The sequence below is a fragment of the Neoarius graeffei genome, chromosome 2, assembly GCF_027579695.1.
Source record: "Neoarius graeffei isolate fNeoGra1 chromosome 2, fNeoGra1.pri, whole genome shotgun sequence".
NCBI classification, from domain to species: Eukaryota; Metazoa; Chordata; class Actinopteri; order Siluriformes; family Ariidae; genus Neoarius; species Neoarius graeffei.
The window spans coordinates 45,753,165-45,895,993 of NC_083570.1; the positions used below are offsets into that span (position 1 = coordinate 45,753,165).

The 142,829-nt window shown below is 42.6% G+C and overlaps 3 protein-coding genes and 1 pseudogene across 3 annotated transcripts; 2 read left to right on the forward strand and 2 right to left on the reverse strand.

Moving 5' to 3' along the window:
- Positions 1-3,503: 3,503 nt before the first annotated feature.
- Positions 3,504-8,152, forward strand: LOC132869494 (uncharacterized protein K02A2.6-like; annotated as a pseudogene).
- Positions 8,153-18,094: 9,942 nt separating this feature from the next.
- Positions 18,095-52,071, forward strand: dnajc2 (DnaJ (Hsp40) homolog, subfamily C, member 2). The gene is made up of 17 exons (XM_060914316.1): positions 18,095-18,412; positions 22,754-22,944; positions 24,087-24,162; positions 24,335-24,433; positions 24,527-24,668; positions 26,348-26,428; positions 35,511-35,576; positions 35,694-35,785; positions 39,269-39,390; positions 39,815-39,964; positions 42,597-42,685; positions 42,843-42,912; positions 47,863-48,041; positions 48,125-48,225; positions 48,306-48,416; positions 51,540-51,700; positions 51,791-52,071. Exons 1-17 carry the CDS (start codon positions 18,334-18,336, stop codon positions 51,857-51,859), a joined length of 1,878 nt encoding a protein of 625 aa, XP_060770299.1. The 5' UTR covers positions 18,095-18,333; the 3' UTR covers positions 51,860-52,071.
- pmpcb (peptidase, mitochondrial processing subunit beta) lies at positions 51,898-82,705 on the reverse strand. The gene is made up of 13 exons (XM_060914317.1): positions 82,605-82,705; positions 73,791-73,916; positions 71,362-71,448; positions 69,017-69,146; positions 63,964-64,162; positions 63,735-63,814; positions 61,005-61,117; positions 57,832-57,975; positions 57,587-57,747; positions 57,401-57,486; positions 55,830-55,918; positions 55,640-55,715; positions 51,898-52,070 (listed from the first exon to the last, which is right to left on the reverse strand). Exons 1-13 carry the CDS (start codon positions 82,683-82,685, stop codon positions 52,006-52,008), a joined length of 1,437 nt encoding a protein of 478 aa, XP_060770300.1. The 5' UTR covers positions 82,686-82,705; the 3' UTR covers positions 51,898-52,005.
- A 15,216-nt stretch (positions 82,706-97,921) lies between these two features.
- On the reverse strand, positions 97,922-117,075 carry med21 (mediator complex subunit 21). Its single transcript, XM_060907933.1, has 4 exons — positions 116,987-117,075; positions 104,409-104,523; positions 104,212-104,312; positions 97,922-98,513 (listed from the first exon to the last, which is right to left on the reverse strand). Exons 1-4 carry the CDS (start codon positions 117,026-117,028, stop codon positions 98,334-98,336), a joined length of 438 nt encoding a protein of 145 aa, XP_060763916.1. The 5' UTR covers positions 117,029-117,075; the 3' UTR covers positions 97,922-98,333.
- Positions 117,076-142,829: the final 25,754 nt, after the last annotated feature.

Genomic DNA, 142,829 nt, shown 5'->3' on the forward strand with positions numbered 1-142,829 from the left:
TCGACAGACCTTGATAGACTTCGACAGACTTCAACAGAACTCGACTATCTTTGACAGACCCTGAAAGACTTCGACGGCCTTAGACAGACTTCTACAGACCTCGACAGACCTTGACAGACTTCGTCAAACCTCGACAGACCCTGATAGACTTTGACAGACCTCGACATATTACGACAGACCCTGACAGATTTCGACAGTCCGAGAGACTTCGACAGACCTCGATAGACTTCGACAGTCCCTGACAGACTTTGACAGACCTCGACAGACTTCGACAGACCCTGACAGACTTCGTCAGACCTCAACTGACTTCCACAAACCTTGACAGACTTCAACAGACCTCGAGAGACTTCGACAGACCCTGATCAATCTCAACAGACCTCTACAGACTTTGACAGGCCTCGACAGACTTCGACAGATATCGACAGACTTCGACAGACTTCGAGGTAAATCGAAGTCTGTTGGGTCTGTCGAAGTCAGTCGGGGTCTGTCAAAGTCTGATAGGGTCTGTGGAAGTCTGTCAGGGTCTGTGGAAGTCTGTCAGGGTATCTCAATGTCTGTCAAGGTGTGTCGAAGTCTCTCAGGGTCTGTTGAAACCTGTCACGGTCTGTCGAGGTTTGTCAGGATCTGTCAAAGTATGTTGAGGTCTGTCAAAGTCTGTCGGGGTCTGTCGAATTCTATCGATGTCTGTCAAAGTCAGTCAAGGTCTGTGGAGGTCTGTTAAAGTCTGTCAGGGTCTGTTGAAGTCTGTCAGGGACTGTTGAAGTCTGTCGAGGTCTGTCGAAGTCTGTCAGGGTCTGTCGAAGTCTGTCAGGATCTGTAGAAGTCTTTTGGGTCTGTTGATGTCTGTCAGGATCTGTCGAAGTCTGTCAGGGTATGTTGAATTATGTCGAGGTCTGTCGATGTCTGTCAGGGTCTGTCGATGTCTGTCAAAGTCTGTCAGGGTCTGTCGAAGTCTGTCGGGGTCTGTCGAAGTCTGTCAGGGTCTGTGGAAGTCTGTCGAGGTCTGTGGAAGTCTGTCAGCATCTGTGGAACTCTGTCGGGATCTGTGGAGGTCTGTCGGGGTCTGTCGAAGTCTGTCGGGGTCTGTCGAAGTCTGTCGGGGTCTGTCGAAGTCTGTCGGGGTCTGACAAATCCTGTCAGGGTCTGTCGAATTCTGCTGAGGTCTGTCTACGTCTGTCATGGTCTGTCAATTAATGTCAAGGCCTGTCGAAGTCTGTCAGGGTCTGTCAAGGTCTGTCGAAGTCTGTCAGGGTCTGTGGAAGTCTGTCGAGGTCTGTGGAAGTCTGTCAGCATCTGTGGAACTCTGTCGGGATCTGTGGAGGTCTGTCAGGGTCTGTCAAAGTCTGTCAGGGTCTGCAAAATCCTGTCAGGGTCTGTCAAAGTCTATTGAGGTCTGTTGAAGTCTGATTGGGTCTGTTGAAGTCTGACGGAGTCTGTGGAAGTCTGTTGGGGTCTGTCTAAATCTGTCGAGGTCTTTCGAAGTCTGTAGGGGTCTCTCGAAGTTTGTTGAGGTCTGTCAAAGTCTGTCGAAGTCTGTCAGGGTCTGTTGAAATCTGTCAGGGTCTTTCGAAGTGTGTCGAGGTCTGTTGAAGTCTGACAGTGTCTGTCAAAGCCTGTCGGAGTCAGTCAAAGTCTGTCAGGGTCTGTCAAAGTCTGTGGGGGTCTGTCGAAGTCTGTCAAGGTCTGTCAAAGCCTGTCAGGGTCTGTCAAATTCTGATGAGGTCTGTCTCAGTCTGTCATGGTCTGTCAATGACTGTCAATGTCTGTCGAAGTCTGTCAGGATCTGTCTAGGTCTGTCGAGGTCTGTCAGTATCTGTCAAAGCCTGTCGGGGTCTGTCGAAGCCTGCCGGGATCTCGAAGCCTGTCAGGAACTGTCGATGTCTGTGGGGGTCTGTCGAAGTCTGTCAAGGTCTGTCAAAGCCTGTCAGGGTCTGTCAAATTCTGATGAGGTCTGTCTCAGTCTGTCATGGTCTGTCAATGACTGTCAAGGTCTGTCGAAGTCTGTCAGGGTCTCTCTAGGTCTGTGGAAGTCTGTCAGCATCTGTCAAAGTCTGTCGGGGTCTGTCGAAGCCTGTCAGGGTCTGACAAATCCTGTCAGGGTCTGTCGAATTCTGTTGAGGTCTGTCTACGTCTGTCATGGTCTGTCAATTAATGTCAAGGTCTGTCAAAGTCTGTCAGGGTCTGTCAAGGTCTGTCGAAGTCTGTCAGTATCTGTCAAAGCCTGTCGGTGTCTGTCGAAGCCTGTCGGGGTCTCGAAGCCTGTCAGGAACTGTCGAAGTCTGTGGGGGTCTCTCGAAGTTTGTTGAGGTCTGTCAAAGTCTGTCGAAGTCTGTCAGGGTCTGTTGAAATCTGTCACGGTCTTTCGAAGTGTGTCAAGGTCTGTTGAAGTCTGACAGGTTCTGTCGAAGCCTGTCGGAGTCAGTCAAAGTCTGTCAGGGTCTGTCAAAGTCTGTCATGGTCTCTCAAAGTCTGTCAGGGTCTGTTGAAGTCTGTCAAAGTATGTCAGTATCTGTCAAATCCTGTCGGGGCCTGTCGAAGCCTATCAGCGTCTCGAAGCCTGTCAGGAACTGTCGAAGTCTGTGGGGGTCTGTCGAAGCCTGTCAGGGTCTGTCAAATTCTGATGAGGTCTGTCTCAGTCTGTCATGGTCTGTCAATGACTGTCAAGGTCTGTCGAAGTCTGTCAGGGTCTGTCTAGGTCTGTGGAAGTCTGTCAGCATCTGTCGAAGTCTTTCGGGGTCTGTTGAAGCCTGTCAGGGTCTGACAAATCCTGTCAGGGTCTGTCGAATTCTGTTGAGGTCTGTCTACATCTGTCATGGTCTGTCAATTAATGTCAAGGTCTGTCAAAGTCTGTCAGGGTCTGTCAAGTTCTGTCGAAGTCTGTCAGTATCTGTCAAAGCCTGTCGGTGTCTGTCGAAGCCTGTCGGGGTCTCGAAGCCTGTCAGGAACTGTTGAAGTCTGTGGGGGTCTCTCGAAGTTTGTTGATGTCTTTCAAAGTCTGTCGAAGTCTGTCAGGGTCTGCGAAATCCTGTCAGGGTCTGTCGAAGTCTGTTGAGGTCTGTCGAAGTCTGCCAGGGTCTGTTGAAATCTGACGGAGTCTGTAGAAGTCTGTTGGGGTCTGTCTAAATCTGTCGAGGTCTTTCGAAGTCTGTAGGTGTTGTAATGCAGAAGTAAATCTAGGCAATGTCCATTATTACCACAAGGTGGCACTCATTGACCATTAGAATGCATGGATATGTATTACTCCTATTGCCAGAAAGGGTTAAAACAGAAGAAGAGATGTTCCTGAGGCATGCGTTAGTTCTCTCAGACACCGCAATGTATGTTTAATATCTACAATTCAGATAAAGGTGAAAACTCAGCATCTGTGTTCGTGGTCCTTTTATTTTACAAGTTACCACATATTTTTGGCAACGAGGTGAATTGGAAGAGTTTGTTTTCATGTTTATTTTTTTTGTTAGCTATAGCTAGTCAAGTGTGATAGCTAGCTTTCAATAGGCGGCTACATGAGTGAAAACGGTGAAGAGGAACAAGACATCGCCGAGGAACAAGTGGTCGTCAAGGGAAACAGAGCGCCAGTTGCTGTTGAAGGGGGACACAGAGAAGTACAACGACCTGTGCAGATCATGGCAACGTTTGGACAATCGGTGAATATGTGGAGGGAGATGAGGATTGGACTGAGTATGAGGAAAGGTTGGGACACTTTTTCAATGCTAATGGAATTACTGAAAAGGCTAGGAAGTGCTCGATTCTCCTGAGTGTGTGTGGAGCAAAGACTTATAAGCTGATAAGGAACTTAGCGACACCACAGAAACCAGGTGAAATTCCATATGCCGACTTAGTCAAACTCGTAGGCAACCACCACAATCCTAAACCATCTGTAATTGTCCAGCATTTCAAGTTCCACAGTCACTTCAGAAAGTCAGGTCAGTTAGTGGCTAACTTCGTAGCAAAGCTTCGTCAGCTATCGGAGCATTGTGAATTCGGAGCAGTGCTAGACGACCTGCTGCGTGACCGACTTGTACGCGGCATAAATGATGATGCAATTCAGCGCCGCTTGCTGAGTGAGACAATACCACCACTGACTTTCAAAAAAGCGCTAGAGATTTCTCAGAGCATGGAAATGGCTGCTAGCAATGCCAAAGACATTCAGAAAGGGCGTGCTGTGGCACAACCTGTGGCAGTGCATCATGTACAGAAAGACAGTTCAAAATCTGGCAAACCAGTTGAATGCTTTAGGTGTGGAGGTGCACACTATGCAAACGAATGCAAATTCAAAGATGCAGTCTGCCATGGTTGCAAGAAAAAAGGACACTTAGAAAAGAAGTGTAGAGGTGCTAAAAATAAGACTAAAACTGAAAAGGGGAAAGCAAAGAAAAATCAGGCTGCCACACATCATGTAGAGGAAGCAAGCGAAGAGGCTATGTGTTCTTTTGACATGTTTGGAGTGGAAACTGAGGAGGAACCGCCTATGCCATATTACACCACAGTCACCATACAGGGAAAGGATGTCAAGTTTGAGATTGATTCAGGGGCAACAGCATCAGTCATCAGTGAGGAGACCTACAGGAGGACATGGGGGTCCAAGCCACCGCCCCTGACTCCATCAAAGCTCAAGCTAAGGACATACACCGGGCAGCCCATACCCCACCTAGGAGTGTTAAAGGTGAGCATTGCCGTGGGAAATCAGAAGGCTGAGGGTAGACTAGTGGTGGCCAAGGGTAGTGGACCCAGTCTTTTGGGCCGTGACTGGCTCAGAAAAATTAAGCTTAATTGGCATGAGGTGAAGTACACTCGCACAACAGAGGACATTCTTCAGTGATACAATGAGGTGTTCAGAGACAAACTGGGCACACTCAAGGGAGTGATGGTGAAACTACACGTTGACCTTAATGCCACACCATGTTTCTACAAGCCCAGAGTGGTACCCTACGCAATGAAAGAGAAAGTGGAGGAGGAGCTGGAGTGATTACAGGCGCTGGGCATCATCGAGCCAGTCCAGTTCTCCAAGTGGGCAGCTCCCATTGTCCCTGTTATGAAACCTGACAAAACAGTGTGAATATGTGGGGACTATAAACTTACCGTGAACCAGGTCTCAAAGCTGGAGGAGTACCCGTTGCCACAGGTGGATGACCTGTTTGCAACCCTGGCAGGGGGCAAGTCGTTTACAAAACTGGACATGAGCCATGCCTATCAGCAGCTGCTGCTAGACGAAGAGTCCAAGGAGTTTGTCACAATAAACACACACAAAGGATTGTTTAAGTACAACCGCTTAGTGTTCGGAGTGGCGTCCAGCCCCGCCATTTTCCAAAGGACAATGGACAGTCTGTTGCAAGGCATCCCACACGTAGCATGCTACCTGGATGATCTTCTCATTACAGGTGCTACCGAGGCCGAGCATCTCAGCAACTTAGACCAGGTGCTAAAGAGACTCTCAGATGCACGGCTGAGACTGAAACGAGACAAATGCACGTTCATGGCACCAAGTGTCACTTACCTGGGACATAAGATAACAGCTGAGGGTATCTGCCCAGTGGAAGACAAAGTGAGGGCTGTCAAGGAAGCCCCGAGCCCCAAGAACGTCACCGAACTCAGATCATTTCTAGGTATGGTGAATTACTACGGCAAATTTATCCAGGACCTCTCAAAGGTCTTGGCACCGCTGTACAAACTACTGCACAATAACACAAAGTGGCAATGGTGTGACGAGCAAGAGAAAGCTTTCAATGAAGTGAAAGAACTGCTCCATTCAGCGAAACTGCTTGTGCATTTCGATCCAGACAAAGAGGTGACCCTCTCATGTGATGCCTCACCATATGGTGTAGGGGCAGTGCTGTCGCACGTAATGGAAGATGGATCAGAAAAGCCTATTGGCTTTGCTTCACACACGTTGACGGCTGCGGAAAAGGGGTACTCGCAGCTAGACAAGGAAGGTCTGGCAATTGTGTTTGCTGTTAAGCGCTTCCATCAGTACCTCTACGGCTGTCCTTTCAAAATCCATACAGACCATAAACCACTGATGAGTCTGTTTGGGGAGACACGTTACATCCCACCACTTGCCTCTGCCCGAATCCAACGTTGGGCACTAACATTGTCAGCCTACAATATACCATAGTGTACAGGGCAGGAAAAGACAATGCAAATGCTGACGCACTCAGTCACCTGCCATTGCCCGAGACGCCAGTCACCACTTACGTGCCTCCAGAGACTGTCTTTTCATTAGAGAAGTTGTCTGAAACACCAGTGACTGCATCCCAGGTCAAGCAATGGACCGAGCGAGACCCTGTCCTGTCCAAGGTAAAGACTTACCTGCTACAAGGCTGGCCTGCTGTGGTAGAGAGTGAGGATTTGAGGCCTTAGGCTGGGCATACACTGTGTGATTTTTGGCCTGATTTTGACACGATTTTCACTCGTGCGACTATTTTGGAGATCGGGCCGATTTTTGGCTCAATCGTGCATCTCGGATCGTGTAGTATACATGGGGTAATGACAAGTGATTAACACCTCACGACCTCCTCCCGATCGATCGGATGAAAATCAAACATGTTTGAAATCCTGGTCGCCCATAGTGAGGCTATCGCACTGTTGAAGCAGTGTCACAAGCCGATTTACCTCAACCTGTCACACTACACATGCGTGAACACAGATACAGAAGAGAAAGCAAACACTGAGCAGCACTTCCGGTCTCCTCTTCTTCTTCATGTTGCAGTTCCGGATACAAGAATCTGGAAGTATGGAAGTACAGTGTGAGCAGTCAGATCGCATCCGAGCATCGGATCGTATAGTGTGAGAACAGGAATCGTAAGCTGTGTGCTGTTTACCCCTGCGATTCACTCGTACAGTGTGAGCAGCAGCTAAATACCGTGATTGAAAAAATCGCACAGTGTCTGCCCAGCCTTATGTGAAAAGAAAGACTGAACTGAGCTTACAAGAGGGCTGCAGCTTCTGGGGGACAAGGGTCATCGTACCTCCCCCAGGCTGCTCACAGATTATGGAGGAAGTGCATGAGACACATCCAGGTGTGTCTAGGATGAAAAGTCTTGCAAGATCCTACGTCTGGTGGCCAAGAATGAATTTAGACCTGGAAAACAAGGTGAAATCATGCTTCCAGTGTCAAGCCAATCAGAAAATGTCACCACCAGCTCCCTTGCATCCATGGGAGTGGCCAGACCGTCCCTGGTCTAGGTTACATCTGGACTTTGCAGGGCCCTTCATGGGGCAGATGTTTCTTGTCATGGTCGACGCCCACTCTAAGTGGATAGAATGTCGCATCATGGGCAACATAACAGCTCCCTCAACCATTGAGAAACTCAGACAAGTGTTTGCAGTTCATGATCTACCCGACACCCTAGTCACGGATAATGGTCCAACCTTCACAAGTGAGCTGTTCAGTGACTTCATGGAGCAGAACGGAATCTGTCACATTCGTACAGCTCCTTTCCATCCAGCATCGAATGAACTGGCGGAATGTGCTGTCCAGACAGTGAAGGAAGGTTTGAAGCGCATGACAGGTGACTCTCTGAGTACTCGACTCTCACGTTTCCTGTTCAAGTACCGCCTCACACCTCAGACCACTACTGCACATACACCAGCAGAGATGTTGATGGGCCGTAGGCCTAAGTCAAGGCTAGATCTGCTTCGCCCTGACCTGAAAGCAAAGGTAGCGAGAAAGCAAGAAAAGCAGAAGGAGAGCCACGATCTTCATGCGAGAGAAAGACTGCTGCAACCAGGTGACAATGTCTATGTGAAGAACTTCTGCAGTAACTACAAGCAGCAGTGGCTTCCTGGGATTATCCAGACACAGAATGGTCCCATCTCCTACGTCATCAATCTGAGTGATGGACGACTGTTCTGCAGACATCAGGATCATATGCGCCTGCGTCATGATAAAGGCCCAGAGACTGTCAGCACTGCAGAGTTGCCACTGGTGACTACTGGAGGAGCGTCTCCGGCAGAGGAATCACCACCGGAGGTGTCTGTGCCACGGGCAGAGGATGGACAATCATGCACCGACACACAGACACCCCAGACCCCTTTGGTGACCGCAGCACGGGATCCTCCCAAAGCACCAACACCTGTGGTGACTGCTGATTCACAGGAGACAGTGCACAGATCACAGCATGCTCGAAAGCCTCCTGACAGACTGAATTTTTGATAAGTGCTACTGCTTTTCTATGCATATACCAGGTTCTGTTATTTTGTTGTGTGTATGCTAACAGTGTTGCCAGATGCTGCTGACGTTTTCCAGCCCAAAATATGTTCAAAACCCGCTAAAATGCACTTAAAACCGCCCAATCTGGCAACACTGTATGCTAATAATTTTGCTAAAGATAATTTTGTGTTTAATGTGTTAATGTCAGTATAGGTGTATGAACGTAATTTACACCAGATTCATTTTCAGTTTCTTGAAGTCATAGTTATTTAATGGGGGAACTTTTGAACTTAGTGGGGGAGGAGTGTTGTAATGCAGAAGTAAATCTAGGCAATGTCCATTATTACCACAAGGTGGCGCTCATTGACCATTAGAATGCATGGATATGTATTACTCTTATTGCCAGAAAGGGTTAAAACAGAAGAAGAGATGTTCCTGAGGCATGCGTTAGTTCTCTCAGACACCGCAATGTATGCTTAATATCTACAATTCAGATAAAGGTGAAAATTCGGCATCTGTGTTCGTGGTCCTTTTATTTTACAAGTTACCACAGTAGGGGTCTCTCAAAGTTTGTTGAGTTCTGTCAAAGTCTGTCGAAGTCTGTCAGGGTCTGTCGAAATCTGTCAGGGTCTTTCGAAGTGTGTCAAGGTCTGTTGCAGTCTGTCAGGGTCTGTCGAAGTCTGTCAGGGTCTGTGGAAGCCTTTCGGGGTCTGTCGAAGTCTGTCAGGGTCTGTCGAAGTTTGTCGAGGTCTGTAGAAGTCGGTCAGGGTCTGTCGAAGTCTGTCGGGATCTGTCGATATCTGTCAGGGTCTGTCATGGTCTGTCAAAATCTATCAGGGTCTGTCAAAGTCTGTCTGGGTCTTTCGAAGTCTGCCTGGGTCTGTTGAAGTCTGTAAAAGTCTGTCAAAGTATGTCAGGGTCTGTCGAAGTCTGTCAGGGTCTGTCGAAGTTTGTCGAGGTATGTAGAAGTCTGTCAGGGTCTGTCAGGGTCTGTTGAAGTCTGTCGGGATCTGTCGATATCTGTCAGGGTCTGTGGAAGTCTGTCGAGGTCTGTGGAGGTCTCTCAGGGTCTGGCAAAGTCTTTCAGGGTCTGTTGAAGTCTGTCAGGGTGTGTCAAACCTGTCAGGGTCTGTCAAAGTCTGTCAGGGTCTGTGAATGCCTTTTGGGGTCTGTCGAAGTCTATCAGAGTCTGTCGAAGTTTGTCGAGGTCTGTAGAAGTCGGTCTGGGTCTGTCAAGGCCTTTCAAAGTCTGTCAGGGTCTGTCAAAGTCTGTCGATGTCTGTCGAGGTCTGTCAAAGTCTTTTGGGATCTGTCGATATCTGTCAGGGTCTGTCGAAGTCTTTCAATGTCTGTTGAAGTCTGTTGAGGTCTGTTGAAGCCTGTCAGGGTCTGTCGAAGTCTGTTGAGGTCTATCGAAGTCAGTCATGGTCTCTCGAAGTCTGTCAGGGTCTGTCGAGGTCTGTCGAAGTCTGTCAGGGTCTCTCAAGGTCTGTTGAAGTCTGTCATGGTCTGTCAAGGTTTGTCAAAGTCTGTCAGGGTCTGTCGAAGTCTGTCAGGGTCTTTCGAAGTCTGTCAGGATCTGTCGAAGTGTGTCCAGGTCTGTCGAAGTCTGTCAGGGTCTGTCGAAGTCTGTCGAGGTCTGTCGAAGTCTGTCAGGGTCTGTGGAAGTCTTTCATGGTCTGTCAAAGTCTATTAGGGTCTGTCAATGCCTGTCAGGGTCTGTCGAATTCTGTTGAGGTCTGTCTAAGTCTGTCAGGGTCTGTCGAGGTCTGGTGAAGTCTGTCAGGGTTTGTCAAGGTCTGTCAAAGTCTGTCAGGGTCTGTCAAAGTCTGTCTGGGTCTTTTGAAGTCTGTCTGGGTCTGTTTAAGTCTGTCGAGGTCTCTTGAAGTCTGTCAGGGTCTGTCAAAGCCTGTCAGGGTCTGTCGAATTCTGTTGAGGTCTGTCGACGTCTGTCAGGGTCTGTCGATGTCTGTCGAAGTCTGTCAGGGTCTGGCGAAGTGTGTCAGGGTCTGTCGAGGTCTGTCGAAGTCTGTTAGGGTCTGTCAAGGTCTCTCGAAGTCTGGTAGGGTCTGTCAGAGTCTGGCAGGGTCTGATGAAGTCTGTTTGGGTCTGTCGAATCTGTCAGGGTCTGTCAAAGTCTGTCAGGGTCTGTCGAATTCTGTCAGGGTCTGTCGAAGTGTGTCAAGGTCTGTGGAGGTCTGTCACGGTCTGTCAAATTCTGTCAGGGTCTGTAAAAGCCTGTCAGGTTCTGTTGACATCTGTCAGAGTCTGTCAAGGCCTTTCGAAGTCTGTCAGGGTCTGTCGAAGCCTGTCGGGATCTGTCGATATCTGTCAGGGTCTGTCGAAGTCTTTCAACGTCTGTTGAAGTCCGTCAGGGTCTGTGGAAGTGTGTTGAGGTCTGTCGAAGTTTATTAGGGTCTGTCCAACCCTGTCAGGATCTGTCGAATTCTGTTGAGGTCTGTCTAAGTCGGTCTGGGTCTGTCAAGGCCTTTCAAAGTCTGTCAGGGTCTGTCAAAGTCTGTCGATGCCTGTCGAAGTCTGTCGAGGTCTGTCGAAGTCTTTTGGGATCTGTCGATATCTGTCAGGGTCTGTCGAAGTCTTTCAACATCTGTCGAAGTCTGTCGAGGTCTGTTGAAGCCTGTCAGGGTCTGTCGAAGTCTGTTGAGGTCTATCGAAGTCAGTCATGGTCTCTTGAAGTCTGTCAGGGTCTGTCAATGTCTGTCGAGGTCTGTCGAAGTCTGTCAGGGTCTCTCAAGGTCTGTTGAATTCTGTCATGGTCTGTCAAGGTTTGTCGAAGTCTGTCAGGGTCTGTCGAAGTCTGTCAGGATCTGTCGAAGTGTGTCCAGGTCTGTCGAAGTCTGTCAGGGTCTGTCGAAGTCTGTCAGGGTCTGTCGAAGTCTGTCGAGGTCTGTCGAAGTCTGTCAGGGTCTGTGGAAGTCTTTCATGGTCTGTCGAAGTGTGTCGAGGTCTGTCGAAGTCTATTAGGGTCTGTCAATGCCTGTCAGGGTCTGTCAAATTCTGTTGAGGTCTGTCTAAGTCTGTCAGGGTCTGTCAAGGTCTGGTGAAGTCTGTCAGGGTCTGTCAAGGTCTGTCAAAGTCTGTCAGGGTCTGTCGATGTCTGTCAGGGTCTGTCAAGGTCTGTCAAAGTCTGTCAGGGTCTGTCAAAGTCTGTCTGGGTCTTTTGAAGTCTGTCTGGGTCTGTTTAAGTCTGTCGAGGTCTCTTGAAGTCTGTCAGGGTCTGTCAAAGCCTGTCAGGGTCTGTCGAATTCTGTTGAGGTCTGTCGACGTCTGTCAGGGTCTGTCGATGTCTGTCGAAGTCTGTCAGGGTCTGGCGAAGTGTGTCAGGGTCTGGCGAGGTCTGTCAAAGTCTGTCGAAGTCTGTTAGGGTCTGTCAAGGTCTCTCGAAGTCTGGCAGGGTCTGTCAGAGTCTGTCAGGGTCTGATGAAGTCTGTTTGGATCTGTCAAATCTGTCAGGGTCTGTCAAAGTCTGTCAGGGTCTGTCAAAGTCTGTCAGGGTCTGTCGAATTCTGTCAGGGTCTGTCGAAGTCTGTCAGGGTCTGTCGAAGTGTGTCAAGGTCTGTGGAGGTCTGTCAGGGTCTGTTGAAGTCTGTCAGGGTCTGTCAAATTCTGTCAGGGTCTGGAAAAAGCCTGTCAGGTTCTGTTGACATCTGTCAGAGTCTGTCAAGGCCTTTCGAAGTCTGTCAGGGTCTGTCGAAGCCTGTCGGGATCTGTCAATATCTGTCAGGGTCTGTCGAAGTCTGTCAGGGTCTGTGGAAGTGTGTCGAGGTCTGTCGAAGTTTATTAGGGTCTGTCCAACCCTGTCAGGATCTGTCGAATTCTGTCGAGGTCTGTCTAAGTCTGTCAGGGTCTGTCAAGGTCTGTCAAAATCTTTCAGGGTCTGTCAAAGTCTGTCTGGGTCTGTTAAGGGTCTGTTGATGTCTGTCAAAGTCTGTCAGGGTCTGTCGAAGTCTGTCCAGGTCTTTCGAAGTCTGTCCAGGTCTGTCGAAGTCTGTCAGGGTCTGTTGAAGTCTGTCTGGGTCTGTCCGGGTCTGTTGAAGTCTGTCAAGGTCTGATGAAGTCTGTCAGGGTCTGTCGAAGTCTATCAGGGTCTGTCAAAGTCTGTTTGGGTCTTTGCTGGTCTGTCGAAGTCTGTTGAAATCTGTCAGGATCTTTCGAAGTGTGTCGAGGTCTGTCAAAATCTGTCAGGGCCTATTGAAGTCTTTCAGGGTCTCTCGAAGTCTCTCAGGGCCTATCGAAGTCTGTCAGGGTTTGTCGAAGACTGTCAGGGTCTGTCAAAGCCTGTCGGGGTCTGTCGAAGTCTGTCGAGGTCTGTCAGGGTCTGTTGAAGTCTATCGAGGTCTGGGGAAGTCTGTCAGGGTCTGTCAAGGTCTGTCAAAGTCTGTCAGGGTCTGTCGAAATCTGTCAGGGTCTATGGAAGTCTTTCGGGGTCTGTCGATGTCTGTCAGGGTCTATGGAACTCTGTTGGGGTCCGTGGAGGTTTGTCAGCGTCTGTCAACGTCTGTCAGGGTCTGTCGAAGTCTGTCGAGGTCTGTCGAGGTCTGTCGAAGTCTGTCAGGGCCTGTCGAAATCTGTCAGGATCTGTCGAAGTCTGTCAGGGTCTGTCAACGTCTTTCGAAGTCTGTCTGGGTCTGTTGACGTCTGTCATGGTCTGTCGAAGTCTTTCAGCATCTGTTAAATTCTGTTGAGGTCTTTCGAAATCTGTCAGGGTCTGTCGAAGTCTTTCAGCCTCTGTCGAAGTCTGTCAAGGTCTGTCAAAGTCTGTCAGGGTCTGTCGAATTCTGTCAGAGTCTGTGGAAGTCTTTCGGGGTCTGTTGATGTCTGTCAGGGTCTATGGAAGTCTGTCGGGGTCTCTGGAGGTTTGTCAGCGTCTGTCAAAGTCTGTCAGGGTCTGTTGAAGTCTGTCAGGGTCTGTCGAAGTCTGTCAGGGCCTGTCGAAATCTGTCAGGATCTGTCGAAGTGTGTCGAGGTCTGTCGAAGTCTGTCAGGGTCTGTCAAGGTCTGTTGAAGTCTGTCAGGGTCTGTCAACGTCTTTCGAAGTCTGTCTGGGTCTGTCGACATCTGTCATGGTCTGTCGAAATCTTTCAGCATCTGTCGAAGTCTGTTGAGGTCTTTCGAAATCTGTCAGGGTCTGTCGAAGTCTTTCAGCATCTGTCGAAGTCTGTTGAGGTCTGTCAAAGTCTGTCTGCATCTGCCAAAGTCTGTCAGTGTGTGCTGAAGTATGTTATAGTGTGTCGAGTTCTGTCGAAGTCTGTCAGGGTCTGTCGAATTGTTTCAGTGTCTGTCGAGGTCTGTCGAAGTCTGTCAGTGTGTGTCGAAGTCTCTCAGGATCTGTCGAGGTCTGTCAGGGTCTGTCGAACTCCTTAAATGATTCCCTTAGCTTTCAAATTGACTGCTTGAGTGATTCACTGAGATTTGAAAATAACTCCTTAAATGACTCCTTAAGTGATTCACTTTTTCTAAATGACTCCTTAAATGATTCACTTGTATTCCTAAACGACTCCTTAAATGATTCACTTGGATTTGTAAGTGACCCCTTAAGTGATTCACTTAATTTTGTAAATGACTCCTTAAATGAATCACTTTGATTTGTAAATGACTCCTTAAATGATTCATTTTGATTTGTAAATGACTCCTTAAGTGATTCACTTAGTTTTGTTAATGACTCCTTAAGTGATTCACTTGGATTTGTAAATGACTCCTTAAATGATTCACTTGGATTTGTAAATGACTCCTTAAATGATTCGCTTACTTTTGTATATGACTCCTTAAATGATTCACTTACTTTTGTAAATGACTGCTTAAATGATTCACTTGGATTTGTAAATGACTGCTTAAATCATTTGTAAATGACTCCTTAAATGATTCACTTGGATTTGTAAATGACTCCTTTAATGATTCACTCGGATTTGTAAATGACTTTAAATGATTTAAGGACTCATTTAGAAAACTAAGTGAATCATTTAAAGAATCATTTACAAATCTTACTGAATGATTCACTTGAATTTGTAAACGACTAATTTGTAAGTGTCATTCTTAAGGAGTCATTTACCTCAATTAAGGAGTAATTTAAGGAGTCATTCTTCTCTTCTCTGGTTACCCACTTCATGTTGTTTAAAATATAATTTGGCTTCTTGATTTCGCTTAATCTGGATTAATAAAATACTTTTGTTAAATGTTCATGGTGGTGCATCTCCCTTTGTTGTGTCCGTTCAGCCAGGTCATAACACCTTGATGCTATTGAAAAAGAACAAATCTCAGATACCTCTATTCAAGGAAATTACAATAATGGGTCATTTTAATAATCTTAGTGGGCCACCACAAAAGAGCCTTTCTAAGCCTGAATATGGAGAACCCCAAAGAATCTTTTTTAACTTGTCACTACCTCTGAATATGGCCCAGAGTATAGTTTATATAAATTAGCTTAAATAGTAGATTGATCATATGGAGTTTGCATGTTCTCCCCATGTCTGCGTGAGTTCCTCTGGGTGCTCCAGCTTCCTCCACAGTCCACAGACATGAAGTTAGGTTAACTGGCTACTTAAATTGTCCATAGGTATGAATGTGTGTGAATGGTTGTTTCCCAAGCCCGGAAATGGGAGGGTTGTGGCAGGAATGGCATCCGAAGTAAAACTATGCTCCAATTAACATGACATGGATCAATAGGGTCCACATGGTAATGACCCCACACACATAAGTGGAACAAGCTGGAAGAAGTGAGTGAGTAGATTGAGCATATATTGTAAATTAAATCTACCCTGACTAGGAAGGCATTGGGACAAGATTGTACACCATGAGAGGTCATCAAGTGCGCCAGGAATGTTTTGCTGGATAGCTTGTGTATCCCCTTCGGATAGAATGTGTACAATTGTACACATAAATTTCCATAGCATTTTTCCTTATGGTGGTGTAATGGTTAGCGCTGTCGCCTCACAGCAAGAAGGTCCGGGTTCGAGCCCCGTGGCCGGCGAGGGCCTTTCTGTGCGGAGTTTGCATGTTCTCCCTGTGTCCTCGTGGGTTTCCTCCGGGTGCTCCGGTTTCCCCCACAGTCCAAAGACATGCAGGTTAGGTTAACTGGTGACTCTAAATTGACCGTAGGTGTGAATGTGAGTGTGAATGGTTGTCTGTGTCTATGTGTCAGCCCTGTGATGACCTGGCGACTTGTCCAGGGTGTACCCCGCCTTTCGCCCGTAGTCAGCTGGGATAGGCTCCAGCTTGCCTGCGACCCTGTAGAAGGATAAAGCGGCTACATCAACAGCGCTTTTTCTGAGGTCCTCAGAAACCTCCTTTGTTCGTGCCATGATACACTTCCACCAACATGTGTTGTGAAGATCAGACTTTGATAGATCCTTGTTTTTTAAATAAAACAGGGTGCCCACTCACACCTGATTCTCATCCCATTGTTTGAAAAAAAAACCTGACTCTAATTTCACCTTCAAATTAACTGCTAATCCTAGAGATTCACATACTTTTGCCAATCACAGATATGTCATATTGGATCATTATAAATAAATGACCAAGTATAATAACTGGGTTCTCTTTATCTACTTTTAGGACTTGTGTGAAAATCTGATGATATGCAGAAATATTTATGCAGAAATATAGAAAATTCTAAAGGGTTCACAAACTTTCAAGCACCACTGTATCCAGATCAAGATATTGATTGAAATTTATTCCTAATGAGCAAACCAGGGGCAACAATGGCCAAGAAAAACTCCCTGAGAGGACATGAGGAAGGAACCTGGAGAGGAACCAGACACAAAATGTTACCCTTATTCATCTGGGTGAACTGTATAATCAGTGAATAACTGAATATATCTGGAGGTTGAATTATGTAAAGCATGTGTATAAGTGCTGAAGTTTCCTTTCAGTGCTGTGAGTGAGCGGCCATTTGACGTCACTTGGGGAACTCGAATAAACCACTGAGCTCTATATAAAATCTGGAGAGCTCATAGGCTCATCAGAGTGAAGCCTGCTGGCCGCCATCTTACCACTCCCATCGCCAATCAGCTCTGTCATTTAGACTCCTGGAAGCTACACAAAATTGGACAAGTTATTTATGTAGTTGGTGAAAAAAATTAGAAGAAAAATGCCTACATGTGCAGCAGTGAACTGTACACATCGTCAGGTCAATGGTTGTGGACGGACATTTCACCTGGGCGTATTGATCGCTAGTGTGTGATCATTTTTACACGTGTGTGCACAGCGCCATTTGCGTGGACCCCCTACAGGAAGATTAAAAAAAGAAAATCCGTCTCATCGTCTTGCCTGGTTTTGTCAAAAATCTGATATTGATATCTGGGATGAACACTGTGACTGTGTCAGATTTTCGATGAAATGTCCCAGAGTAGATCAAAGCCAATGTCATATATATAGTATAGTTCTCTCCGTGTCCGCGTGGGTTTCCTCCAGGTGCTCCGGTTTCCCCCACAGTCCAAAGACATGCAGGTGAGGTTAATTGGTGACTCTAAATTGACCGTAGGTGCGAATGAATGAATGTTTGTCTCTATGTATCAGCCCTGCAATGATCTGGCGACTTGTCCAGGGTGTACCCCGTCTCTCGCCCATAGTCAGCTGGGATAGGCTCCACCTCGCCCACGACCCTGTACAACAAGATTAGCGGCTACGGATAATGGATGGATGGATATAAAAGGAAGAATAAATATATGAAAGAGAAAGGTAACCGGTATAAGTGAAAAACTGAAATAATCTCCATAAAAATAATTACAGTTGTAAAAAAGAGCCGTTAAAAAAAATTATCAGAGAATGAACTCATCTCATTATCTCTAGCCGCTTTATCCTTCTACAGGGTCGCAGGCAAGCTGGAGCCTATCCCAGCTGACTACGGGCGAAAGGCGGGGTACACCCTGGACAAGTCGCCAGGTCATCACAGGGCTGACACATAGACACAGGCAACCATTCACACTCACATTCACACCTACGGTCAATTTAGAGTCACCAGTTAACCTAACCTGCATGTCTTTGGACTGTGGGGGAAACCGGAGCACCCGGAGGAAACCCACGCGGACACGGGGAGAACATGCAAACTCCGCACAGAAAGGCCCTTGCCGGCCCCGGGGCTCGAACGCAGGACCTTCTTGCTGTGAGGCGACAGCGCTAACCACTACACCACCGTGCCGCCCCAGAGAATGAACTGGAAAAAGAAAAAAACAATAACAGTGAAGGGAAGCGCTATAAAAATAATGTAATGAATGTGGATAAAGTCCTGGCGACTTGTCCAGGGTGTACCCCGCCTTTCGCCCATAGTCAGCTGGGATAGGCTCCAGCTTGCCTGCGACCCTGTAGAACAGGATAAAGCGGCTAGAGATAATGAGATGAGATGAGATGAGATGAGATGAGGGTAAAGTTGAGAAAATAAGAGGAGGTAATGAAAGGGGGAAAAAGTCAGGAGATACTTATTTTGGGGCAAATTTTATTTGGTTTAACACATAAATGGCACAGTGGTGTAGTGGTTCGCACGGTCGCCTCACAGCAAGAAGGTTTTGGGTTCGAGCCCAGCGGCCGATGAGGGCCTTTCTGTGTGGAGTTTGCATGTTCTCCCCGTGTCTGCGTGGGTTTCCCTCTACAGTCCAAAGACATGCGGTTAGGTTAATATGGGACGGCCTTGGGCTGAGGTGCCCTTGAGCGAGGCACCTAACGTTAGCATGGCTGCCCACTGCTCTGTGTGTGTTCACTGCTTCAGATGGGTTAAATGCAGAGAGGAAATTTCACAAGTGTGTGAAGAATAAAGTTGTGCTTGCTTTCTTTCTTTCTCAACCAAATACACGCGATGGGAGTGGTAAGATGGCGGCCAGATGGCTTCACTCGTCTCTACAGCGGGGAATGGGCTATGAGCTCTCCAGGTTTTATATAGAGCTCAGTGGGATAAACTCGTTGGGTTCACGAGAAGGAATTGGAAAGCTGTATTATTCGGGTTTTCCAGGTCAGAAGTTTTCGTTTTCAGAAAACCGCTAGTCGAAGGTGAAGGCAGTATTTTCTTGGCGGAATCAATGTTCTGAGCACTGCGCGTGTCCGGAAGGGAAGCGGTGTGACACCGTACGGCGCCTGGCCGGTAGAGCTGCAGTAGCAACAGGCCCATGTGGGAGGCGAGCAGCACTTCACTCCCCGGCACCGCGGTAATAACGCTGATATAACTCCTGTGTCTTATGGTGGCGTGTGAGGGACTAAACATGCTGAAAGAGGCGCTGGAAGGACAGGTTACACTCGTGTGTAACACCACCGCCGGTAAGAGAAATTACAGTAAAGTGCTGAGAGAGTGAGAATGACACGCACATTAGCCGCTTAGCTGGCTAGCTGTGTGAGCTCAGGGACAGTGTGCTCGGGAATGAGAGCCGAAGTGCCTTCACACGGTTCAAACCTGCTACCATTCCACTGTCATCTATTCTATACCGCAAACTTCCTGTAGCTACAAAACAGGGGCTGCTTGGATAAAGATTTACTTGTGGTCCAAGCCCAAATTGCTCAGCACTCCCTTAACAAGTGCACTATATCGGCCACTGTGGCGTCTACACTCTTTATAGTGCACTACAAGACTACTACGGAGTCATTTGAAAGTCGACCAAGTCCACATTGCAAGTCCACAGCTGTCTAAAAATTATATCTCTTTCATACTGTATTATATTTAGCAAATTGTAGATAAACCGGTATACATTTTAAAGGTGCCATATGTGTATTTCTTACTAATACAAACAGCAGCATGGTAAAGTATGTAGAAATGATTAAAAACTAATTATTTAAACCATGGCCTCAGGACTAAAGTGTTAAATGGATGAGGAAACTCGCTTGGAAAACAGTTGTTTGTGTTTGGACGAATCACCTGTCTGTCATCTTATTGGCACGCCCTATAGCACTTTAACTCCGCCCTCACTCAACTGGCACCTTAAAGGAGACACGTGCCCCTTTTCCACCAAAGCAGTTCCAGGGCTGGTTCGGGGCCAGTGCTTAGTTTGGAACCGGGTTTTCTGTTTCCACTGACAAAGAACTGGCTCTGGGGCCAGAAAAACCGGTTCCAGGCTAGCACCAACTCTCTGCTGGGCCAGAGGAAAGAACCGCTTACGTCAGCGGGGGGGGGCGGAGTTGTTAAGACCGACAACAATAGCAAGACCGCGAAAGATCGCCATTTTTAAGCGACAAGAAGCAGCAGCTGTACAAACGCAAAGTCATCCATTATTATTATTGTTGTTGTTGTTGCTGCTGCTTCTTCTGTGTTTTTTCTTCGATATTCGCGCCAAGGTTTATGCAAACGTAGCGACGTAACTGACGTATACAGCAACGTAATGACGTGGCTCCCCTTAGCACCGCGAGCTATGGAAAAGCAAACTGGTTCTCAGCTGGCTCGCAAGTTGAACGAGTTGTGAACCAGCACCAGCACCGGCCCCGAACCAGCCCTGGAACTGCTTTGGTGGAAAAGGGATAACGCAGAACCTTTATTTTTTAAATACATTTCTGAGTGGATAGTATCGACATCCATGACACTTGTATGCTGCATAATTGGGAATAAAAAATATTTATTTTTCAGAGTTAAAATCGACCGCGGGCGGTACGGTGGTGTAGTGGTTAGCACTGTCGCCTCACAGCAAGAAGGTCCGGGTTCGAGCCCCATGGCCGGCGAGGGCCTTTCTGTGTGGAGTTTGCATGTTCTCCCCGTGTCCGTGTGGGTTTCCTCCGGGTGCTCCAGTTTCCCCCACAGTCCAAAGACATGCAGGTTAGGTTAACTGGTGACTCTAAATTGACCGTAGGTGTGAATGTGAGTGTGAATGGTTGTCTATGTGTCAGCCCTGTGATGACCTGGCGACTTGTCCAGGGTGTACCCCGCCTTTCGACCGTAGTCAGCTGGGATAGGCTCCAGCTTGCCTGCGACCCTGTAGAACAGGATAAAGCGGCTAGAGATAATGAGATGAGAAAATCGACCGCAAAGTTGGCATTCGAGCTGCCCTGCTGAGCCAGCCAGCCCTGAGTGCGTGACGTCACAGTGGGAACCGGTGCTATAGACCAAAGCCAGACTCGGCAGGCGAGAGTGGTTGCAATGACTTGTCCAGGGTGTACCCCGCCTTTCGACCGTAGTCAGCTGGGATAGGCTCCAGCTTGCCTGCGACCCTGTAGAACAGGATAAAGCGGCTACAGATAATGAGATGAGAAAATCGACCGCAAAGTTGGCATTCGAGCTGCCCTGCTGAGCCAGCCAGCCCTGAGTGCGTGACGTCACAGTGGGAACCGGTGCTATAGACCAAAGCCAGACTCGGCAGGCGAGAGTGGTTGCAATGGCCTCTTCGTTGGGATTTATTGGAGATTCTTCAGATTCCTCAGATAGTAGTACTGTGATAGTCCTGAAATTGGAGTGTGTGTATATGCTACTGCTATTCACGTAGAACTGTATCAGTTTGAACCATCAGAAAGTGAATCCGATAGTAACACGTCGGCCACCTTACGAAATAAAGCCAGAGAACAAAGCCATCTAGAGAACTGGATGGAATTGAACTGACAGTCTCATGTGATGCTCATTAAAACAGGATAGGCGTTATAACTTTTGCAAAGTACATGTACATGCATGCATTTTCACTGATAAAACGTAAAAGGCTAATTAAATAATCAGATGAGCTGAGACAATCACATTCTGAAGCAAATTAAATAATCTTATACCGGAAACTTAAACACAATACAAGTTACATGTATGGTAATGCAGGTGTTGTTGTTATGTAACCAAATGAGAGTCGCATCTTACCCGGCTGTGTTGTTACGTCTTGAAGGCCGATCTTGTGGCCGATTGTTTTTGAAACAATCTGACTTTCAGTTCTCTGTTCATTCACTTCTTCCACGTAAGGGGAAGATATTACTACTGAGGCAAGCATATCCAGCGGAGAAATCTGACGACTGGTCCACTCATTCTCCATTTTCTCCATACTCCGCCATTACTGCTCGGCTCACACTCCGGGAGAATTGGTGCAACTGAACTTGCTTTCCTCTTCTTGTAGTTTTCTTTTCCTTTAATTGTTGGTACTGCACCCTCTTTCAGTACGGGCTTATAGCCAACGCTCCTCAACAGATCAGAGGTCTCGCATGAGTCCTTAGTAAAATGTACAGAGCAGAGGAGAGACCACTTTGTAGGCGCCCAATCCATGAATTTCTCGCAAAACGCCTCCAAATCTTTGCAGTTTGAACATTCTTGGGCCATGAATGCAACTTAAATCCACATTCTATCGTGTTGCTGCACCGGCTAAAAACACATCTATGTGGCATGGCGATAAATTAGCTCAAAATGGAAGCTCGAAGTTGCAGTCAGCTCTGTGTTTTAGTATAGCGGAAATGGCGATGAGACCGATAGACTTTCTGCTGTGACGTTACGGATGTCAAGGTCATTCACTCAGACCGCTACCTATATAAATCACTTTAATCATAAAAATGACTGTGTTAGATTTATTGCTAACGCTTAAAACTATTCCTATGCCATACTTGAGGTCTCAAGGCATTTATAAACAAAAAGTGAGGCCATGCTTCTGCGCATCTCCTTTAATACCACAGGTCAGAGCTTGTAATAGCTTATTATTAAGAAAAAACAGACAGCGAATGACTGCATGTATGAACAGCCTCGTTAATCATTATTATCATTATTATTATTAGCTGGATTTTGTGTTATTTTATATAGTGGTTGAAAGTGATGTCGTCATGACTGTTCTTGCTAATGCCAAGTCTTGTTAGATGTGATGGTGAAGGGTGTGTTTTCATGTCTCTTTTCCTTATGCATCTGTGTCATGCTGTCATTAGTTCAGTATGACTGAAAACACTGCTTGACATTAGTGCGTCGTTAAATATAGACTGTGAAACAACAAATCAGTGGAATACTAACTGCAGCCACCTCAGAGTTCAGCTGCCGCTTTGTTTACAAACTTGATTTGAAGCACTGTGGGTTCCACCATGGAGGCGGGGTCAAGGTGTAAAAAAAAAAATCATTCAGATCTTATTTAATTCCACCTACTTAACCGTTAGAGACTTAATCTGGCAAATTTTGGCAAATGTTACCTAATGCATGTTTAACTGGAGAAATTATATGGGGGTAGTGTCCTGTAATACCAGCGTTACCCACAGTGTGCAGAGATTGAGTTGTGTGTGTGTGTGTGTGGGGGGTCTGTCTGTCTCTCTCTCACTCTCTGTCTGGCGCTGTCGCTCGCTCCGTCTGTCTGTCGCTCGCTCCGTCTGTCTGGCGCTGTCGCTCGCTCCGTCTGTCTGGCGCTGTCGCTCGCGCCGTCTGTCTGGCGCTGTCGCTCGCGCCGTCTGTCTGGCGCTGTCGCTCGCGCCGTCTGTCTGGCGCTGTCGCTCGCGCCGTCTGTCTGGCGCTGTCGCTCGCGCCGTCTGTCTGGCGCTGTCGCTCGCGCTGTCGCTCGCGCTGTCGCTCGCGCCGTCTGTCTGGCGCCATCTTGTTATATTTTGATACAAGAAGAGAGAGACTTGTATAATTATTGTCTAACTGCTTGATATCAAGTTTTAATAGCTTCACTGTTTACCTGTTAGGTTTGATGGAATACTAATTGATTGTACAATATTTTCTCTCTCTCTCTCTCTCTCTCGCAGAGTCTGTGCAGGTGCAGGTAGAGCCAGTAGGCCGCTGGTTTGAAGCCTTTCTGAAGCGCAGGGATAGAAATGTATCCGCTTCGTTCCAGGAGCTGGAGGAGGAAGAGGAGCTGTCTGAGGAGGAAGCAGATGAGGAGTTACAGCTTGAAGAATATCCCATGCTGAAAACACTGGACCCCAAAGACTGGAAGGTGCTGGGGGGGGGGCTAATACATTTATGTGATTTAGCACCAACCTAGTACACTGTATAACAGAGAAAATAGAAGTAATGCTTGAAATATTCAGGCAAAGTAAAACATACAGGTATTTATATGTCTTTATAATACACAAGTTGTAGCATACCCTCTGAAAGATAGTGGATAGATACAATGCTATAGCGTAGCTCCGTGCTGTGCTGTTTGACTGTGGAGTTCACAGACAGTGGCGATGCATGTGGTAAAGTTGTCACTGGTCCCTTACTAGGTGAAGTTCTCACTGTAGCATACCCTCCGAAAGATAGTGGACTTGACTGATGGTTTTCAATATTTATTTCCATAAACCAATTCCATAAAACCAACGTGAGAACTTGTAAAACACAGAAAATACAACAGTTACATTTTATTTCCACTTAGCACTATATATTAAGCAATACACCGAAGCTTCACTACACAGGTGAGCAAAAGAGTTAGCATAGCTTTCTGACACAAATCATCAAAACAAATAAATATGACCATAAACAAACACACTAACCTTGTGCCTCCTCGGTGGGGAGCTATAAAACATTCATCCTCCGTCGCTTTGTTATTAAATTACCATTACTGCTTTATTGCCTCATTTTCCTTTGTTTATCTTGAACCTTTACTGTTTTTATCGTTAGCTCAGTCATTCCGTGATCAAGTCCCCCTTTTTATACCACAAAAACTCAATGCAACAAGGAAGTAAGAAGTCAATTAGCTGTCTTCAAAATAAAAGCTTATTATAACCTTAAGCTCCAAAACGGGCAATATACATATAAAAACAGATGAATTACATTTTCTTATAATAAACTCAAATCATAAAATATATTTATATACAAAATCATATCAAAATGCATTTAAAATAACTATTCGTTTTTAAGATTTAACCTTACAAACAATACAAGCTGCCTTCTAATGGACAAAATGAGAGACAGCAATCATAAAATCAAAAAGGGGTTTGCTACACAAGTAAATATGTGACAGGACATTAGTCAGTATTATTTCTGTCGTGAATGTTGATAGTGATTGCTATAAAATGTTTGTATGTGATGCATTCATAAAATGCAAGATGCACCTGTGTGATGGCGTTTCTTCTGTCTCTCTTTTCTCGTTAACAGAATCAGGATCACTATGCTGTGCTGGGTTTAGCTCATTTGAGGTACAAGGCAACCCAGAAACAGATTAAAGCTGCTCGTAAGTTATTACTGTTCAACAGACTGACATTCTCTCTTATTGTCCTGTTACACACGCTAAATAATCCTCATCGCACTTCATTCAAAATTATTACTGGTGGTTTATTAAGTCGCGAGGTAAATGGTTGATCCTTGCATAATCGTGTAAACTGGTGTCGTTGACCTGTGCACAGATAAAGTAATGGTGCTGAAACATCACCCAGACAAGAGGAAAGCAGCAGGCGAGCAGATTGTGAAAGGAGATAATGATTATTTCACCTGCATAACTAAAGGTTGGTCTTCCACGTGAAGGTGTGTGTGTGCACGCGCGTGCTGTACTGCAGCTTCAACAGCAACAACTTTGTTTTTTGTGACTGTGATTCCAGCAATAGAGATTCTGTCAGACCCTGTGAAGAGGAGAGCGTTCGACAGCGTGGACCCCACCTTTGACAACACGGTGCCCTCCAAAGCAGAGGGCAAAGAGAAATTCTTTGAAGTGTTCGCGCCTGTGTTTGAGCGCAATGCCAGGTCAGTTAGTTATAGTCTCTGTTCTGCACCACAAAGCCTAAAATCACTGGATATCAGCACAAGAGCTGGACGATGTGACGATACAACATTGATATCGTGATAAATGATGTCACAATATGCTTTTCAGACATGATGGATATCGTAGTACTTATTATTCTTATTATTTGTGCTTAATTACAAACTGAACAGATATTGGCTTACATGGTGGTAAAATGTAATTTACTTAAATTTTTAGTATGACTTGCACACTTGATATTTAAATTAAATAGGAAAAAAGTAAATATTTCTTTACATTAAACAGAGATGCCAATCACGACGATTCGTGCGTAGTCACTACGTTTTTGACAGTAGCACTACGAGGTTACGACCGTCTATTCAGTTTATATGGGGTTCATACGATTTTAGCATGGATGCGGTTCGAAACGCGTGAATCTATAAGAGTTCACAATATTTTGCTGGTGTCCGGTACATTTGAGGCCAATTATCGCTTGATAATTCAATATTTTGACTGTATTTATGGTCAAAGTTTGCTTCGATGGGCGCCACCATCTTTGTTGACAAGCATTCTGCGCATGCGCGAATTAATTATCGATGCCGCGATGGAATGTCGAGCAGCGCATGTCACTAGGTATTGAGGGGCTGTCGGGGTGTTGTAACCTCACAAACTATCGCTCAAAACATGAAATCAGGGTTGTCATCCACCCAAAACACCATGTTCCGAATATGCAATGAACGTTTCACGATATATTCGCAAAAAGAAACGAAACACTGTTGGAACTGAAACAGTCTTCTTCTGAAGTAAATCAATCAGAACTGAATAAGTAATCTGACTTGATATTGATGAGATTAAAAGCGAAAGGAAGTTGATAAAAATTAAAAGTAATCAAAGTGACTTGACATTAATCATGGGAATAAAAAGGAAATGGACATGTTCCAGTACAACTATTTGAGTGTTTGCTAATTGAGTGTTCCAGCATATTCTCTATAAACACTGATGGCATGTAATCTGCATTTGTTTAGTAAACTATTTGAGTATTTGCTAATTGAGTGTTCCAGTATGTTATCTATAAATATTGATGGTATGTAATCTGCATTTGTGTAGTAAAGTTAAGAAAATAATATTCACTGTTTGAAAGTTGATTGTATACAAATTACCAGAGAAGTCTTTACTTTGTGTGAATGTGGCGAGTTATTAGTATCACTCATGAGAAAATCATGAGTGATTGTGGTTTGGTTTTATTTTTCAGATAATTGGGGAAAAAAAACCCAAATCAACAATTTTCTCCCCCCAAAACCAACATGTCCCAGTTCGTTTTAGTCACCTGTATTCACTCAGAATGGCCCTAAAAAAGCACCAATTTCCAAAATTTTCTCGGGGGGTTTACAGCGCCCCCCGAACCCCCAGCTGGATTGGACTCGCTACGCGCCCTGCAGGCGCTCCACTCGTATGCATGTGTCACTACACATTGATTTCACAAAAGGTTGGCATCTCTGCATTAAAGTATCCTTGAAATTATTTAAAAAAAGAAAATCAGTGCTGCTGTTTTGCTAGCAGTTTGTGAGCAAACCTGTACATGGTGATATCCAACTAAAATGTGTATTGTAGCAACGCCCTTTTGTTTTGAATTGTGATGCGTTTTTGTCAGTGCATTAAATCACATCTGGCATGTGATTGACAGGTGGTCCACGAAAAAGCACGTCCCCCACTTCGGGTCCATGGACTCCTCCTTTGAGGAAGTGGATAATTTCTATTCTTTTTGGTGAGTTTTGTTGATTTTTGTCTGTACGCAGTACATGATGTAATCCTTAAAGTCAGGATGGGTCATTTTGGAGAAACCAGCAAGATTTTGAAAGTATCCAACTTTTTATTTTTAAATATATATTTTTTTAATATAAAAAGTCCCAGCCCTCTGTCTAAAGCCATGCCTCCAAAATACATGAACGCGCACTGCCTGACTACTGCTGGAGGACAAGTCCATGAGAGAGAATGAATGTGTGTGCGCAGTAGTTGGGATGGGGGGGGTTGGGGTATAATGGATCATTGTCATATCTAACTACCTCATGGTGGACCAAATGAAATGATTAAACGCACATTTTTCAGCCCTGCGACCGCCCCACATGAATTTTTTTTCCTTTTTATTGTCAGAGCATTTGATTTATTCATTGTCAGGATGCAAAGAGCATTTCAAGAAATATAATAAAAAATGCTCCCAAGAATATTACCTACCCTGTCTAAGTGTCAGGAGAGATGGAAGGAACTTTGCCTCGGTTTTCACTTTAGCCGAAAAACAAACAAACAAAAAATGGTAATGTGTTCGTGATAATGGAACATACTTTAAAAAATGATGAATATTATTAAAGAACACACTTTTCCCTGTCTTTTTTTTTTAAATATATGTACAAAAGGTATATGAGGAGTGAGAGATCCACAAGTACACCCTCTTAAAAATTGAATGCAAGTGAGAATAAGTTAGTTATATTGTCTTTCAGATTGTTCAGGTTTAGGTCATAAAAAGAATTTTCCTGACAGCCAATTATTTCTGTTTAGTGGACCAAAAGCTACTGAATTCAAATCACAGACTTCCAATTTTATTAGTTTTTTTTTTTTTAAATAAATAAAACAATTAGTGAATTTCAGGTCACCTGGCCCTAAATTCTCCACTAGTTTTTCCTTCTTCACCATGACCCAATTCAAGATACTGCGTCATGCATGATGTGGTGGGCTTTCCCCGTTCGCGAAAGGCATTGTGGGATACAAATTTGAAACGAGAGGAAAATGGAGGACGCGAATGAAACGTGAAAGACCGACTACAGGAACGGAAAGTGAGAAGAAACGACGTTATGTTGCAAAGGACAGTAAACGCAGGATCAAACTAATAAATATCGGCGGTCAGCGAGCACGTCAGTGCGATCAGCTGTTCATTTAGAATCAGAAACGCTTTTATTGCCAGGTATGTGGACACACACGAGGAATTTGACTCCGGTTCACTTAGCTCTCATAGTACAAACAGATAAAAAAGCGTAAACACAAAACAAGCAAGCAACAACAAAAATAGGTGCATAGTGCAAAGTAATCCAGGTAAGTCAAGTATGGAATAGTTAAATAAATATAAAGTATACAGTGTGCACAGAATGACAGTATGAGTGTGTAGATATTTTACAAGTGATATTACTGATATATGAATCTGGATTTTAGCTGTTCACAGAAAGGATTTCCCTTTTGGTGCAATATGGTGCATAGTGCAAAGATGAATAGTAAATTTAAATAAGTATAAATATAATATAAGTCACAGTGAGCACAGAATGACAGTATGAGTGTGCAGATATTTTGCAAGTGATATCACTGATATATGAATGTGAATTTTAGCTGTTCATCACAGAGACAGCCTGAGGGAAGAAACTGTCCTTGTGTCTGGTTGTTTTTGCATACAGAGATATATATCGCCTCCCTGAGGGGAGAAGATTAAACAGATTGTGACCAGGGTGTGATGGGTCCGCAGAGATGTTACCTGCCCATTTCCTGACTCTGGACAAGTATAAGTCTTGGATGGAGGGCAGGTTGACACCAATAATTTTCTCTGCAGACCTTATTGTCCGTGGCAGTCTGTTCTTCTCCTGTTTGGTGACCGATCCAAACCAAACAGTGATGGAAGAGCAAAGAACAGACTGAATGATGGCAGAGTAGAATTGTGTCAGCAGCTCCTTAGGCAGGTTGAGCTTTCTGAGCTGGCGTAGAAAGTACAACCTCTGCTGGGCCTTTTTAATGATAGTGACTGTTTTTGTCTCCCACTTCAAGTCCTGAGAGATTGTGGAACCCAGAAACCTGAAGCTTTCAACGGCAGTCACAGTGTTGTTGGTGATGGTGATGGGCAGCAGAGTGGGGGGGCTCCTCCTAAAGTCCACTGTCATCTCCACAGTTTTGAGTGTGTTCAGCTCCAGATTGTTCTGACCGCACCACTAGACCAGCCGTTCAACCTCCCGTCTGTATGCAGACTCGTCACCGTCCTGAATGAGGCCGATGACCGTTGTATCGTCTGCAAATTTCAGGAGTTTAACAGACGGGTCTCTTGAGGTGACAGAATGATGTAACTGTCAGTGCACGGTCAAAGTAAACCTGTAGATGGCAGTAATGCAACACTGTGAATGGCAGCTGCTGTAAAACCCAGAAGAAGAAGAAAGTAAACCTGTGCATGCGCACACGGCCTTCCTCTGTCTGTTTGACAGTGTAAAGCAAGTGATTTCATGCATATTATTTGCTCAGGAATCCCCTCAAATTAAATATCTTCCCAGCCACAGAATGGCCTGGTTTGAGATATTACAGAAATAAACATATCACAATGACCAAATTTCAGAGGGAACTAAATTTTACCGATTTTATGAAATCGAAAGGCCATCTAGCTTTAAAAAAAAAAAGTAGAATACAAAATCTACTGCAAACAAGAACTGTTATTCCAAATCATCAAAGCGATGGCCGTAAACAAGATTCGCTGAGACCCGTGCAAGACATTGTAGGACAGAAGTAAAATGTACAGCGGAAATCAAAGTGACCAACATCTGCCAACATTGTCAAAAGACGCACGTGCCCTCTTTTGAATGCTGATGTAATCAAGCCAGAAGTTTTCCCTGTGCCTGAAATCGCTCCCTACTCACTATATAGTAGTGACACCATTTTGTAGTGCTGTCCAAAACCTTAGTGAGAATTATGTGGGAAATGCGCTCAGTATAGTATGTATTTATCACAAAAATACATGCATGTATTTATTATTTTGAAAACCCACCAGCTGCCTGATCTGGCACGTTTTAATTGTGTGACACTAATGACGTAAATACCAGCATGGCGGACTAGTCCTTATCCTGGCGTCTTTCCAACTCTACTCCATGTTGGTTTGAAGTCATATGGAATAATCTCCATCACTGATGAAGCTGGCAAATCTCGAAATTAGTCTAAATTGGAATGATATGGCGATCTGGCCGCTGTGTAAACAGTTTTCAAACTGGGGGCACTGACACTTCACGTTTGAAGTCTCGCACAAGTCTCGTGAAGATCACGCAGATAAGCGACGCCTGCCGTGGACCAAACAAACTACATTCAACATGACTAAAAACCAAAAAGGCTGATAAGTGTAATATAATATGCCAATACGAGCCACGATATAAGGTTAATAAAACCGAAAACGTAATTGAATAACACGTTAATTAAGAAATGAAGCAAGTTTAAAAATGACTTCAGTTCCCCTTTAAAATGTATAATATGGGACGTGTCGCCACAAAATGAGTTGTGTCGCAAAAGTTCATTCTGAGAGATATAGCAATTTGAAAGGAGACCACATCATAAAAAAAGACCCACCTATCTGTTACTCTAATTTTACCATAAACGTATTCCTTAATCTGTAAAGTATACATCACCAAAATATTATACTGTAAATCAACCGCTAAATAACTTTGTAGGCCAAATAAATGTGAGCCAATTTCATGTTAATTTCAATTTCCACATCACAAAGTTTACAGCTGATTTTCTCCAAACGTGGTTTTGTGTTATCATGATGATGATTTTGTGGTAATTTCTCTCTCTGGATTGGCAGCACCATGTTTAACATTTTACATTAAAGAGAATTAACAATAGCTTCAGGATATCCAGTAAAACAACTTCTTTTCTGTTGACTATTGCCGCTTTTCCACTACAAACGTGGCTGAGTCGGGCTGAGCAGGGCTGTTGGAGTTGCATTTCGACTACAACCGTGCTGAACCGTGCTGGCTGGAAGTGGGTGGAGTTAGCGAAAGTGGGTGGACGTCAGGTGATGTCGTTAAGCAGCGCAAACAGTGACATCAGTGATCTTTTAAGCGGTAGTCTCACGACCCGAATAGTAAACAATAAACATGGAGGACATGGAGTCGTTCGTGTTGCTGGTCTTGGTGCTGTGGCTTGTTGTCACCGACAACGCAAACAGATACTGGCAAGAGCGTATAGATGAGGCGAGGCGCATAAGACTTCAGAAATTCTCGTAATTCGTAATTCTTCTTCTTCCGGGTTTACGGTGTTTACAGATCCCAGCACGCTCGCGGGGCGTGTGTGAGCATGTGAGGACACTCCTCCTCACCAATCAGTGCACAGGGGAGTGTCTGCTCACGCCCCCAGCCTCACTCGGCACGGTTTGGCTCGCTTCAGCCCCACTCCAAAACCGTGCGAGTTTTAGGGGCTAAGCAGGGCTGAAGCGAGCTGAGTCGTGCTGGTTTTTGGTAGTCGAAACGCGAGCCGTGTCGGGCTGAAGTGAGCTGAAGTGAGCTGAAAAAGGGTAGTGGAAAAGGGCCATAGCTGGACTCATTTTGTGGTGACTTCCTCCATGTTATTAAATCATAATTATTAAAAAGTCATCTTTGGAAAATCTACATACAAAACGGGTGCAAATCTACTTTGTGATAAGTCTGTTATTAAATGTGCTGTAAAAAATAGAAATGAATGAAGTTGAAAAAAAAACCATATATACACACAGTGCCTTGCAAAAGTATTCATACCCCTTGAACTTTTTCACTTTTTTCCACCTTACAACCACGAACTTAAAAGTTTTTTATTGAGATTTTATGTGATAGACCAACACAGAGTAGCACATAATTGTGAAGTGAAACGAAAATGATAAATGGTCTTCACAATTTTAAACAAATAAAAATTTGAAAAATGTGGTGTGCATTAGTATTCAGCCCCCTGTACTCTACCTCTAAATACAATCCAGTGCAATCAATTGCCTTCAGAAGTCATCTGATTAGTTAATAGAGTCCTACTGTGTGTAATTTACTCTCAGCATAAATACACTTGTTCTGTGAAGGCCTCAGTGGTTTGTTAGAGAACACTGAAGAACAAACAGCATCATGAAGACCAAAGAACTCACCAGACAGGTCAGGGATAAAGTTCTGGAGAAGTTTAAAGCAGGGTTAGGTTATAAAAAAATATCCCAAGCTCTGAACATCTCAAGAAGCACTGTTCAATCCATCATTCAAAAATGGAAAAAGTATGACACAACTGCAAACCTACCAAGACATGGCCGTCCACCTAAACTGACAGAGCGAGCAAGGAGAGCACTGGTCAGAGAAGCAGCCAAGAGGCCCATGATCACTCTGGAGGAGCTGCAGAAATCCACAGCTCAGGTGGGAGAATCTGTGCACAGGACAACTATAAGTCGTACACTCCACAAATCTGGCCTTTTTGGAAGAGTGGCAAGAAGAAAGCCATTGTTGAAAGACAGGCATAAGAAGCCATGTAGGGGACACAGCAAACATGTGGAAGAAGGTGCTTTGGTCAGATGAGACCAGAGTTGAACTTTTTGGCCTAAATGCAAAGCGCCATGTGTGGCGGAAAACTAACACTGCTCATCACCCTGCACACACCATCCCCACTGTGAAACATGGTGGTGGCAGCATCATGCTATGGGGATGTTTTTCTTCAGCAGGGACAGGGAAGCTGGTCAGAGTTGATGGGAAGATGGATGGAGCTAAATACAGGGCAATCCTGGAAGAAAACCTGTTGGAGGCTGCAAAAGACTTGAGACTGGGAAGGAGATTCACCTTCCAGCAAGACAGTGACCCTAAACATACAGCCAGAGCTACAATGGAATGGTTTAGATCAAAGAATATTCATGTGTTAGAATGGCCCAGTCAAAGTCCAGACCTAAATCCCATTGAGCATCTGTGGCAAGACTTGAAAATTGCTGTTCACAGACGCTCTTCATCCAATCTGGCTGAGCTTGAGCTATTTTGCAAAGAAGAATGGGCAAAAATTTCAGTGCCTAGATGTGCAAAGCTGGTAGAGACATACCACAAAAGACTTGCAGCTGTAATTGCAGCAAAAGGTGGCTCTACAAAGTATTGATGCAGGGGGGCTGAATACTAATGCACATCACATTTTTCAGATTTTTGTTTGTTTAAAATTTTGAAGACCATTTATCATTTTCGTTTCACTTCACAATTATGTGCTACTCTGTGTTGGTCTATCACATAAAATCTCAATAAAAAACTTTTAAGTTCATGGCTGTAAGGTGGAAAAATGTGAAAGTTCAAGGGGTATGAATACTTTTTTGCAAGGCACTGTATATTTAAAAAAAATATATATATATATCATCTCATCTCATTATCTCTAGCCGCTTTATCCTTCTACAGGGTCGCAGGCAAGCTGGAGCCTATCCCAGCTGACTACGGGCGAAAGGCGGGGTACACCCTGGACAAGTCGCCAGGTCATCACAGGGCTGACACATAGACACAGACAACCATTCACACTCACATTCACACCTACGGTCAATTTAGAGTCACCAGTTAACCTAACCTGCATGTCTTTGGACTGTGGGGGAAACCGGAGCACCCGGAGGAAACCCACGCGGACACGGGGAGAACATGCAAACTCCGCACAGAAAGGCCCTTGCCGGCCACGGGGCTCGAACCCGGACCTTCTTGCTGTGAGGCGACAGCGCTAACCACTACACCACCGTGCCGCCCGTGTATATATATATATATATATATATATATATATATATATATATAATGTAATTTTTATTTAATTTTTTTTTAAGGGTACTGAAATATATTGTGTACTCCTGTAAGGGTTCATTATTGTTGTCACTTCATGGTTAACACCTGATGTTAAATCAGTAGCCTTCATGTGGTGTAATTGCTGCTGCGTTAGTGAATGCAGGGCGACATTAACGCTTGTCCGGGACAAGTGATACTTTATGTCGGACAAGTTCATCGTCTCAGTTACTTGTCTGATCGGACAAGTGCCAAAATACACCGATATTCGGGTTACACATCAAATTTATCAGTTTATTCACAATTCCCGAAGCATCTCACTCGACATATTTTGATGAATCGCCGGATGTTTCTATTCGGAAAGAGCGATGTGCGCATGCGCAATATTCCACTTGCGAAACCGGCCAATAGAGATCTTGCAGTCACGTGACCGGAAAGTACACAACCCCCATCTTGTCGGTCAAAAACACCGCTGAATACTGCTGCACTCGTGTACAGAATGGATCAGTTTCAACCGACGGACTACACGGCTCATTTTTCTAATGAACAGATAACTAGATATATGTCTAAAATAAACAATCTACAGATTTGTGACCCTTATGGCTTTCCGGACGGAGTTTTCACGACCGGATATTGAACTGCCAGCGGAATACCCAGATGTGTATGATTACCTCATCAACTTTCCCTCGCTGTTCAGTGGTGAAGCACTGCGTGCTTATAAATCTCTGGACAGTTTTCTTTACAGAAATTCAGGATTTGTCAGCGACTCAGATGTGGCATCTTGTAAACAAGAAAATAACAATCCTCATTGGATGGGTAAGTCACTTAAGTATTGAGTATAGCACTGACCAGCCGATTATAGAATAAGGTAATTCCAAATCGTCTGTCTTGTTTACATGGATCTGGCGTTGGAGAGGTAGAGGCTTGGCAGTGGAGGTTTGAGTAGCTGTTTTCTGAGCTTAGTCAACAGGCCGGCTCTGCCTGCAGCCTCGCTTTTGCTTCTGCTCCCGGCGCCGCCTCCTTCGCTTTGCTTCCGATAACAATCCACGGAGACCCCGCTGGTCTCGCCCGGAATGTTTTTTTTTTTTCTCGTCCGGAATGTTGTGCATGCGATGGAAATCGCTACAAACCGTCATTTTCTGCTGGAAACCAATGTCCAGTAAGTCCTTGCGGTTGTAGTGGATATTGAAGTCCGGTACAGACGAACAACACGCAAAAATACACACAAAAAACATAAAAAACGTGCACAGGTAGGGAGAGCTTGTAGCCGCAGCCGTTGTAGTAGAATTGTATATAGTAGGGTTTTCCAGAAGAAAAGGTAGAAGTAAAAGCAGAAGTAGAACCAGAAGTAGAAGGCGGAATATGGCGTTTGACCGACACGATGGCGTCTGTCACAATCTGGATCGGCTGTGACGTCACATGCAAGTGCTCCATACCGCTTCGTGTATTTGAGCTGAAAAGTAAACGGTCGTTTATGATTGGTTTTAATCGTGTCATACACGTGGATTTGTTGACATTTCTGTTGGCAGGATCATTATTCAACTGTATATTTACGTTGAGTGTGTGGTAATTTCCGAATCTTTGAATCGTTGATGGTGTTCATTATCTAGCCGAGCGTGTGCTGGCAGGGAATGCGCGCCTGCATGCGTGTGGATTGACGGGGAGTGAGGTAGGAGTGGGGAAAGTTATCTATGAAATACCAAGCTGTCAAATGGCTGCTAATTAGGTTACCGGCTGTATTAATTAACTAACTAGTTTATTAATTTAGTTTAGGGATTTGAAACGTAGGGCTCTATGATTTAGATATAATTATGGATTATTTGAAATTATTAATTCTTTTTTTTTTTTTTTTTTTTTACCATTAAATACCATACAGGAGCCACACTGAATAATTAGACAACAACAATTAATCAGTGGAGGATATATATTCAAAGTTAATAATTTAAAAATGAAAATATATATAATTTTAATTTTCTGGTTTTCAATTTCTCATAAATAAATTAATGATTGATGGAGTCCAATTTTTTGGGTTACAAAAAAATTGGAGTCCAAAAGATTGTTGGGTTACAAATAGTTTGTGGGGTTTTTTTTTTTTTCTTCTCAAATATTTCTTCAGACAAGTCAACTTCACATTCGGACAAGTAAATTTCCTTTCAACTTGCCCGACAGGACAAGTGGTTTCAAAAGTCTGGAATGTCAATAAGAATTTTCACTTTTTTTTATAATAATTTTTTTTTATTTCATCAGTTTTGTTACACATGATGGATTATGTCTGTGATAAAGCTAATATTAGTGCCGATGTTAATTTCCGATACTGTTTCTGTTTTAAAGGTACAGCTTTGATTCATGGAGAGAGTTTTCATACTTGGATGAAGAGGAGAAAGAAAAAGCTGAATGGTAGCAATTTTTTTTTTTCATCTCACAAGCTATAATCCATAACACAGCACATTTTAAATACATAATTCAGCCTTCTTTCTTTCTTTCTTTCTTTCTTGCCTTTTTTTTTTAAACCAGTCGAGATGAACGAAGATGGATCGAGAAGCAGAACCGTGCATCGCGAGCGCAACGGAAAAAAGAAGAAATGAACAGGATACGAACTCTCGTAGGTACGAGATCTCCGGTGTCGCATCTCACTGTAATCGACTGACTTAAATTATCCAAAACGTTCTCATTCATAAACGACATGGCTGTCACATGTCAGTCAATTGTAGCAGGGCTGAGTCTAATTTACACGCACAACTGATTCTGAGGGCATAGTCATGCATAGGAGATGGAGTTAAGTTCAGATAAGATAAAAGTATTGGCACACTTGTTTGTGTTACATGAAAGTTTGCTCCTCTCTTATTTTCACCAAACATGAAAGGCACATTAAAATCACCTCGCTGTGTCTCGTGCTCGATAATTTACTCCAAGATGATCTCAGGAGCACCACACGTGTTTTTATCGACAGCAGATGCACTTGGTTTCCTTTCAGACTTGTCTGAATTTCAAGTAGTATTTTATTACTCCATGCCTCCATCACGTTTGTGGAGACACTTGAACAGAAGAGAAGCATTCCAGGTTTGATTTACAGATCAACCCTCTGGGGTCGAGAGCTTCACCGGCGAAGCTCAGCAGGTTTAGAATGAGTAGGTCATGTATTTAGATAAATACATGTGAGTTTTTTATCATGCAAGCATGATAAACATATTAAAAGAATCTTTATAAGATTTGTAATTTTTAAATTACCTAAATTTGATGAAACATAACTTGTCACCTTACTCAGTCACACACCCCTTTTCCACCAAAGCAGTTCCAGGGCTGGTTCGGGGCCAGTGCTTAGTTTGGAACCGGGTTTTCTGTTTCCACTGACAAAGAACTGGCTCTGGGCCAGAAAAACGGTTCCAGGGTAGCACCAGCTCTTTGCTGGGCTAGAGGAAAGAACTGCTTACATCAGCGGGGGGGCGGAGTTGTTAAGACCAACAACAATGGCAAGACCGTGAGAGGGCGCCATTTTTAAATAAGCGACGAGATATCATGGATGCAGTAAAGCAGCAGTCATCCATTATTATTGTTGTTGCTGCTGCTGCTTCTTCTTCTTCTTCTCCGTGTTGTTGTTGCTTCGATGTTCGCGCCAAGGTTTATGCAAACGCAGCGACGTAACTGACATATACAGTGACGTAATGACGTGGCTCCCCTTAGCACCCTGAGCTATGGAAAAGCAAACTGGTTCTCAGCTGGCTCGCAAGTTGAATGAGTTGTGAACCAGCACCAGCACTGGCCCCGAACCAGGCCTGGAACTGATTTGGTGGAAAAGGGGTAACACTGGAGTCGGCGCGGTGAGCACACACTTGCACATTCATAAAAGACTATTTACACGGTAACGGCATGATAATCACTTTCACTTTTTTTGGTTTTGATTGGTTTCTCTTTCACAGTGGGAACGCCTACCGTAAACAGGATAAAATCTGTCAGCTATAGTTTAGGCTATTTGGAGGTAAAACTTGTTGCGAGATGGAATGTGGATTTTATGCACCTCGGATGATTCAGGACAGCGATTCGATTTGAAGACAGCGATTCAATTCATGATTCAGAACAATGATTTGGTTCAATCTTGAGAACTGTGACACTGATGAGTGGTCCCCCCCTGTTTTTTTTCCTTCTTTTTTTTTTTTAAACTTCAACTTGATCCAGCTGAAGATCAACTTGAGTAAGTGTAAATATTTCTGATGAGCAGATCGTTTGATATGTGTACACAGGAAAAATGACTGAGCAATTTTTCCCCGAATTAAAAGTATTTTCCTCAAAAATAGTTAATTTTGCTCAATTATGAGTTTAGAGAGTAAAATTTGGAGTTGGAGTGGGAGCAAAATCAGAATAATTGTGTAACAGAGGTGGTTGTGGCTCTGAACTGAGTAAAATGGTGCAAGAGTTAATTTCAAGACATACTGAATAGATTCAAATACCAAAATAAAGTAAAATACCAGATAAATGATGTAAAAAGCAGTTTTAGAACTGTGTTGGACTGTGTGTAAAAACATGACCTTACCCATTATGACGAATCATTTTAACCACTTGACCTGATGGGGTTAAGAGTTGGCAGTGGGAGAGGTTTCACTCTTCTCATTGAATGGAATGGAATTTTTTTTACCCTTCTCATTGAATACCCCTCCCACTGCCCACCCTTTATCCCAAAACAATAGGACATACACTTTTTGATGGCCAGTTAATTGTCCAAATCAATGGAGCAGATTTAAGTTTTTGTGCTTGATACATTCCTGAGACTGAACAAAATAACTTCAAGTGACAAATGGTTCATCACAGTGAGTAAGGTCATGTGGGGTTTTTTTTTCTTCACACATTGCAACACAGCTCTAAAACTGCTTTTAACAACAGCTTCATTTATGTTTGTATTTAAAAAAAAAATCATGACGTACATAATAGAATAGAAACACTTTTATTGCCAGGTGTGTGGACACACACGAGGAATTTGACTCCAGTTCACTTAGCTCTCATAGTACAAAAACAGATAAAGCGTAAACACAAAACAAGCAAACAACAAAAATAGGTGCATAGTGCAAAGTAATCCAGGTAAGTCAAGTATGGAATAGTTAAATAAATATAAAGTATACAGTGTGCACAGAATGACGGTATAAGTGTTCAGATATTTTACAAGTGATATTACTGATATATGAATCTGGATTTTAGCTGTTCATCACAGAAAGGATTTCCCTTTTGGTGCAATATGGTGCATAGTGCAAAGATGAATAGTAAATTTAAATAAGTAAAAAAAAATATACACACACATAAGTCACAGTGAGCACAGAATGACAGTATGAGTGTGCAGATATTTTGCAAGTGATATTACTGATTATATGAATGTGGATTTTAGCTGTTCATCACAGAGACAGCCTGAGGGAAGAAACTGTTCTTGTGTCTGGTTGTTTTAGCATACAGTGATCTATATCGCCTCCCTGAGGGGAGAAGATTAAACAGATTGTGACCAGGGTGTGATGGGTCTGCAGAGATGTTACCTGCCCATTTCCTGACTCTGGACAAGTATAAGTCATGGATGGAGGGCAGGCTGACACCAATAATTTTCTCTGCAGACCTTATTGTCCGTTGCAGTCTGTTCTTCTCCTGTTTGGTGACCGATCCAAACCAAACAGTGATGGAAGAGAAAAGAACAGACTGAATGATGGCAGAGTAGAATTGTGTCAGCAGCTCCTTAGGCAGGTTGAGCTTCCTGAGCTGGCGCAGAAAGTACAACCTCTGCTGAGCCTTTTTAATGATAGTGACTGTGTTTGTCTCCCACTTCAAGTCCTGAGAGATTGTGGAACCCAGAAACCTGAAGCTTTCGACTACATAGATATTGTAGCTGAACTTGTGCTGAATACAAAAAAAGTCACATGACTTTTTGAAAATACTGCTTAGATTTGTTGAAATTGACAAAATCAGAGCGTGCCAAAATCATTAGTGCCAGGAAATATCCTCAGACCCCAGAGGGTTAAAGTCAGAGCGTCTGTTTCACAGTCATAGCCAATCATCATCGTCAAGGCAACTCGGTCATAATGTGATTTGTGTTTCATCTTTGGGCTGATGTGTTGTAGATCTGGCCTACAGTTGTGACCCGAGGATAAAGAAGTTTAAAGAGGAGGAGAAAGCCAGGAAGGAATCGGAGAAGAAGGCTAAAGCCGAAGCCAAAAAGAAAGAGCAAGAAGAAAAGGAGCGGGTCAGTTATATCGAATGTCTGACTATTCCTGAGATTTATTCATCTCTTGGAGAATTTTAAATTGTAAATAATTGTGAATTATTGGTTTAGGAACACTGTTATTCACCTGCCAGCTGATTGTCACAGAAGTAGAATGTATTTGGGGCACTTTTTTTTTTCTTTTCCCTTCTAACTTCTATGGGATAGTTTTCTGGGAGGTGAATGGATGAGATTTATCAGAGGTTAGAAAAAGTAAAATGTGTTTCAAATCTGAGTTTTTTTTTTTTGTTTTTTTTTTTTTAAATAAAGTCGCTTAAATACTTAATTCTTGTGTTCTGTGGTAAAGTTAAACTTAATACAAGCTAATTTCTGTTTATGTCGATATAAATTCTCCAGCAGGTTTGATGTAAGATGACCGTTTAGCATGTGTTTTGCTGCACTGCAGGCTCGACAGGCGGAGATGGAAGCAGCTCGGTTGGCCAGAGAGAAGGAGGAAGAGGAGGCTAAACAGGCGGCCCAGCAGGCCAAGAAAGAGAAAGAGGCACAGAAGAAGGCAATCAAGAAAGAGAGACAGAAACTCAGGATAACGTGCAAGGTTCGAGAGACCCCGCTGTCAGCTGCTAGATTCTTGTTCCGGGTCCAAGCACAAAACCAGTGTGAAACTACTGAGTCTGAACCTCAATAATTATCAAAAACGTGTTGAGATTTGTAAACAACTTGGCCACCACATGCCAATCAGTTCTAGCTAGGAGGAGTCTAGTTTACTCAAACAGCTGGAACTCATGATTGTTTCCCAGTTTACTCTAGCTGAAATATACTGCATCTCTGTACAGTGCCTTGCAAAAGTATTCATCCCCCTTGGTGTTTGTCCTGTTTTGTCGCATTACAAGCTGGAATTAAAATGGATATTTGGGGGTTAGCACCATTTGATTTACACAACATGCCTACCACTTTAAAGGTGCCCTTTTTTTTTTTTTTAGTGACAAACAATAATTAAAATGAAAAAACAAATCTGGAGTGTGCACAAGTACACCCACCCCCCAACCAGAAAAAAAAAGTCAATACTTTATAGAGCCGCCTTTTTTTTTTTTTTGCCATTACAGCTGCAAGTCTCTTGGGGTATGTCTCTATTAGCTTAGCACATCTAGCCACTGGGATTTTTGCCCATTCCTTAAGGCAAAACTGCTCCAACTCCTTCAAGTTAGATGGGTTGTGTTGGTGTACAGCAATCTTCAAGTTATGCCACAGATTCTCAACTGGATTGAGGTCTGGGACTTGATTAGGCCATTCCAAGACATTTAAATGTTTCCCTTTAAACCACTCCAGTGTAGCTTTAGCAGTATGTTCAGGGTCATTGTCCTGCTGGAACGTGAACCTTCGTCCCAGTCTCAAACCTCTGGCCGACTCAAACAGGTTTTCCTCCAAAATTGCCCTGTGTTTAGTGCCATCCATCTTTCCTTCAGTCCTGACCAGCTTTCCTGTCCGTGCAGATGAAAAATATCCCCACAGCATGATGCTGCCACTACCATGCTTCACTGTAGGAATGGTGTTCTCAGGGTGTTGGGTTTGCGCCACACATGGTGTTTCCCATGATGGCCAAAAAGTTCAATTTTAGTCTCATTTGACCAGAGAATTTTCTTCCATATGTTTGGGGAGTCTGCCACATGCTGTTGGGCAAACTCCAAACGTGTTTTCTTAAGCAGAGACTTTTTTCCCTGGGCACCCTTCCATAAAGCCCCACTCTGTGGCGTGTACGGCTTAAAGTGGTCCTATGGACAGATACTCCCATCTCTGCAGCTCCTTCAGTGTTATTTTTGGTGTCTTTGTTGCATCTCTGATTAATGCCCTCCTTGCCCGGTCTGTGAGTTTTGGTGGGCGGCCTTCTCTTGTCAGGTTTGTAGTGGTGCCATATTCTTTCCATTTTGCTATACTGGATTTAATGGTGCTCCCTGGGATATTCAAAGTTTGGGATATTTTTTATAACCCAACCCTGAGCTATACTTCTCCACAACTTTGTCTCTGACCTGTTTGGAGGCTCCTTGGTTTTCATGTTGCTTGCTTAGTAGTGTTGCAGAGTCAGGGTCCTTCCAGAACAGGTTGATTTATCCAGACATCATGTGACAGATCATGTGACACTTTGATTGCACACAGGTGGATCCTAATCAGCTAATTATGTGACTTATGAAGTGAATTGGTTGGACCAGCTCTTATTTAGGGGCTTCATACGAAAGGGGGTGAATACTTATGTACACTCCAGAGTCCTGGTTTTTTTCATCTTAATTATTGTTTGTGTCACAATAAAAAACAATGTGCACCTTTAAAGTGGTAGGCATGTTGTGTAAATCAAATGATGCTAACCCTCCAAAAATCCATTTTAATTCCAGCTTGTAATGTGACAAAACAGGACAAACACCAAGGGGGATGAATACTTTTGCAAGACACTGTATGCTAATGTCAATGGAGTTTTGATGATGACTTGATTACTTTAAAAAATACATGGCCACCATCAGCCATTTGACAGGATTATTAATATTATTATTGCGCTTTCACTCAATAATATTGATTTCACTCCAGTTGGCCAGAAGGGGGTGCTGTTCATGTTTCTGCATTTGAAAATGAGCATGTCTCCTGTCAGTCTGTTTCTCTGAATTCTTTGACTGAAACCAATAACATTTAGCCCTACCCACTCAAATATACAATCATTTGTATAATACACAAAACCTGCTTTTGCGAGCTGATTGTAGGATTTCTGTGCGACTCTCACTCCCTTTCAGTAACCACTTTATCCTGGTCAGGGTCACAGGAGATCCCGAGCCTGTTCTGGGAGAGGTGAGGCAAGGCGAGGCAGCAACACTACACGAGATTTGTAAACAAAATGGCCGCCACATGCCACAATTCTAGCTGGACACAGCACAATTTACTCCAACAGCTGTGACTCATGAAACATGAAATGGATTCTCACACAACTTGAACGCCTTTTTCAGGACTAGATTCTGAGGCCGTATGCTCAGGTTGGGGTGCGGTCATCCATAGGGACGGGGTTAATTTTAGGTTCCTCTTTCTTAGGAGCTGGAATTTGGTGTGCTGTGTCAGGATGCTAAACCGTAATTGACTGGGGGCGATGTTTATCAAAGGGTGGCTGGACCTCGCAGATCGCCACTTTAAAGTTATGGTTTTTCTTTACAGGAGCATTAACCAGTTTTGTTGGTTTGCATTTCTGTTTCCAGAACTGTAATTACTTTGTGGATAGCGAGGCAGAGAGTGTGAAGATGATGGAGGACGTTGAGAAGTTATGTGATCGACTAGAGCTTATAAGGTACTGTTTCCCATTATCCTTTATGTTTGGGAGATTTTATTCTTTTCATAGTGGATGCACTGGTTAGCGATGAAGCAAGTTGCGTGTATTGTACAAATTAAGAGTGATTAAATGTGTGCAGTTGATTCATTTTAGACTTTTTTTTTTTTTTTTAAAGCTTACAGACATTAAATGAACTTTTAGCTTCAGGCAGCAAGGAGGAGAGCAGAGCTGCCATCGAAAAACAGGTAAGCCCAGAACAGAGGAGCAGTGACGCTGCGTGTGGCAGTGTTGTAGTCGAGTCTGAGTCCAATCTCGAGCCCCCAGTGTTCAAGTCCAAGTCATTAAAAAAATTTCAAGTCGAGTCTGAGAACAAGACTCCAACCGCACCATTTGACGGTGGCTGTTTCAGCGCCATTATCATTAGTTTGTTCCTGAACATGACGTATGAACAGGTGAATGTGCTTCTCTTTGTCAGGGAGTGTGAAGTATTCTGTCAGAGATGGTTGGGAGACGGATGTAAGTGCAGAAGGTGTGTTTATTAATACAAGTGAAGACGGTAAACAATCCAGAACGGCAGGTAAAATCATAACAGTGAAACGGGCAATAGGTCAAGCGAGGCACAAACTGGCTATCATAGACTCGGCAGAATCAAAGACGAGAAACAGGAAATCAGGGATCAGGAACCCAAACAAGGAAATAAGGCTCGGTAATGTGTCAGCAATGCAACTCAATACTTCGCAAAGTAAGTGTGTTTTCACAGTTTTTATATAGGCGCGCTGATTGCGCCTTAATCCTGTGCGAGTGGTTTACAGCGCGCATGTGAGAGTCCGCTTAGCAAACAAACAAAACTTCCGGCTTGATTACATCAGCATTCAAAAGAGGGCGCGCGCGTCTTTTGACAGCATTGGCAGATGTCGGTCACTTTGATTTCCGCTGTACGTTTTACTTCCGTCCTACAATGTCTCACACAGGTCTCAACAAATCTCGTTTACGGCCATCGCTTTGACATACGGACGGATATATTATATAGCATATTTCAAACACTCATAACTTGCTATAGCAGCGACAAAATAGCTGTCAGACGCATTCGTATATTTAATAAAATGAGAAATATAATTTTGTTGCCTTCAGTTCCCCTTTAATATATACATTTATTGAGAATAAAATCCTTTTGATGTTTATTTCCTACCTTAATTCCTTTACTTTATTTCCATAAGAAGTCACTTCAAAATAATACCGCCAAGACTTTGGCTTTTATTTATTATAGATTTTCAGTGGATCGGAAGTTTACATACACTTTTTGGTATTGTTTGTATTTTAATCGCTTGACCTTGAATTCAACTCGTCGTATCCTTCCGTAAACTTCTCACGATACTCTGATGGATTTTCTCCTTCCTCCTGACTGAGTTACACTGGTGCTGTCAGGTTTGTGGGCTTCCTCACTCAGACATGCGTTTTCAGTTCAGGGCTTTGTGATGGCCACTCCAATCTGTTCACTTTGGTACAACTTTTGCTTCGGTCTTGCTGCTGAAGACCCAGTTGTTGAATTTGTCAGATAATCCTCCTTCCTTATGAGGTCATCTATTTTCTGAAGTGCATCAGTCCCCCTTACCCCCAGCAATACGCCCTGAGAACATGATGCTGCTACCCCCATGTTTCACGGTTAGGGTGTTTGATACCATCAAAAGCCTCACTCTTCTTCCCCCATATGTAGCACTGATCACTATGGCCAACGGTTTGTTTTTGGTTGCTGGTGATCTCCAGCAAGCTCCAGTCTGGGTTTTATACCATTCTAGATACCTGATGCCTCCAACTCCTTCACCAATTGCCCCTCTTGTTGTCCTGGTTCAGCTGAACCTTTCAAAACAAAGTTTGTTCATCCCTGTGAGTTAAACGGGAACTGAAGTCATTTTTAAACTTGCTTTATTTCTTAATTAACGTGTTATTCAATTACGTTTTCAGTTTTATTAACCTTATTTCATGACTCGTATCGGCATATTATATTACACTTATCAGCCTTTTCGGTTTTTAGCCATGTTGAATGTAGTTCGTTTGGTCCACGGCAGGCGTCGCTTATCCACGTGATCTTCATGAGACTTGTGTGAGACTTCAAACGTGAAGTGTCAGCGCTGCCATTTTGAAAACTGTTTACACAGCGGCCAGATCGCCATCTCATTCCAATTTAGGTTAATTTTGAGATTTGCCAGCTTCATCAGTAATGAAGTGTCAGTCCTGAAGGCGCACCTCGGGCTGTGCGCACCTGAGCTCAATTAAGGAACTGTGTGTTTGCCTATTTAAGGACTGTGCTGATGCATTTGCATTGCGAAGTATTACGATGCGTACGTACGCATTACCGAGCCTTTCTACCCGTTGTCTTGATTTCCTGTTTCACGATCCTTGTGCCCGTTTCTCATTCTTGTCCTCATTTAGCCTTTGATGTACTGTTTGCGCCTCGACCGACCCTTTTGCCTGTATTCTTGTTTTTGATCTAGCCTGCCGTTTTGGATTGCTTGCCTGTGTATATATTGTCTCACTGTATATACTGTATATTCTGCACCTTATTAAACTGTATACAGTGCCTTGAAAAAGTACTCATACCCCTGAACTTCACATTTTTCCACCTTACAACCACAAACTTAAGTTTTTTTTATTGAGATTTTATGTAATAGACCAACACAGAGTAGCACATAATTGTGAAGTGAAACGAAAATGATAAATGGTCTTCACAATTTTAAACAAATAAGTATTCAGCCCCCTGTACTCTGATACCTCTAAATACAATCCAGTGCAATTAATTGCCTTCAGAAGTCATCTAATTAGTTAATAGAGTCCTACTGTGTGTAATTTACTCTCAGCATAAATACACTTGTTCTGTGAAGGCCTCAGTGGTTTGTTAGAGAACACTGAAGAACAAACAGCATCATGAAGACCAAAGAACTCACCAGACAGGTCAGGGATAAAGTTCTGGAGAAGTTTAAAGCAGGGTTAGGTTATAAAAAAATATCTCAAGCTCTGAACATCTCAGGAAGCACTGTTCAATCCATCATTCAAAAATGGAAAAAGTATGGCACAACTGCAAACCTACCAAGACATGGCCGTCCACCTAAACTGACAGAGCGAGCAAGGAGAGCACTGGTCAGAGAAGCAGCCAAGAGGCCCATGATCACTCTGGAGGAGCTGCAGAAATCCACAGCTCAGGTGGGAGAATCTGTGCACAGGACAACTATAAGTCGTACACTCCACAAATCTGGCCTTTTTGGAAGAGTGGCAAGAAGAAAGCCATTGTTGAAAGACAGGCATAAGAAGCCATGTAGGGGATATAGCAAACATGTGGAAGAAGGTGCTTTGGTCAGATGAGACCAGAGTTGAACTTTTTGGCCTAAATGCAAAGCGCTATGTGTGGCGGAAAACTAACACTGCTCATCACCCTGCACACACCATCCCCACTGTGAAACATGGTGGTGGCAGCATCATGCTATGGGGATGTTTTTCTTCAGCAGGGACAGGGAAGCTGGTCAGAGTTGATGGGAAGATGGATGGAGCTAAATACAGGGCAATCCTGGAAGAAAACCTGTTGGAGGCTGCAAAAGACTTGAGACTGGGAAGGAGATTCACCTTCCAGCAAGACAATGACCCTAAACATACAGCCAGAGCTACAATGGAATGGTTTAGATCAAAGAATATTCATGTGTTAGAATGGCCCAGTCAAAGTCCAGACCTAAATCCCATTGAGCATCTGTGGCAGGACTTGAAAATTGCTGTTCACAGACGCTCTCCATCCAATCTGGCTGAGCTTGAGCTATTTTGCAAAGAAGAATGGGCAAAAATTTCAGTGTCTAGCTGTGCAAAGCTGGTAGAGACATACCACAAAAGACTTGCAGCTGTAATTGCAGCAAAAGGTGGCTCTACAAAGTATTGACGCAGGGGGGCTGAATACTAATGCACACCACATTTTTCAGATTTTTATTTGTTTAAAATTTTGAAGACCATTTATCATTTTCGTTTCACTTCACAATTATGTGCTACTCTGTGTTGGTCTAGCACATAAAATCTCAATAAAAAACTTAAGTTCGTGGTTGTAAGGTGGAAAAATGTGAAAAAGTTCAAGGGGTATGAATACTTTTTTGCAAGGCACTGTACTTCTGCACATACACCCACCTCCCTTGTGGACGTGACATGGAGATTATTCCATACGACTTCGAACCAACGTGGAGTAGAGAAGAGTTGGAAAGACAACAGGATAAGGACTCGTCCGTCACGCTGGTATTTACATCATTTACTGTTGCACAATTAAAGCGTGCCAGATCAGGCGGCTGGTGGGTTTTCAAAATAATAAATATATATTATACTGAGCGCATTTCCTACATAATCCTCACTAAGGTTTCGGACAGCACTACAAAATGGCGTCCCCGCTATATAGTGAGTAGGGAGCGATTTCGGACACGGAAAATGTCCGGCTTGATTACATCAGCAAACGTTGGTCACTTTGATTTCCGCTGTACGTTTTACTTCCGTCCTACGATGTCTAGCACAGGTCTCGGCGAATTGCCATTGCTTTGACATATGGACTGATATATTACAGAGCATATTTCAAACACTCATAACTTGCTATAGCAGCGACAAAATAGCGATCAGAAATGCATTCCTATAGTTAATAAAATGAGAACTAGAATTTTGCTAAATTTGCCTTCAGTTCCCCTTTAATTTGTGAACAATGCAGTGTGTGTCTGGTTCTAAATTTTTATATTTGCATACAGTCATTTGTACAAATAATCACAGTACATGTCATTTAGAAATTGCTCCCAAGGAAGAACCGGACTTGTGGAGGTTCATAATTTTGTACGTATTTATTTACTGAGGTCTCGGCTGAGTTGTTTTAATCCTCCCATGGTATCAAGGGCAAAAATTATAATCCTAGCCCCAGGTCTGCAACCATAGAACTCCTAGTTATGAAAATTGACCAATCGGAGTCCTCCAGGTTGTTTGTTTAGCGAGACAAGTCAACTTTTGACCCACTGATGTAGTGAATTATAGCTGAAATAAATGTCGTTACTCGATTGTTTTAAAATGACTTGTGTAACGTGGAATTACGAAAAACTGAGATTGACTGACCTAGCCTGTGTGTACATGAACTTTGGCCTCAGATTTACACATACAAACTACTAAAGGTTTCACTCTGAGTGCGTTTCATGTAGGTGCAGGAAGTGAACGCGCAGCTGCAACGTGAGCGAGAGGCCGAAGTCAGGACGCAGCAGGCGGCACGCAGCTCAGAAAACGCCAACACTGGAAGCGGAGTGAGCAAAGGCTGGAACGAGGAGGATCTCCAGCTGCTCATCAAAGCTGTTAACCTGTTTCCTGCTGGAACCAACTCCAGGTTAGAGACTTCCACACACCAGCAATCATGCAATCCCGTGGTGCCATTGTTGCAGTGCGTTACAGCTGGGCTCTGTCCTGTAGATGGGAAGTAATCGCCAATTACATGAACCTGCACTCAGGTAGCGGCACCAAAAGAACTGCCAAAGATGTCATCAATAAAGCCAAGACCCTACAAAAACTTGGTAAGTTCTGGATGCAGGGGGTTGATAGTTCATCAGTTGAAGAGCAGATCATATTATCCAATGCGCATTTGTGTCTCTAGACCCTCACCAAAAGGAGGAAGTGAACAAAAAGGCTTTTGAGAAGTTTAAGAAAGAGCATTCTGCCGTTCCTCCGACTGTAGACAACGCCGTGCCTTCAGAGAGATTTGAAGGCAAGTTTCTTCCAACAAAATCTTCAAGTACTATAATGCACATACAGTTATGTATAAAATAATAGCAGTCTAACATCACTAATGTGTTTTAATTACTGATTTTGGCAGAAAAGATAATACAACATGGGGAAAAAATAGGTGTAGCCAAGTAATGGGTAACCAACAGAATCAACAGTCATGACATGCATTCTGCTAATTGGGTGTAATTGACTCATTTAATGAAAGGGGCATGTTCAAATTAATAGCAGCGTGTTCAAATTAATAGCAGTGTGGAGTTCAATTAGTGAGGTCACTCATTCTGTGAAGAAACAGGTGTCAATTATGGCCCTTATTTAAAGAAGGAGGGCAGCAAATGTTGTACCTGCTGGTTTTAGCCCTTGCTCAGTGAGTAAAATGGGTCGTTCCAGACATTGTACCGAAGGAGAAAGAACTTTGATCAAGCAGTTGATTGGAGAGGGGAAAACATATAAAGAAGTGCAGAAAATAATTGGCTGCTCAGCTAAAATGATCTCAAATGCTTTAAAATGGCAAACAAAACTCGAAACACGTGGTAGGAAAAGAAATACTACCATCCGCGTAGATCATAGAATAACAAGAATGGCAAAGAAGCATCCAATGATCAGCTCCAGGGAAATCAAAGAAGATCTTCAGTTACCTGTGAGTACTGCAACAATCAGAAGACGCCTATGTGAAGCCAAACTATTTGCAAGAAACCCTCGTAAAGTACCAGTACTGAAAAAAAGACGTGTTGAAAAGGTTACGGTTTGCCAAAGAACACATTGACTGGCCTAAAGAGAAGTGGTGCAACATTCTATGGACAGATGAGAGCAAGATTGTTCTTATTGGATCTAAGGGCCACAAACAGTTTGTGAGACGACCCATAAACACTGAATTCAAGCCACAGTACACTGTGAAGACTGTAAAACATGGAGGTGCAAGCAGAATGGTTTGGGGATGTTTCTCATACTTTGGAGTCGGGCCCATTTATCGCTTACCAGGCACCATGGACCAGTTTGAATAGATCAGAATACTGGGAGAGGTCATGTTGCCTTATGCTGAAGAAGGAATGCCCTTGGAATGGGTGTTTCAGCAGGACAACGACCCCAAACACACCAGCAAGCGGGCAACATCCTGGTTCCAGACCAACAAGATTGATGTTATGAAGTGGCCAGCCCAGACCTCAAGCCGATTGAGAATTTGTGGAGTGACATTAAAAAAGCTGTTTTTGATGCAAAACCCAAGAATGCAGAAGAACTGTGGAACACGGGCGATTGCTCTAAGACAACGAGGGGGGCTCAGCCTCCTCTAAAAATGACGAACATCGTGTAGGATGAATTGCGCTAGGCTTATGTTATAGCCGACCTTGTAACATTGCTATTTCAGATCCAGAATCATAGAAATATGTGCTCAACCCAACTACAGTGCGAAATCATTCCGTTATAACTTTCCCCAGTTCGCCTAATGCGTGCGTGAGTTTTTCCCCCTCGTGACAGCACGATGCAGCCCAGCCTCAGTGGATTGGGAGCTATGTGCTTTTCAATCTCAAAATGCAAGACGATTATTGGACAAATACTGCGAAAATGCCCGCCCACGGACTCCGAGCCTCACATGGGAGGGACATGGCAGTTTCCGCGAGGAGACTGGTGATTGGTGAAAGCAGCCGGATATTTTCTTTGATTGACAGCTCGTTTCAACTATAGACAGGCAGCGGTACAGTGTTGCCAGATTGGGCGGTTTTAAGTGCATTTTGGCGGGTTTTGAACATATTTTGGGCTGGATAACGTCAGCAGTATCTGGCAACGTCAGTTCAGTCCCATGCGGATTCGCAAGTGCTGTGGTGTATCGTAAGAGATCAGCTTACATTTCGATTTCATTCATTACATACGGTTTCTACCAGCTTTTTTAGTTTGTATATATTTTCATTGTAAATAAAGTGTAGTGTTGTCAAGTTTGCTATCTTAGTTCCAGAAATGTCGTTTGAGTGACTGAACTTGAGGGGGCTAGTCAGCTAGCAAGAAAGCTGCGCACGGATGCCAAGCATTGCTGATTTAATTTTGGCAAAGCCATTTGCCAGTCTTCCTTTCGAGGAAAAAATTAAAATTAAAGAGCAGGGTAGACCAACGCCTCAAATTGACTTGGTGAAAAAGGTCGGGAATAATACTCGTTCCTTTCAGCTCTCCTGGTACGAGAAAGTGAATTGGCTAACAGCAAGTGACCCACATCAACAACAGTAAATAGGCTACTTTAGTAATATGTCATGGATGGACCAAAAATATAGAATCTATTTAAAATGTTTATGCTGAGTATATTATATTGGAATATATGTTTTTCTGGATATGAAACACCGCTACAATTTGGAAAACATTTTTAAACAAAAACACAGCCGAGGTCAATTTTTAAACAACATGCCACAATTTTAAAATATAAAATGTTAAAATATACACCCCCCCCCCAACACCACCATCATGTATATTGGACAGTAGGCTAATGGGCCAAAAGAACCTGTTATTTCACAGTTTGTGACGCTGCCAACAATCAGCCAGATCAGAGGCAAGAGTATGGGCAAAATTGATTTTTTTTCTTTTAAAATCTGGAAATATCGTAACCGACCAGCCTCCCTTGTTTGAAAGACTACCAGCCGCCACTGCTGTGGAATGTAGTCCAGTCAATTTGGGCTGGAATATCTCTTCGCAGGTGTCAGATGTTAGTTGACTCCATGCCACCCAGATGTAAAGCAGTTGTCAGAAATAAAGGTTATACAACTAAATATTAGTTCAGTGATTGAGCTTTTCTGTTAATCTATAAACAAATCAGTTTATACTGTAAATATTCGAGTTTGTAAATGAAAATGCAGACACTATTTTTTTGAACAGCCTATTCTTTTTTTCTTCATTTTCAGTTTAAAATTTATATTTTGTTCATGTTTTCATTTGGAATTGAATGTGCAGTGCCCCGAGTGCCTTTGTGTATATGGAAATAAATGCTATTATGAGGATTGAGCTTTTTCTCAGTTGTTTTAAACACACGTGCAAAATAATAGCAGTGTGTAATTCTAGACACTATGTTTATGAAACTGGAGTGTCCGAACCCCGTCTGCTTTAACATCATTTCCTCTGTCATCAGGCTCAGTCAGTGACACTAACGCTGCTCCCTGGACGACAGAGGAGCAGAAGTTACTCGAGCAGGCACTAAAGACCTACCCTGTTAACACACCTGAAAGGTGGGACAAAATCGCTGCCACTGTGCCTGGACGTACCAAGAAAGACTGTATGAAGAGATACAAAGTAAGCGCTCCACTTTCGATCGAGACTGAGTGGCTGGAAAAAAAGTCACATTATTATAATAACCCCTTATGTGTTCTTTCTCTGTCACAGGAACTTGTGGAAATGATTAAAGCAAAGAAAGCCGCCCAGGAACAAGTTGCTGCCAAGAGTAAAAAATGACAGTAAAAATCACAAGAGAAAACCACACACACACTCACTTAGCCTCATGTTCTTTTAATGTTATTGTGTTGTTCTTTATTTTATAATAAAACAGAAGAGAAAAAAAAAAGCACAGACTCCATAAATACTCCTGGTTTGTAATGCTCTCAGGTTCTTAACCAGTACATCCCACTTTTGATCTGGTTGTAGTCTGGGAGCAGATCGATGGGTCCTGAAACACATTATAGAATCATTCATTAAACAGAACTGACATGCAGTATTTTAAAAACATTAGTGATCCTCAGTGTTTTTTGCTTGCTAGCGTCTTCCAGTGTGTCCTTTACATAACGACAGGTTGATGTTTGGAACCAATTACAGTATTAGACTCCGACTGGGTGCAGTCCTTAGACCGCTGTGCCCTGGAACACCCTCATTCATATCTAGAGGCCATTTAGAGCTCCATCCACAGTGAGGAGATGCAGGAACCCAAGTCCAGGATCAAACTACGGAGCAGTGAAGTAGCAGCAGGTATTATAGTCTAAAATCACACAACTTTCCAACCAGATGTGTGTGGTAGAATTGCAGAGGGTTCATGAGACTGATGAAAATATCACAAGTGTAACTTGATGCCCCCCTCCAAGTTTTTCCTTAATTTAGTCCCACCATTCAGAGTTCCCCTGTCATATGAGAGCTACCACCCAGAGATTAAAGGACATCTTTTCAGACCACTGCTTGTGCTACATTATGGGGCAGCAGAACACACTCGGAGGAAAGTGCCATGAAGCCATTCCTCCATGCATAAGCTTACAGACGCTCGTGATGGGCTGCAGGAGAGAGTGAGTATATACCCCTCCTGCCCAGAGAGCATGGCCTGATTTGCTCTCTTAGCCACAAGGCCATAGCTGGCTGTGGTACTGTCAGAATTTACAATTTCCTAATGATGGGCCAAACGCTTTATTGCACTACCTAGGAGCTCCAAGTTAAACTTGTATAATTTTTCCAAAAAAAAAAAAGTTAACTGAATTACTCATGAGTCATATGATGGTAGGTAAGTGTAAATTACACTATTAGCTAGCCGAGTCAGTCTTCATGGCTTTAAAAAAAAAAAAATCCTTAAAATGGACAGATATGCTGTTGATAAAAGGAAATCGCAAAAGGAGGAACATCCAAGCACAAAACATTGAATTTAAAATGTGGATTTACCTGTACAGACCAGTAGCTGTTTCCATTAACCTGCTTAATTTGAAATTATGAACTATAAATAGAAATGCGATTTTTAGAAAAACAAATATCGCAAGAAGGTTTTTATGCTCACAGGAGGTGATTTTTCAGATGACTCCATAAAGCAGTATTTTTCAAAATGGAAAAATCTGAAAGGCAGTGCAGCTTTCAAAGTTCAGGTTATAAAAAGAATTTTCCCCGACACCCAGTTATTTTTGTTTAGTGGACCGAAAGCTACCGAGTTCGAATCACAGACTTCCAAATTTCTATTTTTTTTTAAATTAAACAATTAATGACTTTAGAACCACGTGGCCCTAAATTCTCCGCTATTTTTTCCTGCTTCACCATGACCCAATACAAGATACTATGTCATGCATGACGTGGTGGGCTTTCCCTGTTCACACAAGGCATTGTGGGATACAAATTTGAAACAGGAGAAAAAAAAAAAAATGGAGGACGCGAGTATGCGAATGAAACGTGAAAGACCGACTACGGTAACAGAAAACGAGAAAAGACGTTATTTTGTGAAGGAAAGGAGAAACAGGACCAAACTAATAAATATCGGCGGTCAGCGAGCACCTCAGTGTGATCAGCTGTTGGTTTAGCGACAAAATGATGCAACTGTGTGCGCATGCGTACACGGACGACTTCGGTCTGCTTGACTGCGCAAAGCGAGTGACTTCATGCACATTTTTTTGCTCAGGAATCCCCTCAAATTAAATAACTTCCCAGCCACAGAATGGCTTTTTTTTTTAAAGATGTTTTTCTGTAATATCACTGACCATTTCAGAGGGAACTAAATTTCACCGATTATGAAATCAAACCAGCATCTACTTTTAAATGGAAACTTTCCCCCCTACATTCAAAATCGCATGATATTAATGCTACATTTCTGAAAACACAAGTGCTCCAAGAGAAGAAAGCCCAGCTGTAATCTCACTGTTTTGTTGACCTTCCAAAAAAGTCTCTTACGTGACGGTGCAATAGAAAGCCAGTTAGTGAAGAGGCCAAACCCTGGCCACAAACCCAAGCTTAACAGCAAAAAAAAAGAAAAATTAACAAGCAAAAGTTGTATTTAAAAAGGTAGCCTGCTCGAAATCACAGTATTTAAAAAGGCAAATAATTTAGACTGAAAAGGTTCTGCTGACAAAAAAAAAAAAGAAAACTTTTTATAAAGCAGGTCAGGGCATGAAGACCTGTTCAAAAGGAGTCAGAACAAAAGGATGTTGAACTTGGTACAGCATAGGGCTGTGCGATATGGGAAAAAAATGAATATCCCGATACATTTTCTCCATTTCACGATATATATCTCGATATATTTAAATCTCCTCTAAAGGACCCCATGAAATCTAACTTTTACTCTTTACTGTTTTCACTACAATCCCTGCAGATTAAATAACATTCTTGGTTAACTTTACAGGTGGTTTTCAACAACACATTTTACATTGTCATGTTAGTGATTAATCACAATTGAGTTGAAATAAGACTATTTTTATTCAACAAAGATGTGGCACAAACTGCAAAAACAATCTTGAAAATTGCAACAAAGGGGCAACACAATACAGAGCTGCTCAACACTGAGAAAGACATTTAGCCTAAATAAGAAAAGTGCTCTTTCATTAAATTATATAGAAAATAGATCTCCAAGCTATTAACCTGACTACTGAGAACCACTGGAACATTCACAATAGAGAGAGAGATTGAGGGAGAGAAGAGAGAGATCTGCAAAACATCATTTCTCTCTTTGCACACTTTTGAACTGAATGTTTTCTGGCTCTGCCTCTCAGATGTGTATAATTCCGGCTGCTGCCTTTCGTGATGACAGTTTTTTTTTTTTGCACACTTTACAAACTGGCATTTGCTGTTCCACGTCCTCCTCGCGATATCCAAAACAATGCCAGATGACTGACCCCTTACTAGTTCTTTTAGGAACCAATTCGTCCACTTCCATTTTTAATTTGTCGCTGAAATTGACAGAGCTTACACGGTAGCCTGTGCAACACCAGCGATTGCACGAACTGAGTCAGCGCTGTAAACCGGAACCAGGAAACCTTCCCGCCGGCAGTGTTGCCAGACACTGCTGACGTTTTCCAGCCCAAAATATGTTCAAAACCCGCCAAAACACACTTAAAACCGCCCAATCTGGCAACACAACCGAAACTAGAAAACCGAAACTTTTTTCTTCCCGGAAGTTCCTTTCAGCACCGAGATGTCGCCCGGGATTGGTTGGCGAGTGTGAGACATTGTTTTCTTTACCCTTAGGCAGCCTCTCACGTTACTGCCTGAGGGACAGGGAGAAAACCACCGGGAAAGGTTTTAAACAAACACGAAACAAACGCAAGTCGGAAGATGACCATAAAATACTCGATAGTTACGATATAATAATTTTATGTATCGCACACAGCATTTTCGGCGATATATAGAGTATATTCGATATATCGCACAGCCCTAGTACAGCATCTCAAAAAGGGGGGGGTTCACATAGATGGTTAAACATGAGCAGGTTCAGTGGAATGAACTGAATAAGTCAGCTCTTGTTTCTAAAGGTATTTGTATTTTATATAACGAGACGGTACGTACCAACAGCTGCGATTGCTGGAGCCTTGTTGTAAATGTATTTAGTACACACTTCCTTGATGGTGTTTGCATCTATGGCCTTGGTGTAGAGAGACAGACAGGCGAAAGAGAACGAGACAAATAACTTTTCCAATTCTGAATTCTTTAACAGTTAGTTTGAAGGAAAATTATTTGTATCAGCACGTAGGCTTACATCTATTCTGGCCTCCAGTTCATGCAGGGGAAGTCTGCGCCCGTAGCACAACATCTGCCTCCCGATGTCCTCACAGATGGGTGTGGACCCTAAGGGGGGTGGGAGCGAAAAGACATCATCTTATAATCCACATACACACAAGCTTAGATTAGATTCACTTTTCATCCCCCATCGGGGAAATTCACGTGTTACAGTAGCAAGAAAATGTCAAACAGATAACAAATAAAACTGAAATAAAAATTAGACAAACGAAGGATTAAATACAGAGGGCTAGTTGCATTATCTACCATGAAAAAGTATAGAAAAATCACCTTATTGAGAGGCTCGGAAAAATTGCACATTACAGGTAGACTCTGTATATATACACACACACACAATATACAAGTATGCATAAAAAAAATAGTTTAGGGCCTATATTATTGCACATAATAATTGCATCGAGGAGAGATGGCAGAGTGGTGAAGTAGTGCAAATTAAACGACAAACAGGTTATTGGTGCTACATTACAAGCTGTGGATGTTATACAGTCTGACAGCAGCAGGTATGAATGACCTGCGGTTTCTCTCCTTCTTAAGGCCTCTGCATGCTCTTGCGACAAGGCTTTCGCAGACAGTTGTAATTTATCGTTGAGTGGGGAGTAATAGGCATGCGCGATGTTATTCACCACCACAACGCAAGGGGGCGCCAAGTCGCGAAATCGCTAGGAGTAGTTGGTGGGTGTGGTTAGTGGAGTGTTTATCCTCCGGTTACTTATAATGACTAGAACTGGAGTCGTATAGATGCACGTACTTCCTCGATCAACCGCTCTTCGTGCTGCTCCATCTTCGCTCGTGTTTTTAAAAATGGCGGTCGTGAAAACAAACCAAACCGGGAAAGTAGGGAAGCGGAAGTGCGTGTACAGCGGATGTAGAGTGGACCAATCAGAGTCCTCTTGTCTGCAACGCTGTCTGCGAGGCTTCTGCGGTGGTCACAATTTTTGGGAGGTGCGCGCAGAGCGTCTGCGAAGGTGGGGGGGGCTACGCAGACACTGTCTGCGACGCTATCTGCAAGGACTGGGTTGTCAGCATAAATTGGCCTTTACACCGTGGGTGTAGCAGTCTACTACTAAACGAGCTGCTTAAAGCCCCCACAGCCTCATGTAGGGGGTGAGAGGGGTTATCCATGATTGAGGTCAGCTTGGCGAACATCCTCCTCTCACCCACCACCTCAATGGAGTCCAGAGGACAGTCCAAGACTGAGCCAGGCCTTATGACCAGTTTATTAAGTTTCTTCCTGTCCCTCTCTGAACTTCCACAGCGTAGAAAATCACTGATGCCACCACAGAGTCATAAAAAGTCCTAAGCAGTGTCCCGCACACATCAAAAGACCTCAGTCTTCTCAAGAGGCGGAGACGACTTTGGCCCTTCTTGTACAGGACATCTGTGTAAGAGCTACTGTAACTAGCTGCCACTCTTGCGGCGCCATCTTGGAAAAAAAAAAAACTGCAGTCCTGGGTTTCTCCGTCTCCCTGAAACCCATTCGAAGCTTTTCTAATCCTTAACCTTGTCCTGTAGCCCGAAAGCCGGACTTACCGTCTAAATGAAGCAGCATATTGGTCTTCAGGAGATTCTTCGCTCTCGCTACCTCACTCTCAGTCACACTGGTGCACAGAGACATCCTTCCAACACACACACACACGATATTTAAAAATGTAAGTAAGCCATTAATGCTCCGAATACAAAATACTGTATGAATCAGTCAGTCAGTCAGTCAGTCACCATTCCAGCTGTGTGAAGTGCACCATGTCTCTGATCGTGCTCGGCTCGCAGACGGTGTAGATTCCCCACAGCCCAGTGTCCGTATAGCAGGTGTTAAACGACTGGAAGCTGTGGCACAGGTTCCCCTGGCACGCCATCTGTGCCAGTCTACTGGACAGATTCTGAGGAAGAACAAGGAGTGAAGTTGAGACGGAAGATGCAACCGTTTCCCCCCCTAAACAAGCATGCACAGTAGAAATACTGACCACGCCACCACCGAAAGAGCGGTCCCAGTTCCCGATAAGTGTGTTGGCCACCATGAGAGGGATAGTATCAGGGTGAGACCAACCCACTGCCTCCACAGCGATCGCTACGTGAGCCAGTGGCATCTTATTATCCCTGACGCGAATCTGTTTGGGGAAGAAAAATAAATAATCATCAGAATGAGAAAATGACAGATGCTGTAGAACAGATGTGACCAGTACAGGCTTGTGTACATATCAGATCATATCACTGATCAACAAAAAGGTGTGAAATGGTAAGTAAATAAAATCATGTTCTAATATACTATCAAATAAATATTTCTTCAGAAAAACATTACTGGAGTAGAGCATGACATACGCGTCCAAAGAAAAGAAAGCCATGTCGACGAGTCGATAAATTGTTTGAGCGTTTACTGGCCACAACATGCACAAGAACGTAAAAGTAATTTGCGACGAGTTGATACTTTCCTATACAGGCTTAATACATGCTGTCAATTTTAAATTGCTTATATTTTATTTAATTACACATGCAAATCCAACAAGAGTGCTCTGAGAGCACAATATCCCCCGCTGGCAACGATGCCATCACTCTGGTAAAATGTGACCGAATTGAACAAAATTGCAATATGCGTATTAACCACATATAACAAAGAATCCTGTCAAGTTTTGTGAAATTCCTCCAAAAACTGTAAGAGGAGTTGATTTCAGAAGGCGAGTACGCTTCCTGGGACAGACAGATGGACGGATATCGCCACGACATAATGCCATTCGGGCCTTTCAGCCAGCAGGGGATTTAAAAAAAAAAAAAAAAAAAAAAATTGTGAGGGAAGTTGATTTCAGAAAGCAAGCACACCTTGATGAAATTGCCAAAGTACAAGTTTAACAATCAAGGGCATCACTCCGGGAAAATGTGCCCAAATTAAACGAAATTTCAATCTGCGTATAACTGTCATATAACAAAGCCTTTTGCCAAGTTTGGTGAAATTCCTCCACAATTTGTGAGAGGAGTCAATTTCGGAAGAACGTACACCCTCATGAAACTGTCAGGGCCTCTGCATGCTCTTGCGACAAGGCTTTCGCAGACAGCTTTTCGCAGACAGTTGTAATTTATCGTTGAGCGGGGAGTAATAGGCGTGCGCGATGTTATTCACCGCCACAACGCAAGGGGGTGCGAAGTCGCTAGGAGTAGTTGGTGGGTGTGGTTAGTAGTGTGTTTATCCTCCGGTTACTTATGACTAGAACTGGAGTCGTATAGATGTACGTACTTCCTCACTTCCTCGATCAACCGCTCTTCGTGCTGCTCCATCTTCGCTCGTGTTTTTAAAAATGGCGGTCGTGAAAACAAACCAAACCGGGAAAGTAGGGAAGCGGAAGTGCGTGTACAGCGGATGTAGAGTGGACCAATCAGAGCCCTCTTGTCTGCGAGGCTTCTGCGGTGGTCACAATTTTTGGGAGGGACGCGCAGAGCGTCTGCGAAGGGGGGGCTACGCAGACACCATCTGCGAAGGGGGGGGGGGGGGGGGGGCTACGCAGACGCCATCTGCGAGGACTGCGTTGTCAGCATAAATTGGCTGCGTTGTCAGCATAAATTGAGTACAAGTTATTTAATCAAGGGCCGAAATTCTGGGAAAATTTTCACAAACGAAATTAAAACGCAATGTGCGTATTACCGTCATATAACAAGGCCTTTCGCCGAGCTTCAAGAAATTCGTCTAAAAATTGTGAGACAAATTGACGTCAGAAGGCAAACAAACACACCTTCATGAAATTGTCAAAGTACAAGATTGTTAATCAAGGGCTGGACCTCTGGTAATATGTGACCGAATTGAACAAAATAACGATATGCGTACTACCGATGTATAACAAAGCCAAGTTTAGTTAAATTCCTCCAAAAATTGAGAGCGGAGTTGATTTCAGAAGGTAAGTACCCTTCCCGGGAGGGGCAGCAGGAAATCGCCATGACATAATCCCCCTTCAGGCCTTTTGGCCAGTGGGGGATAATGAAAAACCCAGTCATTTCATTTTAACGGCATTAACTAAATAAATAAATACAAAACAAACAAACAACTATCCATCCATCCATTATCTGTAGCTGCTTTATCCTGTTCTACAGGGTCGCAGGCAAGCTGGAGCCTATCCCAGCTGACTACGGGCAAAAGGCAGGGTACACCCTGGACAAGTCGCCAGGTCATCACAGGGCTGACACAGTAGGGGTGTTCACACGGCACATATTTGCATCGATGCTGCACCGATGTATTTTGTTGCGATACATCTTACACCGGTGTAAATTTTGTGGAGCGTTCACACGTCACAAACCTGCTTACTAGAAAGAAGTGTGTTAGCACTGGTGCAGCCCCACTTGCGTTCACGCGGCAGTTTTTGCGACCGTGCTATACGATAGTAATAATGCGGAAATGAAATATGCGCATGCGTGAAAATGTACTTCCTTTTCCCGGTTGTCATGGCATCACCAAGCGCCGGGAAAACAACGTGGATGAAGACATGCAGTTCTGTTTTTGTTGATATTCGCCATTTTGGAAGTGCAAAATACCAGGATGCAAATGATGCAATGCCCGTATGTAATGAACTCTCCTCACGCGTAGCGAGTCTACCCCTGTAGCGTTCAGACGGCCCATTTTATATCGGTGCTGCCCCGCAAACTAGCATTTACTCCGGAGTAAATTTCTTAAACCACCTCCCGAGCAGGGTTAGATTTGCACCGGTTTAAGCAGCTTTCAGGGGCCACACCGGTATAACTTTGTACCATGTGAACGCTCTACCGGGGCAGCCCCGGTGCTACACCGGAGTAAAAGCTGCCATGTGAACACCCCTATAGACACAGACAACCATTCACACTCACATTCACACCTACGGTCAATTTAGAGTCACCAGTTAACCTAACCTGCATGTCTTTGGACTGTGGGGGAAACCGGAGCACCCGGAGGAAACCCACGCGGACACGGGGAGAACATGCAAACTCCGCACAGAAAGGCCCTCGCCGGCCACGGGGCTCGAACCCGGACCTTCTTGCTGTGAGGCGACAGCGCTAACCACTACACCACCGTGCCGCCTGCCGGAAAGCTTTCATATGCAAACATTTACACACAACTTTACTATAAGATTGATAAACGAGCCCCAATGCTTAGAAGGGTCACTGTTTACATGCATTTTATTACCTCACTTCCAGTGAATTTGCAAGCGGGTAATGCTGGTGCCTCATCCCTGTACCTGGCTGGCAGGTTTCCAAAGTGGTGTTTAGCCAAATCTATTAGTTCACTGTGGGATACTCCTGAAAAGACAGAAAAAAAAAAAAAAAAATGTCGAGCAGCAGCTACAATTATCGACATCTTTTCAGATTTACCAATAAAAAACAATTTTACAAAAAGGGGAGTTTCAGTTCCAGCAGTTATTACTGGTTAATCAATCAACCGGAAGGACCCCCTCCCCCACCCCTTGATCTTGTCGTCTGATGACGCAGCTCGTTACCTGAGATGGAATTTTTTCAGCACGATCAGTAATTTGAGGAAAACCCGGACGTTATCATCGCAGGTAAGCATGGTGGAAAGATCATGGACGTGTTTTTACTGATCAAATTCACCCATATTTCATGATCTCCTTGTCGAAACCTGCTTTGTTTCTTACTCTTTCATTTGACAGTCGCCATTTTGTATCTAAACGCGAGTTTGAGAAGTTACGTGAGGTGTCGATAATAGCGATCACTTTCACCGGTGTCCACCATTATCGACACCCTGTGGAATTAAGTGACATTTACAACTGTTACGGATCGATCTTTGTGTAACATTGTTGAAGGAGATGAAGTGCTTTAAAAAAATAAAAGTGCTGTGATTTTTTTTTTCTCTGATCCAGGACAGAATGGAATGTTTATAGAGTATTTGGAATCCGATTGCAATAAATAGAATTGGAGCAGAATTAAATTCCTAGCATATAAAAAAAAAAAAAAAAAAATTACATGCTTGAAATATTCAGATTTTTCTATTCCATTCAGAAAATATTTTTTTGCAGTTTGTTGTAAATATCGACCACATATTACACTATCAGGAGACATTTTATATTTTGGTTTAAGGAACGAAATACCAGGGGTGCAGATACGTTTTTTGAACTGGGGGGGGGACAAAGCTGCCAGCAAACCAACCCCACCCCCAACATGTGTTGTGCGAGGAATATACTCTGTCAGTTAACAACTCTTCACAAAGTTTCCTTATGAATCAATATGCTCGCTGAAATTATGGCAGGGAACGCCAGATTAAACATTAAAACTGCCTTCTGAGCACTGTATCTACAGCCTGCCACCGAAAGGAGGAGGCTACCAGACAGGCATCTCTACTCCGTACGATTTTACTTTCACTACGACATTACTTTGAACAGACTATCAAAAAATTGCAAGGTGATGTGATAAAGTAAGGCACAGTTTACTTACAGTCGTTGTTTTTTGAAAAAAAAACGATGCAATCGTTTTCTGCCTTTTCGGTTTGGCACCCTTCATCATGCCGTGTTGGGGTCCTGAACTAGGAGCTGTCCCCGATATGCCTGTCAAACTTGTTGTGGGTAACCATAGCAACCAAGCTCAAGCTCGCAACCTGTGCAGTCTGCGCAGCTCAACCAACCGAATATCAGTCTTTGTTTTGTTTTATGTGAGTTGTTGCAACTATGTATACACTGCCGTGCACCTCAATAAACCGAATGGTAATTAGTCTTTTGATTTTTCCGTGAGGTTTGCCTTATGCAAAGAAAGACAGCATAGACGTTTTTTCCTCCCTATAAGTGGGGGGGACCGAGCGAGGTGAATTTAAATCTGGGTGGGACGAATCCCACCCTCTATCTGCGCCTGTGCGAAATACGACCTTTGACCTGGATTTTCATGTGGTTACAATGCCAATTTCCTGTTGACATTTATTGGTAAACTACAACACTAGAAATTAATACAAACAACGATGAATGATTAACAAAATGTGATCTACGCAAACACTTAGAAAGTGGAACAAAAAGATTTTCTGACCGGTTCAACATTATCAGCTCATTTGTTTACAAACATTAGAATTACTTCCTCATTTCCGTAAACACCGACATCCATATATTTATCATCTCATTATCTCTAGCCGCTTTATCCTTCTACAGGGTTGCAGGCAAGCTGGAGCCTATCCCAGCTGACTACGGGCGAAAGGCGGGGTACACCCTGGACAAGTCGCCAGGTCATCACAGGGCTGACACATAGACACAGACAACCATTCACACTCACATTCACACCTACGCTCAATTTAGAGTCACCAGTTAACCTAACCTGCATGTCTTTGGACTGTGGGGGAAACCGGAGCACCCGGAGGAAACCCACGTGGACATGGGGAGAACATGCAAACTCCGCACAGAAAGGCCCTCGCCGGCCACGGGACTCGAACCCGGACCTTCTTGCTGTGAGGCGACAGCGCTAACCACTACACCACCATGCTGCCCGCCCGTATATTTATATAAAAAAGATATTTTGTACTAAATACAAGTCTATGTAAAACAAATTTTAAATAGAAACTAATGTTTTTGCTAACTTAATACAACATAGCATTTTTTTTTCCTCATAAATAATCTGGATGTCGATAATTGTGGAACGGTGTCACGTGAGCTGATGCACTAAGTAATCAGGAATCAACTCATTTTTTTCCGGTGGACGTTTGAGTAAATATTTGTGCACAATTTACATATTTAAAGTCTTTTCTACTTTTGCAACAGCCAAAAGATCGTTAAAGTGTCGATAATTGTAGTCGCCGCTCTAGATCTATAAAATCAGGATTTATTAACAAAGTATACAAAAATCCTTCTGGGAATGATTTTTTAAAAAGAAATAAATAATGTCTTTTTTGGTAATAAATACTACACATTGTATTGTGCTTGTTTACCTCCAGCTGCAGCCAGGACGATCCTTGGTCCTTTGTAGTGGGTTGTAATATACTCCACCAGGTCTGCTCGGTTTATAGTTCTGTAAAACACACCAGTCATGCTTAGCTATGAATTCTGACAGAACTTAAAAAAAAAAAAAAACACACACTTTTATACCGTTCTACACATGGATTATAAATTGCTCAGCTCTACAGCCCTCTACAGAACGTTCAGAGAACATCAGAGTACCTTATGTTCTCTGCAGGTCCAAGGATAGTTCTTCCTAAAGCAGTGTCCTGGTACGCCGTAGCATGCAGATAGTCAAAGACAACTTCCTGTAGGTTGGTCTCCACTTCCTGCATCTCTCGAAGGATGACTCCACGCTCTCGCTCAATCTCTGCTTCCCCCAGCATGCTGTTCTGGATGATGTCGGCGAGAATCTCCACAGCTGGGGAGACAGGACAGACACAGGCCAAGCAGGCTTTCACCAAGACCAAAAATAAAGTTTTGGGCTTGGAACAAATTTATTGAAACTTTCTGCGTTTTCATGAGGAGTTAAAAACTGAACGTGTACGTGCAGAAAGTGTCTGTGCGCTGGTGTTTTGCTTTAGGTGAGATAATGTCTCTCAGTCGTTGAGAGTTGTTGTTCTTCTGGCCAGGGTGTCTATGGCAGTCCATAGAACCAAGCAAGTTTTAAAATTTGCCACACTCCCCTGATTCTTTTCACCAAGTTTCATGTTTACATCTCGAGTACTCAAGTGCCACCAATGGGTCAAAGTTTCCCAATGGGTGTGTTTATGCATTCAAGTTTAACTTGAACAGATGTTTAACACAGCCATCCGTGGCTTGGAGCTCAAGAGAGCAAAATTGGTCTGTGCTCTCAGGGAGGGAGCAGGGCTCTACAGTGCTCGCATTTACGAGCGAATTTTTCGGCATGCGAACGACGGAAACAAAAAAAACAACGTGCATTCATGCGAGGGCTTCTTGCGGCCGACAATTTAGGAAAGCACTGAGCACAGACGCGACGAGTTTAACATTCTAAAATGTATCAAACGTTAAACTGCAAAGTATGTAAATCCAGCGCTGGATAGCCTACCTAATATAGTGTAACGAGTAACGGCCTGTATTGTTGCAAGTGTGTGTGTTCAGTGTTGTGTACGTGTTCTGCCTGCACCTTGCTCCCTGTCTGTAGTTGCATGCATTGCCTCTGTCTTGCACTGCGGTGGTTCCCACAGTAGCCGGGGGGGTGGGGGTGGTTTACATTTTTTTGCCGTTCTGCCATGCTAGTGTATTTTACCGGAACATGAGATTTCAGCATTTTTATTCTTCTCGGTCTGTAGCTTGAATAAGTTTAGGCTACTGAATAACACTTTCAGTTAAAGTTGAGTCTGGTGCTTTTGTGCTGACGCTACAATAGCCTACTATCACAATAAATATCCCCCGTAACATTTCCCGTGGGGCGGCACGGTGGTGTAGTGGTTAGCGCTGTCGCCTCACAGCAAGAAGGTCCTGGGTTCAAGCTCCAGGGCCGGCGAGGGCCTTTCTGTGTGGAGTTTGCATGTTCTCCCCGTGTCCGCGTGGGTTTCCTCCGGGTGCTCCGGTTTCCCCCACAGTCCAAAGACATGCAGGTTAGGTTAACTGGTGACTCTAAATTGAGCGTAGGTGTGAATGTGAGTGTGAATGGTTGTCTGTGTCTATGTGTCAGCCCTGTGATGACCTGGTGACTTGTCCAGGGTGTACCCCGCCTTTCGCCCGTAGTCAGCTGGGATAGGCTCCAGCTTGCCTGCGACCCTGTAGAACAGGATAAAGCAGCTAGAGATAATGAGATGAGATTTCCCGTTTTCTACTCATCTTTCTGCGATTGCCCCTCTTTCCCACGGTTGTATGTTGTGGGTGTGGCATTAGGTGGGAAAAGTGCTTTTTAGGGATTCATCAGATCATTCAACTGAGAGATAACAGAGCTGGTTCGGACCGAGCTGAGAAATATATTCGCTATGCAGAGAATAACGGCGTTTTTTAAAAGCAATGATGGTGGAAACAAGAATAAAAGAACGGACGAGGAAGAAAGTGTAGTGAAGAAAGCTAGAACGACGGGAGAAGGTGCGGGAAAATTATATAAAAATTCAACCCTCAGTGGTTAAAAGATTAAGTGGCTGGAATAGGATGCTACTACTATGATGAATGAACAAACGGTAGCTAAACAGAGAGCAGAGCTCTGCTCTCTATTTAGCTACCGTTTGTTCATTCATTCAGTTGTTCGTTATTCATTTGTTTGTTCATTCATTCATTCATTCTCAAGTGAATTTTGCGTTTTGTGTGTTGGTGTGTCTAAGGTTTGCGCTGCAATAAACCTTTAAAATGAAAACCTACTTGTGCCCCCATTTTTTTCCCTGTGCTCCTAAAATTTTTAACTTGGGAGCACGTATGCTCCTGGGAAAAAAAAAAAAAAAAAAGTGTAGAGCCCTGGGAGGGAGGGAGGGAGGGAGGGAGGGAGGGAGGGGTGGCATACTCTCTCTCCTGTCAATTACAGCAACACCCGCCGATCATGAGCATATGTCAGCTCATGCATATGGAAGTGGGCGGATAGCGCGGTCCTCTGAGCGCGTTACGCCACCCTTTAACGTTGCATAAACAATTCAATGGCATGTGCCGCAGAGGAAGCACATGATGACCTTCATCCTCCCTGGCTGGTAGCTGTCGTGTGATGGGGAGACCTGTCTGGTGGTGGGAGCCAGCCATGACTTAAATTAGGGAGAAATTTACATAAAATCCAATATGGTGGAAAATCTAAGAAATTTGCCTCATGCATTGAACACCCCCCCCCCAAGAGTTAAAAGAAAAAAATAAATAAATTTCCCAGGCCACAACTTTGGCCAATTTTCAGCAAATGTTCTACAGGGTGAGGCAAGACTCACAAATGTTATTGTACGATTTTTGGTTTTCAAAACCATCTGTCCATTACAGCCAATCAAATTTGCCAGAAGTGAAGTCATATCTCAGCAACTATTTGATGTACTGACACCAAACTTGGTACACAGACTCAGTACCCCCTTATTGAGGACCTGTAAAAAACCTTGAGTTATCTGACCAATAACTGTTGATGTGCTTGCCTTAAAAAAAAGGTAATTTTTGCATATGGTTGCATCTTGGGAGATCCCAAGGCCGACACAATAGCGTTCGTCAAACAGGAAATGAGGCCGTAACTCAGCAACACATCAAAACCAGACTTGGTATATGGACCCCAATCTGAGGAAGCACAAAAATCTTTGCCTCATATGAATACTGGGGGCAGCTGTAATAAGCAAAAATGCATTTTGGCTAATAACGACTCATGAGTTTGCCTTTCAAAACCAATTCATGTGTCTGGTGATACTGTCGGAGGTCTCAAGTCCGAGACACAGCAATTTCATTTCAACCTAGATGTTAAAAATAAAAATATTTTACACAGGCCACAAAGCTTGCTCAATCTTCATCAAACTTGACAAAGATGATCTACACACACCAAGCCTCAAAAAAAATCTGATGAATTTTTGATTTTCAAAATTGTTTGCTCATGACAGCCAATCGAAATTGGCAGTGAAGCCACCATACAGGAAGTAAGGGCACATCTCAGCACTACTTTGATTTGTTGACAGTAAGCTTGGTATATGAACTTGGTACGCCTTCCTGAGAATGTGGCCAAAAAAAAATAAAAATAAAAAATAATAATAATAATAATAATGGGCGGCACGGTGGTGTAGTGGTTAGCGCTGTCGCCTCACAGCAAGAAGGTCCTGGGTTCGAGCCCCGTGGCCGGCGAGGGCCTTTCTGTGTGGAGTTTGCATGTTCTCCCCGTGTCCGCGTGGGTTTCCTCCGGGTGCTCCGGTTTCCCCCACAGTCCAAAGACATGCAGGTTAGGTTAACTGGTGACTCTAAATTGAGCGTAGGTGTGAGTGTGAATGGTTGTCTGTGTCTATGTGTCAGCCCTGCGATGACCTGGCGACTTGTCCAGGTTGTACCCCGCCTTTCACCCGTAGTCAGCTGGGATAGGCTCCAGCTTGCCTGCGACCCTGTAGAAGGATAAAGCGGCTAGAGATAATGAGATGAGATGAGATAATAATAATAATAATAATAATATTGTATGTTATTGGAGCACTAGGGGGCACTGCAGTGATCAAGAACAACTTTTTGATGTGTTTCCATTAGTAAAAGTGACTCTTGTGTCAGGTGATATTTTGGGAGATTCCGAAGAAGAGTCATGACAAACTGTCACATCAACTTAATTTCAGACAATTTTCACAGGCCACAAATTATTTTATATATAAAATTTACCAACTGGGAGGTCTGTATCATGAAATACCGTGACCAAGGTCTTGAAAGTACTGGCCGAGGTCAGCATTCAAGGCCGAGGTCACGGTATTTCACCATACGGACCGACCTTAAGCTGGTAAATAATATATTTATTTTTTTCTTTACCAAATTCTAACAGAAAACGAGGGCGCCCGAAAGGGAAAACCGAGCAGAGCCACCATTTTGAATCCTCATTCACGGCTGTAATGCAAATTGCTTCCTCCTCGGTATACAAGTACACTTCTGTGGCAGGAAAAAAACTACATTTTGCCGCCTATATAGTCCCCTATTTATACAAATAGGAGTCATTCAGGATTCAGCCATGTTTTTGCTCGGCGTTAGCAACAGTTACAGGTTTTTAGCTTTCTCCTGAAATGTTTTCTTTTATTTCTTCTTCCTCAGGGTAGTAAAACTCGCTTTCGCTCTGAACACTGTCGTTATCGCTATCCATGCTGTAAAATTAATGCTATTCTTCTGAGAAATGTGAAAATAAATGTTGACAAAAATTGCTACTATGTTGTTGTTGTGAATGAGCGAGTCGCCAGAGGTCCGTAACCGGGGTCTGTATCGTAGGATACGGACCCGTTCACCAGCCAATCAGAGCGCAGGATTTGATGGAAACCGGACCACGAAAAAAAACAATAGCCAATATTCATCAAATTTGTCAGAGATGATGATCTTCGGACCAAGATTCATGAAAGTCATCAGATGGATTTTTCATTTTCAAAAAAAAAAAAAAAAAAAAGCGTTCGTCTGTTGCAGTCTATTGGAATCGGCAGCAAATCCACCAAACAGGATGTGAAGTTGTATCTCAGGTACAACCAACCTTTGGTCAACTGACATAAAACTTGCCATCAGCGCTAACAGCCACGCTTTTAACACGATCAGATCAAATTGCCCTAGTGACTCCGGCCTCATTGGCCCCCTCATTGCAGCCATCGTTATCATTATTATTAGCGAAGTGCTATGGTACCTCTGGGAAGGTCTTTAGAAAAGGCTTTGGCATAATATACTGTCTGTTCTCTTGAAGTATAGGCGTTCAAGTGGGCTCCCATGTTCTCTATCTCAAGCTCCAGGTCCAGCTGGGAACGCTTCCTTGTACCCTGTAAAATACAGAACAGTAAAAGGTTTAAACAATTCCACACAAATGAGCAAATCCTGTCTCTCTCCTCCACCTGCTCAACTCTTACATGCCTCACCTTGGCTAAAAATCGACTACATGCATAGAAACTCCAATTGGCCGGAGATCAGTTTGATCTGCCAATGTGTTTAAGCCTTCTGTGTGACGCTGCATAGTGGGATTATAAATCAGTACTCTTCCACAACTTTATACTATATAGTCAAACAGCATTAAGTGTTTATAAGGACGAATCTACAGTATCCAGATGAAATTAGCCACTGAAGTGCAGGTACGTCGTGTGCATTAAATTTTCCTTTTAAATGCAACCCTCAGAATCTTCGAGACCAGCTACAGTGTCTTGCAAAAGTATTCACCCCCCTTGGTGTTTTGTCGCATTACAAGCAGGAATTGAAATGGATTTTTGGAGGGTTAGCACCATTTGATTTACACAACATGCCTACAACTTTAAAAGTGAAAACTGTTGTTTTATTGTGACACAAACAATAATTAAGATGAAAAAAAAACAAATCTGGAGTGTGCATAGGTATTCACTCCCCAAAGTCAATACTTTGTAGAGCCACCTTTTGCTGCAATTACAGCTGCAAGTCTCTTGGGGTGTGTCTCTATTAGCTTAGCACATACAGCCACTGGGATTTAAAAGAAAGAAACCTGTCACATGCACACTCAAGCACAGTGAAATTCATCCTCTGCATTTAACCCATCTGAAGCAGCGAACACACACACATACCCAGAGCAGTGGGCAGCCACAGCAGAGCGCCCGGGGAGCAGTCAGGGGTTAGGTACCTTGCTCAAGGGCACTTCAGCCCAAGGCTACCCCACGTTAACCTAACCGCAAGTCTTTAGACTGTGGGGAAACCCACGCAGACACGGGGAGAACATGCAAACTCCACACAGAAAGGCCCTTGCCAGCTACTGGGTTTGAACCAGGAACCTTCTCGCTGTGAGGAGACCGTGCTAACCACTACACCACCATGCTGCCCATGGATTTTTGCCCATTCCTAAAGGCAAAACTGCTCCAACTCTTTCAAGTTAGACGGACTGTGTTGGCGTACAGCAATCTTCAAGTTATGCCACAGATTCTCAATTGGATTGAGGTCTGGGCTTTGATTAGACCATTCCAAGACATTTAAATGGTTCCCTTTAAACCACTCCAGTGTGGATCAATTTTAGTCTCATTTGACCAGAGAATCTTCTTCCATGTGTTTGGGGAGTCTGCCACATGCTGCTGGGCAAACTCCAAACATGTTTTCTTAAGCAAGTACTTTTTTCTGGCCACTCTTCCATAAAGCCCCACTCTGTGGCGTGTACGGCTTAAAGTGGTCCTATGGACCGATACTCCCATCTCCGCAGCCCCTTTAGTGTTCTCTTTGGTGTCTTTGTTGCATCTCTGATTAATGCCCTCCTTGCCCGGTCTGTGAGTTTTGGTGGGTGGCCTTCTCTTGTCAGGTTTGTAGTGGTGCCATATTCTTTCCATTTTGCTATAATGGATTTAATGGCGCTCCCTGGGATATTCAAAGTTTGGGATATTTTTTATAACCCAACCCTGATCTATACTTCTCCACAACTTTGTCTCGGACCTGTTTGGAGGCTCCTTGGTTCTCATGTTGCTTGCTTAGTAGTGTTGCAGAGTCAGGGTCCTTCCAGAACAGGTTGAGTTATACAGACATCATGTGACAGATCATGTGACACTAAGAAGGTGGATCTTAAATCAACAAATTATGTGACTTACGAAGTGAATTGGTTGGACCAGCTCTTATTTAAGGGCTTCATATGAGGAGGGGGGGGGGGGGGGGGGGGATACTTATGCACACTCCAGATTTCTGTTTTTTCATCTTAATTATTGTTTGTGATACAATAAAACAACAATTTTCACCTTTAAAAGTTGCATGTTGTGTAAATCAAATGGTGCTAACCCTCCAAAAATTAATTTTAATTCCAGCTTGTAATGCAACAAAACAGGACAAACACCAAGAGGGATGAATACTTTTGCAAGACACTGTATAATGCTGCCTTTCAACGTGAATGCATGATTGCAACTGAAGACCTCCAGTCTCACTGAGACGCATGTTCAGGAATTCCTTGCTAATGAACAGATTTTTTTTTAATTAAAATATTGTTTAAATCTCGCATGTAATGATTCCAGAAACTGCAGTACACACTGAGTAATGTTCTCTCACCTTGAAAGCCATGTGCTCCAGGAAGTGGGCTGTGCCATTGTTCCTGTCATTCTCATACCGACTCCCAGCATCGATCCACAGACCCACCTGCAGCAACATTATCATTAAAACCTAACGTACAGCAGCAACAGGTTAAGGCTAAGGTCTTAAAGTGTATGCAATGCCTTATTGTAATGCTTTAAAATGAATATACCTTAGTAACAACCAAAATTAATTACCGTAATAAAGCGGAGAGAAAAATAATGCAAATTATTTTAATATCAAGCACAAAACTCTCGACGAATTGCGGCTTCCGGATCCCAGAAACAGGCAGCCTTGCCTCAGGGCTAAATCTCACACGACGTCACACGTAGAACCCTGGGTTATTGGAGTCATTTCCGTTCATCTGACTCCGTGCTCGTTTACTCACCGGGATTGGATATTAGGGTGCATTAGTTGCCCCTTAAAAATGAAAAGCTCCTCCGTTCATGATGCATTTTTGTTTTTATGTTCCTTTTGGTAAGAAAACACACTGGGTGAAATATTTTGACAAAATTCAAAAGTTTAATGGTGGCACCAGGAGCTCAAAGTTATGGAAAAAGCTGCTCTTTTATGACTTTGACAAAATTTCGATCACTTTTCATGAAACATTATGGCACCTTATAGAGTATACCAAATATCTTGGATACTGTAGACAGTATGTCTAGAATGTCTAAACATATTTGGAGGTTTATTTTAGGGTGTCACTAGCATTATCTATCAATGTTATAACCCTGGTTTTAAGCTTGCCGCCTATGCATATACTAGCCCTTATTAAATGCAAAGGTTCTTAACATGATCTCTGGGTCACAAGAAATCAAATAAATGGAGTCCAACATTGTGATTCAAACCTTACGCGAAAACATAAAATAAGCGTTTTTTGGCAAAAAATGAACCTCATGGTGCCACCATTAGACTTTTGAATATGGTCAAAAAATTTTACAGGATGTCTTTATTGGTGAAAAGGAACACCCAAACAAAAACGCATCAGATTTTATGAAAGTGAGGGCAACTGAGGGCGGCACGGTGGTGTAGTGGTTAACGCTGTCGCCTCACAGCAAGAAGGTCCGGGTTCGAGCCCAGTGGCCGGCGAGGGCCTTTCTGTGCGGAGTTTGCATGTTCTCCCCGTGTCCGCGTGGGTTTCCTCCGGGTGCTCCGGTTTCCCCCACAGTCCAAAGGCATGCAGGTTAGGTTAACTGGTGACTCTAAATTGAGCGTAGGTGTGAATGTGAGTGTGAATGGTTGTCTGTGTCTATGTGTCAGCCCTGTGATGACCTGGCGACTTGTCCAGGGTGTACCCCGCCTTTCACCCGTAGTCAGCTGGGATAGGCTCCAGCTTGCCTGCGACCCTGTAGAAGGATAAAGCGGCTAGAGATAATGAGATGAGAGATTTTCACAGCCTCCGCCTTCTTGATCAGAAATTTTTGGCTACTCCGCCTCTCTTTTGAAAACGTCACATACCGAGTACACACATCCGCTGAACTGATTGGTTTTCGAGGGGGTTCATTCGAAAGCAGTAGGCTAAAAACTTCTCTGTAGAACCCTGTCACTCCCTCCTCTCCTTGATTCTATTCATTCAAATCAAATGAATTGCATATTATTATTATTATTTATTACTCACGAATTACTCCAGTTCTGAACTTTAAATTGTAAAAGTCTGGACTTTGGAGAGATGATGGATCTCTTTTGGTGGAACACAACGGAGCAAAATATTGTGACTCTAAATGTTGACGCCACTGGGGGTTTGCATTGGGTTTATGTCCCCACCAATGTTAATACCAAACCTACACTCTTGCCTACATGTTCTCTCGTTCTAATTGTTGTTACTTTAATCCAAACGACAGCTGGCGATACGTTGTTATTTTGCACTTTGGTTATCTGGGTACTAATCTTTGAGAAACCGGATTGGCCGAATGTCGCCTGTGAAGAAAAGAATGTTGTTTTTTTTTATTACCTTGTGCCAAGTTAATATTTACTTAAGTGCAATGTTTAAGAGCCATAGATTGTATTTTATTTATTGTTTTTGTTGCGAGTGGTTTTGTTTGATTGTTATTTATATTTTTACGTTCCACTGTTGAATTGAATAAGCTGACTTAATTAAAAAGTTTACTGTTCTTCGAAAGGGTGTATTTGCATGATCATTATTATTTTACTCGTGGCATAAAATTGTCTTGAAGACGTCAACAATAATGCCGCTTATCGCAATAATTTCTGAGGCAATATATCGTCCAACAAAATGTGTTATCGTGACAGGCCTAGGGAATAAATCGAGAATGAGCCGCTCAACAAGCATATACCGACCGGTAATGGGATGATAGGGTGCACATACTTAGGGCTGTAGCTAAAATTGAACACGACAAACATTTCAAAAAGGCATCAGATCCACAACCTTGTTGATGTACAGTGCATACCGTGCAGGTCGGCAGTGCTGAATCTTCAGATGCCACTCTGAGGCCATTGGTCAGTGTGGTTAACTTAGTCTCTGGGACATTGAGGGACACTTGAGCTGCAGCTTGTGTGGCCCGCTGGCGGAACCTCTACAATAAGATAAGACTTTAGTGAGAAATTAGAGTGCTCCAGGATCATACATACAGTGCCCTTCACAATTATTGGTACCCCTTGTAAAGAGTGGTAGAAAGGGCTGGGGGGGGGATATCCACCCTTTAGTAAAAAGTCACTTCATCTCACTGAAAAAATTAGAAAAATCCAACCTTTAATAGAAATAGATTTATTCAGATTTAAAAAAAAAAAAATCTACTATTATGGGCGGCACGGTGGTGTAGTGGTTAGCGCTGTCACCTCACAGCAAGAAGGTCCGGGTTCGAGCCCCGTGGCCGGCGAGGGCCTTTCTGTGTGGAGTTTGCATGTTCTCCCTGTGTCCGCGTGGGTTTCCTCCGGGTGCTCCGGTTTCCCCCACGGTCCAAAGACATGCAGGTTAGGTTAACTGGTGACTCTAATGCCGCTTTTCCACTACCAACGCGGCTGAGTCGGGCTGAGCCGTGTCGTGCTGAGTCGAGCTGAGTGGGGCTGTTGGAGTTGCATTTCGACTACAACCGCGCTGAACCGTGCTGGCTGGAAGTGGGTGGACACATTGGGTGGAGTTAGCGAAAGTGGGTGGACATCATGTGATGTCGTTAGGTGGCGCAAACAGTGACATCAGTGACCTTTTAAGCGGTAGTCTCACGACCCGGATAGTAAACAATAAACATGGAGTCGTTAGTGTTGCTGGTCTTGGTGCTGTGGCTTGTTGTCACCGACAACGCCAACAGATACTGGCAAGAGCGTATAGATGAGGCGAGGCGCATAAGGCTTCAGAAATTCTTGTAATTCGTAATAATTCTTCTTCCGGGTTTACAGTGTTTACAGATCCCAGCGTGCTCGCGGGGCGTGTGTGGGCGTGTGAGGACACTCCTCCTCACCAATCAGTGCACAGGGGAGTGTCTCCTCACGCCCCTAGCCCCACTCGGCTCGGTTTGGCTCGCTTCAGCCCCACTCCAAAACCGTGCGAGTTTTGGGTGCTGAGCCAGGGCTGAAGCGAGCTGAGTCGTGCTGTTCTGAGGTAGTCGAAACGCGAGCCGTGTCGGGCTGAAGTGAGCTGAAAAAGGGTAGTGGAAAAGGCCCATAAATTGAGCGTAGGTGTGAATGTGAGTGTGAATGGTTGTCTGTGTCTGTGTGTCAGCCCTGTGATGACCTGGCAACTTGTCCAGGGTGTACCCCGCCTTTCGCCCGTAGTCAGCTGGGATAGGCTCCAGCTTGCCTGCGACCCTGTAGAACAGGATAAAGCGGCTACAGATAATGATGAACTACTAATTATTGGCACCCCTGCATTTAATACTCTGTACAATCTTTCTTTGCTAGTAAAACAGCACCGAGTCTCGTATAACATTTTATAAGGTTGGAGACACAGAGCGGGGCATCTAAGACCTTTACACAATCTCTCCACATCATCCGGGGTCCTCGACCTTCTCCTGTGCTTCTCCTCTTCAGCTCAGCCCACAGGTTTTTAACAGGGTTCAGGTCAGAGATGGCCAGGGCAGAAGCTTGATTCTGTGCTCAGCTAAATATTTTTGCGTTGATTTGGGCATACGCTTCAGATCACTGTCCTACTAGAAGATCCAATGACGACCCAGTTTTAGTTTCCTGCCAGAGGAGCCCAATTTTAATATTTCATAGTGTCCATGATGCCATGTACACTAGCAAGGTTTCCAGGGCCTTTGGAAGAAAAAAAAAAAGCCCCAAAACATCACAACCTCCACCGTATTTTAGAGTTGGGATTGAATTCTTTTTATTATAGAGATCCTTATTTTTACACCAAACCCACCTTGAGTGTTTATGGCCAAAAAGCTCCTTGTTTGTTCCATCAGACCAGAGAACATGGTTCCAGTCAAAGTTGTAATGGTGTTTCACAAACTTCAGGTGCTTACACTTGCGGTTAACTGACAGAAAAGGCTTTTTTCTGGCAAACCTTCCAAATAATCTCTTGGCATGGAGGTGGAATCTGATGATGGTTTTGGAAACCTTAAGATTTTACTTTTTCTTGTAATTAACCAACAGTGATCCTTGAGGATTTTTCCCCCCTCTCTTACCCTCTTCACTGTACGTGGGGCAAAATAAACTTCCTCTTCCACGTAAATTTGTAACAGTTCCAGTTGGTGTCCACTTTTTGTCTTTTAAACTGCCCTAACAGTAGAAATGGACATTTTCAGACGAGTAGCTATTTTTATAACCATTCCCTGACTTATGAAGGTCAACACACTTCTCCGTCATTTGTTTTGTGTGCCTCTGATCTTTCCCATGTTGATGGATGACTAACCCTGTGTCCGAAATCGCTCCCTACTCACTATATAGGGAATTACTGTATAGAGGACTATACAGTGAGCTCATTGGTAAAATGAAAGAACGCTTTTGGACACTAGTCCGTCGCGCTGGTATTTACGTCATTACTGTCGCACAATTAAAACGTGCCAGATCAGTCAGCTGGTGGGTTTTCAAAATAATAAATACATGCAGGTATTTTTGTGATAAATCCATATTATACTGAGCGCATTTCCCACATTAATCAATACAAAGTAGCTGCATCTTTCAGCTTTTTTTTTTAAATCAAGGCTGAATACTTTCTTCTTTGCCGCTGCCTTTTATTAAATCAAATTTGAGACTTTTAATTTGATTTCTTTCAGCGCAACCGCAATGCATGATGGGATATATTGCTTTGGTTAGTGACCATCGGTTGTACACTACTTTTCGTGATGCATTGTGGGATATTTTGAGTGCACTATATAGGGGGTAAATAATCCTCGCTGAGGTTTCGGACAGCACTACAAAATGGCGTCCTCACTATATAGTGCCCTGTATAGTGGGTAAGAAGCGATTTCGGACACAGGGTAAAGGAATTTGGTCTCTGTGTCACCTCATATTTTGTCCCCCAGTTAATCAGGAAGTCATGGATTGCAGCTTGAAAGTTCCTACACACTCCAGTCAACTCAAACATGTCCAATTTAAATGGGAAACATAACGTGCTTCAGCTACATTGTGTTCACTATCATTTCCAGGGGTGCCAATAATTATGATGTGTCTTTACTGAATATAATTTTCTTCATGAGGGATTTGTGTTTCTCTCTGAATAAAAATGTATTTCAATTAAAAGCTTGGATTTTTCGCATTTTTTAAATGTGAGATGAAGTGACTTCACCAAAAGGTAAACATAATTGTGGAAGACAGTGTAAAAGGCAACACAAAAAAATAAAATAAATAAAACAAAAAACACGTAAGCAATGGTAGAAGACTAAAATAAGATAAATTATGGAGTCCCAAAATCACATAAGGTGATATTTTTATCTTGCAGGAACATGATGAAACAAATTATAGCATAGGATAAATATAATTACAATACAAATTGCCATAATAACACGTTAACTATGAGCTAGCTTAAAGTGCATATCACGGGTAAATTCAGGAGCAAGATCAATGTAATTCTCCTATTTTATATTAAACTTTGGTCAAATATCGGTCACATTTTGTGCAATTTTTGTACCTTGCACAATACCAGAAAAATTCAGTTGAAATCGAGCCATTTGAGTTGAATTGGTCCGCCTCTGAAAAACTTGGCATTTGGATTTCCTGGCAAACATTGATTTTCGTGACGTCGCGTGCGGGACGCCTCCTTCTGAATCCTACGTCAGCGCTGGTTTGTTTATGAGAAAACGACCTGGTGGTTTTCTGCAAATTTCTTCAACGTTATCGCATAATTATTAAAATGTATCGTAGGAGGGTGTAGCAACACCAATCTTGATGGGATTAGTACTCATCGTTTCCCAAAAGACCGGACAATGAGAGAGAAATGGGAGCGCTTCATGAGAGGCACCCGGAAAAACTGGCTACATGCTACAGACTACAGCATTATTTGCGGTGCTCACTTCATAAAGCCCGACGACTTTGAGAACTATTTGCAGTGGGAAATGGGCTTCGTGAGGCAACCTGATCTGAAAAAAAAAAAAAAAAGCAGTTCCATCTGTCAGAATGCCCAAAGCAACACCGTCTCCATCTATGTCAGCGTCACCAAAGCAGCCAGCCGTGTTCGTCTCCCCTGACAGAAGGCGAAGTGCCGCATCCACTGAGCCCCTCGAAGCCGAGGACCAAGCAGAGCCGAGAAAAAGACCAAGAAAATCGGCAATTCACAAGTCGACTGTTGCCAGGGTGAGAAATGATTCTGACATCTCATTATATTCTTCATCCAAAGGTGAAGTAACATTGCGCTCCGGTGACAATTCCATATCTCAATGCAAAATCGCTCGCTGCTAAACTAGGTCTACACAGGCTGTGCACTGAAACCGTGCAAAGCTCGCGCAGCCTGCTGGCGCTTCCGCACGTGACGTCATGAATCTGGCTCCAGACGCCCTTGGGATTTTTCCAGACGCATTTTGTTTTATTTTTTTCTGCTGTAGACAGATGGCCTTGTGCAAAATTACCCTTCTGGAGGAGTGTGTAAAGGGACATACTTTCATATAAAAAAACAAAATTAGTCCAGGATATGCACTTTAACATTTAATAATACTGTTATCGAAGCTGACTGGATGTAATATCATCATCTAATGCTGTGTTCACATATATACCGGTACGAAAGTGGTATAACTGTATTGATACAAAGTATCCCGGTACAGTTTAGTGCATCTGTCCACACTAGCGAGAAATGTTTGCGGTTTTCTTTCACGGTAGTTGAAATGCGCGTGCGCGAAATGTTTCCGTGGTTACCGAGTAACTTCCTTCCGAGAATATGGCGGATGAAACAACGTGTGTGTGCTTCTTGTTGTCAATGTAGTCTGTATTTCTGGTGGTCATTTATTCAGTAGAATCGTATAAAACGCACGAGGCAGTTGAGAGAGAGAGAGAGAGAAAGAAAAAGAAACGAATCTCCGTTCTTCACTATTTTATTCAGCGAAGACATCGATTGAGGTGTGTGACTTTGCGCATGCGCATTATATTTGTATCAATACAGAGCCGCTTCATCTGTCCACACTACAGCGAAGCGCTACAGTACCCAGAGGCGGTCTTACAATAGAGGCGAAGGTAGGCAATTGCCTTGGGCCCCTCCAACTTTCCCATTCGGCAGGGGCCCCAGACCAGCTGCCCCTTCCCGAATCAGCTGGGGATTTGGGGGCCTTCGGACAGTGATCCATTCCTAAGCCATTGTGTTTGTAATTTTGTATGTTTAAATCGGAAACAAAGACAAAAAACTAAAATACAAAGAAAATGAAGTATTTGTACACCCCCCCCGTTTGTGTTGAAATGGACTATTCCATGCAATGATCGCGCGAGTCCGAGAACATTGCGCGAAAGACGAACGTGAACTGAACCTGAGTGAGTGAATTCAGAGAACTTCTAATAGCGACTGTGGTGAATTGTTTTGAACTTGTGATCAGCGAAATGAAGCGCCACTATCCAAGTGGTGCTACGAAAAGGAGGAAGCGGGATGAGGCGAAATCAAAGAATGATGCACTTCCCAAGCTTACAACTTTCTTTAATGTGTCAACACCGTCGGTTGACTCGGATGTTGTAGCGGAGCAGGAGGAGCTTGAAGAGGAGGAGGAAGACATTGACAGTAAAGCAAGAGAGACATTAAGGCTACGTTCACACTGCAGGCTGAAGTGACTCAAATCCGATCTTTTCGCCCATATGTGACCTGTATCCGATCTTTTATTGACAATATGAACGACACAGATCCGATTTTTTCAAATCCGACCCAGGCCGTTTGGATATGTGGTCCTAATTCCGATCCCTATCCGCTCTTTTCATATGCGACTTCAGTCTGAACCGCCAGGTCGCATTCATCCGACTTACACGTCATCAACAAGCCACAAACGTCACTATTGTGCGCTGAAGTAGGCGGCGGGTCTCTCAAAAAAAGTTACAACAACATGGCGCATGACCACGGGCGCAGATAGAGGGGGGGACTCGTCCCACCCAGATTTAAATTCACCTCGTTCGGTCCCCCCCACTTATAGGGAGGAAAAAACGTCTATGCTGTCTTTCTTTGCATAAGGCAAACCTCACGGAAAAATCAAAAGACTAATTACCATTCGGTTTATTGAGGTGCACGGCAGTGTATACATAGTTGCAACAACTCACATAAAACAAAACAAAGACTGATATTCGGTTGGTTGAGCTGCGCAGACTGCACAGGTTGCGAGCTCGAGCTTGGTTGCTATGGTAACCCACAAGAAGTTTGACAGGCATATCGGGGTTGGGGTTGGTTTGCTGGCAGCTTTGTCCCCCCCCAGTTCAAAAAACGTATCTGCGCCCCTGCACATGACATCAATGCGAGGGACGCTTCGGGCTGTGAAGGTTCTGAATCTTCTCAATGGAAGGACGCAGAGGTTAGGGAGCTGATTTCCATTTGGGGGGATGCAGCTATTCAAGCTAGATTGGATGGGTCATACCGCAACCGGGCGGTTTTACTTCCGTAAACACTGGCCATGCTCACTGCGTGTGACGTCGTCGTATCCTGCAATGCGCATGCGGAACACTTTTAGGTCGCTTTTCATTCATACTGAGGATCACATACAAGTCGCATATATTTGTTAATGTGAACGACCTCACAAAAAAAATCGGATTCCACAAAAAAATCGGAATTGAGCATTAAGCCTTGCAGTGTGAACGTAGTGTAACATTCCAGGGAGAGAGAAGCAGAAGAAGAGAGAGGAGGAGAGCATAAAGAGAGGGACAAGAAGTGAAGGTAATCATTTTACAGTACATTTCAATGTGATTCATGTAACTACTTGAGTCCTACCGGATAATTAATCATTATCTTCACAAACAAATGGACTTTGTACAGACTGTGTATCATATTGCAAGATTTTTTTAAACTCTTACTATGTTTTGTATTTATTTTCTCTGTCCCAGATATCTACAGATTATACACATTCCTGAGGCATGAAGACCAGTGACAAGAAATGAAGGTAATCATTTTACAGTACATTTCAATAGGCTATGATTTATGTAACTACTTGAGTCCCACTGGATATTTAATCATTATCTTCTCAAACAAATAACCTTTTTATATACTGTGTATCATATTTCAAGAAAAAAAAAAAAGTTGAACTGTTACTATGTTTTGTGCTTATTTTCTCTGTTTCAGATATCTACAGATTATACACATTCCTGATTCTTGAAGACCAGTGACAGACTTAAAGTGCCATTCCACCATTGGATGTATTCTTTGGCATAAAATACAATATATTTTGACAACATATATAAATGGTATCACTAGATAGAGAAATCTTTTAGCTTCAAAATGATATATCAAACAATTTTTTGACGACAAGTATATTAATTTTGCGACCAAAGTCACCTACCCTTTTAATTTCCGCGCGTGATGTCATTGGCAGGTTCCCCTTCTTGTGTACCACGTGACGTGGCACATATCAACAATGGCGGATAGAACTCGATAAAAATAATACCAATAAATCTAGCTAATACCAATACATCTAGCTAACTGAAAGATTAACTCAATTTTTCGCAATTTTTTTGGCCCCCATATACGAGGAGAAATGACTCTCTCACTTTGGGGGTTTCCTGGTCTAAAAATAGACCGACACGTGGTACACAAGAAGGGGAACCTGCCGATGACATCACGTTTCACTACCGCGCGGAAATTAAAAGGGTAGGTGACTTTGGTCGCAAAATTAATATACTTGTCGTTGTCAAAAAATTATGTTTGATATATCATTTTGAGGCGGCACGGTGGTGTGGTGGTTAGCGCTGTCGCCTCACAGCAAGAAGGTCCTGGGTTCGAGCCCCGTGGCCGGCGAGGGCCTTTCTGTGTGGAGTTTGCATGTTCTCCCCGTGTCCGCGTGGGTTTCCTCCGGGTGCTCTGGTTTCCCCCACAGTCCAAAGACATGCAGGTTAGGTTAACTGGTGACTCTAAATTGAGCGTAGGTGTGAATGTGAGTGTGAATGGTTGTCTGTGTCTATGTGTCAGCCCTGTGATGACCTGGCGACTTGTCCAGGGTGTACCCCGCCTTTCGCCCGTAGTCAGCTGGGATAGGCTCCAGCTCACCTGCGACCCTGTAGAAGGATAAAGCGGCTAGAGATAATGAGATGAGATGATATTTTGAAGCTAAAAGATTTCTCTGTCTAGTCATGTTGTCATAAAATATATTGTATTTTATGCCAAAGAATACATCCAATGGTGGAATGGCACTTTAACAATGTAGTTACAGCTTTAGTTATAGATTAAATGGGCATGACTGACTCACTCACACATATACTCTCAGTCAAACTGTTAAACCATTTAAAAAAAATAAATAATCTGTATTTTGGCATACAATTTTTGTCTGAAACTTCTTTCTCACATAGTTAAAGGTCCTTGTTAAAAGAAAGGATTTGAAGGGCCCCAGCTAAATCCGCCACTGACAGTACCGAATCCGATACTGTGCCGGTACGAAACCCATACATTTGTGGATTTCGTACCGATACAGTTATACCGCTACAGTACCGGTATAGCTGCTAGTGTGGACAGGTGTTGCGGTACGAAAGTAGTTTCGTATCGGTACAAAATCCCTAGTGTGGACAGGGTACAAGTATCGGCGTGCAGTAATGAACCGATACTGATTCACTACCACACTAACTGTGTGCTGAACTTAACGTTAGCTCCAGCGTTCGCTTCCTAACACTTCTAAATCATGTTCAATTCAGCGATTTACCTACTTGTCGTGGTATATTTTGTTTACCTGTGTGGCTGGACTTGTTTTCAGTAAATTCTTCCCCAGCTGTCTCCCCGCAACACCGAGCAGCCGCACAGGCGCCGCCATTTTGTTTCCATGCGTTCACACGTCATCGGCGTTAGAAAAGCCGTCCGTACAGAGGCCGTAACTTGTAATTCCGACTTCCGACGAGGACAAATCCCAGAGAAACACCTGCTAACTTTTAAATTAACCGCACTCCATTTCATATATCTATAACAGCATGTCTCCTCGTCAAACCAGTATTCTTACTAATCCGACTGGCGCTTAAAGACATCCACAGTAACATTCTTACGAGTACAAATTGTATTTCACGATATTTACAACTTTGATTGCGATCTTTTGGTCGTTGCAAAAGTAGAAAAGGCTTTCAATACGTAAATTGTGCATGAACAATTACTCAAACTTCCACTGGAAAAAAGATGAGTTGATTCCTGATTACTTATAGCATATCAGATCACGTGACACCGTTCCACAATTATCGACACTTTTGTCCACAATTATCGACACCTTCATCCACTGTTATCGACACTGTTCCACAATTATCGACACCTTCGTCCACTGTTATCGACACCGTTCCACAATTATCGACACCTTCGTCCACTGTTATCGACACTGTTCCACAATTATCGACACCTTCGTCCACTGTTATCGACACCGTTCCACAATTATCGACACCTTCGTCCACTGTTATCGACACTGTTCCACAATTATCGACACCTTCGTCCACTGTTATCAACACCGTTCCACAATTATCGACACCTTCGTCCACTGTTATCGACACCGTTCCACAATAAGCGACACATTTGTCCACTCTTATCGGCACCATTTCACAATTATTGACACCTTTGTCCAGTTATCGACACCATTCCACAATTATCGACAGTTTTGTCCACAATTATTGACACCTTCATCCACTGTTATCGACACTGTTCCACAATTATCGACACCTTCGTCCACTGTTATCGACACTGTTCCACAATTATCGACACCTTCGTCCACTGTTATCGACACCGTTCCACAATTATCGACACCTTCGTCCACTGTTATCGACACCGTTCCACAATAAGCAACACATTTGTCCACAGTTATCGACACCGTTCTACAATAAGCGAGACATTTGTCCACTCTTATCGGCACCATTTCACAATTATTGACACCTTTGTCCAGTTATCGACACCATTCCACAATTATCGACACTTTTGTCCACAATTATTGACACCTTCGTCCACTGTTATCGACACTGTTCCACAATTATCGACACCTTCGTCCACTGTTATCGACACCGTTCCACAGTTATCGACACCTTCGTCCACTGTTATCGACACCGTTCCACAATAAGCGACACATTTGTCCACAGTTATCGACACCGTTCCACAATAAGCGACACATTTGTCCACAGTTATCGACACCGTTCCACAATAAGCGAGACATTTGTCCACTCTTATCGGCACCATTTCACAATTATTGACACCTTTGTCCAGTTATCGACACCATTCCACAATTATCGACACTTTTGTCCACAGTTATCGACACCGTTCCACAGTTATCAACACATTTGTCCATAGTTATCAACACCGTTCCACAGTTATCGACACCATTCCACAATTATCGACACCTTTGTCCACAGTTATCGACACCGTTCCACAATTATCGACACCTTTGTCCACAGTTATCGACACCATTCCACAATTATCGACACCTTTGTCCACGGTTATCGACACCGTTCCACAATTATCGACACTTTTGTCCATGGTTATCGACACCATTCCACAGTCATTGACACCTTTGTCCACAGTTATTGACACCGTTCCACAATTATCGACAGCTTTGTCCACAGTTATCGACACTATTCCACAATTATCGACACCTTTCCACAATAATCGACACCTTTGCAGTGCTTAATTTGTGAAGTGGGAGGTCCCGGAACGCAGGAGGTGGGTGGGTCCGGCGACAAAAAAAACAAAAAAGGCGGGGGGTGGTTTAGTATAAATTTACGCACACGCCTATTGTGTGTGTAAAAAAAAATAATAATAATATCAGACATTATGAACTTAGAAAACGCTTTAGTGATGAACAGTTACAGACAGTAATATGTTGTGATATTATGTTATAAAATATTATTTTTATTAGGCTATATATTAAATTGTATATTAAATTTATCTTCTAAAATAACAGACTGTACTCATATCACAACCGGTTTATTTCACCATTGGAGATCAGATCACACAAGACATGAGTTAAGTGGCTCAGGTGGATAAGGTGCCATACCTTAAATCCGGGGACCCAGGTTTGATTCCAACCTACGCTCATTTTCCGAGCCCTCCCTGTTTTTCTCCTGCTCATTTCCTGTCTCTACACTGTCCTATCCAATAAAGATGGAAAAAGCCCAAAAAAGAGAATAATTTAAAAGCAGTGCCAGCAAACATAAGTGCAATCAATTCAAGTAATAGTTAAGAAATAAAGGGTTTACAAAACAAGTTGGAGAATTCATTTTAAAAATTTTAGCAAGCTTTCTTGTTTTTTTGCCATTTTTTCCACAGCGCAAGCTAACGGCTACAAAAAACCCGGTGTTCTATTGAGCGGAAGTATACACCCCATGTCCCCCCCCCCCCCTTCGCATAGATTTTGTGGATGTCATAGGAGAGAAATCAATAACAGATATCAAAATCAAACACTAAACAAATTTTTATCTCATTCTCATCTCCTGTAGCCGCTTTATCCTGTTCTACAGGGTCGCAGGCAAGCTGGAGCCTATCCCAGCTGACTACGGGCAAAAGGCGGGGTACACCCTGGACAAGTCGCCAGGTCATCACAGGGCTGACACATAGAGACAAACAACCATTCACACCTACGGTCAATTTAGGGTCACCAGTTAACCTAACCTGCATGTCTTTGGGGGAAACCGGAGCACCCGGAGGAAACCCATGCAGACACAGGGAGAACATCCAAACTCCGCACAGAAAGGCCCTCGCTGGCCACAGGGCTCGAACCTGGACCTTCTTGCTGTGAGGAGACAGCGCTAACCACTACACCACCATGCCGCCCATACAAATTTTTATTTACTTATTTATTTAATTTATTGTTTGGTTTTTTTCCCTTTGTGATGGTCACGGAGATGATCTGATCCATTTAAATAGCTGCCGGAACACCGAATGAAATGAAAATAGCTGCCGGATCTGATGATGGAGGTTCCGGATCTTGTTCCGTCATGTTCCGGCTCAAATTAAGCCCTGCACCTTTGTCCACAGTTATCAACACCATTCCACAATTAGCGACACTATTGTCCAGTTATCGACACCGTTCCACAATTATCGACATTCAGGTGATTATTTATTAAAAATAATAATAATAATAATAATAATAATATTAATAATCGGTAAGTTAACAAAACATAGATTTTATTTAAAATTTGTTTTACAGAGACTTGTATTTAGTACAAAATATCTTTTATATAAATATATGGATGTCAGTGTTTACATAAATGAGGAAGTAATTCTAATGTTTGTAAACAAATGAACTGATAATGATTAACCTGTCAGAAAATCTTTTTGTTCCACTTTCTACCCACTTTCTAAGTGTTTTTGTAGATCACATTTTGTTAATCATTTGTTGTTGTTTGTATTAATTTCTAGTTTTGTAGTTTACCAAGAAATGTCAACAGGTATGGCCACATGAAAATCCAGGTCAAAGGTTGCATGTCATTCATCGAACCAAAACTTTATATTTTTACATCTAAAAATATAAAATGTCTACAGATATTGTAATATGTGATAGATATTTACAACAAACTGCAAAAAATGTCTGAATGGAATAGAAAAATCTGAATATTTCAAGCATGTAATTTTTTATACGCTAGGAATTTAATTCTGCTCTAATTCTATTTATTGCAATCGGATTTAAAATACTCTATAAACATTCCATTCTGTTCTAGATCAGAGAAAAAAAAATCACAGCACTTTTATTTTTTTAAAGCACTTCATCTACTTCAACAATGTTACACAAAGATCGATCCGTAACAGTTGTAAATGTCCCTTAATTCCACAGGGTGTCAATAATGGTGGACACCGGTGATAGTGATCGCTATTATCGACACCTCACGTGACTTCTCAAACGTGCGTTTAGATACAAAACAGCGACTGTCAAAGGAAAGCGTAAGAAACAAAGTAGGTTTCAACAAGGAGATCATGAAATATGGGTGAATTTGATCAGTAAAAACACGTCCATGATCTTTCCACCATGCTTCTGCGATGATAACGTCCGGGTTTTCCTCAAATTGCTGATTGTGCTAAAAAAATTCCATCTCAGGTAACGAGCTGCGTCATCAGACGACAAGATCAAAGAGTGAGGGGGTCTTCCGGTTGATTAATTAATCAATAACTGTTGGAACTGAAACTCACCTTTGTAAAATTGTTTTTTAATTGGTAAATCTGAAAAGGTGTCGATAATTATGGACTGTCAGTAACTGTACCCGCCGTTTTTGTTAAAATAAATTTAAGATATTTAAAAATCCTTAAAAGTGTATATAGTATAAGTGGCCGTTTTAACATTTAATAGCTAGACTGGATAGTATGTATTGCAGATATCTGTAATTAAACCTTTTCTAGTCAAAAATAAACATTTCAAATATCCATTACCTCATTCTTTCTAGGACAAGTGATGTCACTTTTGTCATTGTCACACTTTTGTATTGGGATTTCTGTTTCAGATATCTAAAACCGCATTTTTTCAGATCTAGCAGCACGGTGGTGTTGTGATTAGCCACTGTCGTCTCACAGCAAGAAGGTTCTGGGTTCAAACCTCACAGCCAACGGGGGTCTTTCTGTTTGGATTTTGCATGTTCTCCCCACGTCTGTGTGGGGATGCTCTGGTTTCTTCCCGCTGTACGAAAACATGCAGATTAGGTAAAATACCCAATCACTACAGTACAATTGCACAAGCGAGTGTATACTTAGTGCTGGTACCAAGCCTGGATAGATTGGAGAGGGTTGCGTCAGGAAGGGCATCTGATGTAAAACCTATGCCAAATCAGATATGCAGAACAGATGAAATGAATGCCAATTTGTGACTGCACAAATGTACAACGAAATTTAGCAAAGCCACTGCATACGTGCATGCCGCCACTCTTAGGCACTTCAACCCAAGGCTGTCCCATGTTAACCTAACCTGCATGTCTTTGGACTGTGGGGGAAACCGGAGCACCCGGAGGAAACCCACACAGACACGGGGAGAACATGCAAACTCCACACAGAAAGGCCCCCATCGGCCACTGGGCTCGAACCCAGAACCTTCTTGCTGTGAGGCGACAGTGCTAACCACTACACCACCGTGCCACCCAATCTGCTGTGGCCACCCCTAACAGGAGCAGCCTTAAGAAGAAGATTTTTCATATTCATAATGAACGTTCTGGATATTCGCAGTAATCTTCTTACTAGGAAAAACTCCCTTTTCAGATAGCTACGATCCAATTATTACTAGTCCTAAGTTTAATTTCAGACATCTGAAATGAAAACCCATCCCAGATAGTCATAGAGTAATACTGAGCATCCAAAAATCCATTTTGAATCGTAAAAAATGTCATTACGGATGTAGTGCAATGTTACCAGGAAGAAAAATCCAGTTGTGGACATCTGTATAAATTATTGTGGATATCCATAAGTGTAATTGTTCCTCTCCACAATGTAATATTAGATATCTGAAACCGTAGATGAAAAGAAGTTGTTTTACAAGTAAGAATGCAAGTCAGGATATCCAAAAAGATAATAATAAAAGCCAAAATGGCACACTTCAATTTTGACTATGAACAATTGAATGGTAGATATCTGAAATGGGAGTTTTTCTTGGTCAAAAGCCTATTGTGAATATCAAAAATGTAATTGTGGATATCCGAAACTGAAAGCCCAATGCACATGAATGACAAAAGTGATGTCATTTGTGCAGAGTGAAAGTTGTACAGTCAATTTTTACTTAAGTACTGAAGTACTCGCTTTTAAAAATACTTAAGTATTAAAAGTACATTTTGTGTTAACGCATCGTTGTATTATTACCACAACGCTTACAAAACCTAATGCTGTTACCAAAGACAGAAATGTGAATTCACAAAATGAACGCATGCTGTGCCATCACGGTGGTTTAACGTTAAGCTAGCTAGTCAGTGAAACGCCACCTGACATGATAGCAAACTCTTTTCAAACTCAAAATCATATTGGGTAGCGAACACTACTAGAAAAGAAAGATTTCTACATTCTGTTTATTTGGCAAGATTATGCTAAAACATATTTCTGAAAGCACTTCAGATAAGTTAACGTTATTCATGTTAGCGTAACTCTGTTTTTACATGCTAACTAACAGTGTCCAAGTTAACTAGCTATGTGTTAACGTTAGCTGTGGACAAGGCGATGGCAACTTGGTGGGCAAATCCATAGAAAGTCATTTGACTAACCAGACTGCATAGCTGTTACAACGTTATCGCTAGCTCTAAAAGCACAGACAACTTCGTTGCAAGCTTTCTCTTGGAATAAAATGTTTATATCCCTCAATATGCTTCCGCAGGTTGGACGGCGAGTTTTTGTAGGCCGTGATGTGGTTTGTTTTCGGCAAACAAAGCAAACATTTAAAACGAATCTTTAATCCTTTCAGAAAACTGAAACATGAGTTCTAGGTATGGCCATGGGTGCATGCATTCTTCAGAAGAACCGCCTCCTTCCATTCTTCCATCAATTGATCGTGTTCGAATAATGCTGCTGAGAACTTGATTTTATCCAGTCTATGGATGTGACGTGACCCTAGTGATTACTGATAGGCTGTCTCAGTGTCACCTGCAGAAAAAAACAATCACATTTTAGAAAAAAAAAGAAAAAAAAAAACATCCACTTTCAAAGCTGCTTCATAGTAACGAGTAACGAGGACCTTGATAGAAATGTAGTGGAGTGAAAAATACGATATTTGTCTTTCAAATGTAGTGAAGTTAAATTCATAAGTTCCCCCCCAAAAAAATACTCAGGTAAAGTACAGATACTCAAAAAGTGTACTTAAGTACAGTACTCAAGTAAATGTACTTCATTACTGTCCACCTCTGCATTTGTGATAGATAGAATGACGTTAGGGCAGTGACGTAATTGGCATACTCTCTCTCCCCTGACAATTACAGTGCCGCCAGGCCAGTCATCTGTGTATGTAAGTTTATGTATGTGGAAGTGGGCGGATAGTTTTCCTCAGAATGTGTTACTCCACCCCAACGCTGCATGAGCAGCAGTTCTAAAAGATGCAGTTGGCTGGCTTCATGGGCCTCGGAGGAAGCATGTGATAACATTCACTGTCCCTGGTTGATAGCTGTCACATGATATGGGAGATCTGTCCGGTGGGTGGGAATTGGGAAGAAAATTGAGGAAACTACCCAATTTCGTCTTTCTGAGCTCAAACGTCTCACTTTGAATCTAAGCTGAATGCAGCATTAGTCATTTTCGAGATTTATAAACCATGCAAGCACCACATGCCAATTAATCCTAATGGGACGGAGCTTGGTTTACTCAAACAGCTCAAACGTTCATGTTTTGTGTGACTTGCCTGTCCTGAGTTGCACAAAACATGAAAGGCATTTTCAGTCCAAGGTTCAAAGGCGGTTATGCAAGGTTTGGGGCGTGGTCATAAGGGTGGAGTTAGCTTCAAATAGCTGTTTCGCAGGAAGTCTGTTTGCGCTGAAAATTTTGCATGCTGCGTCCTTGTGCTAATTTGTAACTCGTTTAATTAGGACTGGATTACTGTAAGAACATGGCTGCTATCAACCAATCAGATTTCAACGGGCATTTCATATAATTAATATCACAAAACATGAAATGTTTGGCGTCTTTATTGTTCGATGTATGTGGGCCAGAACTGGCCACTGGGGGTGATATTTGTAAATCATACTTGGACCCCACACATCATCACTTATAGCCATTTTATTATTCCTCTTTCCTAAGGTTAATATTTAGCAAAAGTCATTTCAGCAGTGCATTTTATCGAGTAGTGGTTCTCAAAGTTGGGTCTGTGATATTTTTGTTATGTGGACAACAGTATTTTTCATCCATGCTACATCCAGGACATCGAGAATGGCAACCGTGACATATTTCTCTAAATGTCACTCATGAGGAAATCAATGAATTGTTTTGATAAATTTAGACTTTTTGTTTGTAAAAGTGTCTATATAATAAAAAGAAAAATCACACGTTGGCTTGAAGATATGAAGTTTATTTTCTTTTGTTGAAAAACTTGCATTTTTCATACAAAATACATCGCGGAGCTGAGTGAAATAAATATATGTTATTTACCAGCTGGGAGGTCCGTATCGTGAAATACCGTGACCAAGGTCAGTATTCAAGGCCGAGGTCATGGTATTTCATCATACGGACCGACCTTAAGCTGGTAAATAATATATTTATTTTTTTCTTTACCAAATTCTAACAGAAAACAAGAGCGCCCGAAAGGGAAAACCAAGCCGAGCCGCCATTTTGAATCCTCATTCACGGCTGTAATGCAAATGGCTTCCTCCTCAGTATACAAGTGCACTTCCGTGGCAGGAAAAAAAAAACTACATTTTGCCGCCTATGTAGTCCCCTATTTATACAAAATTGAGTCATTCAGGATTCAGCCATGTTTTTGCTCGGCGTTAGCAATTTAGAGGTTTGTAGCTTTCTCCTGAAATGTTTTCTTTTATTTCTTCTTCCTCAGGGTAGTAAAACTCGCTTTCGCTGTGAAAACTATCGTTATCGCTATCCATGATGTAAAATTAATGCTGTTCTCCTGAGAAATGCGAAAATAAATGTTGACAAAAATTGCTACTATGTTTGTTGTTGTTGTGAACAAGCGAGTCGCCAGAGGTCTGTAACTGGGGTCCGTACCGTAGGATACAGACCCGCTCGCCAGCCAATCAGAGCACAGGATTTGATGAAAACCGCACCGCAAAAAAAATAAATACAGTGGTGCTTGAAAGTTTGCGAAACCTTTAGAATTTTCTATATTTCTGCATAAATATGACCTAAAACATCATCAGATTTTCACACAAGTCCTAAAAGTAGATAAAGAAAACCCAGTTAAACAAATGAGACAAAAATATTATACTTGGTCTCTTATTTATTGAGGAAAATGATCCAATATTACATATCTGTGAGTGGCAAAAGTATGTGAATCTCTAGGATTCGCAGTTAATTTGAAGGTGAAATTTGAGTCAGGTGTTTTCAGTCAATGGGATGACAATCAGGTCTGAGTGGGCACCCAGTTTTATTTAAAGAACAGGGATCTATCAAAGTCTGCTCTTCACAACACATGTTTGTGGAAGTGTATCATGGCACGAACAAAGGAGATTTCTGAGGATCTCAGAAAAAGCGTTGTTGATGCTCATCAGGCTGGAAAAGGTTACAAAACCATCTCTAAAGAGTTTGGACTCCACCAATCCACAGTCAGACAGATTGTGTACAAATGGAGGAAATTCAAGATCATTGTTACCCTCCCCAGGAGTGGTCGACCAACAAAGATCACTCCAGGAGCAAGGCGTGTAATAGTTGACGAGGTCACAAAGGACCCCAGGGGAACTTCTAAGCAACTGAAGGCCTCTCTCACATTGGCTAATGTTAAAGTTCATGAGTCCATCATCAGGAGAACACTGAACAACAATGGTGTGCATGGCAGGGTTGCAAGGAGAAAGCCACTGCTCTCCAAAAAGAACATTGCTGCTCGTCTGCAGTTTGCTAAAGATCACGTGGACAAGCCAGAAGGCTATTGGAAAAATGTTTTGTGGATGGATGAGACCAAAATAGAGCTTTTTGGTTTAAATGAGAAGCGTTATGTTTGGAGAAAGGAAAACACTGCATTCCAGCATAAGAACCTTATCTCATCTGTGAAACATGGTGGTGGTAGTATCATGGTTTGGGCCTGTTTTGCTGCATCTGGGCCAAGACAGCTTGCCATCATTGATGGAACAATGAATTCTGAATTATACCAGCAAATTCTAAAGGAAAATGTCAGGACATCTGTCCATGGACTGAATCTCAAGAGAAGGTGGGTCATGCAGCAAGACAACGACCCTAAGCACACAAGTCGTTCTGCCAAAGAATGGTTAAAGAAGAATAAAGTTAATGTTTTGGAATGGCCAAGTCAAAGTCCTGACCTTAATCCAATCGAAATGTTGTGGAAGAACCTGAAGCGAGCAGTTCATGTGAGGAAACCCACCAACATCCCAGAGTTGAAGCTGTTCTGTACGGAGGAATGGGCTAAAATTCCTCCAAGCCGGTGTGCAGGACTGATCAACAGTTACCGCAAACGTTTAGTTGCAGTTATTGCTGCACCAGATACTGAAAGCAAAGGTTCACATACTTTTGCCACTCCCAGATATGTAATATTGGATCATTTTCCTCAATAAATAAATGACCAAGTATAATATTTTTGTCTCATTTGTTTAACTGGGTTCTCTTTATTTTTAGGACTTGTGTGAAAATCTCATGATGTTTTAGGTCATATTTATGTAGAAATGTAGAAAATTCTAAAGGGTTCACAAACTTTCAAGCACCACTGTATACGTTATTCACCAGCTGGGAGGTCCGTATCGTGAAATAGTAGTAGTGACGTAGTAGTGAAGTAGTGACGGAGGCCCTCTGGGCTGAGGTCAGTATTCAAGGCCGAGGTCACGGTATTTCATCATACGGACCGATCTTAAGCTGGTAAATAATATATTTATTTTTTTCTTTACTAAATTCTAGCAGAAAACGAGAGCGCCCGAAAGGGAAAACCGAGCCGAGCCAAGCCGCCATTTTGAATCCTCATTCACGGCTGTAATGCAAATTGCTTCCTCCTCGGTATACAAGTGCACTTCTATGGCAGGAAAAAACTACATTTTGCCGCCTATGTAGTCCCCTATTTATACAAAATTGAGTCATTCAGGATTCAGCCATGTTTTTGCTCGGCGTTGGCAACAGTTACAGGTTTTTAGCTTTCTCCTGAAATGTTTTCTTTTATTTCTTCTTCCTCAGGGTAGTAAAACTCGCTTTCGCTGTGAACACTGTCATTATCACTATCCATGCTGTAAAATTAATGCTATTCTCCTGAGAAATGCTGGCAAAAATTTATAAGATTTTTGATAATCTTATAAATAAATCTTATAAAAAAAGATAAATGTTGACAAAAAATGCTACTATGTTTGTTGTTGTTGTGAACAAGCGAGTCGCCAGAGGTCCATAACCGGGGTCCGTAACTGGGGTCCATACCGTAGGATACGGACCCACTCGCCAGCCAGTCAGAGCGCAGGATTTGATGGAAACCGGACCGCGAAAAAAATAATTAACAGTTATTCCATGAAATCAAGTCATACATGAGCTGATATAAGCCATGTATGATGAGATTGAGTGGAATAATTGTTTTATTCTATCCACATTCACTGGATTTTGAGAAACAGACCATTTTTATTTTTTTACAAATTCGATAAATACAAAATGTCCAACAAAATTATTTCCGCTTAGAATGTAAACAAACTGGCGAAATGACAGTAGCAATTTGTGAAAAATGCTATAATTATAATTATTGAAAAATAATTTTAAAAAAAGTTCTTGCCATCAAATACTTTCATTCCACATTTTTGTTGCTTTTTATATTTTGGGGGTTTTTCTTCTTCTTAAGGTTTTTTTGGTGGTTGGCAAACCAACTTAAAGGTACATTACCGCCACCGACTGGGCTGGAGTATGGAATAGGCGCTATGGGGAGGAACTATATTCTTTTAGCTATTTCTGTTTCTTTTAAATACTTCATTTTTGGGGTTTTATTTTTGAGTAGAGTTTTTATTTCATCCTCGGTTGGTTCACCAACACACTGCCATTTTGTTTTTCTCTCCTCATGGTATCCTTGACTTGCAAGGGACATCAAAGCAAAATAGAAACCCAGATGTCGGCCATGTTGGTGGATATACAAATGCGGGGTCTAGCGATGTTCCATCCAAAACACAGTCACACGTGCACTACTCTCTTTGTTTTTCCACTGCTTTAAGCATTCTTTTAGCTATGCCATACTGTATCTTTGTGCTGTATATGGTTGTGATCATAACAGTACTCGTGACTGTGGCACTTTCCGATTTTTTAGAATTGTGTCCGTGATTCGGAAAGAGGGCAAGGAAACTCTGAAGCTTAGTACGGAGAGGAAACGAGGGGATTAGGACACTTCGTCCAATGACCATTTCGTCCAAAGCCTTTTTCATACGCACTATCAATTATTTTATATTTCCGGTATTCTGGTGTTCGTGAACGAAGCCCCCGCGAGAGCGCTGCAAGAGCGCCTAAAGATTTAACATGATCCAGCCGGTTTTAAAAATTAATTACTTGGTCAACAGAGCTCACAGTGAAGCCAAATTTTACAGGCATCTCCTTCTAAGCCTCCCCCTTCGAAAGAGCACAGTCTCGAGTCAGTAGGACTGTGCCTCGGCCCGGGATTCACGAATGAAGCCCCTGCGAGAGCGCTGCTCTGCACCTGAAGATTTAATATGATCCAGCCAGAAACATAGACATGCAAGCGAGCAGTCTGCAATGACAAGGGAGTGAACTCATCCCAGGGTCAGCAAGTGGCATGGGCCGACGTGGTTACCCTCCTTAGTACACTCTTTAGTGTCGAAGCGCACGTACTACGGCACTCATTTGCTTTACAAAAATGTGTTTTGCTTCGGTCAAATCCCATTGAGAATTCCTCCTTTTTACGAACAATTACCTGAAATATAAAATAATTGATAGTGCGTATGAAAAAAGGCTTTGGGCGAAATGTCTTAACCATTGGATGAAATGGTCATGTGATGAAATGACCTGTATTCGTACTCGATGGTCGATAGAAGTGTCTTATCTTCAGAAAAGCCTGACTTTTTTAAATAATATGGGTCAAAACCACACATATTGATCTTCTCTTTTTATCGAATTTTCGCTTGGTTTTTCAAATCGTAGTAATACTGAGAAAATTCAGCATTATTTACAGGCACGCTTTCAGCGGCTGCCATCCTAGTTGCTTTGTATATCCACCATCATGGCGGACGCTCATGATGTAGCACATTTTGATCACATGGTTGCAAGTCATCTATAGGAGTTGATATCCTTGTAGTAGAGTAGCCAATCAGAACGCACGATTGCTCATGTCCAGTGAATGTGAATAGTTGAATTCCCGATATTTCACTCCGATGACATCATTCCCAGTGTTTTCTCCACGGACTAGATGCGTTGTCATAATGGTGAACTGGTTCAAAATTAAAATTCTTTTGATTAACTTGCATTTTGTTTTATTTTTTGGATGTGTCCATAAAGAACATTACACAGTGGCACGAAGATATGAAGTTTATCTTCTCGTGTTGAAAAATATTTTCCCTCGTTCACTTTGCTCATTTGTGAACATGTTCCCCACTTGAAGATAAACTCCATATCTTGGCAGAACCATGTAATATCCTCTGTCTATGCAGTTACAGTTGTATAACTAATTATGTATTCTGTTGGTAGAGGACGGTCCCATATGGACAGTCGAAAGTCGCACTTGGAAGATGCTCTGGACTCTTACAGTAATGCTTTTATGGCTGAAGACTTCAGTTAACTTGCTAACTCTAGGACTGCAGTTGTCATGAAGTTTTTCACTCAAGTTTCCATCAACAAACAGTTTATAACTTCAACAAAACAGACTTCATGTTCAAAATATAATGAATTTCCTGGTTACACAGTTATACTTTGTGACTCTATAGGACACTGTTATAGAAGCAAGTTATTTATAATCACGCTACCTTAAATGAGGATGGGTTCCCTTTTGAGTCTGGTTCCTCTCGAGGTTTCTACCTCATGATGTCTGGGGGGTTTCTCCTTACCACCGTCGCCACAGGCGTGCTCATTGGGGATAAAATTAGCTCAAGTCTTTAATTTTTTGTAAAGCTGCTTTATGACAATGTTTATTGTTAAAAGCGCTATAAAAACAAGATCAACTGTGAGCTCACTTCCGTATCCCTCTGCTCTTGCTTATACCGGTATCAGAATGCAAGCAATCAAAGGAATAGGACACTTATTATGGATGCTGACTTCAACAAATAATTAACCCTGAAACTAGTAAGTAAAGAGCAGTGTTCTCCCCAGGGATTTCAAATAGCATCCTGGGAAACTGTCGTTTTGAAATAGCGTCAAAATCCACGCTATATGTTTTGTAAACAGGGCGGCACGGTGGTGTAGTGGTTAGCGCTGTTGCCTCACAGCAAGAAGGTCCGGGTTTGAGCCCCGGGGCCGGCGAGGGCCTTTCTGTGTGGAGTTTGCATGTTCTCCCCGTGTCCGCGTGGGTTTCCTCCGGGTGCTCCGGTTTCCCCCACAGTCCAAAGACATGCAGGTTAGGTTAACTGGTGACTCTAAATTGAGCGTAGGTGTGAATGTGAGTGTGAATGGTTGTCTGTGTCAGCCCTGTGATGACCTGGCGACTTGTCCAGGGTGTACCCCGCCTTTCGCCCGTAGTCAGCTGGGATAGGCTCCAGCTTGCCTGCGACCCTGTAGAACAGGATAAAGCAGCTAGAGAGAACATGTTTACGAAACATCTCATTGTCAGTAAACAGCAAGTTGATGGGTGACGGACCTAAAAAATGGTACACATGATATAGAACCCCAAGCTGAAGCTCAGTACCAAATATCAAGCAGTTGCTTGAAAAGTTGCTGAAAAAAGTGTTATGAAAATTTTATAAATCCACGCTATACGTTTCATAAATACATTGTCGATAAGCAGGAAGTCGATGTGCGACAGACCTGAAAACAGTATACAACCCCAAGCTGAAGTTTGGTACCAAGCATCAAGTGGCTATGATTTGTGGTCGCTGAGAAAAAGGGTGTTTCGGACAGACCTGACAAAAGTTCAGGAACTAACAGCTCTATGGCTCCACTAAATACACACGACATTATTGCACATACTTAAATATGTTAGACAAAAACTTTACCGAAGGGGTGTCTCACTGCAAAAGATGTTTATGAAACCTTGTTACAGAGGACGCAAACATGCTCAAGGTTACATTTCAGAAGAGGTGGATGTGCATTTGCGCTTCCTTCTAATTCCAGCAGAAAACCGTGATCTGAAATGTCAGAAATCAACCTGCCATTTTAGTCTCAAAATGAAGCAGCTCCATACAATTTAAAATCCAAGGCACAGATTTCCAAACAAGTTTCTAAAGCACAAAAATGTGTGCCTTTACAGAGCTAACAAACTTTTTTTTTTTTTTAAAAATACTCATTAATCCACAACTCAGGAGGACAGAAGTGAATTCAGTACATTTACAGACTCAACAGCTTACACAATCATTTTTTTAAATGAATGACAAATTTAATGCAAACAAAAACATGCACTTAAATGGTTATTGATACATGACCATCGTTTCATTTTAGAACACGATACAAAATCCTCACGCACACTGTTACATAAAGGAAAACTTCCAGAGTCTTGGCAAAACAAAAACAACTTTACAGTGAATATTCAGTGAACATTAACACCTCGGACTATTCAAAATTGACATTCATATTAATCCATGTCATAGTTGCAACACAGGGACAACATCAGAACATTTGAGCATAAAACGCCAGAACGCAAAAAGCTCCAGAAAGTGATACGACTCTCAGCATCGGTGACAAACTGTACAGGCTGATCTCAAGGAGCACGAACTAGAGAAGTCCCTGTTGTGGAGAGAAGATACTGTCCATAGTTTAATGCTGGAAGTCAGGGTTCAGGGGCTACGGGTTGGCTGGATGTACCACTGCGTGTGCGTAGTTGGGATTGCGCAATATCAGCCAGCGCGCTCTGTATCTTCTCCAGCAGTAAGTCTCCTCTGTACACCACCTCTTCCAGCCGAGCTGCTGCTTCATGGTTCTCCTCCTCCAGTTGCCTCAGACTGGCGGCCTGGTAAAAGAACAGAGGAAAAAGGTACAGGGATACCAACAGGTTAACGAATAATTTGTTAAACTGAGTCATATTTATTAATAACGAAAAGCCAATGACTGGATCCATCTATTGAAACAACTAGGACTGTAAACTACACAGTGCAGATGGCTAAGAGCGAGAATATATAGTTCTGCATTATAGCACTTTCAATGTTACTGTGTTTTGGTTTGTTTGTTTTTTTTCCATCTAGAGTGGCGGCTACAATTACCGACACCTTAACGATCTTTTGGCCGTTGCAAAAGTAGAAAAAAGACTTTCAAGATGTAAATTGTGCATGAATAATTACTCAAACTTCCACTGGAAAAAAACAACTTGATTTCCGATTACTTAGTGTATCAGATCACATGACGCCTTAGTCCACAATTATTGACATCCAGATGATTTTTTCTATTTAAAAAAATATATTTTATATCCCATAAAGCCCCTGGCCCCGACGGGTTTCCAATTGAATTTTTTAAAACATTTATTGGAAAACTGGCACCACTACTCTTATCAGTTTTCAACGAATCCTTGGAATCTGGTTCTTTACCACCAACCCTGACACAAGCCACTATAGCTCTCCTTCTTAAAAAAGATAAAGATCCAACCAGCTGTGGTTCTTACAGACCGTTATCTCTGCTTAATGCTGATGTGAAGGTGCTGGCTAAAGTAATCGCATCTCGTTTAGAGAACGTGCTCCCTTCTATTATATCTGAAGAGCAAAATGGTTTTATAATAGGACGCCAACTGTTTTTTAATACCCGTACACTTTTTAATATAATCTACTCCAAGTATTCATCTAAACTTCCTGAGATTGTAATTTCATTAGATGCTGAAAAAGCTTTTGATAGGGTAGAGTGGGAGTACCTGTTTGCAGTTCTGAAGAAATTTGGATTCGGTGATAAATTCATTTCTTGGATTCGCCTTCTTTACTCATCCCCAAAAGCTAGTGTCCATACTAACGATATCTACTCTGATTATTTTGTCCTGGGTCGCGGATGTCGCCAAGGCTGTCCTTTGTCGCCCTTGCTCTTTGCAGTCGCTATTGAGCCTTTATCTGTTATACTAAGGTCCTCCCCTTTATTTAGAGGAGTCGTTCGAAATGGGATTGAATATAAATTATCGTTGTATGCTGATGATTTGTTATTGTATGTAACTGATCCTGCAACTTCTGTCCCTCCCGTTTTAAATATTCTGGAGAACTTCAGTTCGTTTTCAGGTTATAAATTGAATTTGGAGAAAAGTGAATGTTTTCCCATTAACACTGCAGCATGTTGCCTCCAACAGTCAGACTTGCCTTTTCATTTTAATTTGGCGGGGTTCAAATACCTAGGTATAAATGTGACGCGTTCAATATCTGGCCTTGCAGCAGCTAATTTCACTCCTCTCATTTCAAAGATTACATCGGATATTCAAAGGTGGGGTAACCTACCCCTTTCGTTAATTGGCAGGATTAATGTTGTCAAAATGAATATTTTACCAAAATTCCTTTTCTTATGTCAATTCCTCTTTTTCTGCCAAAAAACTTTTTTGACTCACTGGATAAGATAATTTCTTCTTTTATATGGGCTGGGAAATCACCAAGGGTTCGTAAATCTTTATTGCAGAGATGCAGACTTAGTGGTGGACTTGCATTACCCAGTTTTCAATCTTATTACTGGGCTGCTCACATTCATAAACTTTGCTACTGGTTACAATCTCCTGGAACCTGCTGGTGTAAATTAGAACTACCATCTTGTAGGGGATCCTCCATAGCCGCTTTACTCTATTCTTCTTTACCTACAAAACTCTCTTTATACACTGATAACCAAGTGGTTCTGAATACACTAAAGGTCTGGTATCAATTTAGACGACACTTTAAATTCACAGCCATATCTTCTTTGGGTCCTTTAAACAACAACCACTTATTTCCTTCATCACTCTTAGACTCATCATTCTCAGGGTGGTATGACAAGGGTATCAAACAATTTAAACACTTATATGTAGATGGCGTTTTCGATAGTTTTGCCAACTTGTCATCTAATTTTGGACTCCCTGCTACTCATTTGTTTCGCTATTTTCAAATTCGTAATTTTGTTTCTAAGTATTTCCCTAATTTTCCCTCTGTACCTCCAGAGCAACCTTGGGAAAGCTTGCTCTCACGTTCTCCACATCAGAGAGGAATGATTTCAAATATATATATAACTTCATTTTGGCATTAAACAGTCAGTCAAATGACAAAATTAAGAATGCATGGGAAAGGGAACTGGGAATTCAATTAACTGGAGAGGTCTGGGAACGCGCTGTAGGTAGGATACAGTCTACTACTTCTTGTGCTCGTCTTGGACTTATCCAATTCAAAGTTTTACACAGGGTCCATTTTTCCAAGTCAAGACTTTCTGAAATATATCCAGAAGTAGAAGATACGTGTGATAAGTGCCATGGCTCTCCCTGTCACCTCAGCCATATGTTTTTTCTTTGCCCTGAGCTGAATAGTTTTTGGACAGGCTATTTTTCCATTATGTCCACTGTTCTTGGTGTAAATCTGCAGGCTTGCCCGTTGGTTGCCATTTTTGGGATTCCTGATGCCTCACTTGCACTGAATTCTATACAAAAGGATATTATTGCTTATACATCCTTACTAGCAAGACGTTCTTTACTGTTGCATTGGAAATCTGCTAAATGTCCTTCCATTTTCAGGTGGCTTAAAGACACCATGTTTTTCCTAAAACTGGAGAAAATTAAGTATACATTGAGAGGATGTACGGACAAGTTTTTTCACAAATGGCAACCCTTTATTTCATATTTCACTAATTTGGAGGTACTGCCCAACTGAGTGTGTCTGTTGTACTCAGGAATGCATCGGTAACCAGTATCATTTTTTTTTTTTTTTTGTCAGGACGAGCCGTGGGAGACGGGAGGGGCGGGGGGTGGTAGGGTAGTGTTTTTTTTGTTCATTGTTCTTTTTTTTTTTTTTTATATATATAATTGAAGTTTTCATGCGTATGTAAGTATGTATATATTATGTATATATATTTTGGTATATTGTATGTACATATGCATATACTGGTATGTATGTGTTTAACTATAAAAAATAAAAAAGATTTAAAAAAAAATATATATATATATATATATATATATATATATATATATATATTATATATATATTTTATTTAAAGATTTATTTTACATCGACGTATATTTAATACAAAATATATTTTATATAAATATATGGGGGCGGCACGGTGGTGTAGTGGTTAGCGCTGTCGCCTCACAGCAAGAAGGTCCGGGTTCAAGCCCCGTGGCCGGCGAGGGCCTTTCTGTGCGGAGTTTGCATGTTCTCCCCGTGTCCGTGTGGGTTTCCTCCAGGTGCTCCGGTTTCCCCCACAGTCCAAAGACATGCAGGTTAGGTTAACTGGTGACTCTAAATTGACCGTAGGTGTGAATGGTTGTCTGTGTCTGTGTCAGCCCTGTGATGACCTGGCGACTTGTCCAGGGTGTACCCCGCCTTTCGCCCGTAGTCAGCTGGGATAGGCTCCAGCTTGCCTGCGACCCTGTAGAACAGGATAAAGCAGCTACAGATAATGAGATGAGATTCGTCGTCATTTGTATTAATTTCTAGTTTTGTAGTTTACCAATAAATGTCAACAGGAAATTGACACTGTAACCACATGGAAATCCAGGTCAAAGGTCGCATGTCATTCCTCGAACCGAAATATAAAATGTCTCCTGATAGTGTAATATGTGGTAGATATTTTCAACAAACTGCAAAAAAAAAATCTGAATGGAAAAATCTGAATATTTCAAGCATGTAATTTTTTTTATACGCTAGGAATTTAATTCTGCTCTAATTCTATTTATTGCAATCGGATTCCAAATACTCTATAAACATTCCATTCTGTCCTGGATCAGGAAAAAAAATTCTTATAATAATAAATCACAGCACTTATTTTTTTAAAGCACTTCATCTACTTCAACAATGTTACACAAAGATCGATCCGTAACAGTTGTAAATGTCCCTTAATTCCACAGGGTGTCGATAATGGTGGACACCGGTGAAAGCGATCACTATTATCGACACCTCACGCAACTTCTCAAACACACGTTTAGATACAAAACAGCGACTGTCAAATGAAAGAGTAAGAAACAAAAGTAGGTTTCGACAAGGAGATCATGAAATATGGGTGAATTTGATCAGTAAAAACACGTCCATGATCTTTCCACCATGCTTACCTGCGATGATAACGTCCGGGTTTTCCTCAAATTACTGATTGTGCTAAAAAAAGTTCCATCTCAGGTAACGAGCTGCGTCATCAGACGACAAGATCAAAGGGTGAGGCGGGTCTTCCGGTTGATTAATTGACCAATAATAACTGTTGGAACTGAAACTCACCTTTGTAAAACTGTTTTTTATTGGTAAATCTGAAAAGGTGTCGATAATTATGAACTGCTGAAAACTGTAGCCGCCGCTCTATGTAATAATAATAATAAATAATAGAGAAAATATATACACATCACAGCAAGCTTTCTTTCTAATTGATCATGCTGGTTTCCCCATTTTCTTGCTCTTTAGTCTAAACACGACTTAAACTCTACAAAACCTTGTTTGGGTTTTCTGAAATCAATACAGGGTCAAAATTATACATACAGCACACCTAATATTTGGTTAAATGCCTCTTAGCAAGTTTCACCTTCACCAGATGATTTTGGTAGCAATCAACAAGCTTCTGGCTGAATTCTGGTTGGATATTTGATTGGATTCTTCTTTCCAGAAATGGCAGAGTTCAATTAAATGTGCATTTTAGTTTAACCTGAAGGTACTGATTTTGGAGCAGGGGCTTCTTTCTTTAGACAGTGTTCCAGCAGCTTCCAGTTCATGGTAGGCCTGTGCCTTGGTGGTTCCTGACCATTCGAATCAATTTCCTCTCAGCTGAGGGTGACAGTTTGGGTCGTCTTCCAGCAAAGTGACTATACCTCCAAATAACTTGTACTTCCACACAATTGTTTGAACTGATGATCTTGGAATATGCAGTTGTTTAGTAACGGCTCCAAGAGACTTTCCTGAGTTTTGCAAATCTATGATCCTCTTTCTCAGATCTGCACTGAGCTCCTTGGACTCTCTCATTGTACTGTGTGGTTGGTCAGTTCAGTGAATGCTGTCAAACAAACCCTTATGTTGTGCACAGAGAAGCTACCAGCTCTAGTCGATCATCATCACTAACAGGAAGTTAAGAGGTTTCGGCAAGTTAAGATATTTTGGAACTTTCAGGACTACTGAATTAATAATCCAAGTGGGTCTTTGTATATTTTTCAGAAACCCAAAAATAAAATAAATGAAAACTCGTGCACCAAATTCTTGCGTTTCCCCCTCATTAAAGAGGTTTGTTGTACAATAATTCAGCCACAGAAAAAGAACAGTTCAAAGAAAATCACTAAAAGTCCAATATTACCATGACATTCATGTCCATGATGAATGTATGTAAACTTCTGACCTAACCTTTATCTAATGGCTCCTCTTCATAGTTTAAGAAAGATTATTTCTCTCTCAATTACGTCATTAAATTTAGAAACCGGGACCATTTTCTTTCTGCCTCAGGCACCAGTGAATGGAGAAGAGGCGCTGATAATATTGTCATGCATTTCAAAAGATCTGTTGTCATGCGACACTTTACCTCAACACCAGAGATAATGCTAATACCTGTAGAGCAGCTGTGGATTCTTCACTGGGCAAAGAGTCAATCAAGACATCGACATCTTTAGCTGTTCTTGCGATCAGGGCAGCGAAAAGCTGCGCATATTCTGGAGCAAGAGAAACCGACCAGTTTAGTTTCAACGCCCATTACATGGCGTTATTGGAATATAGTGTAACTGAAGCTCAGCTGTGGAGGTCTTTACCTTCCGTGGGGTTCGACGGCTGATCTTTGTTAATGACGGTCTGGATGTTGCTGAAGGAAGCGGGCGGGGCACACTGCTGCAGCACTCCGATGGCATTACAGAACTGATCAGCCAACTGCAATCCGGGCATTTACAACAGGACAAGAATCAAAACATACAACAGCTGTTCCATAGTTTTAACATTTAATATTTATATACGACAAACAACTTTACATCAAAACATGGACAGTTCAACAGAAATTGTATTAAATGTCCTTTTATGGAGACAACAAGAACAAAATACAGTGGGGCAAAAAAGTATTTAGTCAGCCACCAATTGTGCAAGTTCTCCCACTTAAAAAGATGAGAGAGGCCTGTAATTTTCATCATAGGTACACTTCAACTATGAGAGACAGAATGGGGGGAAAGAATCCAGGAAATCACATTGTAGGATTTTTAATGAATTAATTGGTAAATTCCTCGGTAAAATAAGTATTTGGTCACCTACAAACAAGCAAGATTTCTGGCTCTCACAGACCTGTAACTACTTCTTTAAGAGGCTCCTCTGTCCTCCACTCGTTACCTGGATTAATGGCACCTGTTTGAACTCGTTATCAGTATAAAAGACACCTGTCCACAACCTCAAACAGTCACACTCCAAACTCCACTATGGCCAAGACCAAAGAGCTGTCAGAGGACACCAGAAACAAAACTGTAGACCTGCAGCAGGCTGGGAAGACTGAATCTGCAATAGGTAAGCAGCTTGGTGTGAAGAAATCAACTGTGGGAACAATTATTATTATTAGAAAATGGAAGACATACAAGACCACTGATAATCTCCCTCGATCTGGGGCTCCACGCAAGATCTCACCCCGTGGGGTCAAAATGATCACAAGAACGGTGAGCAAAAATCCCAGAACCACATGGGGGGACCTAGTGAATGACCTGCAGAGAGCTGGGACCAAAGTAACAAAGGCTACCATCAGTAACACACTACGCCGCCAGGGACTCAAATCCTGCAGTGCCAGACGTGTCCCCCTGCTTAAGCCAGTACATGTCCAGGCCCGTCTGAAGTTTGCTAGAGAGCATTTGGATGATCCAGAAGAGGATTGGGAGAATGTCATATAGTCAGATGAAACCAAAATAGAACTTTTTGGTAAAAACTCAACTTGTCGTGTTTGGAGGAGAAAGAATGCTGAGTTGCATCCAAAGAACACCATACCTACTGTGAAGCATGGGGGTGGAAACATCATGCTTTGGGGCTGTTTTTCTGCAAAGGGACCAGGACGACTGATCCGTGTAAAGGAAAGAATGAATGGGGCCATGTATCGTGAGATTTTGAGTGAAAACCTCCTTCCATCAGCAAGGGCATTGAAGATGAAACGTGGCTGGGTCTTTCAGCATGACAATGATCCCAAACACACCGCCCGGGCAACAAAGGAGTGGCTTCGTAAGAAGCATTTCAAGGTCCTGGAGTGGCCTAGCCAGTCTCCAGATCTCAACCCCATAGAAAATCTTTGGAGGGAGTTGAAAGTCCGTGTTGCCCAGCGACAGCCCCAAAACATCACTGCTCTAGAGGAGATCTGCATGGAGGAATGGGCCAAAATACCAGCAACAGTGTGTGAAAACCTTGTGAAGACTTACAGAAAACGTTTGACCTCTGTCATTGCCAACAAAGGGTATATAACAAAGTATTGAGATGAACTTTTGTTATTGACCAAATACTTATTTTCCACCATAATTTGCAAATAAATTCTTTAAAAAGCAGACAATGTGATTTTCTGGATTTTTTTTTTCTTCTCATTTTGCCTCTCATAGTTGAAGTGTACCTATGATGAAAATTACAGGCCTCTCATCTTTTTAAGTGGGAGAACTTGCACAATTGGTGACTGACAATACTTTTTTGCCCCACTGTAAATAAACAGATAAATAAATCCTGTTGCTACTGCATGTACAGCCTGATTGAGCAATTTAATACCTAGAGCAAACAATACTCACAAACCTCCTCCCTATTAGTGCTGGGCAATATATAGAGGACATTACACGGTGGTGCAAAGTAATAAAGTTTGTCTTCGAGTGGTGAATGTATATTTCATGAGTGAGCAAATTGAATGAGTGATACATTTTTCAACACGAGAAGATAAACTTCATATCTTTGCGCAACCGTGTAACATTCTTTATATTATACAGACACATCCCCAAAGAAAAAAACCCACAAGTTTAATTTTGAACCAGTCAGTGGGAAAACACTGGGAGTGACATAGCTTGAGTGAAATATTGGGAATTTTTTTTTTTTCACGGTGTGGTTTTCATCAAATCCTGATTGGCTGGCAAGCGGGTCCGTATCCTACGGTACGGACCTCTGGTGACTCGCTTGTTCACAACAACAACAAACATTAGTAGCAATTTTTTTCAACATTTATCTTTTTTTTTTATAAGATTTATTTATAAAAGATTATCAAAAATCTTATAAATTTTTGCCAGCATTTCTCAGGAGAACAGCATTAATTTTACAGCATGGATAGCGATAACAACAGTGTTCACAGCGAAAGCGAGTTTTACTACCCTGAGGAAGAAGAAATAAAAGAAAACATTTCAGGAGAAAGCCGAGCAAAAACATGGCTGAATCCTGAATGACTCCTATTTGTATAAATAGGGGACTACATAGGCGGCAAAATGTAGTTTTTTTTTCCTGCCATGGAAGTGCACTTGTATACCGAGGAGGAAGCCATTTGCATTACAGCCGTGAATGAGGATTCAAAATGGCGTCTCGGCTCGGTTTTCCCTTTCGGGCGCTCTCGTTTTCTGTTAGAATTTGGTAAAGAAAAAAATATATTATTTACTCAGCTTAAGGTCGGTCCGTATGATGAAATACCGTGACCTCGGCCTTGAATACTGACCTCGGTCACGGTATTTCACGATACGGACCTCCCAGCTGGTAAACAACATATTATACATACAGGCTACTATTTCCTTGGAATAAAAACATGTTCTATTCCCTTCTAATGGGTTTCATTCATTTGGTTTGATAGCATACAATATTGTGATTATCCTACGTGCATTACGTCACTCTACCCAATGGAGAACGAATGTCGAATACGGTTTACGATACTGCATGGTTGTCAAGACATGTCACACGTCGGAGATGATGCGAATATCCAGTGAGGAAGTTTTCTGCTACGCATGCACAGAAGCATTTCTTTGCTCGCCAGCACCACCCGCACTAAACTGTCGCAGTGAATTGAAAACGCCATAAGATATTTATTACAGGTAAAACTTCCGAGCTGGTGAGTGACTGTGATAATTTGCAAACAAACATGGCCACCAGGTTTGTTTCATTAAATACGGAAGATTTTGACAATTTTGAAAGAGAGACACGTTGAACACCCAAAAGGTACATGTATAATAATATTGGCTAGCTTTTTTTCATGGTCTATCAGATATATTCCATTCAGCTAGCATGATATTGAACTCATCTTAGACTCATTCAGTATCATGCTAGCTGAACAGAATATATCTGATATAACACTCAAAATAGCCAGCCAATATTATTTAATTATGTTACAGTTGTAGTTCTCGATGTCACTCGTATAAAAAAAAATACAAGTGGTGTAGTGTTGTGTGTGTTTAAAAAAAAAAAAAACTAAAAAAATAATACTTGAATAAATTCTATTAGGCCCAAAAAAAAAAATAAATAAATTAAAAAAAAGTGTTTTTTTACGGTTACCCGACCGACCCTAATCCGTACCGCCCGACCCTAAACTTTTTTTTCGTTTTTTTCCCCAGTCGCGACTTTTACATATAACCCAACCACGTGAACCGGAAGTTTGTGTAACTCACTGGGAAAATCAGGGCTTTCCACAAGCGCCGGCTGCCAGCCATACAGCCGACTACACAATTAAGTCCAGCCGGCTACTTTAATGACTTATTTTTGTAGCCCACAGGCTCTAAATATTAATTTCTGATTTTAATAAAATTAAATGTTTATCTAACGGACTGACAATAATGTCAAACTGAACCGCACACGCGGTGTGCGCACGCACTCGGTGGAGGCAGTAGTGTGTCGTGGCCGTCGGAGGGAACAGAAGCAGAGATGACGCTTATTTTGTCTTTCACCTACAGACATGATTCAAACTTTAAAACGGAGACAAAATTCTCCTGTGTGGATCTGGCATTCAACTTTTTTGCTAGGCTCTATATTTTTTGATCAGTCACAGATCAAACACCATGAGCAAATCTGGAGAAATTCACACTTTATAACGGGGGTCTATGGCGTTACACACCAGTGGGGCTCAGGAGTTTAGAGTGGAGGCAGCTTGAAAAAAAAAAAAAAAGCTCTAACTTTCTCATTTAAACTGTTTTCTCAGCCACAATTTTCACTCTACACACACAACTTTCTCAAAAGTTGTAGTCACACATTGTGTGAATCAAGACAAGTGTCTCCCTGAGCGATAGGATTTATAGTTTTTGAATGAGAAGCCTGAAAGTGAGGAGAGGACAGCCACGCTGCCCCATAGACTCACATTATAAACGTGGCAGCACTTTTACTGCAAAATCAGAAAAGTCATTTGTTTTTAACTCGCTCTAGTGTCCACATTTTTTTACACTAGGGACAAAAAAAATTACATTAATATGTTCATGGGAGCCTTGTAGCACTCAATGTGAAAGAATTTTGTGAATAGCTCCTTCCGTTTCCGTGTAAATCAGCGTTGTTCGAGGAGAGGGAACTCTCAGAGAGAAAAAGCGCTCTTTGCTTGTTATATTGTGTCTTTTCCCTGCACCGTTACCAAGGCGACGAGCTGCATTCAGGGAGCAGAGAGGGGCGGGGCTACTCTCTCTCTCTCTCTCTCTCTCTCATATGGTGTATTGAGCTGTTATATTTACAGAAAAATTCATGTTAAGGTGTCTCATGCTGCATCAGATTCATCAGAAGGTGGTAAATCAGGTGACCTGCAAAGAAATTCATTATATTTTGTGAAATTATTCCTGTCTAAATATAGGTTATGGCAGCCATCTTGAAAAAAAAAAATTTCAAAAAAAAAAAAAAATGCTTGCCTACCGACCCTAGTTTTGAAATCTACGTAACCGGAAACACACACTTTTTTTTGGCCTTAATAAATCCATCCATCCATCCATCCATCCATCCATCCATCATCTGTAACCACTTATCCTGTGCAGGGTCGCGGGCAAGCTGGAGCCTATCCCAGCTGACTATGGGCGAAAGGCAGGGTACACCCTGGACAAGTAGCCAGGTCATCACAGGGCTGACACAGGCTACATCCACATGACAACGGCAATGAGTTCTTTTTTTTTTTTAAATATCGCGTCCACATGGGCAACGGATCAGTAAAATATCAGGTACATATGGCAACGCAACGCTTGCTGAAAACGATGCAATACACATGCCACACCTCTACGTGCGCTGTAAGACGGTCCCATCGGAGACACCAGAACAATAGAAGTAGACGCATGCGCATAAACCCCTTCTTCTGTAGCATTAGCTACATAAAGTTTTGATTATTAATCAGTAGCGTAAAACGAAAGATGCGGAAAGAGGAACGAATGGGGGTAGATGGAAGCCGGTACGCCAACATTCTGATATCCTCCAGAATTCTTTAATGGTCCGGAATAAATTGAATGCTATACATTGATGGATTACTTTGTTCTTCTACGCCCTTTTTGAGGAATGTATTGTCGAACTTAAACCAACATCTGAAGGTGAGATCGCTCCTTTTTTTTTCCTATTTTTGCACGGGCGGTGCGTGGTTTGGTACTGCTTCCGCAGTGTTTGGACTAAAGACTCTGCCCTAAGGGCTATTCTCTCACTCTGCACCATTACATTAAATATTCACAGTGAAAATATTTTGTAAGAGCATTTCATGAACCAAGTTATAGGATTTGTTGACAACTCGCATCGAGTTCGTTACACTTCTACCCGGCGTGAAGCACTCACAGTCATGTGGTTGTGATGTCATCGTAAACAAATCCGTTCTACTCATCCAGACGACTTCGCAACGGCTCCGTTGCCAGATTTTTCCACTCTGGAACCCGTTCTCAAAAGATTTCGTTTTGGGGCACCCAAAACGCCGGTGCTGTGTGGACGCCAGGCCGAAACGATAAACAATTGTATCGGATTCACCTGAATCCATTGCCATGTGGACAGGGCCACAGACACAAACAACTATTCACACCTACGGTCAATTTAGAGTCACCAGTTAACCTAACCTGCATGTCTTTGGACTGTGGGGGAAACCGGAGCACCCGGAGGAAACCCACACGGACACGGGGAGAACATGCAAACTCCACACAAAGACCCTCGCCAGCCACTGGGCTCGAACCCAGAACCTTCTTGCTATGAAGCGACACTATTAATAAATCATTTAAATACATTATTTTAAAATAATGGGGAAAGCCATGACCTAATGGTTAGAGAAGCAATTTTGGGACCAAATGGCTTAAAGGTTAGCAAAGCAGTTTTGGGACCAAAAGAACACCGGTTCGATTCCCTGCACCAGCAGGAATGGCTGAAGTACCCTTGAGCCAGGCACCTAACCCCCAGGCTGCTCTGGGTATCTTGTACGTCACTCTGGATAATAGCTTCTGTTAAATGCCATTAATGTAATTTTACAACCATATTGTACAAAAAGTATACGATTTTTCAGATTCAGTACAAAAATCAGCTCAGCTGCTTCCAGAGTTTGTCTTTGCGATTAAAAAAGTTTAGACATTATATACCAAAAAACAGACATGCTCCAAATGAGTCTTTTTTGGAACACAGACAGACATTCTTAAAACAACCCATACTGAGAAGATTTCTCTCTCATGTTTATGAAACTTTCGGCCTAAACTTGTGGTTGGTAGAAGAGAGCAACTGGACTTGCTTGAAGATTCTTGAAAACGTTTCACCTCTCATCCGAAAGGCTTCCTCAGTTCTGTCTGACTAATAGAGAGTATCCGGTATTTATCCTCTCATGGATCATAATAGAATCCGAATCAGAATGCTGATGGCTGCATAGTAGGTGGCTGATAAAAGATGTCATAGACCCCCACCTCTGTTCAGTGATGGCCGTTCCAGGTTCACAAAAATGAACGATCCTCTCTGGCTAAGATGTCTGCCAGTTTTCATGAAGTCCTCTCATACTCCCGCACCAGTCGAAGGGATCTCATTCCAAAGTGCGTAGAAACATGTCTGTGAAGAATCTCAGTCATCCAGGTACATAGTAATCTGTGGTTGGTAGAAGAGAGCAACTGGACTTGCTTGAAGATTTTTGAAAACGTTTCACCTCTCATCCGAATCATCGGATTCTATGATGATCCATGAGAGGATAAATACCTGATACTCCCTATTAGTCAGACAGAACTGAGGAAGCCTTTCGGATGAGAGGCGAAACGTTTTCAAGAATCTTCAAGCAAGTCCAGTTGCTCTCTTCAACCAACCACAGATTACTATGTACCTGGAGGACTGAGAATCTTCACAGACATGTTCGGCCTAAACTCTAATTATTCTACTGACCATATCCGAAAGCAATGGCAGAGCAATATAGATTGTCAGATAGATGAGAATGTCTGGGCAACAATCATAGACTTATGCCGCTTTTCCACTACAAACGCGGCTGAGCCGTGCCGTGCTGAGTCGAGCTGAGCGGGGCTGTTGGAGTTGCATTTCGACTACAACCGCGCTGAACCGTGCTGGCTGGAAGTGGGTGGACACATTGGGTGGAGTTAGCGAAAGTGGGTGGACGTCACGTGATGTCGTTAAGCAGCGCAAACAGTGACATCAGTGACAGTGGCGGAACAAGTCAGAGCCGGGCCGGGGGCGGGGCAAATGACCGGGCCCTTTATTAAAGCTTATCATAACATCATTTTAGGCTACAAAATGTCCGCAACTGCGGTGTTTACCAATTTCAACACTACCGGGTGCAACTGTGTTATTTAGTACATCAAGTCCTTCAAACGAACATGTAACTCAGAAACAAAAAACATTAGGATACTGTACATGGCTCATAATAAAACATCAATAGCCTATACTGCGCACATTATTTGAAGGGCATACGAATGAGCGCTCAGAGGTTGCAACGGTGACAGGAAGAGTCAGAAATAAAAGGAGGGCGGTGCAAACCTCACTGAATGCACTGTGTTTACCAATTTCAACACTCCGGGGTGCAACTATGTTATTTTGTACATTAAGTCCTTCAAACGAACATGTAACTCAGAAACAAAAAAACATTAGGCGACATACTGTACATGGCTCATAATAAAACATCAATAGCCTACTGCGCGCATTATTTGAAGGGCATACGACGAGCCTTGCACTCCGCGAACTCGTCCACGATGCTCTGTATGTCACTGATTCAGTGATCTTTTAAGCGGTAGTCTCGCGACCCGAATAGTAAACATGGAGTCGTTAGTGTTGCTGGTCTTGGTGCTGTGGCTTGTTGTCACCGACAACGCCAACAGATACTGGCAAAAGCGTATAGATGAGGCGAGGCGCATAAGGCTTCAGAAATTCTCGTAATTCGTAATTCTTCTTCTTCCGGGTTTGCGGTGTTTACAGATCCCAGCATGCTCGCGGGGCGTGTGTGGGCATGTGAGGACACTCCTCCTCACCAATCAGTGCACAGGGGAGTGTCTGCTCACGCCCCCAGCCTCACTCGGCACGGCTTGGCTCGCTTCAGCCCCACTCCAAAACGGTGCGAGTTTTAGGGGCTAAGCAGGGCTGAAACGAGCTGAGTCGTGCTGGTTTTTGGTAGTCGAAACACGAGCCGTGTCGGGCTGAAGTGAGCTGAAGCGAGCTGAAAAAGGGTAGTGGAAAAGGGCCATTACTATTCTGAGCTGTAATGCTGATAGAGAGAAACAATTTAAAATTTTACATAGACTTCATTGTACACCACGATTGAGGGGCGGTCTTGGTCTGGGCTCTCCTAAATGTGATATAGAAACGGGCACACACATACATATGTTTTGGAAACGTGTAAAGATACAAAAGTTCTGGAGGGAGGTGAAGAATGAAGTGGTCACCTTGGTGGGATATGATTTGGATCCGTCACCCCTTCAGTGCATTTTAGCAGCTAAAGCAGACAGTGCAAGGAACACTCAACGCTAAATTGATTGGAATACTCTTGTACATAGCAAGAAAGACTATTCTCAATTTCTGGATCTCTAAGGACACCCCTGCACTGGACGATTGGTATAAGGACGTACTGAAAGTACTTCCACTGGAAAAACCAAGGGTTTCATCAAGACACAACAACCAGTTTTGGACACAGTGGACCCTGCTGGACTGAACTTTGTCTTACCCAATTAGTAACATGGGACCTGACTACAGCATGTCTTAGTAATTTAGATGTAATTATGTTAGCCTGGTGGTGTGTGGTTTTGTTTTTTTGTCTCTGAAAGCCAGCCACTGGGGGTGCATAAGCGTACTCTTGGTGCCGGTCCCAATCCTGGATAAATTGGAGAGGGTTACGTCAGGAAGGGCATCCGGCGTAAAACTGTGCCAAATCTAACATGCGGAATGAAAAGAGAAATACCATACCGGATCGGTGGCACGGTGGTGTAGTGGTTAGCGCCATCACCTCACAGCAAGAAGGTCCGGGTTTGAGCCCCGTGGCCGGCGAGGGCCTTTCTGTGTGGAGTTTGCATGTTCTCCCCGTGTCCGCGTGGGTTTCCTCCGGGTGCTCCGGTTTCCCCCACAGTCCAAAGACATGCAGGTTAGGTTAACTGGTGAATCTAAATTGAGCGTAGGTGTGAATGTGAATGGTTGTCTGTGTCTATGTGTCAGCCCTGTGATGACCTGGCGACTTGTCCAGGGTGTACCCCGCCTTTTGCCCGTAGTCAGCTGGGATAGGCTCCAGCTTGCCTGCGACCCTGTAGAACAGGATAAAGCGGTTACAGATAATGAGATGAGACCATACCGGATCGGTCGGGGCCCGGGTTAACAACGACTGCCTCTGGTACTATTGGTCAACAGGGTGCCGGTGGAAAGTGTGCTACTGTTGCGCCAAAACGGAGAAGGAGAAAGGGGGGGGCGTGTTAGGAGAAAGCGTGAAAGATGGAAAGGAAGGAGCTTAGAATTGAGGGTAGGAACACTGAATGTGGGAACACTGACTGGCACAGCGAGAGAGTTAGCAGGTATGATGGAAAGAAGGAAGTTAGACATTGTGTGTGTGTGCAGGAGACGAGGTGGAAAGGAAGCAAGGCCAAGAACATTGGAGATGGATGTAAGTTGTTTTATTATGGAGTCGATGGAAAGCGAAATGGTGTTGGTAGGGGAGAGTTGGTCAACAGTGTGATTGATGTGAAGAGGGTGTCAGATAGAGTCATAGGCATGAAGTTGGAGATTCACGGAGTGGTAATCAGTGCGTACGCCCCACAGGTTGGATGTGAGAATGAAGAGAAAGAGTCTTTCTGGGAAAGAGAAGAGATGCAGAGCATGTGGGAAGGAGAATGTTGAGGATGGAGCTGCCAGGCAAATGAAAGCGAGGAGATACATGGATGTGGTGAGAGAGGACATGAAAGTGGCAAGGATGCGGAAAACAGGGAGCAATGGAGACAATAAATCCGCTGTGGCGACCCCTAATCAGGAGCAGCCAAAAGAAGAAGGGTTTTTTTTTGGTCTCGGTCTTACTCTTCTTTAATATTGTGTTTCGTTAAATATGTTCAGTTTAGGGGGTGTCGTGGCTCAGGTGGAGGGGGCGCTATGCCATGAATCCGGGGACCCAGGTTCGATTCCAACCCGAGGTCATTTCCCGATCCCTCCCTGTCTCTCTCCCGCTCATTTCCTGTCTCTACACTGTCCTATCCAATAAAGGTGAAAAAAAGCCCCAAAAAATCTTTTTTTTTTTTAAGATATTTTTTGGGCTTTTTTCACCTTTATTTGGATAGGACAGCGTAGAGACAGGAAACGAGCAGGAGAGACGGGGAGGGATCGGGAAACGACCCCGGGTCAGGATCGAACCCGGGTCCCCGGATTTATGGCATGGTGCCTTATCCACCTGAACCATGACGCCCCCCCAAAAAAATATCTTTAAAAAAAAAAAAAAAATTATGTTCAATTTAAAGGGGGGGGGGGACAAAAAAAAAAAAATCAAGTGGTTCTATGCATGGACTATATGTACTGACTGCTAGAACCCCAGTTCTAATGTCCCTTTTCCACTACCCTTTTTCAGCTCGCTTCAGCCCTACTCAGCACCCAAATCTCGCACAGTTTTGGAGTGGGGCTGAAGCGAGCCAAACCGAGCCGAGTGGGGCTAGGGGCGTGAGGAGACACTCCCCTGTGCACTGATTGGTGAGGAGTGTCCTCACACGCCCACACACGCCCCGCGAGCACGCTGGGATCTGTAAACACCGTAAACCCGGAAGAAGAAGAATTACAAGAATTTCTGAAGCCTTATGCGCCTCACCTCATCTATACGCTCTTGCCAGTATCTGCTGGCGTTGTCGGTGACAACAAGCCACAGCACCAAGACCAGCAACACTAACGACTCCATGTCCTCCATGTTTATTGTTTACTATCCGGGTCGTGAGACTACCGCTTAAAAGGTCACTGATGTCACTGTTTGTGCCGCCTAACGACATCACGTGACGTCCACCCACTTTCGCTAACTCCACCCAATGTGTCCACCCACCTCCAGCCAGCACGGTTGTAGTCGAAATGCAACTCCAACAGCCCCACTCAGCCCAACTCAGCCGCGTTGGTAGTGGAAAAGCGGCATAACAGTCAATACACATTGGGGCAGCACGGTGGTGTAGTGGTTAGCACGGTCGCCTCACAGCAAGAAGGTTCCGGGTTCGAACCCAGTGGCCGGCGAGGGCCTTTCTGTGTGGAGTTTGCATGTTCTCCCCGTGTCTGCGTGGGTTTCCTCCACAATCCAAAGACATGCAGTTAGGTTAACGTGGGGCGGCCTTGGGCTGAGATGCCCTTGAGCAAGGTACCTGACCCCTGACTGCTCCCCGGGTGCTCTAGTGTGGCTGCCCACTGCTCTGAGTGTGTGCGTGTGTTCACCGCTTCAGATGGGTTAAACGCAGAGGATGAATTTCACTGTGCTTGAAGTGTGCATGTGACAAATAAAGGTTTCTTCTTCTTCAATAAAAAGTTTGAAAAAAAAGAGACCAGAAATCAAGTGTACAGAACATTAAACAAAAATCTACATCATGATATCTTAGAAAATATATAATAAATCACTATATTGATGTCATCTTGCCCAGCCCTACCATCCAAGAAGATGCACAATTAGCAGATGATTCCAAGCATAGATGCTGCACACAGGGACCAGTAGCACCATAAACCCAATAAAGTGCTGCTCTTACTGGTTGTTGTTCTCAACCCAGTAGTGACACTGACATGGCTATGTTGTTAAACACTTCAGTATAAGTTACAGAGGAACTATAGTCTCTAACTGTAAGAAAACCCCAACACCATGTTAGTGTCTCAGTGGGAACATCTCAGACTTACTTTACTAATAAATATCGACTCTACTCTGCTAAAAACCTTATTTACGATAAATTAAATATCATATAACTACTAAAATATCAGTTCTGACCATTAAAACACATACTACTGAATCGAACATTCATCTAAAACACAAATATTAGCTTACAGAGTTGACTGCGTCCTGGAGCTGCGTTAGCCTGTCCGCCATCTTGTCTGTTCTTTAGAATCATGTGTCGTTTGCGAAGGAGTCGACTCTTCTGATTCTTCTTCTTCTTCCTTGGAGTTTAACAGCAACTAGCATCCGTAAGAGTTACATTACTGCCATCTATTGGTCAAGATTTAGCATTGGAATAATTCTCAGAGTGGGTGGCACGGTGGTGTAGTGTTTAGCACTGTCGTCTCAGAGCAAGAAGGTTCTGGGTTCGAGCCCAGTGGCTGGCAGAGGCGTTTCTGTGTGGAGTTTGCATGTTCTCCCCGTGTCTGTGTGGGTTTCCTCTGGGTGCTCCACAGTCCAAAGACATGCAGGTTAGGTTAATTGGTGGCTCTAAATTGACCGTAGGTGTGAATGTGAGTGTGAATGAATGTTTGTCTCTATGTGTCAGCCCTGTGATGATCTGGTGACTTGTCCAGGGTGTACCCCACCTCTCGCTTATAGTCAGCTGGGATAGGATCCAGCTTGCCTGCGACCCTGTAGAAGGATAAAGCGGCTAGAGATAATGGATGGATGGCACGGTGGTGTAGTGGTTAGCACTGTCGTCTCAGAGCAAGAAGGTTCTGGGTTCGAGCCCAGTGGCTGGCAGAGGCATTTCTGTGTAGAGTTTGCATGTTCTCCCCGTGTCTGTATGGGTTTCCTCTGGGTGCTCCGGTTTCCCCTACAGTCCAAAGACATGCAGGTTAGGCTAATTGGCGACTCTAAATTGACCATAGTTGTGAGTATGAATGAATGTTTGTCTCTACTGTATGTGTCAGCCCTGCGGTGATCTGGCGACTTGTCCAAGGTGTACCCCATCTCTCGCTTATAGTCAGCTGGGATAGACTTCAGCTTGGCTGTGACCCTGCACAGGATAAGCGGTTACAGATAATGGATGAATGGATAATTCTCAGACTGGTTCTCATTGGAAACTTGATAAGGAGTTTACAACCCACAGCCCCTTTTCTCCACATCTCACAATGTTTATTCTAGCAAGCCCAACTTTTCTGCATCCCTAATACAAAGTCCTGTCTTTCACATTCATATCTCTGGCATGAGCATAAAGCAGGGGTTCTCAATCTTTTCTACTTTGAAGTCCACCTATTCATACTTGTTACAAGTCGGGCCCATTCAAAAAGATTCCCAATTATTTTGGCTCGTCTATTCTATTAGAATCTAATATGGTAATCTATTGTAAAGTGTATTAATGGGACGGCACGGTGGTGTAGTGGTTAGCACTGTCACCTCACAGCAAGAAGGTTCTGGGTTTGAGCCCAATGGCTGACGGGGGCCTTTCTGTGTGGAGTTTGCATGTTCTCCCCATGTCCACATGGGTTTCCTCCGGGTGCTCCGGTTTCCCCCACAGTCCAAAGACATGCAGGTTAGGTTAACTGGTGGCTCTAAATTGACCGTAGGTGTGAGTGTGAATGGTTGTTTACCCCTTTTGTCCAGGGTGTACCCCGCCTCTCGCCCATAGTCAGCTCCAGCTTGCCCGCGACCCTGCACAGGATAAGCAGTTACAGATAATGGATGGATGGAAGTGTATTAATGGAATACAACATCACTCCCTGTTACAGATGGGAGCCCAGGAATTAAATAAATGCAATAATAATGAACTGTTTTTAATTGTAGGTGTTGTATTTAAAACTGTATGGATGTGCCAGAAGCCAACATAAAACCCTGCATGCAGGTCATTCTCAGTCAAAAAGGATTAATGATCCAAAAGTGGAGTCTGGTCCATGAACACAAGAACTTATTGCCATGTTTGTGTACAGCAAACAAGCAAGTTATTAAAAATAAGAAGTACACTCAAAAGAAGTGGATATAGAAACTACTCAATGGGATTAGATCCTTACACGCTAACAAAGAAGGATTTTTCCTATGAGTTGGAAAATTATCCATCCGTTGAGTTCCCCAATATCTCAAACTACTTGGTGCTGCAGACATTGTTCTACACAGACAAACAGATGAAAACCTGGAGGAGCATGGAGGTGTACAACTTTTTATATGTGGCTGGGTTAAAGATCTGGGGATCAGGACACTACAAGATAAACCTTGTATTGTTTATGCCAGGGTAAGTAGGACTTTTTGGGCTTTTTGTACTCGTCTTCGCAATGATTGCTCGGACACTATAAGTTTTAGTATTGGACGTAAACAAACCACAGCCGCTCAATTCTCAATCCTCCCTGCTCTTCTCTTCCAGGTACATCATTCACAAAGGTCCACAGAAACCTCTTTAAAGACTTGAGTATTACATATATTATACAACCCCGATTCCAAAAAAGTTGGGACAAAGTACAAATTGTAAATAAAAATGGAATGCAATGATGTGGAAGTTTCAAAAGTCCATATTTTATTCAGAATAGAACATAGATGACATATCAAATGTTTAAACTGAGAAAATGTATCATTTAAAGAGAAAATTAGGTGATTTTAAATTTCATGACAACACCACATCTCAAAAAAGTTGGGACAAGGCCATGTTTACCACTGTGAGACATCCCCTTTTCTCTTTACAAGAGTCTGTAAACGTCTGGGGACTGAGGAGACAAGTTGTTCAAGTTTAGGGATAGGAATGTTAACCCATTCTTGTCTAATGTAGGATTCTAGTTGCTCAGCTGTCTTAGATCTTTTCTGTCGTATCTTCCGTTTTATGATGCGCCAAATGTTTTCTATGGGTGAAAGATCTGGACTGCAGGCTGGCCAGTTCAATACCCGGACCCTTCTTCTACGCAGCCATGATGCTGTAATTGATGCAGTATGTGGTTTGGCATTGTCTCATCTCATCTCATCTCATTATCTCTAGCCGCTTTATCCTTCTACAGGGTCGCAGGCAAGCTGGAGCCTATCCCAGCTGACTACGGGCGAAAGGCGGGGTACACCCTGGACAAGTCGCCAGGTCATCACAGGGCTGACACATAGACACAGACAACCATTCACACTCACACCTACGGTCAATTTAGAGTCACCAGTTAACCTAACCTGCATGTCTTTGGACTGTGGGGGAAACCGGAGCACCCGGAGGAAACCCACGCAGACACGGGGAGAACATGCAAACTCCGCACAGAAAGGCCCTCACCGGCCATGGGGCTCGAACCCAGGACCTTCTTGCTGTGAGGTGACAGCGCTAACCACTACACCACCGTGCCGGGTTTGGCATTGTCATGTTGGAAAATGCAAGGTCTTCCCTGAAAGAGACGTTGTCTGGATGGGAGCATATGTTGCTCTAGAACCTGGATATACCTTTCAGCATTGATGGTGTCTTTCCAGATGTGTAAGCTGCCCATGCCACACGTACTAATGCAACCCCATACCATCAGAGATGCAGGCTTCTGAACTGAGCGCTGATGATAACTTGGGTCGTCCTTCTCCTCTTTAGTCCGAATGACACGGCGTCCCTGATTTCCATAAAGAACTTCAAATTTTGATTCGTCTGACTACAGAACAGTTTTCCACTTTGCCACAGTCCATTTTAAATGAGCCTTGGCCCAGAGAAGACGTCTGCACTTCTGGATCATGTTTAGATACGGCTTCTTTAAACTATAGAGTTTTAGCTGGCAACCGCGGCTGGCACAGTGAATTGTGTTCACAGATAATGTTCTCTGGAAATATTCCTGAGCCCATTTTGTGATTTCCAATACAGAAGCATGCCTGTATGTGATGCAGTGCCGTCTAAGGGCCCGAAGATCATGGGCACCCAGTATGGTTTTCCGGCCTTGACCCTTACGCACAGAGATTCTTCCAGATTCTCTGAATCTTTTGATGATATTATGCAATGTAGATGATATGTTCAAACTCTTTGCAACTTTACACTGTTGAACTCCTTTCTGATATTGCTCCACTATTTGTTGGCGCAGAATTAGGGGGATTGGTGATCCTCTTCCCATCTTTACTTCTGAGAGCCGCTGCCACTCCAAGATGCTCTTTTTATACCCAGTCATGTTAATGACCTATTGCCAATTGACCTAATGAGTTGAAATTTGGTCCTCCAGCTGTTCCTTTTTTGTACCTTTAACTTTTCCAGCCTCTTATTGCCCCTGTCCCAACTTTTTTGAGATGTGTTGCTGTCATGAAATTTCAAATGAGCCAATATTTGGCATGAAATTTCAAAATGTCTCACTTTCGACATTTGATATGTTGTCTATGTTCTATTGTGAATACAATATCAGTTTTTGAGATTTGTAAATTATTGCATTCCGTTTTTATTTACAATTTGTACTTTGTCCCAACTTTTTTGGAATCGGGGTTGTATACGTGCTAGTTTACAATATGGCGACCACAATCAAACAGTAAACAAAAAAAAAAACTGAAGACTTAAGCGTCTCCTGAACTTCAAAGCATCATGAAATAACAGAAAATGGCGAAAAAAAAGATTTGCGAATCCAAACTAGTCTACATAAATCAGAGGAATTTACAAACCTTTCACGAAGTAATCATTGCAAACTTGAGCGTTCTTCGACTCGGCTCTCTTTGAGGTTCAAGAGCCACCTTTCTCATCGTCTTTTGGTAAAATCCTTTGCTCTTTCCTTCTTTTTTTAATCACTTCACAGGGAACCTGGAAGAAACTTTATCAGTTTCATGGTTTGTTCGATTTGAACAGTGCAAAACAAAGCAAACGTAGGGTATTTTAAAAACTAGCAAGGCGCCACAATGATAGTAACACTTTAAGAACAGTTAGCTTAGCTGACCACCACTTCATGTCTTGCATATCTAATGAGGCGGATGTGACATCGGGTGCAGCCCAGCAATTGTACCCTACTAAAAATTAGCTTCAACTTACAAAAAAAAATTGTGGCCCACGAGATGGTGCATCGCGGTCCACGAATGGACTGCGGCCCAGTGGTTGAGAAACACTGGCATAGAACATGTTCTACTGATTCTGGAAACTGGCATCGTTTACACAAGCCCTTAGGTGTTTTCTTAAGAGGAACGAGTTGACTCTTTGATCTGAACTGTTGAAGTAAACATTGCGAGTCAACTCACAATCACTTACAGTTTAAACAACTATGATTTGTTCTTTGACAATGTGAACACGTCTTGCTAGTTACAGTATAATGTGTAATCTTGTGTAGTAATGTAGTGTATTTGGAAGGTTTCGTGAAGCATGCCCATAAAAGCATCAAATAAAGCATGCACATTTAATATTCATGTCCAGCTGGAATGTTTACTGACAGTGTCTTGCAAAAGCAAACATCCCCCTTGGTGTTTGTCCTGTTCTCTCGCATTACAAGCTGGAATTAAAGTGGATTTTTGGGGGGTTAGCACCATTTGATTTACACAACATGCCTACAACTTTAAAGCTGCAGATTGCTGTTTTGTTGTGACACGAACAACAAGGGTGCAGATGGCACTGGGGACGGGGGGGACATGTCCCCCCCAGATTTATAGTGACCCCTATCTGCCCCCCCCCCCCCCCCCACTGTCCCTACATAAGGCACCAAACATAGGTAGAAAAAGTGAGGATTAATGTTCCGTTAGTTAGACTAACTTACATTGCAGCACAAAGTTGAAATGGTAGCAGCAGTAGCCTTGTCTGTGATCAATCCACATTACACTGATTCAAGAAGGGGAAAGGCTGGAGCAGATCCTTGCAGAGTTGGGAAAGCAAGGTGTTCAATTTTCCACGTAATTCTCGGTTAATAACACTGCACAGCTCATCCATTTGGTGTTTCTGCTACGACTAATGGTGCGTTCAGTTGTACTCCTAAGTTGGAAGTTTGAAGTCGGAAAAGCATTGAAATCTAGCATCTACCAGCATAAACGTTGGGTTTTTCGTTTCATTTCATTAACTGTCCATTTTTTTTCGAATTCCATGTTCCTTGATGTCCCAGTTTTTAAACTGGGAAGCGGCAGAGAGATGTTTTTGGGACCTATTGAGTCTGCTTCGAGACGGTACATTTGTTTGGCTGCAGAGGGAATTTTTTTTTCTATCAATTTTGTTTATAGGAAAAAATACTTTTTATTTTTATTTGTGTGAATTTGTTGTTCAAGTGTTTATACTTCTGTTTTCATACACATTTTATGTTTCTAATCATTTACATGAAGGCACGAGTGTGAATCATTTCAATTTTATTTTGTTATTAATTTTTTGGACATTCCCTTTTTGTTAGAGGTTACAGTTAAAGTTTCTGTGATGAGATTCTTCATCCTGCTGAGATCAGCAAATGTTTAAATAAAACATGCAGAAGACATGAAGTTTTGGAGCGTGATTAACATACCAGACAAATAACAATTTGATCATGTATGGCTAGTGTTGGGTGGCACGGTGGTGTAGTGGTTAGTGCTGTCGCCTCACAGCAAGAAGGTCCGGGTTCGAGCCCCGTGGCCGGCGAGGGCCTTTCTGTGCAGAGTTTGCATGTTCTCCCCGTGTCCGCGTGGGTTTCCTCCGGGTGCTCCGGTTTCCCCCACAGTCCAAAGACATGCAGGTTAGGTTAACTGGTGACTCTAAATTGAGCGTAGGTGTGAATGTGAGTGTGAATGGTTGTCTGTGTCTATGTGTCAGCCCTGTGATGACCTGGCGACTTGTCCAGGGTGTACCCCGCCTTTCGCCCGTAGTCAGCTGGGATAGGCTCCAGCTTGCTTGCGACCCTGTAGAACAGGATCAAGCGGCTACAGATAATGAGATGAGATGAGATGAGATGGCTAGTGTTGACCAGGTAGGCCTTTGTCTACCAATGTTCATTCAGTTAGAAAACTCACAATTCTAATGTATATTGAAGCTTCAGTACATATATGCATTTACACACAATGGAATCATTTGCTGACAGCTCAGTCCCCCCCAGTTCAAAAATCCTATCTGCGCCCCTGACGAACAATAATTAAGGTGAAAAAACAGAAATCTGTCTTTCCCTGCCACGCTTGAATTCTCTGACCCAACATTTGACCATGGCATACAAAGGAGCATCTTCCCCGAGCGTGTTCATTATATCCTCATGGATCTGAGATAGAGTCATACCTTTCAACTGAAGATACTTGATCACGGACCAGTACTTGAGTTTCTCCATTTTCACAATACTTGTCAAGTGCGTTCACTTTGAGAGCCTGCAAAAAGGAAAAGAAAAGTGTTAGGATCAAGAAACTTGGGTAGCACAATAATTAAATAAAATTTGCTGGCTTTTTTCGTGGTATATCAGATATATTCCATTCAGCCAGCATGATACTGAACTAGTCTAAGATGAGTTCAATATCATGCTAGCTGAATGGAATATATCTTGATATACCACAAAAAAACCATTATTATTATTATACATTCCTTTCAGGTGTTCAAAGAGTCTTTCTCTTCCAATATTCTCTCAAAATCTTCCGTATTTAACAAAACAAACCTGGTGGCCATGTTCGTTTACAAATTGTCACAGTCGCTCGCCAGCTCGGAAGTTTCACATCTCTGACGTGTGATGTCATGTTGTCTTGACAACCATGCAATATCGTAAACCATATTCAACACTCATTCTCCATTGGGTAGAGTGACGTAATACACATAGGATAAGCGATATGCTAACAATATTGCATGCTATCAAACCATATGAATGAAACCCACTAGAAGGGAATAGAACACGTGTTTTTATTCCATTGAAAAAGTGTCCTGTATGTATAATAATGTTATATAGTCATGAGATACATTCTCATTATGACATACTATGTGACTTTAAGTGGCGGAAACGGGTTTCCATAAGATTATGTTTGAATTTATAGATAGAGAGAAATAGGTGTGGCTGAAACACCTGAACGTAATCATTAGAAGGTGTGTCCAAATAATTGCGTGGCTTTAAAGCTATATAGCCTTTCGATTTCATAAAATCGGGGAAATTTAGTTCTCTTTGAAATTTGGTCATTGTGATATATGTTTAGTTCTGTAATATCTCATAAACAAAACAGACCATTCTGTGGCTGGGAAGTTATTTAATTTGAGAGGATTCCTGAGCAAATAATGTGCATGAAATCGTTCGCTTTGCGCAGTCAAGCAGACAGAGGAAATCCATGTGCGCATGCGCAGGTTTACCTCCTCCTTCTTCTTCTTTTGGGTTTTATGGAAGCTGGCATCCACAGTATTGCATTACTGCCATCTACAGGTTTACGTTGACCGTGCGCTGACAGTTCCATCATTCTGTCGCGAAACGAACAGCTGATCACACCGAGGTGCTCGCTGACCGCCGATATTTATTAGTTTGGTCCTGCGTTTCCTTTCCTTCGCAACATAACGTCTTTTCTTCTCGCTTTCCGTTACTGTAGTCGGTCTTTCACGTTTCATTTGCATCCTCCATTTTCTCTCCTGTTTCAAATTTGTATCCCGCAATGTCTTGCGCGAATGGGGAAAGCCCATTTTGCGTCGTGAATTGCGTCGTGGTGAAGCAGGAAAAAATAGCGAAGAATTTAGGGCCATGTGGTCCACTAAACAAAAATAATTGGGTGTTGGGGAAAATTCTTTTTATGACCTAAACCAGGGGCGGATCCAGGAAAATGGGAAAGGGGGGAGGCATCAACCCAGTAAGGCCAGGGGTCCAGGGGTCCTCTGCAGGTTTTAAATGCCTGGAGATGCATTTTGAGCTGCCAGAGACGTGTTGTAAATGAAATCTGTGAAAGAAAATTACCATATCAAAAATATGTTTTAAAAGTAGGAACTTTCAAAACCATTTTATTAGTCACGGAAAATTATATTGTCAGAGTTGCAGGTATATGCATAGAACAGAATTACAACTGATATATGGTCATATTTATGAAAGTTGCATTGTCATGTAATGCATTACCACATGACACACTACAGTGTAGCACACTGACCACAAAACATCTTATAGCAATAAATTATTACTATTTTAACAGCTGCAATCTGAGCTCTTGCTCAGGACAGTCAATGTACATATAAGACAGTGAATATACCCAGGGAAACTGAGGGAATGTAAGTGGCCACTTAAAGGGGAACTGAAGTAATTTTTAAACTTGCTTCATTTCTTAATTAATGCGTTATTCAGTTACGTTTTTGGTTTTATTAACCTTATATCGTGACTCGTATTGGCATATTATATTACACTTATCGGCCTTTTCGGTTTTTAGCCATGCTGAATGCAGTTCGTTTGGTCCACGGCAGGTGTCGCTTATCCACGTGATCTTCACGAGACTTCTGCGAGACTTCAAACGTGAAGTGTCAGCGCTGCCATTTTGAAAACTGTTTACACAGCGGCCAGATCGCCATATCATCCCAATTTAGATTAATTTCGAGATTTGCCAGCTTCATCAGTGATGGAGATTATTCCATATGACTTCAAACCATTGGTAAAATGAAAAAACGCTTTCGGACACTACTCCGTCGCACTGGTATTTACGTCATTACTGTCGCACAATTAAAACGTGCCAGATCAGGCAACTGGTGGGTTTTCAAAATAATAAATACACGCAGGTATTTTTGTGATAAATCCATATTATACTGAGCGCATTTCCCACATTAATCAATACAAAGTAGCTGCATCTTTCAGCTTTTTTTAAATCAAGGTTGAATACTTTCTTCTTTGCCACTACCTTTTATTCAATCAAATTTGAGACTTTTAATTTGATTTCTTTCAGCGCGACCGCAATGCATGATGGGATATATTGCTTTGGTTAGTAACCATTGTTGTAGACTACTTTTCGTGATGCATTGTGGGATACTTTGAGTGCACTATATAGGGGGTAAATAATCCTCACTAAGGTTTCGGACAGCGCTATAAAATGGCGTCCCCACTATATAATAGACTGGTACCAAAATTAAAAAAAAGTGCTTATTTAAGGAGTTAAAGGCATTTTTGAGACAAAGTCGGCAAACAGTCTTATTTTGTCAATTTGGGTGTGCCGAATTCAAATCTGCAATATGCCGAGCTCTATCTGACCTCTGTTGACCTCTAGAGGTCATTGAACTTTGGGCCTGTAAACGTCTCAGCTGAAGCCAGTTTCTCAGCTTTCTAAGGAATGAAATGTACTAAAATGATTAATGAAGTTAGCAAATGGCCTCGTTTGTTAAATGTTTGGGTGCTGAATTCATTTTTCATTTGTAAAATGACATATGACCTCTGATAACCTCAAGGTCATTAAACTTGGCCTATAGGCCTATGCATTTAACGGCATTTTTAAACTGACTTTACTCCCCCAAAAAGAATATGAACAGACAAAAAACAAATAGAAAGGAACAAATACAACATTAAATGCCTGTCCATGTACATGTGACTTACTTTTCACAATGAGAATGCCTCGGCGATCACCTTCCATAACATTGCATTACATTTAGCGGTTATTGTTTATACAAAGCTACTGAAAAAAGGACAGATTCAGCAGCATACAAAATGTGGGGGCATACAGGGTATACAGGTTCATCAGGGTTAGTATATATGAGAGTTTTTTTCTTTGTTGTTTGTTTTTTGTAAAGGCTTTACCCCGTTTAAAACAAACAACAAAGAAAAAAAACTCTCATATATACTAACCCTGATTAAGCTGTATACCCTGTATGCCCCCACATTTTGTATGCTGCTGAATCTATCCTTTTTTCAGTAGCTTTGTATAAACAATAACCGCTAAATGTAATGCAATGTTATGTAAGGTGATCGCCTAGGCATTCTCATTGTGAAAAGTAAGTCACATGTACATGGACTGGCATTTAATGGTGTATTTGTTCCTTTCTATTTGTTTTTTGTCTGTTCATATTTTTTTGGGGGAGTAAAGTCCGTTTAAAAATGCCGTTAAATGCATAGGCCTATAGGCCAAGTTTAATGACCTTGAGGTTATCAGAGGTCATATGTCATTTTACAAATGAAAAATGAATTCAGCACCCAAACATTTAACAAACGAGGCCATTTGCTAACTTCATTAATCATTTTAGTACATTTCATTCCTTAGAAAGCTGAGAAACTGGCTTCAGCTGAGACGTTTACAGGCCCAAAGTTCAATGACCTCTAGAGGTCAACAGAGGTCAGATAGAGCTCGGCATATTGCAGATTTGAATTCGGCACACCCAAATTGACAAAATAAGACTGTTTGCCGACTTTGTCTCAAAAATGCCTTTGGGTGTCACAATTCTGGATTTTGGTACCAGTCTATAGTGCCCTGTATAGTGAATAGGAAGCGATTTTGGACACAGGGAAAATTTCCGGCTTGATTACGTCAGCATTCGAAGGAGGGCATGCGCGTTTTTTGACAACATTGGCAGATGTCGGTCACTTTGAGTTCCGCTGTACGTTTTACTTCCGTCCTACGATGTCTCGCACAGGTCTCAGCGAATCACGTTTATGGCCATCGCTTTGACATACGGACTGATATATTACAGAGCATATTTCAAACACTCATAACTTGCTATAGCAGTGACAAAACAGCTGTCAGAAATGCATTCTTACGTCTTATAAAATGAGATAAATAGAATTTTGTTAATAAAAAATTTGCCTTCAGTTCCCCTTTAAGACAGAGCTTAATACCGAGATAACTATAAACAAAGACTGCAAGAGTTACATGTCTATAATACAAAGTCAATAACTGCAATCTGAGCTCCTGAGTCTAATAGATTGAGATAACAATTCAATGATTGTGTGAGTTGCATGTGAACAAGTCCTATAGTAAGTCTTAGTTCCCAAGACTCAGGGGATTTCAAGCAGATTTTCTTCAGAGCTGTTGCAAAAATCAACATCTCTCACAGACCTATCCAGCCGCTGTCTTAAAAATCAAAGTGTGGCTCAGCCACAAAACGGCACGTGTCCCATGTACGTACACAGGGTATAGTGAGTACAGGGATTCCCTATTAATTAATACGAGCAGTAGCCGGACAGCCGACACGTGTGTGCGTGCGTGTGTGTGTATACGCAGTAAGCCTGCTGAAGCATTTTGGCTTATGAACATGTGTGTTAACAATAACATAACCATAAAAGGATGGCACACACCCTTTACATGTAGTCTACAGTGCAGTCCAGGAATACAGTATGTTATTGTGTCGATGCACAAAGTTCCCATGCCCTGTTAAAATCCAACAGGACTCGCCTAGCTTGCTTTTCACTGCATTCATGTCATGAGTGAAAAAACCTAAGCTATAGGACCTACTATTAAATATATAATTATACCATAAACTCTTCAGCTCAATCCCATCTAGCGATTTCCATCCATCCATTATCTGTAGCCGCTTAACCTGTACTGGGTCGCAGGCAAGCTGGATCCTATCCCAGCTGACTACGGGCGAAAGGCGGGGTACACCCTGGACAAGTCGCCAGGTCATCGCAGGGCTGACACATAGACACAGACAACCATTCACACTCACATTCACACCTACGCTCAATTTAGAGCCTCCAGAAAGTCCTACTTACCTTGGCATAAACAATACAAGGTTTATCTTATAGTGTCCTGATCCCCAGATCTTTAACCCAGCCACATACCGGTATGAAAAGTTGTACACCTCCATGCTCCTCCAGGTTTTCATCTGTTTGTCTGTGTAGAACGATGTCTGCAGCACCAAGTAGTTTGAGATATTGGGGAACTCAACGGATGGATAATTTTTCAACTCATAGGAAAACCCTTTCTTGTTTGTGTGTAAAGATCTAATCCCATTGAGTGGTTTCTATATCCACTTCTTTTGAGTGTACTTCTTGGTTTTAATAACTTGCTTGTTTGCTGTACACAAACATGGCAATAAGTTCTTGTGTTCATGGACCAGACTCCACTTTTGGATCATTAATCCTTTTTGACTGAGAATGACCTGCATGCAGGGTTTTATGTTGGCTTCTGGTACAGCAATACAGTTTCCACTATGTAAAGCTGAGGCTAAAACCATCATTAAGAGTCAAACAGAAAAAGTATAGCAGGAGTACTGGGACACCAGTGATACAGGTAGACATCTCTACAAAATACAAAAGCATGTGGGTGTTGGGAGAAACAGAAGAGAGGAAACCGTCATCACCCAACTAAGAAGGTGGTGTAGTGGTTGCACTGTCGCCTCACAGCAAGAAGGTCCGGGTTTGAGCCCCGTGGCCGGTGAGGGCCTATCTATGTGCAGTTTGCATGTTCTCCCCGTGTCTGCGTGGGTTTCCTCCGGGTGCTCCGGTTTCCCCCACAGTCCAAAGACATGCAGGTTAGGTTAACTGGTGGCTCTAAATTGACCGTAGGTGTGAGTGTGAATGGTTGTTTACCCCTTTTGTCCAGGGTGTACCCCGCCTCTCGCCCATAGTCAGCTCCAGCTTGCCCGCGACCCTGCACAGGATAAGCAGTTACAGATAATGGATGGATGGAAGTGTATTAATGGAATACAACATCACTCCCTGTTACAGATGGGAGCCCAGGAATTAAATAAATGCAATAATAATGAACTGTTTTTAATTGTAGGTGTTGTATTTAAAACTGTATGGATGTGCCAGAAGCCAACATAAAACCCTGCATGCAGGTCATTCTCAGTCAAAAAGGATTAATGATCCAAAAGTGGAGTCTGGTCCATGAACACAAGAACTTATTGCCATGTTTGTGTACAGCAAACAAGCAAGTTATTAAAAATAAGAAGTACACTCAAAAGAAGTGGATATAGAAACTACTCAATGGGATTAGATCCTTACACGCTAACAAAGAAGGATTTTTCCTATGAGTTGGAAAATTATCCATCCGTTGAGTTCCCCAATATCTCAAACTACTTGGTGCTGCAGACATTGTTCTACACAGACAAACAGATGAAAACCTGGAGGAGCATGGAGGTGTACAACTTTTTATATGTGGCTGGGTTAAAGATCTGGGGATCAGGACACTACAAGATAAACCTTGTATTGTTTATGCCAGGGTAAGTAGGACTTTTTGGGCTTTTTGTACTCGTCTTCGCAATGATTGCTCGGACACTATAAGTTTTAGTATTGGACGTAAACAAACCACAGCCGCTCAATTCTCAATCCTCCCTGCTCTTCTCTTCCAGGTACATCATTCACAAAGGTCCACAGAAACCTCTTTAAAGACTTGAGTATTACATATATTATACAACCCCGATTCCAAAAAAGTTGGGACAAAGTACAAATTGTAAATAAAAATGGAATGCAATGATGTGGAAGTTTCAAAAGTCCATATTTTATTCAGAATAGAACATAGATGACATATCAAATGTTTAAACTGAGAAAATGTATCATTTAAAGAGAAAATTAGGTGATTTTAAATTTCATGACAACACCACATCTCAAAAAAGTTGGGACAAGGCCATGTTTACCACTGTGAGACATCCCCTTTTCTCTTTACAAGAGTCTGTAAACGTCTGGGGACTGAGGAGACAAGTTGTTCAAGTTTAGGGATAGGAATGTTAACCCATTCTTGTCTAATGTAGGATTCTAGTTGCTCAGCTGTCTTAGATCTTTTCTGTCGTATCTTCCGTTTTATGATGCGCCAAATGTTTTCTATGGGTGAAAGATCTGGACTGCAGGCTGGCCAGTTCAATACCCGGACCCTTCTTCTACGCAGCCATGATGCTGTAATTGATGCAGTATGTGGTTTGGCATTGTCTCATCTCATCTCATCTCATTATCTCTAGCCGCTTTATCCTTCTACAGGGTCGCAGGCAAGCTGGAGCCTATCCCAGCTGACTACGGGCGAAAGGCGGGGTACACCCTGGACAAGTCGCCAGGTCATCACAGGGCTGACACATAGACACAGACAACCATTCACACTCACACCTACGGTCAATTTAGAGTCACCAGTTAACCTAACCTGCATGTCTTTGGACTGTGGGGGAAACCGGAGCACCCGGAGGAAACCCACGCAGACACGGGGAGAACATGCAAACTCCGCACAGAAAGGCCCTCACCGGCCATGGGGCTCGAACCCAGGACCTTCTTGCTGTGAGGTGACAGCGCTAACCACTACACCACCGTGCCGGGTTTGGCATTGTCATGTTGGAAAATGCAAGGTCTTCCCTGAAAGAGACGTTGTCTGGATGGGAGCATATGTTGCTCTAGAACCTGGATATACCTTTCAGCATTGATGGTGTCTTTCCAGATGTGTAAGCTGCCCATGCCACACGTACTAATGCAACCCCATACCATCAGAGATGCAGGCTTCTGAACTGAGCGCTGATGATAACTTGGGTCGTCCTTCTCCTCTTTAGTCCGAATGACACGGCGTCCCTGATTTCCATAAAGAACTTCAAATTTTGATTCGTCTGACTACAGAACAGTTTTCCACTTTGCCACAGTCCATTTTAAATGAGCCTTGGCCCAGAGAAGACGTCTGCACTTCTGGATCATGTTTAGATACGGCTTCTTTAAACTATAGAGTTTTAGCTGGCAACCGCGGCTGGCACAGTGAATTGTGTTCACAGATAATGTTCTCTGGAAATATTCCTGAGCCCATTTTGTGATTTCCAATACAGAAGCATGCCTGTATGTGATGCAGTGCCGTCTAAGGGCCCGAAGATCATGGGCACCCAGTATGGTTTTCCGGCCTTGACCCTTACGCACAGAGATTCTTCCAGATTCTCTGAATCTTTTGATGATATTATGCAATGTAGATGATATGTTCAAACTCTTTGCAACTTTACACTGTTGAACTCCTTTCTGATATTGCTCCACTATTTGTTGGCGCAGAATTAGGGGGATTGGTGATCCTCTTCCCATCTTTACTTCTGAGAGCCGCTGCCACTCCAAGATGCTCTTTTTATACCCAGTCATGTTAATGACCTATTGCCAATTGACCTAATGAGTTGAAATTTGGTCCTCCAGCTGTTCCTTTTTTGTACCTTTAACTTTTCCAGCCTCTTATTGCCCCTGTCCCAACTTTTTTGAGATGTGTTGCTGTCATGAAATTTCAAATGAGCCAATATTTGGCATGAAATTTCAAAATGTCTCACTTTCGACATTTGATATGTTGTCTATGTTCTATTGTGAATACAATATCAGTTTTTGAGATTTGTAAATTATTGCATTCCGTTTTTATTTACAATTTGTACTTTGTCCCAACTTTTTTGGAATCGGGGTTGTATACGTGCTAGTTTACAATATGGCGACCACAATCAAACAGTAAACAAAAAAAAAAACTGAAGACTTAAGCGTCTCCTGAACTTCAAAGCATCATGAAATAACAGAAAATGGCGAAAAAAAAGATTTGCGAATCCAAACTAGTCTACATAAATCAGAGGAATTTACAAACCTTTCACGAAGTAATCATTGCAAACTTGAGCGTTCTTCGACTCGGCTCTCTTTGAGGTTCAAGAGCCACCTTTCTCATCGTCTTTTGGTAAAATCCTTTGCTCTTTCCTTCTTTTTTTAATCACTTCACAGGGAACCTGGAAGAAACTTTATCAGTTTCATGGTTTGTTCGATTTGAACAGTGCAAAACAAAGCAAACGTAGGGTATTTTAAAAACTAGCAAGGCGCCACAATGATAGTAACACTTTAAGAACAGTTAGCTTAGCTGACCACCACTTCATGTCTTGCATATCTAATGAGGCGGATGTGACATCGGGTGCAGCCCAGCAATTGTACCCTACTAAAAATTAGCTTCAACTTACAAAAAAAAATTGTGGCCCACGAGATGGTGCATCGCGGTCCACGAATGGACTGCGGCCCAGTGGTTGAGAAACACTGGCATAGAACATGTTCTACTGATTCTGGAAACTGGCATCGTTTACACAAGCCCTTAGGTGTTTTCTTAAGAGGAACGAGTTGACTCTTTGATCTGAACTGTTGAAGTAAACATTGCGAGTCAACTCACAATCACTTACAGTTTAAACAACTATGATTTGTTCTTTGACAATGTGAACACGTCTTGCTAGTTACAGTATAATGTGTAATCTTGTGTAGTAATGTAGTGTATTTGGAAGGTTTCGTGAAGCATGCCCATAAAAGCATCAAATAAAGCATGCACATTTAATATTCATGTCCAGCTGGAATGTTTACTGACAGTGTCTTGCAAAAGCAAACATCCCCCTTGGTGTTTGTCCTGTTCTCTCGCATTACAAGCTGGAATTAAAGTGGATTTTTGGGGGGTTAGCACCATTTGATTTACACAACATGCCTACAACTTTAAAGCTGCAGATTGCTGTTTTGTTGTGACACGAACAACAAGGGTGCAGATGGCACTGGGGACGGGGGGGACATGTCCCCCCCAGATTTATAGTGACCCCTATCTGCCCCCCCCCCCCCCCACTGTCCCTACATAAGGCACCAAACATAGGTAGAAAAAGTGAGGATTAATGTTCCGTTAGTTAGACTAACTTACATTGCAGCACAAAGTTGAAATGGTAGCAGCAGTAGCCTTGTCTGTGATCAATCCACATTACACTGATTCAAGAAGGGGAAAGGCTGGAGCAGATCCTTGCAGAGTTGGGAAAGCAAGGTGTTCAATTTTCCACGTAATTCTCGGTTAATAACACTGCACAGCTCATCCATTTGGTGTTTCTGCTACGACTAATGGTGCGTTCAGTTGTACTCCTAAGTTGGAAGTTTGAAGTCGGAAAAGCATTGAAATCTAGCATCTACCAGCATAAACGTTGGGTTTTTCGTTTCATTTCATTAACTGTCCATTTTTTTTCGAATTCCATGTTCCTTGATGTCCCAGTTTTTAAACTGGGAAGCGGCAGAGAGATGTTTTTGGGACCTATTGAGTCTGCTTCGAGACGGTACATTTGTTTGGCTGCAGAGGGAATTTTTTTTTCTATCAATTTTGTTTATAGGAAAAAATACTTTTTATTTTTATTTGTGTGAATTTGTTGTTCAAGTGTTTATACTTCTGTTTTCATACACATTTTATGTTTCTAATCATTTACATGAAGGCACGAGTGTGAATCATTTCAATTTTATTTTGTTATTAATTTTTTGGACATTCCCTTTTTGTTAGAGGTTACAGTTAAAGTTTCTGTGATGAGATTCTTCATCCTGCTGAGATCAGCAAATGTTTAAATAAAACATGCAGAAGACATGAAGTTTTGGAGCGTGATTAACATACCAGACAAATAACAATTTGATCATGTATGGCTAGTGTTGGGTGGCACGGTGGTGTAGTGGTTAGTGCTGTCGCCTCACAGCAAGAAGGTCCGGGTTCGAGCCCCGTGGCCGGCGAGGGCCTTTCTGTGCAGAGTTTGCATGTTCTCCCCGTGTCCGCGTGGGTTTCCTCCGGGTGCTCCGGTTTCCCCCACAGTCCAAAGACATGCAGGTTAGGTTAACTGGTGACTCTAAATTGAGCGTAGGTGTGAATGTGAGTGTGAATGGTTGTCTGTGTCTATGTGTCAGCCCTGTGATGACCTGGCGACTTGTCCAGGGTGTACCCCGCCTTTCGCCCGTAGTCAGCTGGGATAGGCTCCAGCTTGCTTGCGACCCTGTAGAACAGGATCAAGCGGCTACAGATAATGAGATGAGATGAGATGAGATGGCTAGTGTTGACCAGGTAGGCCTTTGTCTACCAATGTTCATTCAGTTAGAAAACTCACAATTCTAATGTATATTGAAGCTTCAGTACATATATGCATTTACACACAATGGAATCATTTGCTGACAGCTCAGTCCCCCCCAGTTCAAAAATCCTATCTGCGCCCCTGACGAACAATAATTAAGGTGAAAAAACAGAAATCTGTCTTTCCCTGCCACGCTTGAATTCTCTGACCCAACATTTGACCATGGCATACAAAGGAGCATCTTCCCCGAGCGTGTTCATTATATCCTCATGGATCTGAGATAGAGTCATACCTTTCAACTGAAGATACTTGATCACGGACCAGTACTTGAGTTTCTCCATTTTCACAATACTTGTCAAGTGCGTTCACTTTGAGAGCCTGCAAAAAGGAAAAGAAAAGTGTTAGGATCAAGAAACTTGGGTAGCACAATAATTAAATAAAATTTGCTGGCTTTTTTCGTGGTATATCAGATATATTCCATTCAGCCAGCATGATACTGAACTAGTCTAAGATGAGTTCAATATCATGCTAGCTGAATGGAATATATCTTGATATACCACAAAAAAACCATTATTATTATTATACATTCCTTTCAGGTGTTCAAAGAGTCTTTCTCTTCCAATATTCTCTCAAAATCTTCCGTATTTAACAAAACAAACCTGGTGGCCATGTTCGTTTACAAATTGTCACAGTCGCTCGCCAGCTCGGAAGTTTCACATCTCTGACGTGTGATGTCATGTTGTCTTGACAACCATGCAATATCGTAAACCATATTCAACACTCATTCTCCATTGGGTAGAGTGACGTAATACACATAGGATAAGCGATATGCTAACAATATTGCATGCTATCAAACCATATGAATGAAACCCACTAGAAGGGAATAGAACACGTGTTTTTATTCCATTGAAAAAGTGTCCTGTATGTATAATAATGTTATATAGTCATGAGATACATTCTCATTATGACATACTATGTGACTTTAAGTGGCGGAAACGGGTTTCCATAAGATTATGTTTGAATTTATAGATAGATAGAAATAGGTGTGGCTGAAACACCTGAACGTAATCATTAGAAGGTGTGTCCAAATAATTGCGTGGCTTTAAAGCTATATAGCCTTTCGATTTCATAAAATCGGGGAAATTTAGTTCCCTTTGAAATTTGGTCATTGTGATACATGTTTAGTTCTGTCATATCTCATAAACAAAACAGACCATTCTGTGGCTGGGAAGTTATTTAATTTGAGAGGATTCCTGAGCAAATAATGTGCATGAAATCGTTCGCTTTGCGCAGTCAAGCAGACAGAGGAAATCCATGTGCGCATGCGCAGGTTTACCTCCTCCTTCTTCTTCTTTTGGGTTTTATGGAAGCTGGCATCCACAGTGTTGCATTACTGCCATCTACAGGTTTACGTTGACCGTGCGCTGACAGTTCCATCATTCTGTCGCGAAACGAACAGCTGATCACACCGAGGTGCTCGCTGACCGCCGATATTTATTAGTTTGGTCCTGCGTTTCATTTCCTTCGCAACATAACGCCTTTTCTTCTCGCTTTCCGTTACTGTAGTCGGTCTTTCACGTTTCATTTGCATCCTCCATTTTCTCTCCTGTTTCAAATTTGTATCCCGCAATGTCTTGCGCGAATGGGGAAAGCCCATTTTGCGTCGTGAATTGCGTCGTGGTGAAGCAGGAAAAAATAGCGAAGAATTTAGGGCCATGTGGTCCACTAAACAAAAATAATTGGGTGTTGGGGAAAATTCTTTTTATGACCTAAACCAGGGGCGGATCCAGGAAAATGGGAAAGGGGGGAGGCATCAACCCAGTAAGGCCAGGGGTCCAGGGGTCCTCTGCAGGTTTTAAATGCCTGGAGATGCGTTTTGAGCTGCCAGAGACGTGTTGTAAATGAAATCTGTGAAAGAAAATTACCATATCAAAAATATGTTTTAAAAGTAGGAACTTTCAAAACCATTTTATTAGTCACGGAAAATGATATTGTCAGAGTTGCAGGTATATGCATAGAACAGAATTACAACTGATATATGGTCATATTTATGAAAGTTGCATTGTCATGTAATGCATTACCACATGACACACTACAGTGTAGCACACTGACCACAAAACATCTTATAGCAATAAATTATTACTATTTTAACAGCTGCAATCTGAGCTCTTGCTCAGGACAGTCAATGTACATATAAGACAGTGAATATACCCAGGGAAACTGAGGGAATGTAAGTGGCCACTTAAAGGGGAACTGAAGTAATTTTTAAACTTGCTTCATTTCTTAATTAATGCGTTATTCAGTTACGTTTTTGGTTTTATTAACCTTATATCGTGACTCGTATTGGCATATTATATTACACTTATCGGCCTTTTCGGTTTTTAGCCATGCTGAATGCAGTTCGTTTGGTCCACGGCAGGTGTCGCTTATCCACGTGATCTTCACGAGACTTCTGCGAGACTTCAAACGTGAAGTGTCAGCGCTGCCATTTTGAAAACTGTTTACACAGCGGCCAGATCGCCATATCATCCCAATTTAGATTAATTTCGAGATTTGCCAGCTTCATCAGTGATGGAGATTATTCCATATGACTTCAAACCATTGGTAAAATGAAAAAACGCTTTCGGACACTACTCCGTCGCACTGGTATTTACGTCATTACTGTCGCACAATTAAAACATGCCAGATCAGGCAACTGGTGGGTTACACGCAGGTATTTTTGTGATAAATCCATATTATACTGAGCGCATTTCCCACATTAATCAATACAAAGTAGCTGCATCTTTCAGCTTTTTTTAAATCAAGGTTGAATACTTTCTTCTTTGCCGCTGCCTTTTATTCAATCAAATTTGAGACTTTTAATTTGATTTCTTTCAGCGCGACCGCAATGCATGATGGGATATATTGCTTTGGTTAGTAACCATTGTTGTAGACTACTTTTCGTGATGCATTGTGGGATACTTTGAGTGCACTATATAGGGGGTAAATAATCCTCACTAAGGTTTCGGACAGCGCTATAAAATGGCGTCCCCACTATATAATAGACTGGTACCAAAATTCAAAAAAAGTGCTTATTTAAGGAGTTAAAGGCATTTTTGAGACAAAGTCGGCAAACAGTCTTATTTTGTCAATTTGGGTGTGCCGAATTCAAATCTGCAATATGCCGAGCTCTATCTGACCTCTGTTGACCTCTAGAGGTCATTGAACTTTGGGCCTGTAAACGTCTCAGCTGAAGCCAGTTTCTCAGCTTTCTAAGGAATGAAATGTACTAAAATGATTAATGAAGTTAGCAAATGGCCTCGTTTGTTAAATGTTTGGGTGCTGAATTCATTTTTCATTTGTAAAATGACATATGACCTCTGATAACCTCAAGGTCATTAAACTTGGCCTATAGGCCTATGCATTTAACGGCATTTTTAAACTGACTTTACTCCTCCAAAAAAATATGAACAGACAAAAAACAAATAGAAAGGAACAAATACAACATTAAATGCCAGTCCATGTACATGTGACTTACTTTTCACAATGAGAATGCCTAGGCGATCACCTTACATAACATTGCATTACATTTAGCGGTTATTGTTTATACAAAGCTACTGAAAAACGGACAGATTCAGCAGCATACAAAATGTGGGGGCATACAGGGTATACAGCTTAATCAGGGTTAGTATATATGAGAGTTTTTTTCTTTGTTGTTTGTTTTTTGTAAAGGCTTTACCCCGTTTAAAACAAACAACAAAGAAAAAAAACTCTCATATATACTAACCCTGATTAAGCTGTATACCCTGTATGCCCCCACATTTTGTATGCTGCTGAATCTGTCCTTTTTTCAGTAGCTTTGTATAAACAATAACCGCTAAATGTAATGCAATGTTATGTAAGGTGATGGCCTAGGCATTCTCATTGTGAAAAGTAAGTCACATGTACATGGACTGGCATTTAATGTTGTATTTGTTCCTTTCTATTTGTTTTTTGTCTGTTCATATTTTTTTGGGGGAGTAAAGTCAGTTTAAAAATGCCGTTAAATGCATAGGCCTATAGGCCAAGTTTAATGACCTTGAGGTTATCAGAGGTCATATGTCGCTTTACAAATGAAAAATGAATTCAGCACCCAAACATTTAACAAATGAGGCCATTTGCTAACTTCATTAATCATTTTAGTACATTTCATTCCTTAGAAAGCTGAGAAACTGGGTTCAGCTGAGACGTTTACAGGCCCAAAGTTCAATGACCTCTAGAGGTCAACAGAGGTCAGATAGAGCTCGGCATATTGCAGATTTGAATTCGGCACACCCAAATTGACAAAATAAGACTGTTTGCCGACTTTGTCTCAAAAATGCCTTTGGGTGTCACAATTCTGGATTTTGGTACCAGTCTATAGTGCCCTGTATAGTGAATAGGAAGCGATTTCGGACACAGGGAAAATTTCCGGCTTGATCACGTCAGCATTCGAAGGAGGGCATGCGCGTCTTTTGACAACATTGGCAGATGTCGGTCACTTTGAGTTCCGCTGTACGTTTTACTTCCGTCCTACGATGTCTCGCACAAGTCTCAGCGAATCATGTTTATGGCCATCGCTTTGACATACGGACTGATATATTACAGAGCATATTTCAAACACTCATAACTTGCTATAGCAGTGACAAAATAGCTGTCAGAAACGCATTCCTATATTTAATAAAATGAGATAAATAGAATTTTGTTAATAAAAAATTTGCCTTCAGTTCCCCTTTAAGACAGAGCTTAATACCGAGATAACTATAAACAAAGACTGCAAGAGTTACATGTCTATAATACAAAGTCAATAACTGCAATCTGAGCTCCTGAGTCTAATAGACTGAGATAACAATTCAATGATTGTGTGAGTTGCATGTGAACAAGTCCTATAGTAAGTCTTAGTTCCCAAGACTCAGGGGATTTCAAGCAGATTTTCTTCAGAGCTGTTGCAAAAATCAACATCTCTCACAGACCTATCCAGCCGCTGTCTTAAAAATCAAAGTGTGGCTCAGCCACAAAACGGCACGTGTCCCATGTACGTACACAGGGTATAGTGAGTACAGGGATTCCCTATTAATTAATATGAGCAGTAGCCGGACAGCCGACACGTGTGTGCGTGCGTGTGTGTGTATACACAGTAAGCCTGCTGAAGCATTTTGGCTTATGAACATGTGTGTTAACAATAACATAACCATAAAAGGATGGCACACACCCTTTACATGTAGTCTACAGTGCAGTCCAGGAATACAGTATGTTATTGTGTCGATGCACAAAGTTCCCATGCCCTGTTAAAATCCAACAGGACTCGCCCAGCTTGCTTTTCACTGCATTCATGTCATGAGTGAAAAAACCTAAGCTATAGGACCTACTATTAAATATATAATTATACCATAAACTCTTCAGCTCAATCCCATCTAGCGATTTCCATCCATCCATTATCTGTAGCCACTTAACCTGTACTGGGTCGCAGGCAAGCTGGAGCCTATCCCAGCTGACTACGGGCGAAAGGCGGGGTACACCCTGGACAAGTCGCCAGGTCATCGCAGGGCTGACACATAGACAACCATTCACACTCACATTCACACCTACGCTCAATTTAGAGCCTCCAGAAAGTCCTACTTACCTTGGCATAAACAATACAAGGTTTATCTTATAGTGTCCTGATCCCCAGATCTTTAACCCAGCCACATACCGGTATGAAAAGTTGTACACCTCCATGCTCCTCCAGGTTTTCATCTGTTTGTCTGTGTAGAACGATGTCTGCAGCACCAAGTAGTTTGAGATATTGGGGAACTCAACGGATGGATAATTTTTCAACTCATAGGAAAACCCTTTCTTGTTTGTGTGTAAGGATCTAATCCCATTGAGTGGGTTCTATATCCACTTCTTTTGAGTGTACTTCTTGGTTTTAATAACTTGCTTGTTTGCTGTACACAAACATGGCAATAAGTTCTTGTGTTAATGGACCAGACTCCACTTTTGGATCATTAATCCTTTTTGACTGAGAATGACCTGCATGCAGGGTTTTATGTTGGCTTCTGGTACAGCCATACAGTTTCCACTATGTAAAGCTGAGGCTAAAACCATCATTAAGAGTCAAACAGAAAAAGTATGGCAGGAGTACTGGGACACCAGTGATACAGGAAGACATCTCTACAAAATACAAAAGCATGTGGGTGTTGGGAGAAACAGAAGAGAGGAAACCGTCATCACCCATCTAAGAAGGTGGTGTAGTGGTTAGCACTGTCGCCTCACAGCAAGAAGGTACAGGTTTGAGCCCAGCGGCTGGCGAGGGCCTATCTATGTGGAGTTTGCATGTTCTCCCCGTGTCTGTGTGGGTTTCCTCCGGGTGCTCCGGTTTCCCCCACAGTCTAAAGACATGCAGGTTAAGTTAACTGGTGACTCTAAATTGACCGTAGGTGTGAATGTGAGTGTGAATGGTTGTCTCTGTGTGTCAGCCCTGCGATAACCTAGTGACTTGTCCAGGGTGTACCCCGCCTTTCGCCCGTAGTCAGCTGGGATAGGCTCCAGCTTGCCTGCGACCCTGTAGAAGGATAAAGCGGCTAGAGATAATGAGAGTGAGATGAAATCAAAACAAAAAACAAACAAACTTCAGCTTCCCTTTAAGGAAAGAAATGGCAATGAGGGGTGGCACGGTGGTGTAGTGGTTAGCGCTGTCGCCTCACAGCAAGAAGGTCCGGGTTCGAGCCCCGTGGCCGGCGACGGCCTTTCTGTGCGGAGTTTGCATGTTCTCCCTGTGTCCGCGTGGGTTTCCTCCGGGTGCTCCGGTTTCCCCCACAGTCCAAAGACATGCAGGTTAGGTTAACTGGTGACTCTAAATTGACCGTAGGTGTGAATGTGAGTGTGAATGGTTGTCTCTGTGTGTCAGCCCTGTGATAACCTAGTGACTTGTCCAGGGTGTACCCTACCTCTCGCCCATAGTCAGCTGGGATAGGCTCCAGCTCGCCTGCGACCCTGAAGGATATGATAAAGCGGCTACAGATAATGGATGGATGGATGGATGGATGGTATCTACTTAGTATAGTAACCATGGCTGTCTGTGATAATGGAAACAAGTGTTCACACTTTTTTGTGTAATCCTGGTTTTTATGCCATGTATTTTGTATATACTGCATTTTAACGTAATAAATCAAAACAAAAAACAAACAAACTTCAGTTTCCCTTTAAGGAAAGAAATGGCAATGAGGGGTGGCACGGTGGTGTAGTGGTTAGCGCTGTCGCCTCACAGCAAGAAGGTCCGGGTTCAAGCCCCGTGGCCGGCAAGGGCCTTTCTGTGTGGAGTTTGCATGTTCTCCCCGTGTCCGCGTGGGTTTCCTCCGGGTGCTCCGGTTTCCCCCACAGTCCAAAGACATGCAGGTTGGGTTGACTGGTGACTCTAAATTGACCGTAGGTGTGAATGTGAGTGTGAATGGTTGTCTGTGTCTATGTGTCAGCCCTGTGATGACCTGGCGACTT

What these genes read in the sequence shown, in the direction of transcription:
- pmpcb (XM_060914317.1), bottom strand. Translation starts at nt 82,685, where the DNA reads ATGGCGGCGCCTGTGCGGCTGCTCGGTGTTGCGGGGAGACAGCTGGGG. An exon ending in TGGAGCACATGGCTTTCAAG is followed by an intron (nt 69,147 to 71,361) that starts GTGAGAGAACAT and finishes TGTATTTTACAG; the next exon opens with GGTACAAGGAAGCGTTCCCA. An exon ending in AACTGGAGGCCAGAATAGAT is followed by an intron (nt 55,716 to 55,829) that starts GTAAGCCTACGT and finishes CTCTACACCAAG; the next exon opens with GCCATAGATGCAAACACCAT.
- dnajc2 (XM_060914316.1), top strand. Translation starts at nt 18,334, where the DNA reads ATGGTGGCGTGTGAGGGACTAAACATGCTGAAAGAGGCGCTGGAAGGA. An exon ending in GAGAAAGAAAAAGCTGAATG is followed by an intron (nt 35,577 to 35,693) that starts GTAGCAATTTTT and finishes TTTTTAAACCAG; the next exon opens with TCGAGATGAACGAAGATGGA. An exon ending in CCTGCTGGAACCAACTCCAG is followed by an intron (nt 48,042 to 48,124) that starts GTTAGAGACTTC and finishes TCTGTCCTGTAG; the next exon opens with ATGGGAAGTAATCGCCAATT.
- med21 (XM_060907933.1), bottom strand. Translation starts at nt 117,028, where the DNA reads ATGGCGGACAGGCTAACGCAGCTCCAGGACGCAGTCAACTCT. An exon ending in TCCAGGACGCAGTCAACTCT is followed by an intron (nt 104,524 to 116,986) that starts GTAAGCTAATAT and finishes CCCGGATTGCAG; the next exon opens with TTGGCTGATCAGTTCTGTAA. An exon ending in GCCGTCGAACCCCACGGAAG is followed by an intron (nt 104,313 to 104,408) that starts GTAAAGACCTCC and finishes CTCTTGCTCCAG; the next exon opens with AATATGCGCAGCTTTTCGCT.